The following is a 133,842-nucleotide window of genomic DNA, read 5'->3' as shown; positions in this document are numbered from 1 at the left end:
ATAATTCTGCACAAGGGTGGGGTGTCTTTCATCGATGTTTGCACAGTTAAATTGGTACATATTTTGCAAATGATAAACTGCATTGGTTAAAGGAAGAGGATGAAAACACATACACAAAATGAAACCATACACAAGTCAGTTGTTTTCCATAACTTGATCAGATTGTGAAAAAAAATGTACTGGCCACAGTAACATGATCCCGTGTTGTGGTTTAAATTACTTTTAATCATTTATCTCCATTGTTTTTGTCATGACATGACCTGCACATCTTCTGACAAGTTCAATCCATCACTGAAGGCTGACAGTAAAAAGACATAGCAGGTTATATCAAGGTTATTTTGTGTGAAGGGCATCAGAACATGAGGCGTATTGTTGAAACTGTATACAATTTCTTTCATATGCATTTCCATTTTGGGAAAATGATCATAGGCTGGTTGGATTCAAATTGTAAATGCACCTGCCTACATCACAACAGCCTGATGTCTAACATCCAATTAAATCCATCTGGTGTAATCTGCTACACCCTCTTATCATTGCGTACACCTAAGCATTAACAGAGAAGGTGTCATGAATTTATATTAGTAGTACAAGTTCATGCGTCTGACACGTGCTAGACTAGACAAGGTCCAAAGTCCAAAAGGTCATTAGAGAGCATGTTGGTGTTACAGGAAATGGAAACTTATGATCATTTATTTTACCACTATCAGCTGGAACGTTTTTTATATTCAAATCATCTCACAAACAAAGGCAATATTGAGCCACATATCTGCAAGGGGTATAAACAATATCAGAAAATTGGACAGTAATAAAATAGATAGACTACATGCTGTTGGAGCAAATTGAAGTGTGACAATATATTTTTTCACACACTGCTTAAAATGAATCTATCATAAGGTGATGACATTTATTTCAGCATTATTTTCTGTCAGCATGTGGGACTAACATCAAACCCTCCGAATAAAAAGCTCGTTCACTGTGAGAGAGTTGAGAGAAGTGTATTTCATTTACCTGAGTAATAAGAAACATAGCATGGTAAATAGAAAAGACAACATAAAGCACAACTGTATATCTGCAAGGTAACATCAGTAACATCAGGACCGTACCCAGATTTATTTATAAAATAGAAATCCAGACCTTTTCTTACATGTATATTCATTTATTTGGCAAAATGAGTCACTTTTTTTTCCCTTGCAAATATCATGCAAGTGCACAGTAGGTTTAAGGTTTAGTCATTCCAGTCTATTTAGGGTAATGATCTGACATTTGTTGTATTTATCTGCTCAGAGCATAAAAATACATACAGAATGATTCTTTTAAAGTTGCCCATCAACAGAATTCTCATGAAGATATGAAGAGAAATGATTCAGATACAAGACAGTCGAGGATTGTATAAATAAACTGTACATGAATATAAATCAGCCCAGCCCTCCTTCAGATTGGTTGCACAGCAGCGACCGTAGAGCCTACTCAGGGTGGACAAAATAACAGAAACCACTTACAACGCTATTTATTTACACTCTTTCCTTCTTTCTACTGCAATTGCTGCACAACATTTTGTCTTGAGATAAATAACGTTCTATCTTATCTAACCCCAACAATAAATACCTTAATAGTGGTGAGCATCATAAATTCGAGTTATCTTTGAGCTTACTGTGTAGGTGTCACCAACACAGACTGAAAAAAACACTTAATGGCCTAATTCTATTAATATGTCCAAGAGTCATTAAAAACTATTTTAAAAAAGGTGTTTGTTACTTTGTACCTCCAATGATATTCAGTGTCTACCTCGGTCACTCGTGTGTCCATTCTCTAAATAATTTCTGATCATTTAATTTTTTGAAAAACAAGAAAAAATTCCCAAAGTCATGCACAAGGTCACTACAACAGGTGAATGCTGACCGACGTGGGCTGAACCCCAGCGATCAAAGTGAAGGGACCTCGGCTGCAAGCAGTTTTTTCACATCGCCATCACGAAATGTGACACTTTATTGAGAGTGAGGAGAGGAGAGGGAAAAAAACAAAAGGGAAGCCACGTGGATGAATCCGAATAAATACACCTTTTATTTGACTGATTAACAGATCTGATTATACAAACGCCAACACAGAGCTCTGAAATAACAGGACCAATCAGCGAGACAATGACTGTACATTCGTGGTGTGACCCTCCCTTGTTCTGACCCCCCTTGCCCACCCACCACACTGCCCATAGTAACTACTGAACTGAATCACTAGTGCTTCTTTCTGTACAAGTAAAGCTCAGCTACTCACCCCCCTACTACCCTCTACCACCTTTTCCAGTGCACTGTTTGTTATCTACAGGTTCAAGCAGTACGTCTGTGCTCTGCTGCAAGCCGAACTGAACGTGGGTAAGTTTGGCCAATTGTAGAACAGGGTGCTTTGATGGACCTTAGGTTCCTCTCTGCACAGTACTAGTGCTTGAGTGTGAAACTCTGAAGATGTTATTTTTTTGTTGGTGTTGTCACGTTTGGTTTGTGTAGTGTGGCAGACAGAGCTGCCGTAACAATAGTGTATGCACTGTTTTAAGAGCTTGTAGTGTAAGAGCATAGTAATGTTTTTTTTTGTTTTTTTTTGTTGCCTTTTGGTTGAAATGCAAACAGCCAAAAATCTCTCGACATAACAGGTAGGTTGAAGTAACGTCCTTAATATTCTCCATCTTCTCATGCATACACACACACACACACACACACACACACATACATACAAATACTGGTATGTTTGTCCCTTCATCTTAAAAAAACAAAAAACAACTGTTTGCAATTTTGTTTCAGGCATTTTTTTTGTTCACAATCTCTTCCTGTGACCAAGCATGACTTTCCCCACATACATTAAACACACAATCACACAGTCACCCCTACAGTACCTAAGTGCAGATTCTTCAACATGCGCCCTTCAGCAGTTCCTACAGTAAAAACACTAACTGTACCATCACAAGAAATGGATGGATAAAACGCCCTCACTTTCATTCTTCCAATCAATCTTTTTCAACCTGCCTCTCACTTCATCCCAACCTCCACACCCCCGTTGGTCCCCCATACTCATTAACTCTCATGTAACAGACAGTCTTGTATGTAACAGTGACAAATACTCGCCCTCAGCGAAATAGCCAGGAACAGAAGAGAGGCGGGGGGAGAATGAGGTGTGGGGGAAAAAAGGGGGGAAGGGGAAGAGAGGGTGAGTTCTTCTCCTTGAGGAGAAATTGAAAGACGATAGGGAGGCAGAACAGTGTGTCCACCCCTCCTTTTCCTCCCTACATCCCTCTTTCTCCCCACGTCTTTGTGATGGAGTGGAGGGTGAGAGTGGAGGGAGGAAGGACAGGGGGATGATGACTGAGGTGGAGGGGAAGGTGGGGTGGGTGGAGAAGGAGTGCAGGGTGAAGTGTGTGTTTGTCTTCATGTGTCCTGGCCGTCGGTTGCAGGCGTCTCGTTGGCGTTGGGCATGTCCGAGTCGGTTTCTCGGCTGGATATGCGGTCCAGCTCCGCCTGCACGTCGCCCAGGCCCAGCTTTGAACCTGCATGCAAAGGTACAAATTAGTACAGACATCACAGCGAAAACAAGAAAATACAAAAAGCATTTCAGCCAGTGCGATACGTAAGTGCATTTTCACAGCACTGAGTGGTTGAGGCACAATGCAATAAGCACAAACGCAATTACACATGGTTAAAATAAGAGCTGGGTGAAATACTGAATATTAGCAAAACATTCTGAATCATATTATTGGAACAGTATAAACATTGTTGTACTTTTGTTAATTAGGTTATTTATTCAATCTAATACTAACATTTCAGAAGCCTGGTTTCAGTAGTCTGACCTTGTCTTGTCTCTTATTCCAAAGGAAGCTTGCATATGAGCTTTCTGTCTTTCCAAGTCAGCCAACAGAGGAAACAGAGGAGGGCATACTGTGATGCAGAGGTGGTCAAACAGCTGGACTTTGCTTTGCCGATTGGATTTGTTTTTGTAAATGTTAACATGTATATTTGTCTATGTCTAGGTTTATTGCAATAATTCATTGTTTATATTTTAATAACTCAAAAGCGATCATATTCTAACTTTCTTCTTCATGCTCATCATTTACAAACAGACCTTATTGCAAGAAATTAATGTTTAATCATTTAATCAGTATGCAACAAAGCTTTCAGTCAGACCTCTATTTTGTAGTAATGTCCAGCCTTAGTTAGAATCATGTGTAATTGTTTGTTGCAGGTGTTAGTTATGAGAAATGAAATGCAACATGCCAAATAAATGTCAAGGAGCAGAATGGAAACAGGGTGTTAGGAGGAGAAACATAATGGGTGTGTTTGTTATTTTAAATAATCAATCAATCAGTAAAATGTTCCTGTCGTGGCCTGCACTTTCTTCGCTCCACACAAATGAAAATTGAAAAAAAAAAAAAAAGTGCAGCTCTTTCTTCTGGTCAATGCTGTATCTTGTCACTAATATGAAATAATACACCTATTTGTATTTCCTTCTTACATGATTAAGATGCATATGTGGCAACTTCCTTACTTAAAGACTTTCATATAATCTAAAAGAACAATACTGTACAATAAAATGGTGATACAGGAAGCTTGATCACTGCTTTGCTTCTCCTCGGATGCTGGAGAAAGCTGGAGGCTCAGGGGAGGGGGTGGGGGTTCAAAGGAAATATAAAAGGATGCTTCTGGGAACGTATAATGACATACACAAGCAATAATAAATGAGGATTATCTCTCTCACACACACCTTAACGTGGCCAGCATCCTCTGACTAGTGCATACATACACACACACATTATGAATGATGTTAACAGTGAGACTGCACAACATACTAGAAGCACAGTTAATGAAAAGGTGTTACAGGTAATCATGGTGATGGTTATAATAGTGATGGGTGATTGTTTGTGTGGTCGGTAGATGCACTCAGACCCTCTCATCATTGTCTTTACCATTTGTTAAGTTCATGTCTGGAGTAGAGGACAGGAGAGTGAAGAGGTGAGGAAACGAAAGATGGAAGATGGGAGGTGAAAACCAAAAAAGAAGCTGAGTGAGGACGAGTGACTGAAAATGGCATTAAATCCTGAAACACGATGGAATAAATTATCATTAATAAACTATCTGGCAAAAACCAGAGCATTGTACCAACCTCTAATCAACACCTAGTGTGCATTCTCACCTGACTTGCGTACTGTTCCCGGAGTGTTGTTCCCACCACCTGGCGTCCCGGGCCCCCCTGTCCCCGCTTTCTTTGTCAGTAGACTGTTGAAGAAATTGGCCAACACACCCTCACTGGTCTGACCTGCAGCATACAGGGACGAGAGTTAAAAACACACACACACACTCTGCTGACTGAGATCACGTGTGGCTATGTTTAGCGGTAAAATGCTATGACGTACCCGACTGAGGCATGGCGTTCGCTACGTTGGCCGCTGCTGAGCGATTACTCGTCCTGGGGGAACCGGTGGGTGCTCTGCTGGTGGTGTCCTATGAACAACACCAGTTTGTTTCACACATACAGACAATGGAGGGTGATTTCCTTTATTTTAGGAATCATAACCAGAAAAAAAATAAAATAAATAATAATAAAATAAAAAAAAGAGCACTTACCACTGGCCGCCCTGCTGTCACAGCTGGCTGTTTTGCGAGCAGCGACTGCAAATTGGAGCACAATATGCACACACAGTTAAATTAGTATTTAATTAACATATTAAGACCCTTAAGTCAGATTTAATTGGAGTACCCATCAAGCAGCAAACCAACTGCAATTAACACAACAGGAATGTTTTCTGACCTGCAGTTTTACCAGAAACACTTGGTCATCTTCTGCCTGAATCTCCTTTTCATGTACAATCTGGTGACAAGCAAGAGAAAATCCAGTTAAAGTTTAAAAGTCTTCCCCCTACCCACATCTGGCTCTTTACACCTCCACTACAGCAAATAAATTTGCTTGGATAAAACTCATAATCCCTGCAGGGTAATTTGGTAAAGCTTAGAGCACTGGCTGTGAAAAATGATGTAGACGGTAATGATACTTAATATTATGGCAGTAATCAATCCGTTGCGCTGTAAGCTTATCTTGCCTAAGAGGATCTTTCCAAGTGAGCCGTTTATTTAATGGGAGGCTTGTACCTTTCGGACAGGCGGCTTCACTACTACGTCCTCAAAGCTGTCGTCTGCTTTTACTGTTTGGAAGTTCTCGTGAAGTATGGCGATCTTCTTCTCATTGTCCCAACCTGATGGACTGATGCAGCAGAGGAAAGGTTACAAACCAGATAGAGGCAGCCCCACATTCCTGATACACACACACCCACACACAGGCACACAGGCTTACATGAAGACGGCGTCTTTTTCCACCACTTGCGCCGGGCAGTGGAAGGGAAAGCCGTAGAGTCTGTGAACCAGATATTTGTACAGGATGTCCAGGTTTTTCATCTCCTTCACTGATGTGTAAACCAGAGATGCTCCATCTGACATCACTGTCAAGGATATTTTCCAACACCACCATTTGTAAACACAGGAGCAAAATAACACCAAAAACACTGTGACAAAAAAAGAAGCTTTATCTCTTAATAACAGTAGAGCACTATAGAAAAACAAATTCCAGCTTTGACTAATTGCTAGCAGCGCACAGACAAGAAGCAGAAGCAGCGTGCATTCTAAGCTTCTTGGAAACACAATAACCTTTGAATCTTTAATACTGTTTCCACTTGGCAATGACTGGAGATTCTGAAAAAACAAACGGTTATGACTTTTAACTCTCATGAAACAAAGCAGCATCGACACGACAACAACAGCAGTTCAGATACAGCTTACACTGGCCAAAATACTTCATTGCTGGGAACTTGGCTTATAGCCTGAGAACAAAACACCTTGTAATAGCGATCGCTCAGCTGCATCACCATCCTTCATCGCCAAACAGCTGGGCGTTAGGAGAGCACAAGCCAAACTGTAAAAGTATGCTCTAAATCTCAGCATCTGACAGGAAATTTTGCAGAGTCAGTGGGATTGATCAATAGCCCCTGCGTTTACTGCACTGATCTATTGTTTTCTGGTGCTATACATTTTTAGCTCACGGCAGTCAAGGGCAGAAACAATGTTTAGTGAAGGATACACTGCAGACAGAAACGTCTGATGTGAGACTGGATGAAGTCCAGGTGTTCGTCTCTGTAGTCATGCTCCTTCTCCAACGTGCTGATGGCGTCACACTGAGGTCAGAAAAGTAGGTGTCAGACAGATGTTAACGTGCGTAAGTAGATACAATGAAGGAAAAAAAATACGCAGAGTATATTGTAAAATATGTTTCGACACATAATGTAAAGTCAGCAGTAAGTGTGTGTGTGCTTACCTTGGTGCAGACAACCACTACTGGTATTCCCAGATTATGTGTGAGTGTGTTATCTCCTAGAGGCAGCAGCACACTCTCCTCATCTTCACTCCTTCTCTGCGGGGTGCCATCCTCCCCACTGCCTGGCTCTGTGTACTCCTGGAACTGTTTTACAACTACTCACACACAAACAAACAAAGAATGGTGGACAAAGAAGTGTAAGACCTGGCAGGGGTTACAATTTTAAACATGTGGCATTATTATTCAGGGAAGCCACTCTTTTCTAGAGATTATCTTCCGGGACATTTTCATTGACAATCAAACTGGTATGGCAAACAGAGACGGCAGAGATTGTGCCATACATTAACATGTTCCTCTGTGTGGAGGTTTGATTTAAACCTGTTCTTATAATGCTACTCATTCCTGGAATTAAATAACTGATTATAATTAAAGTTTTACGGAAACATTTCAGTATACAGGCAGGACCTTTACACGTGGTAATGTCACTACAACCATCTCCTCTGATTTTTAAGCCTTATTTTAATATTCTTATTATAGATTTTTTATTTTTGTAACATTCATCATTGAATTTTATTTTGCTTAGTTTGGAAAGCTCTTTGTAGTCTATGCTTGGCAAATGCTGTGCAAATAAAATTATTCATTATCATCACTTTTATTTATGAACAGAATCTTTTTTTAGATTTAACCATTGCTGCCTGAGAACCAATAAAAAACTGTTATGCCTCCTGACAAATCTAGCCTAAACGTTGCTAGTAATATTAAGTAATTAAGTGAAGCCTTTAATGAGGCTAATCATACTCACTGTGAGCAACCGCTACAAATGTTTTGTGGCACTCGGATGGATAGCCTAGTAGTTTATTCTCAGATAAAGGAAAAAAGGAGAATGCTGAAATAATAAACACAAGATTTTCCAGGACACTTAACCTTTTCTCCTATTTTCCATCTATTTTCCCTGATGGACAGAATTCCCACGTGTCCTGAAAAACAGTGGACTAATTTTTTATTTTTCATAACTGGGTGTTTTAGGGAGAAAATCCCAGGGGGATTTTTTACATTTTTTTTTTTTTAAAACAAAGGCTTTGATAAGGAGGCTCCTTATCTGAGAACTATTTTGATCCCACTAAGAGCATTTCCATGAAGACACACTGACGTGTATTTTGTTTTTTAACCTGACTGCTGTCAGTATGACTCACGTCTGTGTTCCAGCTCCCGCAGCGTTTCCGGGGCGACCCGGAGTTTGTCGATGTGTTCCCTAGCGACGGCTGCCCACTTCTGGAGAGAATCCAGGGCGTTCCATGGCCGCGACATGTCGACCGTTATCAGCAGCAACGTGTTGCCGATAGAGTCCACTGGCACTGCGACTCCCTGCAGACCTTTGTGGTAAAGGTCTCCGTCTAACACCCAGGCATTACACCTAGTGTGGTCTAAACACACACATGCACACAACAGATTAATACACACTCTTACACAACCATAGCAGTGGATTACTTTACAGGTACTCTGTGTTGAAAAAAGAAACAACTGCAATCAGTCACTCATTACCATCAATGTCGTCGTCATGGACACTGAAGTAGAGGTATTCCAGGCCACGCCCTTTCATGTACTCTTCAACCCCCTGTAGCTTAGCAACCAAGGTGGTCTTCCCCGAACCCACCTCACCTAAAACACACACAAAGTCAGTAAAGAACAGAATTACAGGTAGTAAACTCGTCCATACGAGCATCCACTGTTTAGTACCCAAAGAACAAATGATTTGATTTCAGATATTAAAAGCATGTTATGTTAGGCACACCACTGCTAAGTGTACTATTTGTATTTCATAAAACTGCTGCAAATAATGATTACTGTCTTCACTGATTAATCTGCATATTGACCTCTTGATTAATTAATCATCTCTGTGCCCTGTAATGAGCTGGTGACCTGTCTGGGGTTGTACCCTGCCTCTCACCCAAAGTCAGCTAGGATAGGCTACAGCCCCAGTGTGACCCTGATGAGGATAAGCGGTTACAGATATTGGATAGATGGATGGATTAATTAATTAATTAATCACTTGGTCAGAAAATGACAACTACACATCACAATTTCCTAAATCCCAAGGTGACAATGCTGTCACATGGCACAAAGAAAATCATCAAATCCAAACAATTAAGAAGCTAAAACTAAAAAAAAATATATGAATAATTGATTTGCAAATTAGTTGCAGATATATTTTCTGTCAAATGATTTTAGCTCTACACATATATATATATATATGTTTAGTACACATGTAATGTAAACAATCCAATCCTCTAGACTAGCGCCACATAGTTTTATTATATCTAAATTTGCAGTTTTCATGACAGATCATCAGCCTTAATATTTTTTACATCTACCAACAATGGCCTGCATTAGTTCTGGCATTATTGCACACCTCGGTGCTGTCAGCATGACATTGTTATTGTTATCGTGTGTCTGCTATAAGGTCAAGGCTGCGTCCATTCTGTGCACTATGCCATATTAACCTAACCGACAGGGGGACTCGATGCATCACAAAAAGCTGCAAGAGCTTGCTGATGTTGTCGAAGACAAGCGTGAGAGACAAATGGCCTCAGAGCCGCACTCTAACATCGGTAACCATTTCGCTGATTAGCCGGAATGGGTACAGCAGGCTGCGGATTATCTCAGGCGGATGTGTGGACACGAGGAGCGAGCGAGACAGGGAGGCGCCCTGTCTGCTGCGGTCACAAAAAGATCCGTAACACCGCTCAACAACAATAACAACAATAACAACAAAAACATGTTTCTCTTCAGCATCATCTCCACCTAGCTGCTAGTAGCATCTCTATATGCTAGAATGACTTGCAGTGTTTCCTTTATAAACACGATGAGGTGTGTGTGTGTGTGTGTGTGTGTGTGTGTGTGTGTGTGTGTGTGTGTGTGTGTGGCTGAAAATACACCTGCCTCAACACAAAAGCACCATCACTGCTTAGCTTAGCAATCGAGCTGTATTAAAGTCTATCAGGATGATATGATCACCAGCTCCTGGGCTATTGAAGCTAACGATGGCTAGCCCGGAGACTGCAGACACACACACACACACACACACACACACACACACACACACACACACACACACACACACACACACAGAGATACAGATACAGATACCCACCCATGACCAGGACATTTTTCCCAGACGGTAGCTTAGATCTTGAATGGGTTGACACTTCACTCAGGATGGTTGACCTGCAGACAGAGCAGACCCGTCACAACGCGGCCAAACAAGGCTCGTTCATTCATTCATTCATTCGTTCATTCATTCATTAACAAAACAACTGACTGACAGGCGAGAAGCTAAAGCGAGCTAAGTGCTGCTGCTGCTGTGTCACCAGTCAGTCTGGTGCTGATGCTAGCTAGCCACGTTAGCAAGCCTAGCTGTCAAACCATCCTCCTCCTCCCAGCACAATGGACCCTCCGCGAAACCACAAACCGTGCCCGTGTTAACCCAGCTCCAAATAACACATCGCCCACCATAAATCCTGTCCGTCATCCTCCTCTGGGTTGGAGTTATCCAGTGTGCTCTTGGGTCCACTTGAGGTGGAGGATAATAATGCACTCCTCCCTGAAGTCGCCATCTTCGCTGGGTTTGTAAACCGAGCAGGCGGAGCGCCCGGATGTAGCAGCTGTGTGCTAACCCTAGCCTGGTGCACCGCACGCCGGGGCCGGGGCGTGGTCCGGCCGCACAAAGCTGGGGTCCCTGCTCCAAAAAATAAATAAATAAATAAATAAAACGAAATGAGCTCATCCACAAACTGACACAGACAATTGACCATTCACACCAAGCTGAGCACGGGGAGTCGTGTATATTATTATTCATGGAAGAGGTTGTTTGGATTTTATGAAGATAAATGTTTGTGTTAATTGAGGCTGATACATACTGTAAGCTAGATAATAAACTAATAGACCCTTTTTCCACAGCAGCCATTTGACATGGAATAGTAGGAAAACAGTGTTACCAATGATACTAATTAAGGCTCAGTCCCATTCAGGTCAAACAGAGTCAGGGTGCTGCTGCAATAAATGGAACTGAACCTCATTAGGTATCACTGGTTTTTACATGTGTTTACCTATTATTTCATGTCAAATGGCTGCTGTGAAAAAGGTTTATAGACATTTAAAGGATATTACAAAATATGTTCCGTGCTTATCATCAATAAATTGTCAGGATAAACAGGCTTTCAAAAGAGAAATTCGTTTCAGACCAAAACATCCTCCTAAAAAATGCTGCCTCCTAAATCAGTGCCTTGATTTGTGAATATTATGGCACAGGTCCTAAACCTACATGATAGAGATAAAGCTGTAATGCCATGTAGGGAACTGGATGCATTTCAAATTGATAAGCTGTTGATGCATATAGACGCTGAGATGAAGAGCACCGATGATTTTAAAACAGGTTTAGACAAGATAATATGATATATATTTATATGTGACGATAACTCAACCAGTTAATCCAGTCCTATTAAAACGTGTTTAGGTTTGAGTATATTAAAGTGAACAGTGAATATTCAGCACAGTTACAAAAACAAAATTTAAAATATATATGTATATATAATAGTCATTTATTTTTTTTGTATAGAACCCGTCATACTGGTTCATGTTATTTCAAGTGAAAGCTAAAAACAAGACAGTACAACCTTAAACTGTAAAAGGGAACACAAAAACATTAAGCGAAATATTAAAACCAACCAAATATTTTATAAACATGGAAAAATAAATTAGAGACCCAAGAGCGCCTAGAGATAGATAGGACCTATTATTTTCTTTTATTCCAGCAGGTGACATCGCTGCATATATTTAAATGAACCTGAACCGATGAATCTGTCGAACAGCGTGAACTTTAAATTAACTCCCAAGTGGTCTCAGGTGTGCGGTCATCTCTTATTATGAAACCGCTGAAGCGCATCGCAGCCAATCAAAACTGAGAACCAGAAAATCAATTTAAAAAAAAAAAAAAAAAAAAAAAGTCATCTGACTGTAAAAACCACGAGATGGCGCTGATGCACCGTGCTCAGAGGTCGCTGGTCCCAGGGTATGGTGCGCTCTCTGCGGCCCCCGATGGAGCCACCGGATTATAAACTCTAGTTAAGTGGCGCACCGTCCTCCCTCTCCTCCTCCTCCTCCTCCTCCCCATCTTTCACCCAGAGTAAACCCAAGCGCACGGAGCGCATCCTCACCGTGCTCGCCCTGTGGGTATCAGAAAAAGCCAGCTCTGTTAGGTTGTCAGCGCCAAACCGTTTTTGCTCTGCAGTGTTGGGGTTTGAGGGAAACATATAGACAAAGAGAGTGAGGAGTGGGAGATGGGTCCGGAGACGGTGAGGTATCCATGATTGTCAAGTAAACGGCGGTGAAGTTGCTCGGCTCCGCTCGGATCTTTTCTCCAGGTCGTTGAGGTGAGTTTTCTCTCTGCAGGAGATGGCAGCAGTCCGGATGGTGCATGTTTTAACCAGGTGCATGAAAGCTTTATTCCAAAACATGTGCACTGGGGCATTTTTCTGTATTGTGCTGTAAGTGAAAGACATACTGTAAATGATGACAGCAGATGTTTTATAGCCTTATACAGCTGTAAGAAAATATGCTTCATATTTGTTGTTTAGCAGCTTGTGTGACTGTGTGGGTTCATTATTATTCTGTAGAATAAAATATACCATAAACTGTAAATTTTTTACTGTCAGGCAATACCATATTATCCCAAAGAGAGTGACTTGAGAGATTTCTTCTTTTGGGAAAATACTGTAAATACTCTTAGAAAGCCTCTGCTTTCATTTTATTCTGCTGGAGTCCTATAAGACAAGATAAGCCCTGTCAGAGGGGAAGATCCGCTTCATTTCTCTTTTCCTCTCTCCCCTCTGCTTAATTCACTCACTTGCCTGCCTTTCTCCAGTTTTTTCTGTCACTCCATCGCTCTAATCCCCCCTCTCACAACCTCTGCCTCTCTCACTCTCGCCGGTTCTCTCTCTCTCTCTCTGTCAGCTCTAATAACACGCAGACTTCGTAACACCAGACTGCTTCACTTCTGATACTCCTCTCTGTCTTCTCTCAGACCCAGCCGCCTTTTATGTCGTCCACTCTCTGAGCTGAGCATACTGATGTCACCTGCCGTGATTTATATTCTATATATGGTTGCATGTCACATGTAACTTGTCAACATAGTTCTTTAGTTAAGGCGTTTACTCTGGCTTGATGCTGATGTTACGAGCAATTACAACGTACTTGAGCGTCGTGGACCTTGTGGCTGAAGCATTAGTGTCACATCTGTCACAGTCACTTTGCACACATCTACATGTGAAGGTGAATGGTCACACACACATATACACGTTTACACACACACGCACAGTCAAGGGTCATGGCAATCATGCTCTGCAATGATTGATTGTCACAGTGTTGAGAGTAAGAGCTGACAGCGAGGAGCCTTGGAATGATTTTAAGAGATCTTGGCTTAGCAATCAATCAATCACTATCCTGTATTTCATTCGGATGTTATTTTGATTTACGCACAAATTTCAGAGCACAGAAACCACCTTGATGCAAAGTGTTCAGCACCTCGTTCAGAAATGTTCACATCTTTCCTACAGTAAAACAGTGAAATTGAATGTTCAAACCCTTAAACGATCCTCACTGATGCATCTGACTTCTATTACAGTACATGAATATCAAAATAAAACAGTTGTTAGCCTTGGCAAAACCACTATTTGGAACTGTTTTCCCCCAAGAAGCTTTTGCAAGATCCTGTGTCAAAGTGAAAATGAAAATTCATTGTCACCTCTGGCAGTGCGCAACACATGTGACAGCTGATGAGCTCTTGTACAGTAGCTGTGGAAATCTTCCACATCCTCCGTCACTATCAGTGTCACATTCTGTCAACCAGAACAGACAGGCATCTGCTGCTTCCCACACACACACACACACACACACACACACACACACACACACACACACACACACACACACACAAACGTAGAAATGTACCACCATGCATGTGGGCACATATGGAAATACAACTAACTGCAAGCCACCTACACACAGGTCTGCTGTATGTTACACACACCTGCCCCGTGGCTCTGTCTATGTCCGTTTTTCTGTGTACGGGCAATTCAGCGTGCTTAGCTAAAAATAATCACCACCAGCCAACACACACACAGAACATGAATTATGGAAGATAGGGGGAAAGAGAGGGAGAGAGAGAGACATTCAGGTCAGAGTCAGACCCACTTCCAAGAGCTTCGCTCCCTAAGGATGATACTACTAGACCACAGCATTAATATTCAGTTTGTACCATCTAGCACATCAGACCTGCGGCTATTCTTTAGTTTGGACTAATTGGACTTGAGGCTACCCAAGGTTTCAGCCAGTTCGTCGTGTGCATAATGGACTCGGACAATGGATCCATGCATCTGAAGATGAATTATACATGCAATGCAGGGTTTACATTGTAATAGTAATACATTTATAGATTGGTTTAACTAAGTGTCAGATAGATTCTGCTTTAGAAATTGTGGCCTTGTTGAGAGGGTATTAAAGTATTATTGATTTGATGTCTGCTGCTATAATGGTTATTTTTCGATGAGAGGATCGATAGCCCACCACTGTCATATCTTTTCATTAAATATGCAGCTACAGACAGGAGGTAGCCAGTAAGCTTAGCATAAAGACTGGAAACAGGGGGAACGGCTGGACTCACTCAAACATTTTGCTCAACTTTAAAGGTGCTGAAGCAGATTTATGTGCTAAGCTAACTACTCACACTACGTCTGGACATCTGGATAATTACACGTCTGATCTGGTTGGAGGTGGGTGATCTATACTGTGAATTAGTCCCAAAAGTACATGTACCATTAAGAACTATAAAGGTATATGTTATTTCACACAAACAGGTGCAGCAATACTAAAGGAGGATGTCTATCAAGCTGAGTTCACACTCGCCCACAGAACAGAGCTCTAATTAAGCAGAATAATTGAAAAACACCTGTGTGGGTGGCTGAAGGATGTGTAGGGCCTTTAAGATCAAGGCAGTTATCCTTTGGAACACGTTAAATACTATTGCCATGCGTACGTAATGCTGACCATCATTGCTCCTGTGAGATGTTTTTCCGACAGACACTAAATTGAAATGAACGTGCTATATAGTTTAATGCGTGAAAGAAAATACAAGATGTCAGTCTGTGTCGGAAAAACAAGAGGTCTCACCTTGAACAAATGAGTAGCAGCTGATATTTCTAGCCTTTATTGCGATGATGTGTCACTGCAGAAACGATTTCTTTTTTTTTTGTAATGATAAACAGTTCATTTGACATTATCACAGGAAAATTGTCTGTGTCACACTGATTCTTGATGCTTGACAGTATTCTATTTGGAGACTGTGAACACTATACACTCTGTGGAAACCTGAGGAGAAACCTGCCGATTTGTTCTGGTTACTCAGCAGTGCGCACTGCATGTGTGTGTATGTGTGTGTATGTATTCATGTGTGTGTACTTGTATTTGTTTGTGTTTATCTGTATGCATTATATGTATATATATATATATATATATATGAATATGTGTCTGTGTGGTCATTTGTAAAAGTGTGTGTTTATACAGTATGTGTGTATTTGTGTGTATTTGTGTGTATTTGGGGGCCTTGTGTGATATTTAGTGACTTCAGAGTCCTGACCTTGAACAGTTTGAGTGCTGTCTGCTTAGTCAGGGCCACTGCATCTGCTCAAGTTAAAGCAAACAACAGTTCAAATGTACTGCAGTGCATGAGATTTATTACTATCTATCTATCTATCTATCTATCTATCTATCTATCTATCTATCTGTAGATAGATCTGTAACTAACCCTATCTTGTATTCTCTCTCTCCTTCTCCTTTCAGTGTGTGATTGTGTGTTCAGCATGAGTAACATCTATGAGTCTGCAGAGGCCACGCTGGGCTTCATCAGCTCTCCATGCCTGACCAAAGTGGAGCTGAGAGTGGCCTGCCGGGGGATCTCGGACCGTGACGCTCTCTCTAAACCCGACCCTTGCGTGGTGCTGAAGATGCAGTCGCACGGGCAGTGGTTTGAGGTACAGTAATGGTCTGGGATGAAGGGTTTAAATGGGGAATGGGAGCAGGGGATGCAATTTAAACTACTTTTTGTCTTTGCAGTGGGAGTCCATTTACTCCCCCTAATATAATTGCCGTTTATCTGGTCTGTAGGGTTTTTTGCTGCTACTATACTGCAAAGTTGATCCAATCTTCACTGTCACTTTTAGTGACAAGAACAGTCTCCAAGGTGGCTTAATTGTTGCTATTTATATTTACTATATTACTATAACTATATTATTTTACTATAAAATCACTATTTGTCGATAACCCTATTAGTCACACTTGTAATAAGCATCCTCATCTACTCTTCAACGTCTGTTGCAGATGATTCTTTATGATTTTTTTTGTGTAGATGATGCTTGAAATTATCCAGGCACGTCACCGGATTCATGTTTGACTAAATGACTGTATGCAATCAAGGAGCTACACTATCATACAGAGCTGTGATTGCTAAATTGCAGGTTGTGTTTGCTTCTTATAAATTATGGATGATAATTATCGCAGAAGGAAACAGAAATCATAAGTTTAGTGTTTTGGTGTAGAGTTTGTATTTTATTTATTGAAATGTTTTTTCACCTTGACATGGAAACTGTGCTTGTTTTTTGTTTCTCCACTCATCTCAGCCCTCCAAAACAAGTTGTCAGCCCCAATCACTTTTAGATATTAGAAATAATAAAAGAACAGAATTTCTTTTTTACCTGGAATCAGTGGCATGGACTCTTTGTACATAATAAATTGTCCTATAATAGAAAGGTGGAGAAAATGGAAGAGATATGCTAGTACGTAAGTACCCATCCTGCTCTTTCAAGGACTTCAGATGGAATCTTCTGCTTTAAGAGACCTCTTATTCACATTGAAGTCTCATCGGTTGCAGAGGCGCATGCATCAGCTGAGCTGTGTAAGAACACAGCGTGGGGGAAAAGATCAATCTAGAGGAATTTCATCCATCTTTCTCTCTCTCTCTCCCTTAAATCTGGCAAAGACAGACATATGCTGAGTGCCTAGTCTTCCTTTTAAATATGTAGATACACACACCTACGCATGCATGCACATCTTCACACAAACAGGGCCACAGTGACTCGCTCTAACAGACGTTTGCATGGATTCACACACCCGTGCTCATTTACACAATCTGACGCAGGCACAAGGTCTACACTCACACACACTCACACTCACACACACACATACACACAGACTCTCAGGATCAAGTGTTCAGTGAGAAATGCTGCATTACTCTGTCGTTTGGCAGCTTGTGTGTGTGTGTGTGTGTGTGTGTGTGTGTGTGTGTGTGTGTGTGTGTGTGTGTGTGTGTGTGTTCTTTTCCATGTCAGAAAAAGGCCAAATCTGTTTGTGTGTGTTTGCTGAGGCTGGTTAGCTGGTGTACTGTTCACTTTTACTTTTGTGTTGTGTGTGTGTGTGTGTCAAAGGGTTATCAACAATAAAAGGCACCAGTCGCTGCTGCTAGTGTTGGATAGGTTTTGTCGCAGCTCTGAGACAGACTTTTGTTCGCCGTTCTGTTCCTTTCTGTCTCAGGCAGTTATGCGAGATCAATATTGCAACTATAGGACTTCTCTGTGTTGTCAAACAGCTCGTGTGATTTTAGCCATCAAGAAAAATCCATATTCCCAATTTTCAAGTGGCTAAGTATAAACAACGTGATAATGGCAATCTGTGGTAATTGCTGCAGTGTTGAAAAGTCTGCTGTGGTTTACAATCAATGCTTTGTATTGCACTGTGTTGGATATAAATAAATCCATAAATGATTCTTCTTCATCAAATCCTCATTTCAAAGTGAAACTGTTGACACGGTTTTATAAAAAAACTACTTTGACATAGCCAGACCCTTATATACAAAATTATGTAAAATATAGATTTTTATTTAGTCCATATAACACAAGAATTATATAAGGTTTAGTTGTTTGTTATTATTAGATTTAACCATTGGTCCATAAGATAGCCAATAAATTGATGTGTCAAGGAACAAATGACATTATAAATTAAAAAACATACAAATTCATCAGCTATGTTTAATTGGACATAAAAAAATGAGAAAACAATTAAACACACTGACTCATGCGTAAATGAATAATGGAATCATTTACGTGATCCTATGGCGTTATGCAGAGGCCAAACTCAGCGGGTTTGTGGGTGCGCATATGTGTGTTTTGCAGGTGGATCGCACAGAGGTGATTCGTAGCAGTAGCAGCCCGGTCTTCTCCAAGATCTTCCTGGTGGACTACTACTTTGAGGAGGTCCAGAGGCTCCGCTTTGAACTTCATGACATCAGCTCTGGCAACAACGGCCTCCGTGACGCTGACTTCCTGGGAGCAATGGAGTGCACCTTAGGACAGGTCAGTGCTTGGCCAAATGGGAAGCATATATAAAACATCCAGATTGGTACCATTTGTAAACACTGTTTTATGTTACAGTCTATGCTATTACTGCCTGCCTCCACTATATACTGTTCAATAAAACAGACATCTCCTAAAAGTCAAGGCGTCTAACTAAATATGAAATAATGTATTCGGTTGGTCACAGTACAAGCTAAGTGGTCCTGAAGTTTGCTGCACATCTGTACACATGTTAGAGTGAATTCACCATAAAAGCCAGAAAGTGTGCATGATGGGAGCACGCTTATACAGGTGAATGCACAACAGGAGTGCAGTCACGTGCATCAGTGCACTTGTAGAAAATTGCATTTAACCAGTATATCTTATACAGTGGGTGTTGTGTTTACCAGTGTAGAACATGCATGCATGAGTACAGCTTGCATACTTTGAGTGTAAGAACTACAGAAAGGGTATATCACTCTCTGTTAAGTGCATCGAGGTTGTTGGGATATTAAACATACGTATCAGGTAATGTGCACTTTAATTAGGGTGAAAGAGGTCAACTTTAACCGTGCATGGAATGCTAATGTGATCTTTTAACCTGAGGTCAGCAACTGTCACTATCTGCATTTACATTGAGCTTTAATTGTCCTTGAGTCTTTAGTCACGTAAAGCCCAGAGGGCGCATTGAACTATGTTAAACTATGCATTTACATGTACATATGCGAACACGTGTGGCCTTGTTTCTTTCTTAATGGTGTTGTTGCCTCTTTTAATGATGTAGCTGTAATCAATATTTAAAGATTTGCTTTATTTATGTGCTCCATAAGCCAATCTAAGAGCATTTAAAGGAAAATTGTAACTGCAGTAGTACTGACTAGCAAATCAAGTAAGTTGATTTGAGGAAATTACCATATAAGTCACACTGAATAGGAGTAGAATAGAAAGAAAGCGGAGAAGACAAAGGTCGTGCTTATTTTCACTTCTCATTGTCGGAGACGCTATCAGCGATGTAAAGCTGGGGGATTTACTATAGTTAGAGAACTGAGATAAGTGACATTGAAGAAGAGGATTTGGAAGGCGAGAGCCAGGGAGGTTCATTGGAATGGGATAACAAGCTGCCAACATTTTGTCTGAGTGTAAACAACAACATTCTGAATGCTGCAGCCTATCCAGAGCATTGTTAAGAAAAAGACACCATTATATAAGCAGCATGAAACCCCCAGAGGCCTATAAGAACTTCAGAACTTCAAAGAAAAGTCGTCTTGAAAGTGTGAATGTTGCCATTTGTTGTATTCCTGTGTTCATTTTAAATCTTTTTTTTTGTGCATGTACAGCATAGGCTGCATAAAACATGGCCATTGTTTAGCTCTGAGTGCGATGGCTCTGGTCCCCACCATCTTGGCAGTCCTTCTGGTAGAGCTGAGGCAGGTTGAATGAAGTCTGGTTGCTTAAACACCTTAGCCACCCTGTGAATCAAAGCGGCCAATGATTTTAATTATGCATAACCTTAAGCCAAAATATAATTTAAGGCTTAGGGTTTCCTCTGTACAGTTTTAATGAAAAGAAAGAAAATTAGTTACTTAGACTAAAAGTGTTTTTGTACCAGGCTGTTTATTTCTGCTCTGAAGTTGGGCATTTTAACATGGTGGCTTATGGAAATTGACTCGTTCCGTAGCAAACCTCAAGTGGCCGTTCGAGGCACTGCAGTTTTTTCCACTTCCCCACTGGCTTCACTCCACAGCCACGGAGGTTGCTGCTTGGTGTACAGTGGTAGACCCCTCATAGATACTGGTGTCATCACTGAGAAATGTAGCCAGAGGGGAGGCATGTCACAGATGCATTGTGTCAGCAATATCGTCACAGACAGCATGAAAGCAATTATATAAGACAAGCTGTCCTTGAAGTGGCTCTAATCAATATATATATATTTGGCCAAATAGATCACTGAATGTGATAGAGCCGCAGGGAATCATCCCGTTCTCTATAGAGCTTTATTGGGTCATTAAGTTTATTGTTTTGATTAGTTGGTGGTGAACATACAGTATTTTAGCATTTAGCAGCTAAAGAGCCATATATTGTGCTTAGGAGTTGGTGGAGACCAAAAACAGAGCTAAAAAAGAGAATATTGGTTTAACATTTGTGTTGTATCTGCTGGATGTGTATAGGCACGTTTTTGCTAACAAGTTAGCCAAAGTAATATGTCAGCGTCATGTTTACAAGCTTTCTTCTGCTGCCCCCAAGTGGCCATAAATGAATAACTGCATATTTAAATAATGTTGTAATATTCATATAAAATGTAATATATTCATTATAATATTCATTATTATATAATATATATAATATTATTATATAATATATAAAAAAAAGGCTTTTTAAAATATATTTTTACATAAAAACTGAACAGCTTCAAGAATCACTAATATACAAGCTTTCAGCCACCGATCTGCTTCTTCCCCCCTCAGAATAAGTCTGTCTGTAGACACTCCAGTAATTAGCCGTCAAATGTAAAACATCTGCGAATCACTTTTGCTTGTTAAATAATAACACTGAATCAAATGACTCCTCGTCATTTGAAAGTATTTCTAGGGTGGATTCTACTGGAACCACCAACGCTTCTGCAGCTGTTTGCAGCTGCCGTCTAGTTTTAGCTCATTGTTTTGATGCATATGTCCTAAGACTGACGCCAAACGGATCTCACAGCACCTGGCCAACCTCAAAAAAGTAGTAGGTGAAAAGAGACAAGGAGCTGGCAGATCAAACCAGTGTTACAACAACAGGGACAATTACATTTGACAGGTAGTGAGAAAGGTGACCTCACCGTGCTGTTTTATGTCTACTGAATGTGTAAATAGGCAGTGTTTGACAGTACCAGGGGCGAGATGTCTCTCTGAGGGGGAAACACTGAAAGATGTGAGCTGACTTTGTGGAGTCTCTGTTTCTGTTTGTTCCAGATCGTCTCTCAGAGGAAACTGACCAAAGCTCTACTCAAACAGGGAAATACTGCTGGAAAGTCTTCTATAACGGTATGACACTGTTTAAGCCCATCACAGTCTCTCTCTCTCTCTCACACACACACACACACACACACACTCCTTGAACTCAGACACTCTGAACATAATTAATTTGATGATGTTTCCTATTCAATCTGTTGTGTTCCTCATTTCCATCTCATTTTCTCTCACCTCCTTCTTCTACCTCCCTGTCTGTCTCCTCACCTTCCCTTTTTTTCCTCACCCCTTGATAGGTGACAGCAGAGGAGTTGTCTGGTAATGACGATTACGTTGAACTCTCCTTCAGCGCTCGAAAGCTAGACGACAAGGTTTGTGTGTATGTGTGTGCGCTTAAAAAAAAAAAAAAGACTTGGTTTTGTCTTAGATATAAAAGGAATTAATATTCAGAGATATAAGTTTGTTGCTGGAGGCAACTCACACACAATACACAGAAGTAGACTGTGGCATTAGAGGAGGCCTGCCAAGATAGGTGGGCAGTGTCCCCTCCCCGCCATAAACCTCTCCTATCTTACCCACCTCACCACACACATAGATAACTATATTAATTTTCAGCCTCCGCACGTACACACAGCCATGGATGACTAATCCAAACAAGTTGTGCCTTAGGGGAAAGGTGGAAGAAAGCAGGGGAGGGACGGATAAATTGGAGAAGACAGGAAAGGGATGGGGTGCAAGAAACAAGGAAGAAAGGGAGAAAAATGGGGTGAAGTAATGATTCTGTTGATTTATGAATGATTTATGGTGATCAAAGGCACTTCTGAGGCAATGCCTTACATGCGTGTTTTCCCTCCAAAGGATTTCTTCAGCAAGTCAGACCCCTTCCTGGAGATATTTAGAATAAATGATGATGGGACCGAGTCGCTTGTGCACAGAACTGAGGTAATTACATGCACAAACGCACATAAAGATGTGTTATTTAACATTTAAGACCTGTGTTTAACGGAAATTGTGATGTTTTGTGGACTGTACATTGTAGACGGTCATGAACAACCTGAGCCCAGTTTGGAAATCCTTCAAAGTCTCCTTGAACACACTCTGCAGTGGTGACCATGACCGGGAGCTAAAGGTTAGTCTGCAACTGTAACTTTTTTTTTTTGCAGATCGTAATAATCACACCATCATTTTATCTGATGTGAACATGTCAAATCCTTGGCCACGGCTCCCGTCGATATCCACAGGGACACAAAATGTACATTTGGAGTGAAAAGACAAACAGCACCTTTAGAGTCTGTAGGTGTTTTCTTTGCAAGGTGTATTTTTGTGCAGCATACAAATGAAGAGATTTGTAAAACTTGTAGAAACCACAGTGCCACATGCCCACACACACGTATATGCTTCCATTTTCTTCTCCAGGCATGTGCTGCTTTTTGCTTTGCCACTGTGTTATCGAAAGAGCCGGACGGGTGTGAAAGAGCTCAGTGGTCGCCCTAAACTCTCACCTTTACTTGACAGAATAGATCTGAGTGTGCGCGTATGTGTGAAAGTGGTTGCTCCAAACAGTTATTCTTTTTCCCATGAATAAACATGAGCGTGTTCATTAAATATTCAAAGGCGTCTTAACTCTGCATGGCTCCTGACAGCAGGAGAAAGGGCTTGCACACTCACACAAACACACACGCACGCCATCGGCTATGGTTTCCAGGGCTACCTGTTTGAAGCATCAGCGCTATAGTGAGAAATGGCAGGGCAGAGATTTCTATTCAGACCAGTGCTTCCTTTTCACAAGGCTCTTAACTGACCAATGCATAAATGCATAACCCTCTTCTGCAGAGTCCGTCTGTCTCCCCCCTTTGTATTTTTCCCTTATCTCGTTCCCAACCTCTCTACTTTTCTTTCCATCCCACCGTTGGCCTTTCTCTCTCTCTCTCTCGCTCTCTGTCCCACAGTTAGTATTCAGTGAATGGAACAGAGGTTCCTCGTGTTTTCATTACTCTCTCGCACAGCTCTCAGCGACTTGAAGTGGAAGCGAGGCTGCAAAAGCGAACGCTCGCACCCCTCACATGTGAAAATAACTGTAAAAAACCCCCCCACAAACGATCCGCGAATGATCACACACGCACATACGTAAAAAGACTTCAGGTGCAGGCACTTGGCAGCTTAAGTGGGAGACAGGAAATAAGGGGATTACTGCCGGTCGTTGTTTTTAATCAAGCGTTGCTGGATTGGTTTTGATGGCTAGTTGTTGGAGTGACCTCGGACAAGAAGGTCACAAATCTCAATGGCAAAATTACTCATTCATAGCCATTAAACCTTTTGTGCGAGGTTGAAGCATTTTCTGTGTATGTATGGATATTATTGATTGTATAGATTCTGCAGGACAGTCAAGAAATTGGTGCCTTTTGTCACCATTTGAAATGGGATTGTTTCTTTATGATGTGCAAAGCCCTGGCCCCACTGACCCACACTTTTCACTGGTGATTGAAGCCATTTTTCTTGTCTACTAGCTCCTTTGAGAGAAACAAACTATTACGCCTAAACACACACGCGTACACACACACACACATAAAACTGTCTCTTAAGCTACATCCCTCCCAGCACCCTCAGATTAATATTTCACCGCTCCATTGCCCCCCCACTAACACCGCCTTATCAATCATTCAGCATGGCATTTCCCTGCGTGCACTTGTGTGTGCGTTTAGGTGACAGTGTTGCAGCTGCGCTTCTAACTGAACGAATGTGTGTCTCTTTGTGTCTGTTCCAGTGCACAGTTTGGGACTGGGACTCTAATGGAAAACACGACTTTATTGGGGAGTTTCAGACCACCTATAAGGAGGTGAGAGCGGAGCAGGAGGGCAAACAGGTAAGCGCCCACAAATGGATGAAAAGAGCAAGGACTGCGCACGCACACTCACTGTAAATGTATTTAGATACACAACACCTTGATAATTTCATCTTTGCCAGTTTAAAATGATTACCATCTGTCGATAATCTGTTAGGCTCTGTGATGACAGGAGCGGTTACCAACCAACTCGCACATGGAATGATTACAATTGAACAAGTCTACAGTTAACTAAAACTAAATACAAATATGTAAAATATATCTTCAATATCCCATTAAAGTAGAATGATTAAAATATTGTGTATGACAAAAAAGGTAAAGGGACCTTTTGCTGGAAGAATCTCCACAATTATGCATCTGGTAACATGAAATATAAATCTTATCTTTGGAGATGAAACATATCCATGTCCTCTCCTCTTCGTGGGGTTCTAATGGGCTTGTTGGTAATTTATGTGAGGGAGGCACCGGGCTGTGTTTCTCCTGGTGTGACAATAACAGCTTCTCTGTTCTGCTCTTTGGGTTCTTAAACCTCTCTGTGCTTTTCTAAGTAAATGTGTGGTTGTTCTGTTTTGACCCCAAATGTTATCTACATGTAATTACCCTTCTTCTGTACACACACCACAAACACCAACACCAACATTAAAATAAATCTGTGTGTGTGTGTTTGCCCAGATTCAATGGGAGTGCATCAACCCTAAATACCAGATGAAGAAGAAGAATTACAGAAACTCTGGTACTGTCATTCTCAACCACTGTAAGGTGAAGTAATATAATATCCTTCTACTTCCTGCAGTCCCTCTGTGTTTGAGTCTTACAAGTTGTCATTATTATTATATATATATATATTATTTTCTTATAAACAGTCAAAAGTTATGCTTCTATTCTGTGTTTCTGACCAAGATTGTGTATTTCTTTTCAGTCAAATGATATGCATACTGCCCTTTTATATAACATTTATAAGATAATTTGAATCCTGCACTGGTAACATGCACATTTGCCTGCTAACAGTTCTCTTCTTCCCTGCCTTTATTGGCATATTAGACTGGTTTTAGGCCAAATCCTGCACTGTGGCGAAAATGAAGATATTTCCTAGTTTGAGAGGGGGTAGTGCACTGCTTTGGAAAAATGCAACTTGGCGTTACACTGTGGCGGCCAATCGGATGATCAGACTGAGAGAGAGCACTGGTTGAGAGACATAGACAGTGAATGAGAGTGATGGAGGCCTGGTATCACAAAAGCCGGTTAATCAATAAAATAAGTTTCCTTAGTGGTTATGTTCAGCACAAATAAACACAACCCCACTGCCGCACAACCCTTTGGCGATTCGCTGCAATGTCCGATTTGGTCTGAATACGGCCTTACTGTCCCCATCTGTCAATTTAGGGAATAGTGCAAAACCAGGGCAGGACCTAATAAATTCATTGTTCGTTCCACTGCACTATGTCATTTTTTAATCAATGTCAATTAATTGTGTAGTTGATTAGTTGTTTCATTGAATGAACAAATGCCCATCTCATATTTTCCAGAGCTCAAGCTGCCATCTTCAAATTGCCTGCCTTTTTTCGAACTGCAGTCAATAACAAAGACATTAAATTTACAGAGCTAATTTTGTATTAACTACTGTTGAGCATCACTACTGCACCACTGCACTGCAGAGCTACATCCACCTCATTCAGCTTTTATCATATCTGATCTTCAACTTCAACATTTCCCCTGACAGATCATCAAAATGTATTCCTTCCTGGATTACATCATGGGAGGCTGCCAAATTCAGTTCACGGTGAGTTTTTGTCACATATAATCTCCTCAATATTTCCTGCAGCATGTTATTGCCCACTCATGCTGTGTGAGCGTATTTGTTTCTGTCCCAGGTGGCAATAGACTTCACAGCGTCCAATGGGGACCCCAGAAACAGCTGCTCTCTCCATTACATCCACCCATACCAGCCCAATGAGTACCTCAAAGCGTTGGTGGCTGTAGGGGAGATCTGCCAAGACTATGACAGGTAAAACTCACTCCATCAATCATTGTTTAGATAAGGATGACAGATACACACACACACACAAACACACACACACACACACACACACACACTAGAGGACCAAATACTGTGCTGAAAGTCTGCATGAAGAGAGTGTTTATCGTGAAGAAAGTCACATAAATTTCAAAGCTTTTGTCGATAATTTGTCCTTCTCTTTGTATCTTTTTTCAACGAATCACGTGTCTCTCCAGCGATAAAATGTTCCCTGCGTTTGGTTTTGGAGCACTGATTCCACCTGACTTCAAGGTAAGACATTTGGGATGTGTGCGTGTGTGTTTGCAGTTTTGGCTACTTTATATTTCAGGTCTCTTTGGGAGGCACGGCTTGCTTTCGAGCCACATGAAAGTAGCATACAATCTGTCAATCTATAAATTGGAATGACCATGTTGTTTGGTTTGGTTAGTTTTTTTTGGTGCGGTAAAAGGCTTTGTGTTCTCTGCCCCACACAAAGGTCTCCCATGATTTCGCTGTGAATTTCGACGAGGATAATCCCGAATGTGCCGGTGAGCAAACACACTTGACTTCTTGCTTCCCAGAAACTCTCACATTCATACATCACAGGACCAAAACAGTCCTCCAGTATCACCACTGCACACCTCTCATCTCTCTCTTGCTGTCAGTCCCATAGTTCTCCCTCTATATCAGTCCCCACCCTCTGTTTCTTCTCTTCACACATACAAATACACACAGGCATGCACACACACTTAAACACACACGCACACATGCAGCTGGGAGATTTGTCACTGTGCTGCACAAAGTATTTTAGGCTCTAAGATACAGAGAAAAACAACACTAATCTGTATGTGTGAAATGGGCTTCTGCGCTCTTCTCCCCACATAGCTGCATTCCTGCCGTGCATGTGTGCGTCACATTGTGTTTGTGTGGACTATATGGGAATGAAAAATGTCTAGTCACCTTGGAGTAATCACTTGTGCAGAGTCTTTTATTTTAGCAGGTATGTTTGCAAGTACAAGAACTTTGACTTAGCGAGGTCAGTGCAGTGCAACATCCAGACAGGAAGATAAATAAACAAGCAGCAAACGATGCTGTGTGAATGTGTTGCAGGGATCCAAGGCGTGGTGGAGGCTTACCAGAACTGCCTCCCCAAGATCCAGCTGTACGGGCCCACCAACATCGCCCCAATCATCCAGAAAGTGGCTTCGTCCGCCTCCGAGGAGATGCACACCAAAGAGGCCATGGTGAGAGAGAGAATGAGAATGTCTGTCTGGGCCACTTTGTTCCTGTTGTTGTGACTGTTGGTGTTTGCAATGACACACAAGGAGACAAGAGGAAGACAAATAACAATGAAAAGACAAAAAGTGAGATGTCAGGAGGTAAAAGATGGGATAAAGAAGAGCAGAAAGAGATGAATTGAAAAGCAAGAGGGAAAGTGATTGATATTAATTTAATTCCAGTCATAAATTTTCTAGCACAAATTCCTCTCTGCCTTAATGCCTCTTGCTTCTCTCCAGCGGATTAGAATGAGTTTTATTCAAATTAGCCCTTGACAAGAAGCCACTTTTAAAACCTAAAATTCATCGAACAATATATTCCTATTTCCCCACATCCTTCACTCAAAAATTTCTCCCCATCCCACCAGGAATACTTCATCCTGCTGATCCTGACAGACGGTGTCATCACAGACATGGCGGACACACGGGAAGCCATCGTACATGCCTCCCACCTGCCCATGTCTGTCATTATCGTCGGCGTGGGCAACGCAGACTTCACGGACATGCAGATATTGGACGGGGACGACGGGATCCTGCGTTCACCGAAGGGTGAACCCGTCCTCCGCGACATCGTCCAGTTTGTCCCCTTCAAGGACTTCAAACACGTGGGTTGTGGTTAGAGGGAAGGGTAAAGGGCGAGGGATAAAGGTCTTCAGTTTGTGGAAAGATCATAGAGTGTTCATAAATGCATTCCAAGCAGAAAATGTGACTAATTCTCCAGGGAAGTGAGTCAGCATGAAGACACATACAAATGAGGCACTGTATAAGAATGCAGCAGGTCAGATTTTTGCACTAGGTGCAGTTTTCAGCTTGCTTTGTACCTTGTGTTGCTGCTTCTTCACAGCCAGAATAAGTATACTGTATACCAAACTCCAACTGGGTAACAACGTTGAAGGGAATATGAAATTTCACAACTGGGCCACAACATCTCAGGTGTAACACCTGAGATTCTATGCTGATATAAATCAATGCTATTTTCACTTTTCTACAAATTCTCATATAGAGCAGTAGTATACTGCTCTGTAGATCTCACTTTCATAATTAACAAAAAGGTTTGCACAAATCTACTGCACATAACACAAGGTTAATGTAAATCTCAGTAAATATGTCATAACCTTTTAGAAAAATCAATGCCATGAAATGAAGACAAGCATACAAACAGCAGCTCCTTGGGCTCATTTGGTACAGCGTGTGGTGAAATGAAGTCTCACAGACAACAAATCAGCCTTTCTCTGTCTGGTATGACCAGTAGCTTATGCTGGTTTATGTTACTGATATGTAATTACTGGGTTAGTCTGCAGACTTTATGACTCTTCTCTCCTTATGCTTTTGTAACAATACATGTCAACACTTTCTGTTATCCTAATTGCCCCTTGCTGTTGTTACATGGGATAATAATAACGATGATAATATAACTTTATTAAGGCACCTCATAGAGAAGGTCCATTGCACACTAAATAAAAACAATATATATGAAACTACAATATACAAAACAGTATTACATAGCAACACATATGCAACTTTATATTAAAAAGGCAGAAATCCGCCAAGAAAACTGCACCCACATACAAACTCGAGTGCCAGTGCCTCCACAGTCTGGATGAAAACCTGACTGAGCTCAACTCAGGACTGGTGAATGCCACACTGATGCCAATTTGTGAGTTAGACAGTCTGCACATGTATCTCTACTTATGATTTCATATTAGAGCAGCGCAGGTTGGCACCCTGACATTTACAAACATTTGGCTGGCACTATACCAGTGTGGAAGTTTACGAAGCAGTCTCATGCCATCATTAAGCCACATTGGATCGCTTTAAATGCAAAAAAAAAAAATAACCCTGTGAATTCAAGCACTGCTCTAGCCTTGGCACTTTTTGACCATGACAGATTTTTGTTACATAAACACAAATAAGTGTCACCTCTCACTACAACTATAATAAACAAAATGTTAAATGTTGGCTCCCTAAATGAACCCTGATTTAGACGAAGTGTGTGATTAAAGGAAACACTAAAAATCAGACCAAGCATTAGATTCTAGTTTCAAAACTTAGATTTCAGTACTCACTGCTTCATAGTTATATTTGTGTTTTTTTTTTTTAGTTCTTAACTCTCTAGGGTTTGAGCAATCACCCACAATTGCAAATTGCATTTGATAATGCAACTGATAGGACCCCAGAGGGTTAAAAAGTTATTAGAAATATCCACCTGGGGCTGGCGGAGGAACAGCATTTAAAACTTTCTACTTCAACAGTGATTGTGTGTGTGTTGGGTGGGTGGCAAGCAGTGCTGTATTCAGGGGGTATTGAGTGTGATTGTGTGGGCGTAATATGCCTGGTGTGCTCGTCAGAACACATCAGCTATCTGCTCGCGGTGTGTGTGTGTGTGTGTGTACGTGTGTGTGCGTGTGCGTGTGTGTGTGTGTGTGCGTGTGTCTCTGGTGGCATTAATTTCTCTTGGCTTTGACAGGGACTGTTTGGCTGGGTCTTTTATGGTGAGTTGGGTCTGTGACAGGTTGAGAAATCAACCAATTACATCCAGCTAAACAGAAAGAGAGGAGGATGGTGTGAAAACATATAGTTTACCCAAAGGTACATAAAGAGAGTCAGAGAGGAGAGGTGAAGAATACATCTGGAGGAAACAGAAGAGGAAGGTGGAGGGAAAGAGACATCGCCCGGTGGTGGTGTTGGTGGTGTCGGAGGAGGGGGTCAACAGGAGACCGGAGCTAAAGACAAAAGGGAGCGAGGGAGTGTGTGACAGAGGTGGAGAGGTGATTTTCTGCTCTGTCGTTTCTTTTCAGAGGGGATTAGCAGGACGGAGCTGCTGTGTGACAGGCGGAGTGGGGGATAACAGGTAGATAGGAGTGGAGAGGGAAGGAGGGAGGGTGGAAATGAGAGGATTGGGGTGGGTGCACTTTGATGATGCATTGTCTCGGGGAATTATGTGAGACGGGGTACGACAGACTCTCTGACTTTGAGGATTCGGAAGTGTGTGTGGCATAATCGTGTGTATGTATGTGTGCGGACAGATGTTTTCTTTCTAGAATTTTAGCATATTTTTGTGTATGTGTGTTTTTGAATATTATTTTTACTCTGCATTCAAAACAAACATCATCCTCACTCCCCAAGTTGTTTATTAGAATAAAGCATTTCACTTTTTATGAATTAAAAAAAATCCACCTTATTTTAAACCTGATAAAGCATTCTTGACATGACTTTGAAACATTTTTTAATGATCAACGGTTTTTATTTCAACAAAAACAAACAGGAAGCATGTCAATGACACAGAAGGACAAAAATAATTGTTGAATCACCCACTGACTCCCGTCTCATATCCCCATTTTAGCTTGCGCTAAAATCTAGAGGATAAACAGTAAATAATAACGTTCAGCTGAGATGAGAGTTTTATAACATTCATCCTGGATACAATAGCTCCAATTACTATGTCAAGAAAATTGAGTAATTTGTTAGTAACATAAACTGACATTTTTTTGGTTGCAGTAGTTCCTGCTTGGAAAACAAAATCTATAAAGAAAATCTACTGCTTGCATCAATACCTTGCATAGTGTAACGAATGTTCTTTTGTGCATTGATGCATTTTCTTTCTCCTTGAGCTCATGATTAGAAACCAAGCTATGGTACTAGAGGACAAAAAGGTGCGACCTTTTGAGTTTCTCAAATGAGCTTGTCTGATCACATCACCGGTCTAGACCATCAGACCCAAATGTAAATTCTAGCATCCTATAATCATGCATGGCTGGTAATATGTATCTCCTCCTCCTCCTCCTTCTCCTCTTCCTCTGTGTCTCCAGGCCTCTCCAGCTGCACTGGCTAAGAGTGTTTTGGCAGAAGTTCCTAACCAGGTGGTGGATTATTACAACGCTAAAGGCATCAAACCCAAGTGTATGTCGGACTACGAGACCACAAGAACCTTCAGTCCCTGACAATGGAATACATGCAAAAATACACTCGAACACACGCACACACATATACATATATATAATATATATATTCTTTATGTACTGTATAATACATATACACATGCAAAAGCACAAGTACACATACGTACACAAACAAACATGTACACATAATCATACTACATACTACATTGAGTAGTCTAGCTCAGAGAATTAGCTCGTTCTGGTGAAATAATTTGAACTACTCTATTGATGACTATTGCATGCTTGGCCACAATGGCATCACATGGGAAATTATTACTATCTACTGTATATCTGAAAGATATTTATAGAAATAAGAGCAGTCTTCTGAACCAGCATGCATTCTCAGACCTATAGCCCACCCAAAGAAATGACACTTCTACCTTATTTAGATAACTAGCAAGTGCATAGGCCTGATGTGTCTGTAGAAAAGCCAGAGCGTGTGATTCCATCGCTGGAAATGCTTAGAATTAGCATTGCAAATGTTATTTATGGCAATAGTAGTGTACCGCATAAATGCATGCATAATTTAGCTCCCACTAATAGCCTAATCTCCAGTAGCCGCTTGCTAGTTATAAAATAAAGTATCTCTGTCATTTAAGTGACATTCAGGGTTGTCTTGGGTGTTTTGGGTTCTTTTCTACAGATTTTGTTGGAAATTTTGCTAAATGGAAATGAACAACAGAATAATTGTAATAATTTCTTAATAACCTTCTTACATTGTAAAGAGTTTTGGGAGGACAGAAGAGCGTGTGTTGTAGACACTCATCTGTGAGTGAAACTGTTTTTTCCCCCCTGTATTCTGCATGTTGATTATTAATAAAGACACTTTGGTTTTCTCATTTTAGAGTGATCTGATGTTTGTGTGTATGCGTACTTAATAATGTGGGGACATACCTGTAATATGTTCATATTGATACATAAAGGGGAAACTGGTTTGTGTGGAGTTTTGGTATTAGGTAAATGATAATTGGGGTTAGGTATGTAGTGATTATGGCCAATGTAAGGGGGATTACACTGGGAATCACAGCTCTGTGTGCGTAAATGCAATATGGAAGTATGATCTAGAATAACAAAGACAGAGCAGAGGCAGCCTGTATTTAATCTATTTTTCTCTGCCTTGTGAGCTTCCATCTCTGTTTACCGGTGAATATGCAGACTATTTGCAGATGCAGGTTACATCCCGCATCAGTGTGTGTCTCTGTGACAGCCCTCCCTTGTTGATGAATAAACGAGCACTCGACAATCAAACTGCCACACACACACTTCCTTTGCACACATCGACACGTTCATTCACCGCATCTGGCTTTCACCCTTTCTGCATTTCTAGCAGACAAACATTAAAATGCTAGAAGAAATTATTTCACTAATCTCCATACAGTTAATTAGAGTTAATTAGAGTGGGGCCTCCCAGAGAGTACACTCCAAATGTGCCGCAGTCTCAAACGGTTGGATCAGTATTCAACACATAAGATCTCTTTCAGACAGCACCCACGTCAGAAGAGTTAGACTGAGAAAATAATGAAAGGATCAGTTGTATAAAGTCAGAGAGACTTAAAATTAGGAAATTAGGATTAGGGCCACTTAAAATCAGGAAAATCAAACCATACATTCTATTGTATTCGGTTCTGTTTCACACAGTAATAATGGCATGGTGGCGCAGTGGTTAGCACAGCAAGAAGGTTCTTGGTTTGAGTCCAGTCTGGGCCCTTCTATGTGTCTGCTTGGGTTCTCTCAGTCCAAAGTCATGCAGGCTTATAGGTTAATTGGTGACTCTAAATTGTGAATGTGAGCATGAATGGTTGTTAGTCTGTACTGTATGTGTCAGCCTTGTGATGAACTGGCAACTCGTCCAGGGTGTATCCTGCCTCTCTCCCACTGGTAGCTGGGACAGACTCCAGCCCCCCTGATATGGATAAGCGGTTACAGAAAATGGATGGATGGTATAATAAATGGTATAATAAAAAGATCAATCAATTAACAAATGAGCAAACTCCATCTGTTGATAATATCATTAGAAACTCCAAAACTACTAATTACTATTATTATTGTTATTTGTAGTTATTAGATTTAATAGTTAAGTTTAGTTGTTTGCTTGAATACTGTTTACATTACACTGTTCCATATTGCCACACGGATGTCTTTAGCTTGTATATATTTTTTGATTTTTTGATTTGTATATTTTATTTTATATTTTTTTACATCTTTTACTTATATTTTATATGTCATGTTTATGCTGTTTGCACGGGATACGTGTCTGTATGTCCTGTACATAAAGCAGCATTGACAATAAAGTTGACTAACTGTAAATGGTGCGGAACCTTTGACTGTGAGCCTTTGGCGTTTGCGGAACTGTTTTGGTCGCGTACCGGAGGTAGCCAGGGTGACATTTCTCGCAGGCATGGTCGCGCTCATGTCGTGAGACTAAACGCGCTTCTTCTGGTCCGTGTGTCGTGTTTTTATATTTATGTGTAAATAGTTTAAAGAGTTTAAAGAGCGTCATGGCGGCGTGGAGCTGCCGGGTTCTTCTTCAGCGACTCGTTTCTCTGCGAGCGGCGTCGGAAAGGTGCGGAGTGCTAACAGGCTAATGTGCTAATATAAGTTAATGTCAGTGTGAAGATCAGCTGAGTCTGAGTTAGACCAGATCACGACTGTGTTTGTGTCTGATTATACATTTAGCAAATGTTAGCGAGTCTTCAGTTTCCTAAGGCTTCTCTGGATTTGTGTTTTTATTCTTGGACATGGCTCAACATTGAGATTTCCATTGACAAACACTAAATATTAAAGGTCAAATCAAATCAGATTTTATTTGTATATCACAAAGTCACAAAGTGCATTTGCCTCTGAGGGCTTTAAATCTGTACAGGGAGTGACACCCTCTGTCCTCAAAGTTGCCACCTTGAACTCTGGAAATATTTTCTGGCATTATATTGACTAAAATAGTTTTTCACTGCAGCCCTAAAATAATTAAGTATGCTACAAAGGTCCAGTGTTTAACATGTAAGGGTGTCTGTTGACAGAGGTGGAGTCTCATGTTCATAACTATGTTTTCATTTGTGTAAAATCAAAAATTAGTCTTTTATATGTAAAGAGGGAGCTGGTCCTCTTCCATGTAGTTTCTCCTTCATGCTTGAACCGAGAGGGTGAGGTGAGGGGGTTTCAGTTGGTTACAGACTGAAACTTCACCATTAGACGCCACTAAATTCTGCACACTGGACCTTTAAATGGTCAATGAAGAGACCGATGTCCAGTCAGTACAGTAACAAATAAGTAATGTGTTGATGCTCGGCAGCATTTGGCAAAAAAAAATTTTTTTTTTAAAAAGCCACGTCATCTTCTGAAATATAAACATTTCGTGCTTATCTCTGTTGGGTAACATGAGTTTGCAGTTTGGGCCTGCTGTACAAAGTTGCCACCTTGAACTCTGGAAATATTTTCTGGCATTATATTGACTAAAAAAAACTATTTGACAAGGCGAAATAGTTGCTCTAAAATAAATAAGTATGCGACATGGTACTCTTGTAATGATTGGACACAGTTGTGAGTGTGTGTCTGACCATTATTGATCTTAATAAGTGATGGTTTTCCTGGTAAATAAATGCTAAATGAAATCTACCTTTGGTTTTTTCAGCCCTGCCCACTTGGTAGGTTATGGAGTTAGGACAGTAAAGACCACGACGTGGTTTGAGGAACACCTCACAGAAGATAACCAGGAGTACATGAGGAAGAGCATGGCAGAGGAATACAGAAGACAAACAGCTGAGAAGCTCAATCCCCTCAAAGATGAGCCCTGGCAGCGCCATGAGTGGACAGAGGGTCGGTGTCATGACTAAGTGATAGCTGTGTACATCTTGAGACCACGTCATGCCTCACGCGTTAACGGTTTTCATCTGTTCCTCTTCCCAGGTAGTCGAAGAGTTGGGTTAGTAGCCTTGAAGTTGGGGATGGCTCCTATCTGGACGAAAACAGGAGAAAGACACGTGGTCACCATGTTACAGGTAGAGCCCACCTGCATTTTCTGTCGTGCGTTAGAATTGCATCAAACAGCTGTAGGCATTCTTCATGAATGATAATGTGTGTTTATAATTTCATCCATAATGGCATGGCCGGAAGGTCAGAAAAGAAGTCAGATAAATTGGATTGTTCTGTGCAGCGTAGGGGAAGGCTGCAGGCTTTGATCGCGCATTTGAAGTGCCTCTGTGTTCAGCAGCAAGCTCCTCCTCCCATACTGCAAGGCGTAAACAAGAGATATTTGATGTCAGGTTTATTCAGATCACGTTTCTGTCTCATCTCATTGACTAGTCTGCCAGTAGTTAAGTAAATAGAAAGCAAACGGTGGCTGTGTGTTCACTCGACTCCTCAATGCATAACAAACTCCTGTTTCACTTTCAATAAAATGTAGCAGAATGAATGTAGCAGAATGTAACAGACCGTTATTATGTGATTCAAGGCCACACAGAAGCTTCTATCCCCATCTGCTGATTCACGTTTATCACATTTCTTTTCCCTTTTCATTGCGTACATGGACAGTCTGTGATGGATAAAAAGTAGAACACTGAAATGAAGTTTTCAGACTAAATGTCCTCCCACCTCTTTTGTATTTTTTAAAAAGTATGTTATCGGGAGTGAAACTAAAGCTACAGCACCTCTTAATGCAGTGAATGAATACAGTACAGCTTTCATTGTTGCTTTTTATAAAGAAATGTATAAATTCTTTTGTGCAGCATATATTCCATACTCCTCATCCGTACTCCGTGCTGTGTGTGTGACTGTCAAATTTTGTGAGTTACCATGTGGCCCCATATTAAAATGTTTTAGAGGGATTTTCATCTAATGTCAGGAGAACAGAGTGTGTCAGTGAAAGCTGCAGACTATTGTTAATCCAGCCCGTGGTTCCTTGTTTTTCTTTTCAGGTGCAGGACTGTCATGTAATAAAACACCTGACCAAAGAAGAACATGATGGACACACTGCTGTTCTCTTGGTTGGAGGCAAAAACGTATCACCATTCTATGTAAGAAATAGCTGATAATATCATAAAAAGACACCAGTGTAAGGTTTCTGTCTTTGCTGTGAAATTGGATGTGTTGGCATGTTATAATGTTACCTGGCAAACACATTCTTGCAGCTGTGATTTGGTCCAGTATTTCAGCCTCAAGTGTCTATAATAGATATGTCAAATGTGAAAACAATGAAATGTGTCGCTCATAGTTGTGAACCTACAGAGAATTATCACCTTAATCATCTTCACAGAGCTAAATAACAAGTTTCAGCTCATTGTTACGCTGTCGTAACTGTCATACACTGTTTTGGTTCACTCGGACATTATAGTGTCGTTTTTCAGATGCAGAAGGCAACTATTTTTAGTGAAACAATAAAAAGCCACTGTACACTACCTTCACGTACCAAAACAGCTGACAGACAAAGTTTGCAAATAGCGGATGAACATAGTGGAACATTTAGCAGCTAAAGAGCCGGATATAATTCCCACAGGAGATGTTAGAGAGCAAGTACGGGCAGAAAATATCTTATTGCAGGCTCAAAAAATAGAATGTAGGAAAAGAAAAATCTTACTTGAGTTATGGTCTGTGAATGTTCTTAGTCGTCCAGGTCATCTTTCTTCAAAAAGGTTTGTCCAGCTGCCCCAGACATACCCTTTTTGAAGACTTACTTGATTCTGTTTTTGATAAATAACATCTATGGGGCTAATCATGGAAATTGAAACGCCCCTGCTTTGTTCAAGAAACAAATGTGCTGAAGTAGAAACATTTCTTTGAAAATATGACACGTTTGGGGAAGAATATAGTGATGAAAACATTTTTCTGTTCAGTAATGAGGTAGCAGTATTTATAATCAGCAGCTGCCCTGGTACGAAAATGTCTTTTAATTATTGTGTGCTTCTTTATTGTTCTTGTAATGAATTGCCAACATTACTTGACTTTGAAAAAAACAGTTTATTTAGTTGTTTGAACTTTAGTAAATCAAAGCAAATGTGAGATAAAAACCTCAACAGTGATTATATGAATCATAAAGGTGGTAAACATTTGAGAATATCATACCTTATCATACCCGTCACATTGCTTTTAATACCGGCAGGGCAGCCACAGCTCGCCAGTCAGGAACATATTTCTTCTCATTCTAGTGCTGGCAAAAAAGAAAAATCTAATCATTGTGGCAGCTTTATGGAAACATAACTGAATTTTGTCATTTTCCCGCCGCATTAAGCTCATATCACACCCCGCAGTTCTAAGACCTTTTATGAATACAGACTCATAGTCAGGAAATTATACTCGCCCACTAACCATCACTGACGATATTCCGTCTTAGGTGTCTAAATAAATGGGATCCGATAGATTTCATTGCTGCTATGTCTCGCTAACAATGACAGGCTGGCACACATTTGAAAAAAATGTCTCTCGTGGTCGTAATAAACTCTCATCACTGCATCAGACTACATATCAGAAGTCTATAAGACAAACAGTGAAATCTGAGGTGACAGGCGGCGACACTGGAACATTTACCACCTTCTCAAAAAAGGTGAGCGAGTTTTAAAAAGAAAATCACCTGTTAGTATGTATGCAGGAGGATTTGTCCTTCTTAAATGTTACATCAATCTTTTCAAGATAAAAGGAAAAAAAACCCCCAAAAGAACAAGGATGAATAAATCATGGTGTAATTTATTCATTGAGTGTTGATAGATGCTTCTTGGGCCGGTGTCTGGGTTTCACTCGTTGAACGTGAAGTTGTTTTTAATCCCCCTCACGCAGCCACGTTACTTTCCAGTCAAAGCCAGGGTTTGTTGGCAGGCTGATTTTCAGTCAACAGAAGGGGGTGAGGGAGAGAGTTTCGAGTGACTGGATGAGAGTGAGCCGAGTGAACGCAAATGTCAGAGACTCTCGCTGCCAATTGTGCGTGCGTATGCTTTTGTGTCTGTGTGTGTGATTGGCTCCTGTACAGTCATAACAGACCAACTGTTAATTTTAAAATGCCAAAGACCAAATGGTGCTCACTGCTCGTACCACTTTATTTCCCTCCTTACATCATTATACATGTTTCTGTCTTTCCATCACTCACTGGCAGAGGTCTGAAGAGGAGGTGGATATGTTCAGGAATGCAGGAGTGCCTCCAAAACAGAAAGTCACCAAATTTAAAATCTCCGACAACGCCATCATCAAGCCAGGTATCAACACATATGTTAGCTTACACTTATTCACAGCACTGTCCATGTCTCATACTGGATTCTAGTATCTTATTGTGGACGTCAGAGCATGTCTGTACTTATTTATTAATGTAATCTTGTTTGTGGTGTGTTCAGGCACTCCTCTGTATGCAGCACATTTCCGTCCGGGCCAATATGTCGACGTCACAGGCAAATCGTGAGTTCTGCTCTGCCAGCTTTCCCTCCTTCCCTGAGTTATAATTCAGATTTATATTTTTACACCCCTTTTAAAATCCATGCTCTGAGGCTAAAGTTAACATAAATGTAATCTGAAAATATGAATGCAAACAATGAATTTTCTTGTGTTTGTGTGTAGCATCGGTAAGGGTTTTCAAGGCGTCATGAAGCGATGGGGGTTCAAAGGTCAGCCAGCCACCCACGGTCAAACAAAAACTCATCGCAGACCAGGAGCTTCTGGACCTGGAGGGGTAAGAGACACGCATACAAAGACACACACACACACACACACACACACACACACACACACACATTCTCATCCATGCCAGACATGAACAGTTGGCTTCGCATTATCTAGTAATGTCATTATTTTTGTGTGTCGTTTATCATCTGTGTCCAGGATCCAGCCAAAGTTTTCAAAGGGAAAAAGATGCCCGGCAAGATGGGCAACACCTTCAAAACAGCTTTTGGACTGAAGGTACACACACTCCCAAGAACTCAAACAAACACACACGCATAGAAGTAGTTTCGAACTTGTTTGTCCTTGAGTGCAGTTTCAGTTCAATATCCTCTCATCTGCCTCCTCTCTGTCTCTCTCATCCAGATATGGAGGGTCAATACCAAGTGTAATGTGCTGTATGTTCACGGGTCTGTCCCCGGCCACAGGAACTGCTTGCTGAAGGTAAAATTAATCATACGCACTTACACACGCACACGCTGGAGTGAAGTGTGAAGTCAAAGTCGAAGGTCATCCCCAGCATGCTTAGTGTTCTGACAAAGACGAGTGACCTTGCACCTGTAAAACACTGTCACACCTGCGAGACAGTGCGATCTATCTTCATTGACACTTTGCTGGTTCAGCAGTGTGTTGATGTGTGATAGTGCACAAGTGTGTGCGTGTGTGTGCGTGTGTGTGCATCGGTTTGTGTGTTTATCTGTGAGGGAATGGGAGCATGCGCCTCAGTGATGTTAGTAATATCCAAAGCATCCATTTCCATACTCAGCATGTTGTGTTTACCTTATGTGCAAGTGCACACACACACACACACTATTATTTGTTTTGCAGACAAGTGATAATGAATACAAATGTGCATTACATTTCACCCCCACACACACACACGCATACCTCCACTTCAGATTACATTACCCTGAAGGCTGCAGGTTAATAACTTTTGTTCAGTATTGTTTTTATTTTTCTCTGCAGCCTTAATGTCCCTATGTAAATGAGAAACAACCATGTTTTATTGATTAAGATTAAGACGAGGGCTGCAGCTAATAACAATTTAAATTATTGGTTCATTTAATTTACTGTTAACTGATTAATCATTAAGCCCAGTGGTTCTCAGGCTGGATGTCTGGGTCCCCGGGCGTACATAGTGTTGAGTGAATAATTATTATTTATGTGGAAACGCTAAACAAAAAACGATATATTTTTTGTATGTTTCAATAACACATAATTTGGCTTTTTCTATAAGTTCCCAAAATTACCCAATATTACTGGAAGATTTTAAAGATTTCAGTCCTGGATAATTTGGTAAACACTCCTGGAGCAGCTAAATGTAACAGAAAAGCAGCTGAGGTGTCTGTTTACAGTGAAGCCAAACAAAGTCAGATTCTTTTAACAAAGAGTCGGTCAATAACAATTGCAAATGCGATACGATTTCAAGGTGGCAAAAGGGCGCAGTAAAGTTGGACAAAGTTGCAGTCAGCTCTAACTTCTATGACAAATAATATGAATTTCCTGCGACTGCTTCACAGTTGAAGCCACCCCTTGCCTGTTAAACACAATGTGAAACGACAGTAGTAGGATGTCCCATTTATGATGCGAAGGAAGTGAACAGTCAGTTGATCAGTGTGCTGGACCCTGCCACTACCTAAAAACAACTGATAAGTAGTTGTGCGATATGACAAAAAAAAAAAATCGCATATCCCGATATCCAGATATATCGAATATAGCACATTTGAATTTAATGAATGAATATTGTTCTTATGATTTCATTCCTTGTTGTTCTGGAGGGTCTCGCACCTAAAGATATTGAATGTAGAGTGACATTAAAACACTGACAAACAATAAATCCTCACATTTGACGAACTGGAAATGAATGATAATCACAATTGTCAAAGTTGTTAGAAACTAGCATCATTTTTAGGCCACATTCAGACAGGATCAGGCGCTGCAATTAATCTCTGCAGGGCACCAGCAGCCCCCACACAATACCAGACATTGCACCCAAACGCAACTAAAACAGACTACCCACACTCAAATTAATGTTTTTGTTGCAGCACTGGATTGTGTCTGATTGTTTGAGCACTAATTAAGACTTAGAGTATCTCATGGCTATTCCAGTAAGTGTGCGTGTTTGTATGTTCCAGGTAAGAGATACCATACTACCAACCAAGAGCTCCAACCTGGTCAACCCACCTTTCCCCACCTACTTCACCGAAGAAGAAGGCGACTTGGCTGAAGACCTGTACGATGATGACTTGTTCATTCACACAGATCCATCGTTAACACTGACCTAACCACTCACTCACACACACACACATACACACACATGTCACGTTTTCATTTAAACCCGCAAACTCTGTCTGGATCCTGTAATAAAGAGTAAATCCTTTGAAGGTCTTGAGCCTCTTTGTATTTTTTGTTTTTGTGTGTGAGATACAACAGCACTGAACCCGACTGTTTGATCCAAACAGTTATTACAGTCCCTTTCCCCTGAAACCATGGTAACTGCAGGAGTGATGATGTCACTAGAGGATCCCCAAGCAGAGAGAGGGGAGAAGAAAAGACAATGAAACTAAACAAGAGCGAGGCAGATATTGTGGAGAAATGTGCAATATCTGTGCAAGACGCAGGATAGGATGAGGGGTGGGGGGTATGAGAGTGAGCTGGATACAGTGAGCTGCAGAAAGAGTGAAAGTGAGAGGAATACAGACAGGAGGGAATGGAAATGCAGGTTGCAATGAAGCAAATGTAAAGGAGTAGAAACAAGCAGGGTGGGAGAGATGAGTTGATAAAAGTGTGGGGGGTGACCAAAGGGGGAGGAAAAGGAGGGGCAGGGATGGAGGCTGACAAAGGATGACATTTGTGCATAAGAGGATAAATGAGGACATTAATGTTGCAGCAGGAACCGCTGGGTGCTTAAGTCTGTGTGTGTGTTTGTGTTCAGCAGTATTTAAATGAGAAAACCTCAAGCTGGGGGGCTGCCAAATCCCCTCCTGCACCATGTGGACCTCGCTTTCCTGTGCGATACATAATCAAATGAGAATCATGTCCTCCAAAGTGTTCGACTTGTTTAGTGTAAAATGTATCCCCAGAGGGCCCCGATGTGATTCGGCTCCTCTCTGTCATCCTCCACTTTGTATCTGCCATATAATTGACAAGCAGCAAAGACGGCTTTTGTTTAAAACACTGACAAGTGGCATTGATACGTAGAGCATACACACACAACATTGATGCTTTTTCCTTAATTGAAGCTATGCACAACCGGCAGACTCTGAAATGCGTGACATACAGTAGTATGATAGAATAGATGTACTGTGTACAGCGTCCTGCTCTATATAACATGCCACAGCTAGTAGGTCCATAAGGCAGCAGCAGACTCTTTGAAATGGTAATGATATCGTTTGAAAGTCCTGCTCTGTGGAGCCTGCACATCATCAGGCTCTTGTGGGGGTGGACTAGAGGAGAGCAGAGCAGAGATGGGAGAGGAGAGGGAGGGTTAGGAGGTGGTGTTGGGGTGTGCCTGTTAAAGCAGAAGAGCAGAAACAGAAGACGATAAACTCCAGCCTGGTGTGTGTTCAAAGACCAGCAGGTTAGTCAGTTTACCCAGTGAACCATTGACCTGTATATATTAAATAAATATGTGTGTGTTTTGATATCTATTGCTGAAGTGGAACCACTTCTTTTACCCTCATAATCAGGACCCTTCCTCCGTCAACCACCTCCCTGATCCCTTCTCCTCTGTCATTATGCCCATAGATGCTGCTAAGCCCAGTTGCATTGCCTGCTTGCCCAGCTCTGGTTCTGGCACAACACCAGCTCTGCTCCCCTGTCAGCATTTCCCCCACGCCCTGGACCTGAAGACTTTTAGTACTTTTAGTTAGCACAAACACTAACACTCCCCCAGGTGCTCTGATCTCACAGCCCGACTAACAGACTGAGCTAACATTAGCTAACAGCAGCTATAGTTGGCAGTAGTTTACTTTACTGTCCATGCGGAAACTCTGTAAATCAGGAAGACATCAGAGGAAACCAGGAAACATTTTCTCCATAAAATATGATCCAGTTTCATCAAAATAAGTGAAATATTTGGTGGTGTGTGACTTGCCATAAAGTGTTACATAATTCTTGCAAGTAGTCATACCTGGAGTACAAAGTTACATAGTGCAGGAACAGATGTACGGGGTGCAGAGAGGGAATGACATTCACCTGATTGCACGTCAATGTACCATCAAAATGATGGATGAACTGTTATTTTATGGTAGAATTTACACAAGGTTGCTGTTGTAATACATTTTTAATATTACTAAGAAACAAACTGGTTGTGTGTTTTTATGGCTTTTAAGTCATAAAAATCAGGGTTTTAGAAGTGATTCCCCAAGACCTGAGGTTAGAAAGTTTTTTTTTATTTTACCAGGTCACAACCTCGGAGACATAGAGTAGCCTTATGACTGTTATAAACCTTTAGAACAATAAAAAATAAATATGACAGTGTCGAGGAGGCCTTGTATAGCCACACATGACGAATATTTTAAATACAAGGCTAATACACTGGAAGGAATGACAGCTGGTCTCAGCTAGGGCTAAAACTGACAATTATTTCTATGATTGATGAATCTGCTGATTATTTTTATTAGTTATTTTATAATATTATATATTTGGAATTTAATTTACAAAAGGATAGGATTCTTGAAGACTTGATAATGTCTTGACCCAGAATACCTAAAACAGGAGATGGGTTGTTGAGCAGTGGAAGCAAGGGGCAATTTAAAGAAAACATACCCAAACCACTGAAGTCACTACTCAGCAGAAAACACAAAGTTTGCTGATCTTGGGTTCTCCCATCAGCACCACCCACCAGTTTTCTTGTTTATCAAACTGTCTAAATGCATCTGCATTTGCTAATTAAAGAGCTGGCCGAGTTTTGGCTGAATCTAAATGTTTTTGTGGAAATTACTTGGAGTGTCTCAGTGAAGGTCGGCCTGTGAGTTTGACCCCAGTCTGACATGATGGATCTACTACTCTTCTTCTGCTGGCTCAACACATGAGAGATCTGATTTCCATTAGTAAAAGGACACACATACACACACAACCTCTTTCTTATTGCCTTCGCCACACACACACACACACACAAACTGAGATCGTCTCTCTTTCTCATTTTATTGCCTCCTTAGCAAGCAAAGATTGTGCACCCAAGTCTGGTCAGCAATAATGTTGCTACTTCCTTGCCGAGTTCATGCAAAAAGCATCTCGACGCACACACACACACACACACACACACACACACACACATACACACACAGATCGGTATGTGTGTGTTTGTGTGTTCCTTGCAATATGAATTATTGAGTGTGTTATTTGAAGGACAGCTGGCTCTTGAACACATTAACTCCCTCAGTCAGAGAGTCCACAGTGACAGGAGAGAGTCACTAAACAGCAGAGAGGACAGAAACAACTGAATGGTAATGCAATTTCACACTGACTTTAGTATCAGCAGGCAATGATATTATAACCTGTTTACATAAGCTCTCAAGTCAATTAACACAAAGGAAATGAATAAATCTTTTCAATAGAAAGAGAACATTAAGTTATTTTTATTAGGCTGAACTCAATCACTGTCTGCAAATAGAGGGTGCCATTTGAAGCTTATAAGTAAATTGAAGCTCTTGCACTCTATCATAGCAAAAACATTTCTGAGGGAAAAAAGCTGCGCGAATGACTCAGATCCTTAAATTATGCACATACATTTTGTCATGCTTTCACAGCTTGATGGTGAGTAAGCGATCCCCCAAGTACAGACATTTGTACTTATGTTGTTTATGATAATTTATGAGGCATTTGAACGGGGGGAAAAAAAAGACAAGAAATCCCGCTAGCAATTTCACACGCACGATTATCACCACACATCCCTCTAAGCCTCACTGCCGGTGATCCTGTGGTGAGCCCCTCCCAATTGTGCACACCTGCGTCTCATGAGGGTGTGTGTGTGTGTGTGTGTGTGTGTGTGTGTGTGGTGTGTGTGTGATGCCCCCCCACCCATGTTGGTAAATTTGGGTTCCTTCCTTTCAGCACCATGGGGTGAGAGCAGAGTGCAGCCTTTAGGTCCACACCTTCCTCTCCACAGGTGTTTTTACCCTGACCTCAGATATATTTTGTATGAGTGTGTATGTGTGTGCAAAAGCAGTCTTTCTTATTACCTTTCTCTATCACTCCACCTCAATTAGTACCTTGGATCCTGGATAGGTCAAAGGTAACAGAGTGGACAAGACTAGTCCTGGAGCAAACATGCTCATAGCTGTGTTTACTCAGAGCACACCTCTCAGACACAGCAAAATGGGTCATTACACCATTAGATGTTCAAAATGCCTGCAATCATCCTTTAGCGTTCACAGCATCGGCATGTACTGCAAAAGCGTGCACTATTTTGTCGGGTTTAAATGAGCCCTGTTGTGACTGGGAGGTAAATGTCAGCGGTTTTCAGCCGGAAACCTTCGCCACGAGAATGTGACTGCGGGATATCGAGTAAATCAATATGGAAGCCAAGGGAGGAGGCTGAAGGTGGGGGGTAAAGAGAGAGGGGTTGTAACCGCAGGTGAAATGACAAAATGACAGCAGCAAAAGGAGGAGAAGCAGGAGAGATGGAGGAGGAGAGGAGACAGAGGGAAGAGTTTGATTTGGAGAGAAGTTAAAATCTCTTTTTGTCTGACCTTTGACACTCAGGTTGCAGGTTAATCTGTGACATTATCTGTGTGTGTTTCTTTAGGACTGGGATAATAACAGTTGTCCCAGTGTGGAGTGCAGTGGAGGGGGTTGCAATCCATAACTACACCTCTAGATACAACTAAATCAGTTCAAGTTCAATCAAAACACACAAATACATGAATATACAAAACATAGTAGTGCATATTGTTTTATTTGTTGAGATTCAGAGATACGTGCTGCCCAGAATTTTGTCACAACTCCAGCACAAAGAAGATGAACAGAATTCTGATAATGTTGCTTGAAGCATATACAGTTGACATTAGCATGGCTAGATAAGAGTCTGTGCAAATAGGAAAATGTCATTTCTCAAAAAGCAAACACTCTTCTCTTGCACACACCCATGCACACACCCAAAGTGATGACATTTCTCCCTCCTGAATAGCGAGCCATTCAGTCTCACAGAGAGGAGCGGACACAAAAGCCACAACACAAAGAGACAGGAAGACAAGCAGTAAGTAAGGGGTCTTTCAATATTGTGGAGTCAAATACATTAAAAGAGTCCTTTCAAAACTCGAAAACTGTACAAGCAAATAGAAATTATTGAATCTATTGAGGGTGAACAATAGAAACATCTACTGTGAAAATATATAATTTCGATTGTATTTTTGATTGAAAACCTTCTTTTGCTGCTGAAAGCAAACAAACAGATGACTCAAAGCTCTGTCAAAAATCATTAAAAATCAAATTGTGTGCAGTCAACTCACTGCAAAGTGAGGTTATTCCACTAACTATGAAAACTTTCATCTGCTATGAAGGCATCTCAGGAGACGTGTGTGTGTGTTGTGTGTACGTGTGAATGTGTGTGCTGGCATATTACAGACAGATGGGAGGACAGAGTGGGTGCAAGTGAGAGAAGATTACATCTGTTTTGGGTCAGCAAAAATACTTTATAGCCTTACTTAAAGAGGCAGTGAGGCTGCCAATGGGTACACACACACACACACAAACACACACACATATACACACACACACACACACACACGTACAGTATGCAGACAAATCATCTCATCAACCCTGCGCAGCATTAACTAATGAACTGCAGATCACATCCATCTTGCACACACACACACACACACACACACACACACACACACACACACACACACACACACACACACCTGTGCCCGTGCACTATCCAAGTTCTCATCTCCAACCCCTGTAAAAGAGCTTTAAATATAAATGACTGAAATCGTCAGGGATCATCCAGATATCTACATGATAACAATATCAATTATCACAGTATCATGTTAAATCAGCACACATTCCCTCGGTCGACACAGAGTGAATGCTAATGAAGCTGCAGCTCAGTGGTTTCAAAGTGCCAGAAGGTCTTATCTGTATCTACAGTAACAGTGCACGGTGGACTGTGGGACAACGCTGCCACTTAGTGGTTTATACAGGAGCAACACACACACACACACACACACACACACACACACACACACACACACACACACACGCACACACACACACACACAAGTGATATTTTTTTCTTGCAAACATGTGTAAGGTCATGTTTCTGCATACAGAATCATTATTTCAGTATTTCTATTTTCTTTTATGGCTCTCAGTCATCTCAGTCAGTCATAAAAGGACGTGTGGACATTCATAAAACTGCACATTTACTGACAAACTGTCAGTATTTACACGGGCTGTAAATGTGTTTTTTTTTTGTGGACATTTTGATGGATGATCTCATGCTTTAAATATTTTATCACTCTTGTCTGCAACCCACACCGCCCGAGCCTGAGAGGTTATTTAAAAAGTGCTGTTTGTTCAAGCAGACTGCAATGCCCCTCCATCAGACTGAGATCTGTGATATCTTTATAGGACAAAACCTTCGGAGTGGCAAAGGGTAAATCATCACTAGAATGATAACCAAAATGTACAACATGCTAAGATAATAGGAGCAGAGTTTGTGGACATGAATATGAAGTTGCTGGATTTGTAGTAAAAAAAAAGTTATTTAAAAGTTATTTAGTGGCAGCAATCTTCTGTACTTTTGCTTCATTTCAAACCATTAATCCTCTGGTAATCTACTGTGATGATCTTTTTTTCTATCTTTTGATCATCTGTATAGTTCTTCCTCTCTTTCTGAGCTGTAGTGGTTGATTAAAGAGCAACGTAATGGAACGACTGATCTCTCTTTTCTTGGTCCATTGCGCATGGTTGGTTTCGGGACCGAAGAGTCCTTTATGGCATATATAACCATGCTCAACAGTGAGGTCACTGTGTACTGACACAGATAGGAGTACACTTCTATATCAATGCAGCAAGTTGAAGAAGTTAAAGTGGGGGTAAACAAAAATCAAGATGTTAAGTTAGTATTTATGTTCTTTGAATAGTTATTCGCCTTTAACCACTCACTTTATTTGGGTTTTGTTCAACAAGAATCAACTGCTTTGTAATGTTCCTAAATGTTTTATGTTATTTCTTCAATCAAATGTGACTATACATGGAGTCAACTATAGACCCATGGATGTGTTACTTTAATTGCAGCTAAATTAATAAGTAAAGTGTTAAAATAAATGTTTATATGTTCTTAAAGGCACCATTATATAAATAAAATGTAATTATATTTGCAAGCAAAGTGTATTTTATTTTCAGGGTCACTTCATTAAGACCTCTTCCGTGCCCTTGTAGAAAAAGTGCTAGGGCATTTCTTGATGCTTCGACAGCTTAAAAAAAGTGACAACTGAGGACATATTGAGGACACACTGTGAGCACATTGCAGGAGGAGAAGGACAGGAGAGCTCTTCAGAGGCGCTGAGTGTCGCTCAGAGATCCAGCCACTCCACTTTAAAACCTGTCAATTACTCTTTTCATGTCAACACGGCTTATTTCTGATGAATGGCAACAGCAGGAAGGATAACTTCACCTTCACCTGATCTATCTGGAACAAGAAGCAGCTTTTCATCCAGGAGAAAGTTGGAAAACAAAAGATCTGAGCCGCTGCAGCCGACAGCTATTAAACAGAGCTGAGGAGGTCACATTGTGGGAAATGTGTTAGTTGTTTAATTTAAATTAAATAATGAAACGAAAGCACAAGATGTCAGACATGAGCAGATTCACATCCGCAGCACCACAGAGGATAGAAGCACTACCCATCATGTCATAAATAATACAACATGAGAAGTAACAACATGAGAAGAGTGCAGGAGAAACCTGCAGCATATAAAAGGTTTAAAAGGAAATAACATGTTCTCTCCATTTTATGTCTCAGCTGGATGAATGCTCACTGAGTTCGGTCTTGATTTTAAAGTCCAACAGAATTTAATTGCATGTTTTTCTCTTTTTTGAGTCCCCTTTGAGAAAAAGACAGATAAAAGGTAGACATTTATTTTTATATATATTTTGTTCCATGATAGTGCCCCAGAGGATCATTAAACATCACTTACCGCTGTTCTAAAGGTATTTTCAAAATCTTCAAAGACTGATGCACCATAATAAAGGTTTCTAATGTGGGTTTCCAGGATGACATAATTTATCCGCTGTACACCAAAAGTTCAAAATGTTAGTTCTATTCTATAATGATTCAGTATTTTGAGATTTTCAGACAAATAATGCATTACTATGTTATACAAAAAGGCAGAAACCTCCTTCTTATGCAATCTACAAACATGAACACTTGTCCTGTACCTTAGATTGTTGAATGAGACCAGCCAAACACTGACTCACCTGAGAACTAAGACAACTAATTACTATCTAGTCCAACTAACTACACCAAACACTGTTTGTCCTTAAAGTTTCCAGCAAATTAGTTTGCTTTGTGTATTTGTTTCTCCGCCGAGGCTCAGCCTGCAACTCGGCTGTCAATCAAAACCACATCTCCTCAGAGGTTGAAAGAAAAAATTGGATTTCCAAACTATGATCTTTTCTTCCTTTATTAAAGTGAAAGTAAGAATGAATTTCAAAATTAATCTGACATTATTTTAGACTGCAAAAAAGGGATAGCTAACTGTGTTTTTAGTTGTGCTTCAAAATAAAGTGCATTTCTAAAACACAGTTACTCACTTAGTCACATTTAGGGCTTTTCCCTCTTGGCCTGGTATGACTAATAACTGATAATACTATAGTATAGATAATACTAAACTAATAACTGGCAGCGTTCAGATACATATTGCTGTGTAATTGATATGACTGAGTGAGTTTGCTGACTTTATGACTCGTCTTTACTTGTGTCTATACTATGTAGCCACAGTGGTCACAATGCAGCATCACATAGTCCTGCTTTGAGTCAGTGTTTCTCAAGTACATGGAGGAATATGGAGACACGTGCACTTTGTTCATACTGTAGACAGACAATTCAGGCACGGACAGAAAGGTCATTTCAAAAGGTCAGAGAAAAAGCAATAAAATGTGATTCCACCTCTGTGTTTATTTTTTAAAATTACATCAATGTACTACTGCTGTGTCCACAAAGGGGCAGCAGAGTCTCTCCTATATTTATTTAACGTGCAGCTTTGCACTAGTGAAAAATCTCCTGTATGTGAAAGCCTTGCCATTTCTGTTAGTCTTTGTTTGCTCTGCTCCTCTCAGCTCTCTCCATCTTTAGAACACAATACTGCACACTTTGTAGGATTAACTATTTATTGAGGATTAGAAACATGAAAAACATACAAAAAAGCCTGTGAAAACATGAAATAATCATACACACTGAATAGCAAAAGATTTATAGAAACCATTGATAGCACTAAGGCTAATGTAGTAAAGAAACCTTTATGAACTGCATCCTCAGCAGACGCTGATGTTGACACCGTGCTAGGAAAGTGTGTTCACATAGTGGTTTATTTTGTGCTTGAGTGAGCAGTAACCTGAGCTTTGAGAGGCTGTTATTTACACCACGGTGTGAATGTTTGGCTGCAGTGTCTATGCAGTGTTTTCTGGGTGCATTTTGGTGCATCCATGTCTGAGTTTGAAGCAGTGTGGTGAATGCAGAGTTGTCCCAGTTCTAGTTTTTCTGGCTCCATGAACCAAGACCAGGTGGTGTGCTCGTCCTCTGGGTATAAATATGGAAAGGTAGGGTTGTGATGGGTGAAAGATGGGATGGGTCAATGATCTATAAATCACTAATAAAAGAAGTTAGAGCCACGGTGGACAGATCGCAAGACAGATTAGATTATGACAAATGTTTGTGCATTTGAATGTACGGATGCCAGGCTGGGTGGAGATGTGGTCAGGAGAGGGGTGGCAGGGACCGGGTGCTGACCGGGCTATACTTCATCCTGGATGGTGATGGAGGTGGCTGGGTGAGATGAGGAGAGGAGGGGGATGGACGAATGTGTCCACTCTGGTACTCTCTGCCAGTCCCTGAACACTGTGAGCCGGGAGCTTGTGACCGGCCTCTCGGCCTACGTAACGGAGGCGGGGTGGAGGAGGAGGTGGGCATGCATTTGTACTGGGAGGGAGAGTGGTGAGAGGATGGATGGCAGGTGGGGGAAGAATAGCACCCAGGTGCAGAGTGGCGACTGGGTGATGGGTGGCGGCAAGGTGATGGGTGGCGACCAGGTGAGTGGTGACGGCCAGGTGAGGAGTGCCTCCCGGACAAGGGTTCACGGTTACTGGGTGGGTGTTCCTTTGCATGTTTGGGTGACTTTGGCACCTTGGGAGACTTGGGTGTTTTTGGTGATTTGGGCATGGGATGAGATGAGGAGTAAGAGTTGATGTTGTGAGTGGGAGGGGGTTTGATGGGAGAGTGTCCATTGTTTGCAACCTTGTAGAGGAAGACATCATACTGAAGGGGTGGGTTGGTCTCTGCATGGAGCTTGGCATCTTTAGGGAGGAGTACTTCCAGGCCAATAGTGACTCCATCCTGATGTGGAAATATGGTAGAGAAGGATGCAACAATGTAGGGACACAGAGTCACAGAGGCAGAAATAATGAAACTAAAATATACAAAGAAAAAAAAGCATGGATGAATTATGAGACAATGGGCACGGACACGCTATCTTAAATCTGTAACAACTGATTTCTTACCCACTTGGGGGCAGTGGAAACAACTGTGACATGTTGCCTTTTTATACATCCAGCAGATAAGGAGCAACATTAGCATCCATTTGTAGTCGTGTTAGTGACCCCCTGATGAATATTCACTCTAACAGTAGCTCTGTTTTTGGTCTCCACCAACTCCTGAGGGAAATATCTGTTCTCTTCCGCTGTTAAATGCTCCACTATGTTCGCTAGCATGCAGATGCCTGCTGCTGCCAAAGACAAAGCTATGAGAGTGAATCAAAATAGTGAAACTGGGGCTGGAAAACCAAAATTAACTGAACAATGCAATGAAATAGACACATGATTCATTGTTCATGTGACAAAATTGACTATCGCCACTTTAACTATAATTCTTGGGGTTGATTGAAAACAAAATAGTTTGTTCATGCTGAAAATCCTCACTGACACGCCTCTCAACAGACATCATACAAAATACTATAGCTTACAAAATGTTACAGGATAACAATTGAAAAGAGACTTGTAACACAAGTTATATTTTTTCCAAAGCAGAGCTATAAATTATAATGTCAAGAAAGGATGAAAAAATTTGACTTTCCAGCTAAATATGATAATACCAGTAACTGATGGGGCCTGTGCCCAGTATACCATCCATGGATACAGGACAGATGACAAGTACAAATGATCAACATTAGACACGGAGAAATCAAACAGGAGAATAAATATATATATATATATATATATATATGATATGATGAGATGTTGTGAGACTGAATAGAAACGATTATGGGCCACAAGTGTGAGCAGAAAATTAAAGGTGTTTGTGCAACAACAACAACAACAACAACAAAAGAACAGATATTTCAACATTCATGTTTGTTTCTCATGAATAAAGACTATAATTTAAATTAGATTAAATTAAATACTAGTGTGATTGTTTCTGTTCATGCTGGAGAGCTGTCCGTGGTGCTGAATGGACACGCAGTCGCCCTTGTTCGTGCGGTGTTTTCTGTGAGCAGCCTACTGTAGCACAAAAGCAGGGTCAGCCGTGCATTCGGTTATTATTAGCATGGGAGCAGTTGGGCAGTAGTTAGCTTCATCGTGAGCAGGCATGCAGAGAAAGAGAAAGAGGCTGGAGGGAAAGTAGAGCTCATAGCAACACGCTGGGACAAGCTGGATAAAATTAAAAAGATTTATTCCAACAACTGTGAACTATAATCCTCCATGTATACCCAAAAAAGTACAAAAGAACCGCAAGTACATTAAAGTATTATAAATCACATTGAAAACCAAGACACAGCGTGTGTAATATATATATATATATGTATATATATATAGATTCAAATATCAACTCCAAGCAATTACTTTGACCTCTTGTAATCTAGACATATCCACTTATTAGCAATGTCAAACATGAATATTTCGCAAATACAGGTTCACTTGATTTCCACTTACTTCTTTTGCAAATATTACGTTTTCAGACACTTTCGTTGATAACACCAATGCATGCGGGCAGAGAGAAAGAGACAGTAAGGCGGGGCAGGCAGAGGGGAGGGGAGGGTTTGGGGAAACAGGAGAACAGACAATAAAGGAGAGAGAGAGTTCATTGGCCAAAGACCAAGGCAGGGCATCAGTAGAGAAGAAAGTCAGTCATTAGTTGGTCCAAGCCAGAGATTTTAGTCCAGCAAGATGCAGATAGAGGAAAGAAAGGAGGCAGCGACGCCTCTATGTGATCAGCATTGGCATGGCAGCCTTGTAAACAGGACTGTTGTGCTTCTCAAGTTGTATCCTTAAATTCATGTTGTGCTTATTTTTGACATTAGGCCTGATTGGACTGTTTAAAATACACAGTCTGCACTTTGCCAGCTGTAAACAATGTTATCCTATAACAATTTATTGTTGTTTTGTGTGCGCATTAAATATTTTGGTGTGATTCTCCAGCGGCACACTTTGCCAGATGGTGATATTATACCAGGTTGTTCTGGAGCATGTTTACCTCAGCGTTTTCCTCTGTGTTGTTAGGGGTGTGGGCTTCGTCGTAGACGACAGAGGTTGGACGGTTGTTCTCGTGTTTAGGGGAATGAGAGTTGAGGATGTTCATTGACCCCTCTTCCTTGGGTTGCGGGGACTTTGCTGGGTCCTCCTGCTTCTGAGGGTCATCCTGCGAGGAGAGTTTGTGACTTTTTACACTTTATATACACACACTAAGGACACATAAAACAGATAGGACACACGTAGGCAGATGCTCTGCAACCTTAAAGTACATCACCTCCTCGTGATTGTATGTTTGGATGTGTGCAGATGTGTGCGAACCTGCAGGAAAATCTGTGTGGACCTTTCAATGCTTTTCTGCTTGTGTCCAAGCAGCCTTGAAGACTTAAAGTCTAATTAGCGTTCTCATCCTGATTTGCTATTGACTTAATCTCTTGTGTATCAAATCTATATTTCCTATATTCTAATCTATATTTTACATGATTGGAAGGGATGGAGTAGCATTTCTTGAGTCATTTAATAAAAAACCTACTAGTTGTCAAACACAGCAAAACATGTATTAAGTAGGAGGTCTGCAAAAAACCTTTGTGGTGCATTACACCCTCATGGGTAAGCTCCTAGAGGAGGCTCGTTAGATAGTTGTGATACTACAAATGACAAGGATATTGCCTTGGATATAATGAAGCACTTCTGCCTGGTTAAAGGTGAAACATGCAGTTCAGTTATGTCAAAAGAAAATAGCTACCAGAAAGCTCTTCCCCATGTTAGAGAGGATTTTTCTTGAGCTGATACAGGTCACTGTATGGACTGATACTGCACATGTATGCTTATAATCTACTTCAACATTAAGGTAAATACCAATCGGACCTCTGACATTTAAAAACCTGCAATGCACACGACGTGTCTGCAGGGGCTTTTTAGCCTCCAGATCTGACATTTAGAGCATCCGGAAGTCACAGACACTCATCTATAACCACTTCACTGAAAGGCCAGGAGAGCTCTGAGAACGGTGGCTTAGATGAAAAAGTCACAATCTGTTCACTTGATCTAGACCGGCCATGTTTGCGTAATGGACTGAAAATTAATATGTGATTTTGAAATCCCATCCCATGTGTGTTTGTATTTTCAGAGTGCATCTGTGTTAAGTGCAGTAAATGCATGCAATTATCAGTCAGAGTCAGTTTGTAAATGCTAAAGCCATCGATTGATTGGCTTGTCACAGACATGTGAAGGTCATGGGCACAGCCGGCAGGAAGTAGGGCACCATCGATCAGTCACGCTGGCTACTGCTAGACAAAACTCGCTAAACGCCCTTTCACACCAGAGACAACAAGTTCAAAAAGCTTAAAGTCAAGGGAGCATGATGATGGTTACTCTCTGTGTACCTCTGCCTTTATTAATAAGATTCTCCACTCTTTATTGAGATTGAAAATTGAACCATGCATCAGTAACCTTATGTTGTGTTGGTTTAGTAACCCAGTAGACAAGTATGATTGATGAATATCAAACAGGGGAACACATAAATCTGCCTCGACGCACACAATCATGGATAGAAACTGATGCATTCATGTATACACATTCAAATTCACAGATACACATACATGCTACAGAGTGAAATTCACTTTATAAAAGCACTACATGCACAACCTTTGGAAGAGAACGCTGGAGGAAAAGGGGAAACCTGCTGCACAGGGACCCTGAAATGGCCGTCTGAGCTTTGTGGGCACGAGAGCGAAGCAAGCAGTTAAAACAAAATGGAGGCTCTGTCTCCTCATTGAAACCTAGAAAAGGGGAACCCTGCAGCAGAGGGACACTGAAATGACCATCTGAGATTTATAAGCACAAGAGCGAAGGGAGCAGTTAAAACAAAATGGAGGCTCCGTTTTCCTCCTGGAGCTTTTCTCTGGAAGCTGCAGAGGTAAGAGAGGCAGCAAATGTGGGAGCTATTTATTTACACAGCAGCGACTGCACAGCACCTCTGAACAGGAAGCCTTTGCAGGAGGCAATTAATCATTTCACCTAGAGTGTGTGTAGTATACAGCCGATACGGGATCAGATGCAGGAAGTGTTTGTGGAAGTGAGGTTTGCAGCAAAAAGGGGTGCCAAAATCTGGCATCTAGCACTTGCACGGTGGGTAAGTTCAAAGCAAAGCCAGGGAGGGAAACTGCTGCAGGCAATGTGGACCCTTCCAATCTGCTTACCTGGAGGTGGTTATAAGGGTTTCTGGGTTTATATTCCCAGGTATAGCTGGCTGTTGATGGCCTCTGAGGGATCGGTGAGTATGAAAAGCATTAAACACGCACATACTGTACATTCACAATCCCAATACTGATTTAACACAGCACCAAGGTGAGTTAGATGTGTGCATTAACACAAGAAACTGATGTTAGTAGTTAGGACTGTGAATCAAAAAGACAGACAAACCCAGATGGACGCGCAGAAAAAACATAGGAGCTGACATCATGAACAAAGAGGATGATCGATGAAGGTTATAACAGACAAAGAGAAAAGAAATCTTAGAAGCAGATGATGAGACAGAAAGAGTTAGACGAAGAAGACGACCAGAAGGAGAAGAAAAGGGAGAATAAACATGAGGAGGGTTGGGGCGTACCTGACAGATAATGTTGTCATAGTACGCCAGGTTTTGAGTGTGAGCTTGAGGAGCGGGCGGAGGGGTGTCACACAGTTTCCTTACATTTGGCTGCGAGCCGTCAGCTGTTGTGGAAACTGAGAGGCCGTCCGTCTGTGGCTCGGTGCTCTGTGGGCGGTACTTACTGGAGGAGGGCAAAGAGAGAGAGATTTGTGTGATAAATATTTGCTGTGTGCATTTGAATCTCTCGAGGTCCACATTTTCCTACATTCTCTGCACAGTGTCAACATCTGGCAGACACTCACACACACGTATCATCGCAGTATCTAAATAATTCAGCGTGGATACTAAAGGGAATTAGATCAACTCTAGAGACATTGTGCCTGGCGACTATAAAATCAAACTGGATTTAATTATAGGGATTTTTTATCACTGATGACAGTTTGTTCTACAATTCCCTTCATCTGATTTTAGCTCCAGTCTGCTCTCTCTCCCTCACTTTGTCTCTTGTTATTCCCATGCTCTCTTTATCATTTGATTTACTAGTTGTTAAGCTGTAAAGTCTTACAGGATGTAGTCACAGCCACCTCCCCTCAGCATCCAGCACATGCCGCGTAACTCACGGCACATATTTTTACATTCTCACCTCGCAGTCACACATATTCACGCGCGCACACACACCTGCGTTTGCGAAGGCGCTTGTTCTCGTTCTTGAGGCGGTGCAGCCTCTTGGCAAAGAACACGATGATCATGAAGAGGAGGATGAGCACCAGGGACGCCACGCCCACCACCACACACATCACCTGGAACTCTGTGACCGCCCAATCACAGCGCGTTCCTTTGTTCCAGATGTAGTCCTGCACATTGCACCTGGATGCAAAATGACACAAAGCAGCAATATTTTTGGCCTCTTTTTTTTTTTTTTTTTTTTTTTTTTTTTTACTCATGTAACATTTTTGTGCTCAAACAGCACTAGACATCAAAGTTCCTCTCTCCTGACCTGCTGTATAAAAAAAAAGCAAAGAGGTTTAATATGAGTGTGGACCCACTGCACTCGCTTTTAACCACATTTATAGCTACAGCATGTGAGCCAAAGTAAAGAGTGTAAAGTGGTACTCAGAGCTGATGATATGCGTCCAGAGGTCTGTCCAGCAAAGCAGGGATTCGGCACACAGCCTAGCCTTTAATGAGATCAAAGGATCAAGACACGTGCGTGCATGCAAGTGTGTGTGTCTGTCTTTTTTGTTCAGCTGCATGCGAGTGTTTGAAGTGAGCCTGGCATGAGTGGGTGTGTGCATGTGTGTGTGCGTGTGTGTGTGTGTGTGTGCTGTTACTCAGCAGGTATGGTGAGATGAGCAACAGCCAACCTCCAGGCTTACAGTGACTCTGTTGGATAGGGCAGATGGTGCTATCAAGGCGTGGTGTATGTGTGTGTGTCTGCAAGGAGCGTATGTGTTTATTTACATGTGTGTCCTTCCCTGACCTGACTTACTGTATTGCCATTGTCCTTTCTATGTGTGCATACTGTGTGTGTGTGTGTGTGTGTGTACAGCTATCAGCTATCATCGGCCTATGAGCACACACACACTCATTACCCCCTGCCCCCAAAACTGAGCTAATCCTTTGGTGACCCCTGCTGTGATCCTGACGAACACTCATGACACATTAAGCCAACCTTCTCATTGTCTGTACGCTTGTCTGAAGTGTCCTAAATCTCTTCTTTTGTGCTGAAGAGGGAACATATTGGAAATCATCACAACAAGACAAATTAAAAAGGTTGGTTTGGGGTGTTTAATAACCCCCAAAATCCCCCTGCTGCCACTCATACTGTATATGCATGTGTACCAGTTTTACTCTAAAAAGATGCTGCATGCTTGTAAACTGCTACCAAACATCACTAAACATCATACACACAAGAATAACAAACCAGCCAGTAGAGTTTATGTGCAAATTAGCAAGTCTTTGTGTTTTTCTCACCTACAGAAGGCTCCCATTCCTGCTATCACGGTGCACACTCCTCCATTGAAGCAGAAATTGGGTTCAATGTCGCACTGAGACACACAAACACCGGGTCCAGAGCGCACATAGCCCAGCCTGCAGCCATCAGTCCCCATGGCGCCACCTAAGCCTAACCCATCACCCTTCTCCAGTCCTGGCATGGGAGGAGCTGCTAAGGAGGGCCCGCTATCCACGTTAGGCTTCACGTTCTCAGGAACGGCAGGAGAACCAGCCAGGAGTGGATTCTCGTCCTCCATGTCGGCTGGAGGTGAAGGGGTGGGCTCAGGTTCTGGGGTTGCGTCTACCGCTGAGAGGTCGTCATCAGGGGACAGGTAGTCATAAAAGTCAGAAAGCGTCCATGCAGTAGGGTCACCTCCTTTTTGCTTCTGGGGTTTGGGGGCTTTGGCCCAATCCAGAGCAACGTCAGAGGGTACAATATCTGGTGCAGGGCTGTGAAACTCCACGGTAATGACGTCATCGGATAAAGGGTTTCCGGGCTGGTCTGGACCTGCCCCTCCGGCAGTGAGCTCCTCCCCCACAGGTGGGTCCTCCTCAGCGAAGTCTAGGTGGGCATGTTTATGAGGATGGTGATGTTTGGTGGAGCTCAGCGGGAGCTTAGCCCCGAGCCCGAGCCCTGCTCCAATAAGATGGTCCCTCTCTGCTGAGTCGTCACTGAGGACCATCCTGGTGTTCAAGGCCTCCTTGTTGATAGATGACTGGTTGTGATGATGATGGCGCCTGGCCAGTGAATGCCTCCCTGTCAGTCAGACACAAAAAAGCATTAAAGACACAAAGTTGGGGGACTCGCAGAAGTGATATCCTGACTTTTAGTCTCAATCATAGGTCAGGTTTTAAACACTCTTGATACTACGCTTCCCATGATTCAACTTGATTGTGTGCTTTTATAAGACTTGAGACTATCTGCTCTATCTTTAAAGAAATTATTCCACATATTGGGTAATGCACTTTTTTAAAATATTATTAAGATCAATGCCACATATCAGTGTCACATATCTGTTATCTCAGCTAGTCTGACGAAATCTCTCTACCAGCACCTTTAAAGCTCACCTACTCCTTACAAAAATAGATAAAAATGACGGGTGTTGCAGTGTAATGGGGGGAGGGTTATGTGTCAGACTCTCTCTTGCCCACCAGTACCCTACTGAAGTCTTCTTGTCATTGTGAGGTTGCCAGGCAACCAGTTGGGACCAAGTAATAGTCTGACAAATAACATCCCATAAAAGCAAGACTTCTGGAGCTTTAGAGGTGTTGCTTGGTGGATTTTATTACCTTTGGACAGATAAAGGCTAGCTGACTGACTGTGACTTCATATGCAATTGACAGATATGGCAGTGGCCTCAGTCTTCTCATCTTACTCTTGGCAGGACGTTAATGTGTAAAACAGGCTTCCCATTAAACATCTGTAGTCTCTAAGCTCAAGGTGAGAGACAAGGTAATGACATGACCAGGGTTTTGACGTTACCACGCTTAGTGAAGCGATAAGAATGCGTTAGTGCAACATATGACAGGTAAACGGATTTTGCAATTTCATTAATTTATTTGTCTTTTAACATAACTTATTGTCAGCACTGCATCATTGCCAGAGCACTGACAGATATTTTTTTGGTGATCTTGTCTAAATGTAGATGACAAAATGGGCTTATACACATAGAGAACATTTTTCTTTTGAATTGAGGCTAATCCCAAGATACTACCTGCTGTTTTGTTTGATAAATATTTTGGCTTCAGGATGAGGCATGAATAACTTCAATGGGTCCCTACAGTATTCTGCACCATATGCTTTGCCAGAAATTTGACAAACCCAATCCAATAAAAATATGCAATGTGCACAAAATGTGTTCATGGGAGAGCTGATGCGCGGAAACGTTCGGCTCAGCAAAAAGAAACCTGCTGAGGTTCACGTTTAGGGGCTAAATGATTAATTGTCAAAGAAATGAGAACAAGAGCTGCCATGTAATCAGACCGTGGCTATGTAGGATTAAGCACATTGAGTGACTGACTAATGTGCTCTGTTGACCGAGACTGGTTGAGGATTAGATTAGGATTTAGAGCTATAGGTTAGAGCTTGACTGGTCAGAAACTTCCCCTGTGCTTTGCCACACACACATAGTTAGAGAGGTAAAGAGACACAATAGAGGACAGGAACTCTTAGAACATATTAACATGCAGCAGGCCAGTCATTACAAACCTATGCTATGCAGACATTGTTCAAATCCACAGAACTCCTTTAAACGCAACTGGAGATCCTAAAGTTTCCTAAAATACCAAACCTGTCAGGGGAAGATTTCCATTTGACCAAATTTTGCAGCCATGAGACTATCTAACCCCTGGCAAGAAAGCAAATTTGTGCATTTCCCGAAATGTCAAACTATGTTTTTAAAGAAAGAAAGAAAGAAAATAAAGAGACTCTACTATCACACAGTTTTAGAAATACTCTTCTTGCACTGGAGGTAATATTCCCACAGTTGACTGAATTTAGGACCCACTTCTTCACACTTTTCCACTGGCCTGGTTCGTCTACACAAACGGCCAAACTCAGCCAAATACTTGGCCGGACAGCTTCTGTCCCACTGCCACCCTGAAATCACCGTGTCCAATGAGATCACTGCTTCCAGTGTCTGGCACTTCATTCAGAGCTAATACTAAAACCATCTGAACGTGCCTCGAGTCACGAAGACTAGTGGTGGCTGAGAAAGCATGAGATTCACCTCACACACACACACACACACAGACACACCACACACACTGCAGTTGCCATGGTGAGATGTAAAGAGGTGCCATGTTGAAAGGAGGAGTGGAGCAAGGGAGTTGCAGTGGAAACAGAGAATCCAGTGTTCGCTCCCTCTCTCTCTTGTTTTTCAATCAATCAGCCAGCCAGTCAGTAAGTGTTGATATGCCAACTCCATCTCTGGGAAAACTGAGGTGGAATGAACAGGAATGTTTCACAGTTTGTGAAAAAGAGATAGACATGCTCCACCAAACTGATTACAGCTGATTCAAATTTCATTTAAAGGTTCAATCTGCCAATTAGTTCCCTGTCAAGACTCAGACGCAGCATCCTGTTAGCAGCTGGCGGTCTTATGGCGATTACAAGAGCAAAAAAAGGAACATGAAGAGATTACAAGAGCAAAACGGGCTAATTGAAAGCACGAGCCCCTGCTTAGCAATTTGATTCACGTCTTAGAGACGGTGTGATTTATGCTTTGTACCACTGCTCCGCTGTTCACCTCTGGCATCACGCTGAGAATGTCACCATGGTAACAAGTTTTACCTGAGGTCACTGTGATTGGCTACGGTGCAGATTCCCAGAAGCATTACTTGCAAGACACAGTGAGAATTATGGGTAGGTGTCCGACATGCTGTTTTTTGTTGGATGGAGTCACAACTAGTCCTACTTTGTAACACATAAACCTGTTTGTGGACAAAGACGTTTATTACACACACCTGCAACGTCCAAACATCAACCTGTGTATGTTTGACTTTTTCTGACCTATGAATAGTATTCTTCCTCCCCTTGTGTGTGAGCCAGGGAGATGAAGATGATCTGATCTATTATGACAAATCATGAGCTTTCTGGGGCTACAGGGCAGATGGACGTCACAGTATGCCTTCACTCAGACAGTGGACACACAAAGACACTCTCACATGGCAGAGCACCCTTAGAGTCTGGATTTGAGCCATATTGCTTTATGTGGACGGGCTGCGTTTCTGTATGTTTGTGTGCACGGGCTAAAGAAGGAATCGATTCATCTAGAAAATGAACTGGCAAATAATCAATAATGAAAATATGTTGCAGCTGCAGCAATGAAAGCTGCAAACTCACACAGTTCGATGCATGAGTTGCAGCATGTGTTAAAGTTGGCTTGCATGCAGTCCTAAAGATTCCTTCATTAACATAAAAGTAAAGCTATATCTTGCACTGTCTGTGTTATTTGCTTGGTCTTTTATTGTTTGAGGGTCATGGAGAGATCTCATCCTCCCCAGATGGCCACATTCACCTATACATTTCTCCAATGGAGAGCCATGTGCTCCCTGTGGTTTAAAGTGTGAGAGACAGGGACGCCAGGCATGTATTTACCGGTCAATATGTCACAGTGTTAACGCCTGGTTACACATTGAGGGCGCGAGGTGCGGCGAGAAAAATGGAGGAGGGGTGGGGGTCTGTACAGTGGCAGCGCGTGCCCAACGTGAACCCCGGCGACCCTCTTCGTGCACGAGCCACCCTGTTGCTGGGCAGCGCTCATCTCCACATCTCCAAGATTTTACACATCTCCACTACTCCCCAGAGCGCGCACGCACTTCTCCTCTGTGTGTGTGCCAGACTGGATTTTGCACACTGCCTGTCTCCGTGTCTCAAGGGGATGGACATTAAAATGAGAAGGCGAAGAAGGGGAGTGGTGTAGCGGGCACAGTTGTCTCGGGATTCCTTCTGAATGTCTGGAGGAATTCAGTCCTTTAAGCAGCGTAAATAGGCCCTCCTGTAGCCTGGCCACGGTGCACCTAATCCCGCCTTTGTCTGGGCCACGCACCGCCGCGGCGAGTCGCAGCTGCAGTGCTGAACTGTCAAATGTCTCTCTCTCCTTTATACAGATGTACAATAGCGGAGCTTATAACATTTAGAACAAGTCAGATATCTTTGTATTAGATAGTTAAAAAAAAGGGAAAGGGTGTTCTTTCCTCTCTTACACTCTGAATGGACCAAGACCTCAGTTAAGTGTCATTAATGATCAATAAAGCAGCTCTCAGCATGACAGAAAATATCAGATCACAGCACTGGGATTGTCAGCACAGCCTGGTGATTGACAGTTTATTTTCCATGCATAAAAAAATTGCATTAATAATGCCAAACATAGGTCTTCAATGCATTTAAATGATCAGTATCAATATAAACGGAATTAAAAATCAGCCAATCAGTGTCCAGCATGTTACAATCACAAGATTGATATGATTAATTATTAGTCTAACATCAATGCCCACATTTTAAATGTCACTCCTCATGCCGCATACATGAACAATTGTATTTGTCATTTTCCATATCCTATGTCAATGCAGGTGTGATTTGATTCACTGATTCACACACACACACACACACACACACACACACACACACAAATGCACACACATGCACGCACGCACGCACGCACAGGGTGGGACTCCGGTGGACTCACCGTGAGCAGACAGGGGGATGATGACCATAGTGATGGTCAGCAGCACCTGCCAGGTCCCCAAACGACCGTCAGCGCGCGCCATTCTGGTGACTACTACCCCTTTGACACACCGATGCAAACTGTGATCCCGTCCCTCGTCGCACCGCTCCGTTCACAGATTCTGGGGCTCTACGTTAATCCTCACAGCGGATCCTCCAAAGTTCAGATCTTTCCCGTTTTTGCCATTTCGCCGTTATCCTCCCCAAAGTGTGTGTATGTGCGCGTGTCTGAACCGTTCAAAGGTTTGGGTTCGGTTCCATTGCACCGAGCGGCTGCCCTCTCCTCCACACCTTTGGCGCGTGTCACTCTGCGCTCTGGGGGTCTGCCGTCGGCGGCACCGGTAACAGCGCGAGGAGCTGTGGTAGTAATGCGCGCGACCGGCTGAAGGGTCTGCAGACGAGATTTTAATGAGCTGGGTTCGTCGCCGCCTTGCATGCATGCGATCCGTTAAGCCTTTCCCTTTGGATACATGAGCGGCAAAGCGCGGCGCGGCGCGGAACGGTACGGCAAGACGGGGAGCGCGCGCGCGCGCGCACAGTGCGTTTGGGTGTCAAAGTGCCAGCACACACACACACACACACACACACACACACACACACGCTCCATTTTACACCACAGCTAATGTGTGTGAACATCATGTCCAAGAGTCTCTCCCTCTCTCTGGGTGGTATGTATATGTCAGGGGGTTATTTGGGAGGTGTGTGTGCATGGTGGGTGGATGATCTTGCTGTTTTAATTGTGATACAGGCTTCAGACCAGTTCACCCACACATACACACACACACACACACACACACCACACACACACTGTTCACACCATATGCATTTGACTTTCCCCTGTCACCCATCATTTTCATTTGATGCTTCTGAATACATGTATGTAATCACTGCTCTGTGACACTAATCCATTTTTCTGTTTCAGCTAACAAAATGGCCCGCAGAAGGCTGACTACCCACTCTCCTCCTAAATGGGATTATATCAAATACATTACAAAATAATTAAGACCAAATGCTTTGCGAAACAAAACAAAAAAAATGCTGTTTCACTCAATACCCATCAAACCGAGAGTGAATTGATTCCAGTTCCTGCTGTGTGCAGCGTCCCACTGTTCCCCCATCAATTATCTCATCAAATTTAAACTGAATCCATACCTCGAATCCCCATTCTCAACGGCGAGAGAGAAAGAGAGAAAAAGACAGCCACGAGAAAGGAAGAGAAAGAAAGAGCGAGAGGGAGAAGGGGTGTGTGTGATGGGATTCAGAGGATGGACAGACATGGATAAACGTTGAGGAAGAGGGAGCTGGAGAGTGGTGGAGATGGAGAAACAGAAAAATGTTCACTGATGCACTGCCAAACAGAGCAGAACGAAATTGCATCCGTACCCGCCTAACCCCCCCTCCTATCTCACACACATGCACATATCTACCACTGAAAGTGCACACAAACATTTACATCCTATCTACAAACTCTCACTCTTCTTATAGTAATAGTATTAATTCCAATATTTGGCTTTTTATAGGCAGGATGGCTTTTTTTATTTTCAGACTATATGGGGGTGAAGGAGAAGTGTTTTTTTTATGTGCAGGATGAACAGATGGATCTTACTGAGAACCAGAATGGGAGAATAGCACACCTTAGTCGACGCCAAGCTCTGTGCATGCATGTGTTTGTGCACGTTGTGCTCAGGCCACGTTGGTTTTTCCATCCTGTTCCTGTGTGGAGCAGTGAGGGGTGGACAGGATGTCCAAATCACCTCCAGTGTGTCAGTGAGTGTGTGTCCAATGTTGCAACCAGCCACTCTAGGGCAAAGAAGACGCTTATTATTAAACTATATCTACAATAAATCCACAATATGTATGGCTGACAGTGAGCAGGTCTGGCCATCTGGCAGCTTCATTTCTTCAATGTGCAGTACACCCATCACTCAAGTCTCTTTAATGACACTTCCCTTCCTTGTCGCTGTCTCCATTCAGCTATTGTATGTTTGTTTTGATCATATCTGTGTTCATTTCAAATTTTTTAGCATGCTACAAATATGCAAAAAGATCTGAGCATGTTTACCTCAGGTCCATTTATAAAAGGTACTGCTTTTGTCAGCACCATGTCAAACATGATACCACATTATTACTTCTTGTTGTTTAAAAAATGTTCACCAGGGACATTGATGCTTAGCTCTGTGATTCCAATGTAAGCACATTATACAGGAAGAAGAAATAGGGGCTGTGTGGAGGATGATGAGGCACTGAAGAGCCTCTGGAGGCTGGTGATATCCAGATCATAGGTGTGCTCCAGCATCAGTTCATAAAGTATTCCATCACAAGTGGTGTCACTCCTGAACGGGATCCCCCTCACTGAATGTAATTGATCTGAACAGTAGTTTTCAAAACATGTCGTGTGGTTCCCTGCTGTTTGGCGTCAGACACTAGTGCATTGATCGGCACATTACACAAAGCACAGTGTCTTTGAATTGAATCGGTCTGAAATTTTGATCTATCATGTTCCTTGAATTTTTTTGCACTTCATGCCAGTTTCCAGAGCTATCGGCCATGAAGGGATAGTCTGCCCTAAAATAAGTTGCATTGACTACTTTCAACTAAACATAATGCAGACACAAGCTGGTGTAAATGCACAGTTAAAGGTTTGTGTCCCAAAATGTCCTCCAGGAAAATCAAAGTATGAAGGCTGGAAGGGCTCCTCGGTTACCCACCATTGGCAGCAGCTTTGAATGTAGGGGCAGTGGGCTCCTGCAGACTGTTACCGCAGTTTTTGTTGGTGATCTCTGGAGCAAAACTAGTATTAGGTGGCAGCAACGTAGTCGAAGAAGTGCTGGTTCCACTGGTCTTCAGTTGTTTAGCAAAGAAATGCAAAATTCTTTTCTGTGCGATCATTAGAGCTAGCTACCTTGAATGATGCTTGAGCTAAGTAACAATAACAAAAGGGTATTACCAAATGATATTATTTCGAATGTTTTAATACACTGGTTCTCAAACTGTGGTGCGAGTACCACTGGTGGTACACTAGCTCACTTGAGTGGTCCAGAGGAATCTCTCAAATCTAATTTTTTCTAGTTAAATAAATTCATTTAGAAACATTTAATAGTATCAATACTACAAGAATTCAGAATAAAAATACTTAAACTATGATATCCTGTAATAATTCTTTAATATCATCCTGCTCCATAGTTTCGTGCCGTCCATGCGGGTAGGGGGTAGCATGCATCCATCCATGATTAGCTACAAGATAAAATGTGACAGGGAGAAAAAATCTGCAGTTTCTCTGGTTCTTGAACTGGTTCTGTTCAGGTTTCAACAGTCAACAATAAAAAATCCTTCCTATTAGAAATAAACCCTGCTCCTGTGTGAACAGTCTGTACCTGGATAGGGTCAGCCTACTGTATTTTAATGTCTCTTACACTTGGAGAGCCGAATATATTCTGTAGTGGTAACGGGTGAGAAAGGTTTAAGAAACACTGCTCTAAACCTTTGCTATATATTTTTAAATTGTGATAAAAGCTGCCATATATGTTGCTGGCTTTTAAGTCCTGAAGTGTTTATTGTTAGATTCATTTTTTTTTTTGCATATGGCAGAGTTTTGTGATGTCTGCCTTCCACCAGAGGGTGCTGGAGCCAAGTCTGAAAGCCTTTTCAAAGTCCATGTTGTTTACCTCACTGTTGGCTTGTTGTTGTTCTAATTTATCTAGGTCAGCTGATGTCATATGAAGTATGCAGACTTCTTTCTTTACCTTTCTTCTGTTCTGACAACCATTCATAGCATTTACAAGTCAAACGTTACTATGATTTCTTGTTTTAAAATGAGTCAACCTGATTTTTTTCCCCTCAGAGACGCTCAGAGATCCTTTTAATGCTGGCTTTAACTAACCTACTCTCAGTTTCAGGACAGGTTTTTATCCAACTTTCTATTTTTCTCTACTCAACAATTAAGTCTTGATTCATGCACCTGTGCTTATATTTCTTCCCACAAATGTAATGTTGATGCATGGTGCAGAGTTCAGAGAGCTCAGTTTAAGATTCACAGTGGAACTGGGAGAATCAATGGAACAATAAAGTATTTTAAGAGGGAAACTTTTGTGCCCTGTTCATGAAAGTTTGACAAGGATCATCTCACTGGATCCACCTAATAATAAAGACCTAACAAATAAGATATTGTTGGCCTGTGAATTCTGTGCTTTTTTAATACACATACTTGGTTTTGTGTCTGACAAATTCAGAAGATGTAAATAAAAAGACCACTGGGAAGAGGAGGTTTTAAGGCCCAGGGTGTGAAGGAATGCTGACATGGAGTGGAGCTGTGAGACAAAAGTAAATCTGGGGCTGACTTTTAGTCATTGGTAAGATGGTGAGCTGGGCTTCTTGCTGTTGGACTAGTAAGTAATATGAGCTGGCTGCTATGTCTTGTGTTGTTGCTTGAGGTTTGGCTGTTAGCAAAGTTGCTGACTGGCTAGTTTTTGATCATGAAATATATAATCTTAAGAAACACACAAGTACAAGTGGTAGTGGTAGTGCACTCTGAAACTGGGGGGTGTTAAATCACAAAATTACCAATGTCTATGCAGTGTAGTTTAATAAACAAGCAAGTATTCCAACTTTAGCGGCACAGTGAAATGAAGTTTTTGTAGCTGCTTGGCACTTGTTCCATGAAAATACACACACACACACACACACACTCACACTCACACACACCACTTGGACTACAACAAAAAATTAATTTAGTTTCATGTAAAACAACTTTAATGAGCCGAGTTCAATCTTCAGATTTCTCAACTCTGACGTCAGAGCACAAATATTTCACAGATATAAGACGGACTGAGCCGTTGACCAAATAAACATCAACTGTGTCTATGTGCTTGGTGTCTTTAAGTCTATAAACATGTGACTACTGAAGAGTTACAGACTTTCATTTTTAAACAGCCGATTCCTGAACATTTATGTCAGGGTTACATAACGTGTGTTCTGGTTGAAAGAGGACTGGTGTGTGTGTTGTTTTTTTGATTGGTTCAGCTATGACTAGGCGCTGGAGGAACCGACTGAGCTGGTGCTATGCCATCAGGCTGTGAGGACGGGTCTGAAACAATAACAGAAAAAGTTAAGTGTCACCACAGTGTCACCAGCACCTGACTCAAAATAGCACGTAAACAAAATCTTGAACCTGTGGGAACAGTAAAAAAATACTCACACATGCCATTGGGAGCCCCGGGGTGTCGAGGGGCCATTGTCTGGGCATTTGCTGCTACAGGCATCATCCGGTTGGGGATGGCCTGGCCTGAGGGAGGAGGCAGGGCTAAAATGTAGTAGGAGAATTACAGATGTTAAACATCAGCGCAAAAAATGGTTTAACACACTGAACACAAAACTGGGGGTCACGTTCACCACTCTGCAGCAAAAATAAAGCACTCAATTTGTATGTATGACTGTTTAAAATGGAAAAACAAAACATAATGCTGACAAAGAATCGCACAAAAAATGTTATGCACTGAATATAATTGGAAATATCGATAAATTATGTCACTTTGTCAGGATTTGTCAGTCTCCTCAACGATAGAAAATAATAATGAAAAGTTTGTTAACCAACTGATTCAACAAATCAGATCAGAGGTTCCGGGTTGGCCTAAAATGGTTAATCTGATTTGTTGGTGTGTCATCTCTTATGAGGGTGTGTGTGTGTGTGTGTGTGTGTGTGTGTGTGTGTGTATGTAGTCAGACCTGAATGCTGCGCTGTGTATCCCGGCTGCTCCCTCTGCTGGCGAACCTTCATCTCTGCCTGTTTCAGCTGCTCCGTGTGAAACGTCTGTCGCTCTGACAGGAGCTGCTGCCGCTGCTGCTCCAGCTACATGATACAAACACACCCGCATAGACACCAAGTATTAAAGACACCTGCTTGGTTTTCAAGACATGTTACTATTGATTCTGGATAGAAATTAAATAGCAAATGTCAAAAACCAGCCATTAGAGCTTTTCTTTTAATTTATGTTTCAGGAATTTAAGCCCATACTACAGAAGGAAGCGGAATGAAGATGGGCGATATCAGGTATTATGTTCACTCACAGCCTCTTTCTCGCGGTCCATGATGGTCTCCAGCTCCTCAAAGTGCCTCAGCTTGATCTCCAACTTCTTCATCTGGGTCTCCACAAGCAGAGCCACCAGGGACTTGATCTTCCTCTCTTCTACTGCCGCCAAGTGCTGCAAAGTACACGAGACAAAGACGGGGGGAAAGTTAGAAGAGAAGAGATGACTATAAATGAGTGAGTGCACATAACAGGTACACAAAAGGGTAGTGGAGGTAAAGATAAAAGAAGCAAAACACTGAGGATGAAGAGAAAAAAGATAAGAGGCGAGGTGAGGGTAGAATAAATTGGGTGTGACAGAGCGTGGCACGGAGGGAGAGAGAAAATAAATTAAGAGACTGACTGGAAGAAAAGAAAACGACCCAATCAATCATCAGCAAATAAGGGTGGGACAAACTGATCCAATGATACGTGTTGGCAGAAATGCACTTAAAGTTCTCATAACGGCAAATGTTTATATTATTGCTAATTTTTTGGATGGATAACAGCACATGCCTGTCACGAGTGAAGGCTTGGTGGGAGTGCAACACAACCTCTGATGGTCATATTTAAAGTACTCCCTCCATCATAAAACTGTGATTGAATATCTGAACTTAAAATATATAAAGATTTTTACATTTCTATCCTGCATTAAATTCATATAATCTCTAGATAGACTGCACATGCTCAATAATATGTGAAAAGTCAGGTCTTAAATTGATGGTGCCTGTCTTGACATAAATGAAAAAAATAAAGCACATATTTAAAATGACAACCATTTCTTCACTTTATAATATTTACCTTGGCTTTTGTGGCAGCTGAGGCCAGAGCAGCCGCTGCCGCCGTGGCGACGCTGCCCTCCACCAGATCCTGCTCCATCACTCTCCCCTCATCCCCGTCTCCCTCCCGCCGCCCCTCTCTCTCGTCGTCGTCTCCCCTTCCTGGATCAGGGAGAGAATTTCCTTTAATACAGGCAGACATGCACGATTGCAAACACACGTATGAATACATATTCTGCACACAATCGCATACCGTCTCTCTCCTCTCCGAGTATATTTTCAGCATTTTCTCTTTTGACATGTTCTCCCTCCACCTTGGCCCCACTGGGTTCAACCTTGAGCCCATCCGCTATTAACGTGGCCTGAAACAGATCCACACACACACACTGAAGGTAAGCCACAAAAATCACCAGCAGATACAATAAAACTCTCTCGAAGCTCTTATTGCTGTTTCACCTGATGGGAGATGGAGTTGGTTTCCATTTTTTCTGGATCCATCGATACTGAAGGAAAGAGAACGCCAGAGTGAGAGATTATTTCAGACAACATCGAGAAATAGATCCGCTTATGTGTGATTATACGTTTTTGTAAAGTCTTACCTGTTTTGTCGGGCTGGTTGGACAATTCAGAGATCTTATCCACCGACTCCTCCTGCACTCGTGAAAACTCCTCTGAAGACAAAGATCACTACATCACTACACATACTTTATACTATCTCAAAAACACACCATAACTGAGGCTACACACAAATTAACACTCCTCCCTCCTCCTCTGTCTCTCACCCAGTGCGGCCTTAGCTGCTGATGATGCCACCCGTGGGTCCACCACAGATGCCAGGAAAGCCACAGTGCTCATGACGGGATTTTCTGACTGGCTGAAAGGCACAGGCTGGTACGCCAGCGGGCCGAGGGAGGCAGAGGAGTCTTCTAGATAAGGGTCTTCTATCGGCAGACGAAGGAAGTGGAGGATACACTCGTCCTGCGTTCTGGAGCCCACGTGCTCGGATACTTTGTTCCAGTCGTCTCTGTAGACCTCTAAGGCCTGAGAGAGGCAAAGAGGAAAGACAGAGGTTGAGAACATCGGCCTATGTAAAAGATTCTTATAAATCAAAAAACGTCCCTTTTCATGTCCAAGATGTGATAGAAAGCTAAAAACATAAATGATTATCTTACCTCTAATAGCAAGAGTGTCTCTTGCTCTGTCCATTCCCTTCCGGCACTCGCTCCTTTAGTCTGAGACAGGTGTCAAGAGAATCGTTTTAGAACAATTTGTTCTACTCTTTAAACATTTAATTGCAGAAAATGAAAGACGAGTGAAAGAAATCTGTCAACAAATAAATCTAAAATTAGTACGAAAATAAAAGGTTTTAAGACCTTTGGGTGCTTCTTGGTGTAGATGTCGGAGCGCAGACCAAAGTTCTGGCAGTCTGAAGGCTTCTCTCTGCTCTTTTCTGGGAAATACAACATGTGTTGCGAGGCCGACACCTGCAGGAGTGAGAGCGAGCGGCAGAGTTGATCAGAAGGCACACACACACACACACACACACACACACACACACACACACACACACACACACACACACACACACACACACACACAAACGTATGTTTTAAGTACATCTGTGTCGAGCTGTTATTATGTGTTTTACCTGCAGGGGTTTGTGTTGTAGGGGGGCCAGCCCGGACGGTGTGTCAGCTAAGACATTGAAATGAGGGGTGGGTGGGGGTCCCATGGGGAGGGGTCTGCTCTCTGCATCCACCTGGTAGTTAATCAAACCCCATTGCTCCAAAAATGCATGAACCCTGGATGCAAAGAATTGTTATTTTTTTACTGTGTTGCATCCTCAAAACTGCTTCCCACAGATAGAAATATGTCAACACACTGACGCATCATTATGTGCCACGTTGTGATTAAAACATAAAAGCTACTTTTGAACTGGTGACACATTGTTCTTTTCCTACCAATACCTTAATCTAATTAATTACCACAAGTTTCAGAATGCCCATGCATTACGCCTGATTCAGCAGATGGAGCCATTGAATGGCAGCCCACGCAACGCCCACACACTGAATTATACCTCATGACAGCACAGACGTCTCCGGTGAGGTTACGCCTGCAGGACGTCGAACTGAGATACTCCTGTGGGTTGAGCCGGTATGTGTCGATCATGAAGTTACGGTACGCCAGGTAGCTGCACAGTACAAGAAAGATGAAGTTTTTAAGTGATGCCGCCTTAGTCATTTGATAATACTTCAATAGTAAAGTCTAAAGTAAAAATCTGCAGTACTCACATTTCTGCAGATTTGGACTTGTTCTTTCCATTGAAGAATTCAGGCAATGCCCGTTTCTCTATCGAGTGAATGCTGGAATACATGGACACCAAAGGTTTTTAGACTATGAAGTAGGGTGTTTACTTAAGAAAGCATCTGTGTGTGTGTGTGTGTGTGTGTGCGTTACCTGTTGTAATTGAACCAAGATGTGTAGCTCGGTATTATGATATGATGAGTTTGTTCTGTGATGTTGTCCTCGCCCTCTGACAGGCGAGGTATCTCCCCTCGCCCCTCGTCATCTTCCTAGAAACAAAAGTAGTCAAAGTCAATTTATTAACGCGAAACAACGACTTGATGCCCTCCTGCAATTAAAAACATTTGGATTCAGAAAGAGAACGTTATATTTACCCTTCCTGGGAAATCGTCCTCCTGTTCGTCTGGAAAAGGGAAAAGTCAAAGGGTAAAAACTGGAGGTGCATACACCCAAACAACCATATGAAACATTTACACATTCTATATTTCTCCCTTAACATTAGCTACAACGTGTAAAAACCTACCTAGGTCAGCCATGGTCCCTCCTTTGACAGGAGTATTCTCACTGTCCTTCTTCAGGTTGACTGCAAAAGATGGAAGATAAATTAAGAAATGCTTCTGTACCAAATACTTTCATGTGATGATTTCCTGGTTACTGTTTTTTAGTGCTTTACCAATCTTGGGTAGTATAACCTCCTCCATGTTAGGAACAGGGGTAGGGTCCTCCATGTCTTTGGTCAAGTCTTCCTCTGGCTCTTCCTCCTGTTGTCCACGCCTTCTCCTGTCCACACACGCAAAACTCTATCCTGAGACTGCACACTGAAATGCCAAACCAAACATAGCCACTGCTGTTTGGTCAACAGTTGTTTCTTACCCCTTCTTTCCTTTCTTCCTGCCTTCAGAGGATGGAGGAGAGGGAGAGCGTCTTCTCTTTTTGGGGGTGGATTTGGAGTCCTGCAACAGAGGGAAGTGGGTGGTGAAAGACAAAAGAAAGAAAGAGGGTCATTAACTGAAACATTACAGACCACAACTCTTCACATTTTGATAATGAAAGTCAAAAGTCAGTTTCCTCCATTTCCCACCGAAAAACTTTCAAATGACAGCTTCACACAAACCTGGTCGTCTCGGAGATGAATATGCTGGCGGAGACAGAGTGGTACATTCCTTTCGTCCACACAATAGTCTTCCTCGTTCATCCATTCGTTGAAAACATCTGTGTCCAGAACCCAGCCAGTGTGAACCTGCAGCACACACACCCACACAAAATAAAGTATGAGTTTGTTGCATGCTGGTGTATCCCATCAAAAACACACACATACTTCATTTTAACCAAATGCTAGTATAATAATTGACCAAATCTAAATCTATAATAATTGACTAAAACATTTTTACCTGTAAGGTTACCTGCTAAATATCTGAGACCATATCATATAAAAGCCCCCCATTATTTATATATAAAGTCTTTTGTCTACTCCTATTCTAAAACGTGTGTTTAACTCAATGTAACCTCATGTTGTGAAGTGAAACATGTTGATGTATGACTTAATATAGTAAATCTAGTCAGAAACAATGTTATGTAATTAAGTATAGAGAGTGGTATACCACTGGGGGGGCTGCTTTTTCTATGTATTCATGCTTATGTACTAACCCGCCACGGCTTTTCTGAATGCGGCGGCTCTTCAACCTCTCCTTCAACATCATTTGAAGGCAGCCAACTGTCGTAACTGTTGAAAAGTGACGAGAGACATAGTAAGTAAGCATTCTGCTTATGTGTGAAGATCTGTGTGTCTAAGTGTGTGTGTGTATGCCTGTGCATTACCTGTCAGGATGCATGCCCCAATGTACCAAGACATGTTTGTCTTTCCGCATGACGGGACGCATCCATTCATCTGAGAATACACGTGCGTGAAACAAATTAGCAAGTTCAATAAGGAATTTCAACAGATAAACACAGATAAATGTACAAAGTGGAACAGACCTTCCTCTATGGAAGCAGGTGACGGGTAAATGTGGTGGCTGGCGAGCGTTCGGTCCTCAACGAGTGTACCCTGTGGAAGGACAAACTGTGATTTAGTGGCACTGATACTGAACTGCATCATCAGAGCTAAACTGGGTTTCACATCTCTTTCATAGTATACTTCCTCATGTAAACATCTTCACCTCAATCAGACTGTCTACAGCTCATTTTTAAAGCTCTCTGCAGCACTTTACCTGGTGTTTGGTGACAATATCAGTAAGCCTGCTAGCCAGCTCCTGATCCAGTATGGGATCCATATATACCACAGGCAGTGACATACAGTTGTTCTGCAGACAAACAAAACACAGAAACAAGTTAATCAGTGGTATGTCCTCGGCAGGCTTATGTATGTGTGCATATATTTATATGTATCTCTAGGTCACCTGGATCAGCGCTCGTTCAATAGCACCGAACATCTCGATGTTCCTCTCAGTTCTGGATGGATTCTGTAAGTCAAACCGCCGCCTGTGAAAAGGAAGGCAAAGGAAGACAGGTGATGTGAAGGACACTGATGTGAAAAGGCAAAAGCATTACAAGGCCTCTGCAACTCACCAGCCTTGCTCAGCTTTGAACTTGTAGGCAGTGCCAAGAATGTGGCAGAGTCCACCTCCTGGCCGGAGGTCCAGGAAGCATTGTGCCTGCGGAGAAATCAACAGTTTTCTGTCTCCTTATTGTTTCCCCTTTTCTAATGAAGACCACAGTTAAAAGAAGCTTGATGATTGCAATGCGAATATGAATATTCATTAGTTTGTCAGCTTATCTACCAATTGTAGAAGAATTAAAAAGTACTTTTGTATCTCTCCGTCCACCACTGTTACTTCTTTGGTCCCTCAAGATGTTGTTATGTAGTAGTTACTGTACTCATCAAACAAATGTATCCGGTTACCCGTCTATTCCTTTACAATTACATAGTGATCACACATTTTGGAGACTGCTTACAAAAGGATAATAAAAATACAAAAGACAGGGAGAGAGAGAGAGAAAGAGAGAGACACTCACAGGCAGTTTGGTGAGGGCAGGACTGGCAGCTTGCCTGCCAAAGGCATCCTCTTGAAACTGGAGCAGCTGCAGGGTGACTGCAGCCAGAGCCTGACACGATGGAGCATCCACCAGCACATACTGACACACACACACACACACACACACACACACACACACACACACACATTTCAATCAATTCTGGAAGAATCTTTCATCATTAGAACAACTCAACTATTGTATTTGATCTGATCAACATCTACGTCCTGGCTAAATTTCCGCTTCATCTTTCTGTTTGTTTCATTTTTAAATCAAACAGATGCAACCCTCTTTGACTCCATCACACCATATCTCGCACTTGGCCAGTGTAAACGTAGCGTTATCCAGCGTGAGAGGTTTGTTTACAGTCTGAGCCACTCGGACTGGTTAGCAGGGGGCGGCTAGCTCGTAGCTACCTTTTTGTAGTGCTTCCCGATCCACTGTCGCACCACCTCCAGCTGAGCTAAAGTCTCCGCGCTCTCCCAGAACCTGGCGGACGGACTGCTGTCTTTTTTCCGGTGTGCGGATGTTCCGCTGCCAGCTTGGCTTATCCCGGGAATCCCAAGGTTTGTTCCTCCGGACATTGTGGCCATAATAAAACAAGATTAATTTCAAAACGGGAGAACAAAACTGGCTAGCGCGCCCGCTAGCTTTGTGAGTTCTCGCCTTTTCTCGCGAGACGCGGCGCGATTGTCGCAGTCCGAGTTTTTTTTTTTTTTTTTTTTAAATATTTAACTCTCCTTTATTTTCACGTGTTTTAATTTACTTGTGTCTTTTTTTTGATTCGGTGCTATATCTTTACAAAGTATTATATGCGCAGCAGAAACAAAAAACACCTTTGTTACGAATCAGTGCTTTTACTTTGAAGTCGAACATTACAAGGAAATAAGTGCGCATGGCATGTAAACAAGTGAACTGAAGTGACATTGGTTAGTATCGACTTATACATGTTTTAATGCTCTGGTTCTGTATCCACCTTATGAATAATTGTTGGAGACTTTACTTAACATACGGTCAAATTGCATGCCTTCAGTTTATATGGAATTTTATTGCAGTAATTTCCGGTGTGTTGTAATTTTCCGACAAACAGTCACAATGTCTGTCAGGAAAAACAAACTCCCGTCCAGCAGACAAGTCTGCTCGGCATTGGCAGCGAGTTTGTTATGATACTTTTCCGTCTCTGTTCTATAATTGGACATCTGCAAACCCACAGACTCCACACACCCACTGACCAACCAGCCACTACAAACCACTCTGCGTGGCAGTGAAGCACCAGCACACTCATTCATCTTCTTACTCCCATGTTTTTTCCTCTAGGTCCTGAGATCCTATGGGTGTCCAGGGTCTGACTACCTTTGTGGAGGGGAACAGACATTTCTTCCAAGATGTGAAGTTCAGGGACAGTCGCCTGGTTATTGATGGCTGCAGTCTCTATTTCCGCCTCTACTTTAACCACGGTTTGGACCAGCAGCATGGAGGGGACTATGATGCTTTCGCTTCCCTGCTCACCCAGTTCCTCTCTGCACTGGCAACCTGTAACATCCAGCCATATGTGGTACTGGATGGTGGTAAGGATGCTTTACAACGCCCAATCATCTCCTTTATTTTAAGGAAAATCAACTCTTTGTAATTCATGATCTTAATATTTTCCAAGTATCTGATCACAGAGTCAGATGTTTTGGTCAGACGTAGGCAGATCTTTGATGAATGCGTGAGATTAAATTAAAGCAGTTTGCTCACATTTGAAAAATGGGTAAACAAGAAGTTGAACCTGCACCGGTCTAAGTTTGTCTGCACTTGTAACACCTCTTCTTGTGGTTTTAAGGGATTGACCCCAGTGACAAGAAGTTCCCTACTCTGCGTCAGCGTCTGCAGTCCAAGATAAAGGAGGCAGACAGTCTTTCCCATGGGCGCAATGGCTCTGTCCTTCCCATCCTCACAAGAGACGTCTTCATTCAGGTCCTCATCCAAAGAGGTGTCCCGCTGTTCCAGTGTCCAGCTGAGGCTGACCGGGAAATCGCATGTTTGGCTCACCAGTGGAACTGTCCAGTTCTGACCAATGACAGTGATTTTTATATTTTTGACCTGCCGGGTGTGTGTAGTGAAATTATTTTTTCTAATAGACCTTTGTAAAGAGCTTGATTTTGCTGTTATTTTACATGCCGTGTATGTGCTTTGTTTTCTTATTTTAGGAGGTTACCTTCCATTCCGCTTTTTCCAGTGGGCCAACCTTAACGGCAAAGCCTCTCAGCGCTACATCTCAGTACGACGCTACACCACTAATGGGCTTTGTCGCTTGTTTGGGGGCATGAACCGGGAGTTGCTACCCTTATGTGCTGTTCTGACTGGTAATGATTATGGCACTCCAAAAGATGCGGAAACACTTCTAGGTCTGTTAGACACGAGTGCATTAGCGAGAGGTGGTGGCAGGGGTAAAGGTATGCCTTCCCGCATCGAGGGCATCCTCCTCTGGCTGTCCTCTTTTTCAAATCCTGCGGAGGCCCTAGAGGAAGTGAGCCAGCTAATGCAGGAGGAGGGCAGAGGTGGAGGTAGTAGGGGCAAGAGAGGACAGAGGGGAGGGCTCAGTTCACAGCTGTGGGCAGCTATGCAGGAGTACCACATCACCCCTCAAAGCTCCCTGGCTCACTGGTTCTCTGGAGGTAAGGTCCTACCTGGAGTGCAGATCTCTGGGCTTCCTGAGTGTCTGTCGCCTGCTGCAGCACAGGGACTGTTGGCTCCCTTAGTGGTAGATGTTGTGGTGATGCACCGGGTCCTGCTCATCCCACAGGTGGAGAACAGCAAGTTAGCCAGCAGCCACTTTAGTGCCAGAGCTATACGGCAGGCTATGTATGGTATATTACTGCAGAGAGGTGAAGATGTCCAAGCACAGGATATAAGGGTACAAGAAAACTTCAGAGGCCGTGGTGGAAGAGGTAGGGGAGGTGATCAGGTTCGTGGAGGTAGGGGTCAGAGCGTCACTTTACCCACACAACAGGGTATCGGTGTAGCAGCCGGTGCATCTACAGTGCAGGCTCAAGGCTCTAGTGCCCCCATCTATGTAGAAGAGTATGACCGCCTGGATCTGAACTTGAAGAAAAACCAAGTTGAAGCACATCTGCTCAGAAACCCCTTACGTCTGGACACACTTGGCCAGGTAAACATGACAACAAACAATTATGTTTTACTTGAACTGCAACATTTTTGGTTTATATGGGCTGAGAATCAGTTTGTTCATATGATTTGGGTCATTTCCCAGTTTTCTCCCTTAATTTCCAGGCACCTGTGGCAGTTCGTCTTGGAGTCCTGCATGAGGTCTTGGGGGTGAAGGAATCAGCCCTGTCTTCTGTTCCTCTTCACCTGAAGCTGGTTGTAGCAGTGACAGGCTTCTGGCTGCGAGAGGCCATACCAACACCCTCACAGCCCCTGCTCCAGGCTTTGGTGCTGGGCATGGTTTACGGAGAGCTGTCCTGGAACAACCAACCTGGAGTTACCAGTTAGTTGTGTTGTATCTTTTGTGTTCCTTCCATAAATTAAAAAAAACACTCATGCATCTTAAAAACAAGGCTGTGTATCATCCTAGACCCACAGTTGAACTGGGCTGCAGAGCGTAACGTGTGGGCAGGGCTGGATCGACTGCGTGTGAGGCCGGGGGAAAGACGGGGCTTGGATGTCGGTGCGGCTCACAGTTTGAGCCAATGGCAGGCCTGCCTCTGGAGTGCACTGTGTCTTGATCAGCTATTGCTGCTGCCAATGCCGGAACCCCACCTATCATGGTAAAGCACAGCAACATTAAAGAGGAAAGATAAAAGAACTAGAGCTATTTTCATTATCGCTTAACTGTTAGTTATTTCTTTGATCATTTGATTAATTAAAAAAAAACAGGGTGACATCATTTAATGTTTGAATGATCTAGATTTTTGCCTCCCTCTCCCTCTGTGTGTGTTTGTCTCAGGTTGTACAGTGGTACCTTGGTGCATGGCCTCCTCCGGTATCTGAAAGGGGGCCGGCCTGCTGAATCCCTCCTAGTCGGGGGCTACCTGTCCGGACAACTCTACTCCTGTCTGCTGGATGCTGTAAAGAACTGCAGCTCCAAAAGCCATCATTCCTCTTCAGCAGCAGGAGGGAGGAGGAGGAGAGGCGGAGGACGGGGAAGGAGAGGAAGAGGAGGGCGTGGGAGAGGAGCGAGGGGAGGGGGGAGAGTGACTGAAGACATAAACAACAGGTTTGCCTTCCTGATGAGTGAGGAAGAGTCTGATGATGATTATTGATGAGGAGGTGGAGAATATAAATGAGCAAATCAATATAAAGCACTAGCTAGGGGCCAAATGAAGGAGGACATTCCAGTGTTTTATTAAACACAATCAGGGAATGCTGATGACTGTCAAGAGAAGAAGTAAATCTCGTTATGTTTACCACTGAGCCTCTACATGTATAACTCGATTAAGTGATGTCAAGACATGAGATCAGTTTTCCCAAAGCACAATCTTGCCATATTTAAGCAGATTTGAGATTTTATTAAAGTAATTTCATTGTAATTAAAGGCAGGTTGAGTGATTCTAGGTAATGCATTTAGAATCACTTAAACACTTTTTAAAATTCAGTAAATATCTCCTCACAGTTAGCTCTCTGTTCTGTGGCTGGACCAAACCACCCAACATCCGTGTCTGTCAGGTAATGCCAGATTATTTGCCTACGGACAATTTTACTTCCTAACTTGCCACGATATGCTGTTGTTGTGATGTTAGCTTTAAGAGCAGGAGAGTTGTGAATGTTGCTGTCGGGAGCTGATGTACTCGATCTGGGGAACCAATTGTCTTCTTTGCATGTTAGCTGCACAGCAAACATTATTTAATTACTTGCTACGGCGTACTATATCATTACTTACCCCACCTTTAATGCAACGGTTTTTACCATGACAGTTTTATTTTTTTTTAATTATTTTTAGTTACACCAACACAGGATATAAACAGTGAGATGTCTTAATTTATTGTTTCTGTCTACCAGAAGAACTACTTTATTCATTCAAATTCAATTTCCAGAAAGTTGTATGGCAGCTAGTGTCATTTTTAATGAACAATACATGGAATCTTTTGTCATTTTAATATTTGCCTTAATATCCATGAATTTGGTGCTCAAGTTTACTTTGTATATTAAAAAATATGAATCAAAACGCTTTGCTTGTGTTTTCTTTTAAATGATCACCATCAGCTAGTTTGTACTTGTAGCCATAGCTGAGAATAATTATTATAGTGTCAGTTTTAAGTTTCAGTGTGCTCCCGAAGTACTCTTGTTAAATATACACAACATAACAAAGATTCAGATATCCATAAAGGCAATATAACAACACTCCTTAACAGAACGTAATCCACAAGCTAAAAAACAACATTACAATGTAAAAAAAAAAGTCAGGACAAAGAAATCAAATAAAAAAAATCTGACTCTTAATCAGTCTCTTTTTTGGTTTTTGGAGTTTTTCCTAAACCAGTCAAGTATCCAATCCACCTCCTCCATCCACAGTCAAGAAACCCCCCCTTTCAATAAAAGTCTCCTTGTCCCTGTAAACATATACTTGTGGACAGTGTTCCACTGGCACTTAAATATAAGGACCTACAGCTAAACAGCTAAAAGTTAAAGAGAAATTTGACTGCTGGCCTTAAAGATAAAGAAGTTAAAGAACATAAACAGTTTGTTGCCTAAACACACATGTGAATATTCACATTAGTACAAGCTGTCAGGCCTTGGTACAAATCAAGACCGTAACAAAAAGTCACCTGGAGAACCTGATGCAGTAGCTGTCACAACTTAACATACTCCAAATCTCTCTCTTGCCCTATGAGGATGATGAGGTTGAGGCAGATGAAGAGGCAGCAGATGCAACGTGGGACTGAGAGTCTATCAGATCCATGTCTTCGTCTTCATTGACTCCACACGTGTCCACCACGCAGATCAGGCAGCTGGTGACGGGAAACGCTCGTACCTTGCTGCAAGTCACCCACCTGAACACACAGGTGAAAAAAATGATTTATGGGAAGCATGAAACAGGAAGATCCAAACTTTCAGTAATGGTGGCGTAAACGTCATTATTTTGAGACAAATTGCAACTCAAATGGAGTATATTAGGCACTATATAAATCTAATGATCACCTAAGTCAAAGCATTAGTTATGCCTGTTTAATAAACACAGTTATATCTATTTTTTTTATTTATTACTTTTTTAGTGATATTTAGCTAGTTAATACACCAACCTTTCAGTATCTGTGTGGTACTCCAGGACGTGACCGAGCCGACCCACCCCTTGGAACCCTGCCAGCACATAGATGACATCACCAACGGCTGCACACTTCACTGTTACACCTCGCCATGGCATTGCTGCAGCAGCACGCCACTCGTTACTGGCAATATCGTAGTACTCCACTGAGTCGAGTCCACCTAGGGAATAAACACAACCAGAAACTGCATTATTCTCATGCTACTGCGTTCAGTTATGTTATTACAGTAATATTCAGTCTCCGTCAGTGGATAGTAGGAATGCGTTTTTGTACCCAGTGCCCCCTGCCCTCCAACAGCATAGATTCTGTTGTTGACCACCACCAGCCCATGATTCTTCCTGGCCTCTCTCATCCCACACAACTCCCTCCATCTGAGAGAAAAGAAAAGGTGAAGAGCGTAACAGAGAACACAGATGATTAGCAGCAGTGCAACATGACGTATGTGATTTACAACTTGCTGAACGTTTGTGTCACTCACTGTTGTGTGCTGGGGTCGTAAACCTCACAGTTGTTGAGGACCCTGCCAGACAAATTGTTGCCCACCGTTCCACCGCAGACGTAGATGAGCCCGTTGGCCTCCACTGTGCCGTGGCTGCAGCGGGCCATCAGCATGCTGGTCTTCACCTGCCACGACTCTGTTCTTGTGTCGTAGCATTCAAAGAGGTCGAGGGCAGAGCTGCCTACAGACACATATGTACAGGACATAACAGCATCATTAAATGCTTCCAGGTGTGGGATGTTTTTCCTCCCTGAAGGATCATCAACAAGATTTTCCCCAATACTTATAAATCCTAATGGAAGTGTAAACTACACCAAGCTTAATTTAACCATCCCAGACAACACAAGCCTCATCAGTCTCATGTTCACCCCTTCCCCCTCCCTGTGCTCACCCACTTCCGACCCTCCAGATGTGTAGATCTTGCCCTGGGCGGCGCAGGCTGCCAGGCTGTCACGAGGTGTTGGTGGACCCAGCTTGGAATACCAGCTGTCTTTCAGGACGTTGTAGCAGTCCATGCGCTTGATGGGGAAGAGCTGTGACCCACCCAGGATGTAGACCACATTGTCCCAGAAGACGGCAGTGGCGTCCCGGCGCTTCTCGAATGGGCAGCGGATGTCTGTCCAGCTGGAGTCCTGCATGGAAAGCCAGACTGTGACTAAGCCTAACGATACAAAACTATAGCTATGTTTGTTTCTGCAATATCTGATCTAATTAATATGAACTATAAAAAAGTTTTTTTCCAAGGTTGGAGTTCTGAAGTTTCATAATTGAATACTATATATCAATACAATAAATTTGTTTGCATGTGGAGACTAGTACCTTGGGGTTAAAGTAGCGGCAGGACTGAGGCTGGGAGCCTCCAAATAGAGCAATGCGGTAGTCGTGCTTTTTGCGTCGTGGTCGGCTGCTCTCTCCAAGATCCTCCCGATCCTCCAGGGACAGCAGGTGGTATCGCATCCCACCTGGGACAAAGCACAGCACATTTTTGCTTGTGTGTGTGTGTGCCCAGGGTCATAAAAATACATACAAAATACAATATATATATATATATACACATCTGAACATGAAGAGCCAAAACCTTGAATCTTAACTTCAATAATAATTAAATTGTTGACCTCTTACTACTATGAGTAAGATGCAGATAGTAATTTCCCTACACATAGCAGACAATGTCAACCATTTCCTCATTACATTTAGTGTGTTATGTTTAAATGAGTCTGTGTGTATAATTCTTTCCCTCATTCCACTCACTGATGACCATCTTGAGGCACTGTGGGTTGTCCTGTATGAGGGGCTCAGCCTGCACCGTCTTGGAGAGGAAGGTTTTGGAGACCAGAGGAAAGCGAACGCACCCCAACACCTCCACCATGTACTGTTGTCGGTTACACACATCGTACTTCAGCCAGCGCACTGCTGCATCATAAATCTAAACCCAAATGCAACGACAAAACATGTGGGAACAAACTGGTTTTTAAAAGCACTTTGCATGTTTTACTTGACAAATATTTTAGGAACTAATTGTTTTGCTACATCCCCAAAAATATTGTATACTACATCTGTACCTGGGCCTCAGCACGGACAGTAAGTTTGTCCTGGTGCAGTAGATGTGTGAGCTGTGTCACATCCAGTTGTAGAAACTCATCCAGTTTGTAGACTTCAGTGAAGTGGAGCTGGAAGAAGTCGTCTGCTGCTGCCTTCAGCTCTGGACAGTCCATACAGTCTGACAGGGCGGAAATACCTAGAGGGGGGCAGGACAGCTATCAGTAAATCTGATGATATGTATGGAAAATACCTTTAATATTTAAAGAAACAATAATACTCTTGATTTTACATATCAAGCTTCTACCTGGCCACAAGTTCAAGGTACACTCGCCCAGCTGAAATCATTGCTGGCTATGGTTGTTAATAATTGTTAGTGACTCAATCAATGAAGGATCAAAGGGCTCAGCAAATTATGAGGTAAAACTATGATGAGACTTAATCTTGATTGTGTTTCTGTTCTTACCAAGGCAGTTTGTTGCATCAATTTGTCCTTTGAGGAACTCCACACACATCTTCTTCACAGGCTCAATCTGGTACTGGTTGGCTGCATCAAGCAATGACTGGACGTTACTGCTGTTCACCGAGATCCTGCCACACACACACACACACATGCATGCATAAACACACACATTTTACCATCAAAGAGGTGTTTCTTATGGAATTAGGTAAAAGGATAGACTAATCTTCTGTAAGGTTTAGCTGCTTTTCTAGGCAACTATGACGGACATGGTGTCATGATTGTCACCATTTATGCTCTACTTTAAGCCAAGATTCTTACCGAGCTGTGTAGATAAATTCAATCAACAACTCAATGATCTCGGGCTCAGCACTCCTGAGCTCCACTTCATGGGACATCGACTCCATCATTCTGGCTGGAGGTGAGGAAAAATAGTAGTTAGGAAACACTAAACATTATTATTGGGTTTTTTTTAAAGATAATTTTTTTGGGCCTTTTCAAGCTTTATTTTGATAGAGACAGCTGAAGTGTGACAGGAATGTGGGGGGAGATGGGGAATGACCTGTGGGAAGGAGCCACAGGTCGGATTCTAACTCTGGGCTTTTTCAGCAAGGACTGAGCCTTCACACATGGGGCGGCTGCTCTACCAACTGAGCTAAACACCACTAATTATTAAAAAAAAAAAAAAAAAGGTGCAATGCTATGTATTATCATTTTGTGATATTGGTTTTTGTGTCCGGAGCTAAAATAGTCAACACGTTGAGAAAAGTGTAGTGTCTCTTCCATTTAATCATTGCGACTGATAATCAAACATTTAATTACACAAAATATTAATGACAATATAGAACTTTATTTAACTTTCAATATTAAAACTGTACCGACTTTGACACTTTACAATAAAAGATCATTATTTATTGACATCTCTGCATCTTTGACCTGCGCAAAATATAATGTCCTACTAGAAAATCACAGGTCATTTCTTGGGGCTTAATGTCCAATACATCTGTCATGTCTATATGATTATGTGCTTCTGCGTCGTCAGCACTTACTGGTGAACATGAGGCTGAAGAAGTGGCTGGCAGCAGCCAACACTACTCTGTGGGCAGGAAAGTGTTTCCCTTGAACCAACAGGGTCACATCACAGAGAGTACCCTGAAGGAAACACACACAGTTAGAAAGTATCAGGACACAGGGACACACACACACACACACACACACACACACACACAGTTAGAAAGTATCAGGACAAGGGACACACACACACACACACAGTTAGAAAGTATCAGGACAAGGGACACAGGGACACACACACACACACACACACACACACACACACACACACACACACACACAGTTAGAAAGTATCAGGACAAGGGACACACACACACACACACACACACACCTGCTTCCTCAGGTTGTTCATGACTCCCATGATGCTGGACAGCTGTCTGTACTCCTCTTTGCTGGCGCACTTCCTCTCGCTCTTCTTCTTGGAGCATGATGTCGGCTTCTCTGGAGGAGAGGCCACCCCCGTCATGTCTTTGCTTGATTAATGTAACAAAGACAAAAACGTTAAACCAACGTGACACTAAAACACTTTGAGCACCACTGCCAGCAAGCAGTGTGCAGCTTGCAGCCTCTTTGTTGTCGTCTCAGACACACTGTGCTAGTGTCGCCTGCTTGAAAAGTGTTGGAGAGAGTGCTAAAATAGTGTTAAAACAGTGACAGCTTAGCAGCAGAGTGTGTTTCGTTTTGTCAGCTGCGGCTCCAGTGTGTTGTTGTGCTTTTCTTCTTCTTCTACGGTTCATACATACACGTGTATAAACATTTGACATACTCGCCTTCGCCCCCTACCGACAAACACGACACATTGCACATTCACCTGAAGGATTGCGGAACTATTTTATCCTTTAACATAGCATATCTATCTAAATAATTATTTTTGATATTCATGACAAATACATATTAGCAGTAAGTATCCACTGGAAGGGTATAATTCAGTTTTATTTAACTCAGCTGATAGCAGCAGCAGTAACTTGTCTTCCACTCTGCCGCGGCTCACCTGTCTGTCGGTGCACCTGTCAGTCATGTTCATATCAGTGCAGTACTCCTGAAAACATAACCAGGAAGCATAGTTTTTCAGGAGTCCCATGATCTTGACGTAATGTGGAATGCGGACTACAGATTGTCATTGTCAGAATTAACTGACCCGAAAATAAACTGAGAGAGAGAGACACCCGAGCTGCAGAAAATGCTCCGTTTTCTCTGCTGTTGCTGCTCCTCAAGTGAAGACTCCGAGGTATGTGTTGAGTTTTATATGAACGTTGGTGATTTGACGATGATCAGACGAGAAAACTTGATCAGTGCTTTGCTTCAGTGGATTACTGCTGCTCACTGAAAGTAAGAACGGTGAGGATCACACCCATAAAGCCTTCATGTATTTGAATCATGCTACTACACTTGTCACAGTCAAAAGTCCATGTAACAGTATTTTAATGGCGTCTTAGAAAACAAGAACAATCAGCTAGATCACAATAAATGTATTGTCATCTGTCACAAATACAGTGCAATAAACACAACCTTGAAGTATAATAAGGTCTCTCCAAAGGCTCCATGAACCATGGCAGTGAATCTTTGTCAGTGTTTAGTTTGTCCTTTCTAAATTACTGTCCAAACATGGCAGATTCTATGGAATAGGACCCGCTCCCTCTGTAGATAAGGCAACAAAACACAACTTTTTATTTTAGGTTATTAAACACTAATGAAAACATAGTTATGCATGTTATATTGAATTTCTGCCATATTATATGTATATAGAGTCCCCCTAAGTCGTACACACTGGACTTTTAGATATGGTTTGTTTGTGATGTGAAAGATAAAGACACAACATGGAGATTATGACAAGTAACTACATCCACACAGCTTTATTAGTGCTTTATAGCTCCTCCTGAAAAATGGCTATATAAAGAAAACTGCTATTTCAGAGTCAGCCTCTCCTGGATCCCAGATCATCTCATCTGAATGGAGCAGGATCAGCCAGGCAGACCCGTCAAACACACAGTGGTACATCTGTCTCTCAAACCTGTACACTTTTGGTGCATACACTTATGCATGGATTTGAACTGTTGTGTATGTTCTTTTTGTGTGCTTGTTGTGTGACACTGTTTTCCCCTCCCAGATGCACAGAGTGTAAAGAAGATTGGCAAGCTGGTGATGAGGCGAGTTTGTGTGCCGGAGCTGGACCAGAGGTTTTCTGACATGGCTGAGACCTTCAACCAACAGCAGGAGCGATATGAGGTCATGGTCAGACACATCAGGAACCTGCGACAGATCTACGGCTGTAACCACAATGATGGTCTGGCTTTAACTGAATGTTTGGGCAAGATCATACAGGAGCATGGTAAGCGACACACACAGAGCTCCCTGCCTGTTCATGCAACATGATGGCAAGTTTATTTGTCTCCATTTCCTTTGATTCTCTGTTTCAACATCAATCCCTGTCAACTTCCAGAGGCCAAGTACAGGGTCTCTCTTAAGATCCAGGGCTATGACTTCTCCCTCAATGTGGTTCCTGTGAGATCAGAGGGGGAAAGAGAGGAACAACCACCTCCACACCTGCGATTGGCTCAGGATGAACTGAAGGCCACTTCTGAAAGCGCCAAGGCCACCATCTCAAAGGGTACCACACTTCAAGAGCTGATCGGCTGGCTGCTCCGTAGCAAGGATCAAATGGCTGATCAAGTGAAAGGGGCTGCAGCAACTTACCAGGAGCAGGGAAGACTAAATGAGAACCTGAAAGAGAACATGATGGAAGTGAGGAGGGCGAAGGAGTTGTCCTTGGGATACAAACAACAGGCCGGGGAAGTCTTCACTGAGGCTGCACACATAGCAGGGGCTTATCTGTAGTTCATGCACATTTTAAATACTTTATTTGAATCCATCCAATTACAATACAAATATTCAGGATTTAAACATTTACAGAGGTCATACATACTTAATTTACTCACAATTATGGGTTTAGAAAACATGCCAACCTAGGTCAGTGCGTGAAATATCAGTATACACTCTGGTATACAGTCTGCTTTGCCATTGCAACCTCTTATATCACGTTTTGTTTTGTTCAAAGACATGCAATCATATCTGCATTTTAAGTGCTTTATAAATATAGCATGTACTCACTAAATATTTTGCTTGTGTTTACCACTTATAGTATTTGATGGGTGTGATTTTACCAGCTAACATTAGGGGGCAATACAGCCTCACTTTACTTTTCTAACAGCTACTCTTTGATTCAAATTCAGATTTAGTCTGATTATCAGGAATTGCACTACATAGATATAATCTGGTATCATAATGATGAATATATTACTGTTTCTACTCTTTTAATTGTGTACTTTATTAGACACTTACATTTTTGCAAAACTTTGCCACAAGAAAAGGTTATAGAAAGTAAATAAGTAAGAAAGTATTTTTGTTGTAAACCTAACATATTTCTTCTATAATGTAATAAAGGACAGGACACAATCTCACACAGCAGCAATGGAAATTGGAGCTGAGTTTAGTTGTGAATGTGGGTGTAGTGTTTTGTTATTGTAACACTCAGAGGGAGCAGATTTCCTGCTTATTATCATCCGCAGAGCCCTGTGCATTTATTAACTGATTAAAATCTGCAGCTTTCCATCTGCTATTAACGTGAAAGCAAACAAACACATGGTCATATGCCATCTTGCTGATTAATTTTGGAAAATCCATTGTTCCAGAGGTCATTGTCAAATGGTGATGCATTATTTATCTGCAGGAGACAGTTTTAGAGTACCGCTTTTGCCTTAAGCATTACAGATTAATTTGCCAATAGGTGTGCAGGATGTGCTGGGTAAAACATAAGAATGAGGTGTTCATAAGTCTGGACATAAAATTAAAAAGTATTTGATCGAATTTAATTTAAAATGCTTGTATATGTTACACAGATGATACAGACAACTTATATTAATTATTTTTGTCCTTCGTGACTTTAATAATAGTCCGTGCTGGTGCAAAATTGTTAAAAGATTGCAACTTATATTTATAATTAAAATGTAAATATATATATTCAATCAAACAAATTATTTAGGCAATTATTAATTAAATTATTAATTAAACCTCATTCAGTTGCAGTTTATATGCTGCAGTATAATCCTTTCTTCTTATAACACAATCATGTGCCAATTGTTTTTTATTTATTTATTTATTTGTTTATGAATGTGAATCATTTGAAGCACCTCTGGTAGATCACTGCTGTCAAAGAGTGACAGCGACAACCTACCGTGATCGTGGAAATTATTAACATGCATCCCAGTTGTCTAATCTGATTGGATGTCGCATGTAGGGGGCACGGCAGTTAGATTGATATACCGCTCACTCATTGGCTGAGACGCCTGTCACTCTGCGGAGACCGAGTCTCTTGGGCTAAAGGTAGTCTGAGTGGAGAAAGTAATGAAGATGGAAGGAGCTGATGTTGATGAATTATTGAGGAGATTTATGGAGTAGCCAAGTGATAGCCCCTTTACTCATCTTGTCGGAACGATAGAGGACAGCGATACCGGGAAATCGACAGATAGCATGCCAGTAAGTAAACTCCAACTTCCCCCTTAGTTTACTTGGTGTCCGCCTTTAGCCGGGCGAGCTAACTAGCGAGCTAATCTGGAAGCAACCGCGGTGACAGCTCGGAGTCATTCAGCGAGCCGAGCAAAGAGAGTGTGTGCCGGGCGGAGGATTGACTTACAGCCTCCAGACTGACACTGCTGAACGAATACAGTGAATTATTATTATTATGGCCAGGGGGAAGCTAGTGTTTGTTATTGACGACACAAGTGAGGGAGGAGGGTTTCATGTTGTTTAAACGCAGGCTGTGCCACCAGTTGTCATTGTGGCAAACTAGCTGGTTAGCAGAGCTGCCGATGAAACCGGCCAGACAACATGAAGACAGGAAGGTTTCTAACTGTTCCCCCTTACAGTCATTTTACTAGTCTTATTTGTGATTAGAGATAGACTTTGTACCTGACTTGAACCTGTTTAGCTGAAGCTGTGTGTGTGTGTTTTGATAAGATACTTGTTATGATTCCTCAGGTGTGTGTGTGTGTGTGTGTGTGTGTGTGTGTGTGTGTGTACAGACTGGGTTGTTAGGATTTTTTAAATAGCTATCATGTGATGCAGCTTTCCTCCAGTTTAAGGGGTTTCCTGTCTGAGTGGGGGGGACCAGTGTGAAGCCTCATGTTAGTATTTTACTGTATGAAATAACTGTGTTACACTCTGTGTCCTTCACAAAGGCTGTGCTGCTGCTGCTTATTGTTTGAATAAGATATTGTCCGCCACATATTTAACAGGTTGCTTTCCATACTGTGTATTTGTGTGTGTGTGTGTGTGTGTGTGTGTAGCCTTTTTTTCCATTAAGGAGAGCCCAGCACTCCTGGCTAATATAGATGTATGCGTCATCTGTGGCTGTGTCTCAAGCCTCGTAATATTTTTTTGACAGTAAAGCCCGGCAGGTCATGGAGCAGGAAGATCGTGCGGGCTCTGCTGTCATCCAGCATCACGGTTAAAGTCACCCGTGCCTGTGGTTTCGTGGAACTACCCTGACAATACGAGCGATGAAACTGTCCCTTTCGTTTAATTCTGCATCTGCAAGATACAGATGTTAATTTTTGTGGCAAAAAAAAAAAGACATTTTTGTAGATTAATCCATTTCATTTCAAACCTTCATTCAGACTTGAAGAACCATTGAGGCGTTGCCCTCATTTACAATGATGTCGAGTTACAGACAAGTTAAGGAAATTAGGACAGAATACAGATGGGAATAAAAAAATGAGTTAAAGCAGGTGCACAGTGGTAGTAGAGTACTGTTTTGTTTTAAGATTGTTGGGGCACTAAAACAGAAGGTTGACTCTCCATATTCAGACCATGATCAGGGGACATTAAGCAGAACGATAAGGTCTACATTTCCAATCCAGCATAACCTGTAAAGTGATAGAGTTCTGCATAATGAATACCAATGTTTATTACGTCTGCCCAAGACCTACCTTATCATACAGGATAGTACAATGGCCGGTAATAAATCTGAGGGCACTCACTTGACTTTTAAGAGTTGAATGGGCGTTATTTCAATCATTTACATCCCCCAAAAACAAAACTGAAAACTGCCTCCACAATCCTTTTTCTCTTAGGGAAGATGGTTTCTTTTCTGTAAATAAGGCCATATAGTATAATAGATTATAGACATACTTTCTGCTCCATGTAAAATCCTAAAGGGGTCCACACATTAAAAGATAACGAGAGAGCTATCTGTGACTGTGACAAGACAAGCTGAGACAAATCCTAGTGGAAAGGGGGAGATTAAAGAGAGCGCTGAAACAGAAAAAAAATCAGTGATGTTAATCACTGGTCTCTTCAGGCTCACTTGCTGAAGGAAAACAGGAAATTGGAGTGGCAAGAGGAGGGACAAAGATGCATCGGCCGGCTTAAAGGCATCGGAGAGGAGGCGTGTGGGCTGCTATAAGAGGATTCCTCCCCGTCAGATCGCTCTATCTGTCTCCTTCAGCAGCAAAAACCACACACACACACACACACACACAAACCACGCACTGTGTTGTCATGTTTGCTTAGCTACAGGCAGCCCTCTGCTATATATATATGTGTGTGTCTGTGTGTGTGTGTGTGTGTACGAATGAGACAGAAAACAGAAGCAGAAAAGCAGAACCCACCATCCCTCCTTCCTCCGAGCTATAAAGCAACCGGCTATTGAAAAAGACCAGGGGGGGAGGCAGGTGATGCAACAGGGTTAACTGCAGGCCAAATAAAGAACATAAAAAACAGACGGCGTGAAAAAAAATAACTCTGATATAAACTGAACTGGTGAAAGTCCTAGCAGTGGACAAACGGTGTAAACAGCTCCCAGCAGGCCCCGGTGAACATGAGATCAGGTCGAGGCCTGAGGCTCTGCCCTCTATGACCACAGTTATATAACCCTGCCTACACCTTTACTTGGACTCCCCACTGCACCTTAAAATAGTCCCCTAACAGCTCTTGCTTCCAGTCAAGTTATAACAAGCTTTGAATCACTAGTCCAACTTGTTGACAGTTGCTGACAGACCTGCTTTGGAGCTTGTGGCAGGAGGCGTACTGCTGTAGTTCCTTGTTCTGACATCGGTTAGTAGTTAAACAGTTTATTAGTGGTTTGGGCGTGTCCGTAAAGAGAGAGAGAGAGAGAGAGAGCTCAGTCAACTGAGGATGCTTCAGCTACTTTAGGTTCATTTCAGCTTATTTGATCTATTTAACAGCTCCTCGTCATAAGTCCCTGTAGCTTTAATTCGTTGAGGGCTTAGTAATGCGGGTGTCATTATCAGCCTAACCAGCAGTGTCTGTGTGGCTTGCACCCTGTACCACAGGAAAAAGCAGCTTCGGGCAGCTTTGTCGCTCTCAAAACCACCCACTTTGTCTTCTTTCTCTCTCTGCTTCCTTTCTTCCCTCCATTCAAGCCTTCAATCTTATTGGCCCACTCACTTCCTGAGAAGAAGGGGGGGGGAAACAAAAAATGTTCCAAAGCATATGTGTAATAGGAAATGACTTAATCAGGGGGGAGGGGATCTGTATGCGTGTGGGTGTCCCCTAATTCATTCTCACATGGACTTTAATACCACTACCGCCAGCTCTCTCATACAGGTATGTTCTAGCTCCACCAATGAGCGCTGTGTTTTGATAGCGCTGTTTTCGTGTGCTTTTTCTGTTTATCTACACGATGTAACTCATGTCAGGACGTGCAAGCGCTCCAACGACGAGGAATAAGGAACGTAAACTCAAAGAAGACCAGTTTGTGTCGGAAGGAGGAGTCATACTGCCAGCCCAGTGCGCGTGTGTGTGTGTGTGTTTTGTCAGAGAGTTTAAGACAGAGGCGTGGGTGTAAATTCAGAGGGAACGAGCTGTCAACTTTAGCTCGCTCACAGGAACAGGTTTTGTCAAACCAGACATCGAATAAACACACACTTATGCAATTGCGTGACACATTTCTCTGTCACTCCTTTTGCAAGTAGTCGGCTCCAGCGGAGCTTTGGATTTGTGGAAAAACTCAGTAAGGCACAGATAGGCCACTGAAGCCTGCTTAGATCACGGCGAGGTGTGTGTTTCAGTGTCTGTCCTCATCTCATGTGAGAGTCTGGGAGGTTGCCACAGGCAGCGCAGAGCTCTCCTCTTTTATTGACCCTACTGTCTCATCTTCTGGAGATATCCATCCCCTGGGTTATCATACATCCTTTTTAGCCCTCATCTCTCTCCATACATCCATTTATCTCTCCTTCTATTCATTTAGCCATTGATCTCCGCTCCCCCCCCATCCACTGCTTATCTGTCCCTCTACGGCATTCATCATTTGTCTACTCTCCTCCTTCATCACTTCATTGGTTTGTTATTTGTGCTTGTCAAGCCTGCTCAGCCATTTATCCTTAACGCTGGTTTATTTATTTGTGTGTGTGTGTGTGTGTGTGTGTGTGTGTGTGTGTGCGTGTGCGCGCTGCACGGAAGATCACCAGCTGCTGCATTTGTATGTGTGTGCTCTCTGGCTTAATATTGACTTGTGTCATGATCGGTGAGTCCGTAACGACTTGGCTAACAGTTAACCAGACTGAGATGGAAGACAAACATCTGGCTAATAACATAATTACACTCTCTAGTGTGCTCACGGGCCAATTAGTTCTCTGATTTCCCTCCACCAGTTTCTCGTGTCCGTCTGCAGTATGTCAATAAAGCATAGTCATCATTATCTGTGTTGTTTGTACTACCTTCTCTTTTTTTACTACAGTTTCAGATTGAATCATCACCATTTTCATGCATGAGTAGTCCTAAAGAAGGATTTTCGGTGTGTTCATCTCAACTAAAATGATAGAGCTGTAACATGTAGGTGGTTAAAAAACAGAAAATGAAACGTTGACTATTTGGGTCAATTTAGCCTTCAACTTCCCCCCCCTCTGTGATATTTTGCTGCTTTTCTTCGTTGTTCTATCATTTTAAAATTAATATCTTTAGGTGTGGCTGAAGAGGTGAACTTTGGCTCTGGGAAATTTTGAAAAGTTTCACTATTTTCTGACATTCATAGAAAAATGAATAATTGAATCGTGACCTACAAAACTGTTGGATTATCAATTTTAAAAATGAAGTTTTTGTTTGTTGTTGCTGCTGCTCAGACTGAAAAAATCTGAGTTGCTTAATCGGTTAGTTGTTTAAAGGCAAATTATCAGCAACGATTTTGACAATTGAATGTCTAGATTATCTTAAAAACGAAATATATTCGACATCTGGACTGATCGACAAAAATTGTCACGTATGATGGGCATTTTTCACTACAAATAAAAAAAAAAATCATCAGAGTGATAATAATTGTTAGTTGCAGTCCTAGTAGTTCCCTTTTGGCATATTTTCTGAAACATTGTAAATATTCAGCATATTTGATTTCAGCTTAATGGTTGACCTGCTCAGGTTTACGTCGTCAAAAGGATCAGTTCCTCTCCATCCTCACATTCTGCCATCTTTCCATCAAGTAAACTCAAGCTTGCATCTCTGTTCCCCCGACAGCAGAGACCTCGTAGGCATCAACCCAAAGACTGGCATGTGATGCCACTGTTGTCTACACATCCACATCCGTGTATGGCAATGGCATCACTTATTGATCCCTAGCAAATTTATTTCAGACCACAACAGAACGCTCCGGAGTGCATGAGCTTCGGAAAAAGGGCTTGTAGCTTGTGTGAACGATGACAAAAGAACGCCATACTACTGAGAAATGTTGTTAAACCAGTTACGCCGCTACGCTGCACATAGGGAGGTTACATCGTTTTACCTGTTTCTAGATTCTGATGATACAGATGACACGTCCAAGACAACAGCGTGGATGGAGTTGACCGGTTAGAAGTGACTCTGTAGGAGGAGAAACCAGTCCTCTTACAAGACTGACTCATCCACACTAATCACAGCTTTTTATTTTGCCATTCAGCGAGGCTGCCATTAAAATGTACATGCAGGCTTTGTGTCTCGCTGCCCTCCTTGTTGTGTTCACAAGCTTGAAAGGACACAACAACAGACCTCCACAAAGAACTAATTTCTCTAAATGGAGGCTATTCTGTTTTATAATCCTTCCCTATTTCATGAGTCACTAGCCCCCACCCCCCCGCCATGTCGTTCTTGTCATTGGTACAGTCCATAAATAGACACCTGGCTGCCATGAAGGGACCAAGCACCGGAATAATACAGAATATAGCATTTGGATGTGTGAAAGACAGATTAGAGAGCAAGGAAGACAGGGAGAGAGGAGTGATGTTGTGTGGGTGGATGAGAGGGAAGGAAGCGAGGACGGGGAAAAGAAGAGATGAAAATAACCTTAAATATATATTATTTAATTTTATCACACACATACATGCATTACGCATGTGTAAACAGATATATTGTGACTATATATTGACAGGTTTATTTTGAAAGGCCTACAACCTGGTATGAGTTATGCCATCTAAAATTTAAACACGTTTCTTGCATGACGCGTGTGCACATAGAAGGACTCCTTCTGCCCTCTTTCTTTTTCTCAGCCTCTGTTACCAGACATACCAAACAAGGACTTTGTTTCTGCATTCAGTGGCCGATTTAGCCTTGTGCTCTCAGATCCCGATGCGGCAGAGCACAAACGCGACATACCCCACAGTGAAAACAGACTGCTAAGAGGAAAACAGACAATCCGTCAGAGATGCGTAGAGACTGTGTTCCTCTTCAGCTGAAAGTAGGCTATAGGTCTCTGGTCAGCATTGTCTGATCAGTGCAGAGTTGGTTGGTTAAGGTGACCCCTGTTCAGGAAAAGACGGATCAAACAGTCTTTGTTTCATTTCATTGAAAAGTTGTTTGGATCTTTGAACTGTCAGACTCTGAGAAATTACTGTGAGTATTTTTTACTCTAAGGTATTCAGTTTACAATGATATGAAACATGAGACGAGCAGGAAATCATTAAATATGAAGTCAATATTTTGTATTTTGAGCCGAAAGTCTCTTGGGAATGAGATGGCAATGTTGGCTGATGACTTTGATCCCAACTCATTGCTGTGAAATGCTGTGAAATACAGGCATTCATGGTCCCCAGAGGATGAATCCTAATGACTTTGGTAGTCCCTGACTTTTCCTCTTCACATTTTTTTCACTATAGGATGAATTGCCTTGACATTTGGTACTGATATCCATGTCCCCCTCAGGAAATTGAGTTGTAATAACTTTGGTGACCTCCCCCTGACATTTCCTTTAGTGCTGTCAGTAGGTCAGAAATCTAATTTGGCCAATACATTTGGGGCTGAATTGAACATCTCTGTTCTATCATCATCCCCAGTCTATTTTAAAATATGGTTCAAACACCCATCATATTTATTTATTTATATATATATATATATATATATATATATATTTCTTTCTGTTTTTCTGTTGCCCTTTCATTCCATGTTTTTATCTTCCACTTCCTCCCTTCTTTTGTTGTGACTGCAGGACAGAAGTGTCAGGTAGGAACCAGCAGATGCATTGTTAAAAAACACACGCATGGCGTTGAGAGCAGAAGAAACACTGTACGGGGAATAAGCAAGAGAAGATAGGTCATCATTGGAGGTTTAATAGAAAAGAAGCCACCTTTTAACAAGTCGAGTGCCTGGAGCAGGAAAGAGAAGTTAAGATGCACACTGTGCAGACTGTGAATTGCTGTGATGGATAGAAAGAAGGGGTGGGGGGCAGAGCATTCATTTCACTGTGAGTACATGTAGGCTAAAGCAGGTAAGAGTCACTTCGTCTGGCTGTCTCTGTTCGAAGACATCTGAACTGTACATCCTGTTCAACAAGCATGTAAACTCCGCTGTCCTGCTTTTTTTTTTTTTGTCATCAGTGCTTCAGCGGTGGTGAATCCGGCCAGGCTTCTCTGTGTGGGTGATTTTTTCGAGTTGCGAGCCCGAGTTGAGAATAGGTTAGGTACTTGCTGCAGAGGCGTGTGTCTGGAGAGAAATGCAAGGGGAACCGGCGAGCGAGAGGGACGGGAGAGACTTATGCTTCTTGGGAGTATTGAATTGATGCCTGGAGCGTCTACAGTCACTATTCACCACTGCCCTGGCGTTGTTTGCTGTTTGTAATAGGATATTATTATCAGGACAGCAAATAATAGAAGGCGGCTAACAAGCATGGAAGGAGCTTTGTCCAAACTGTGATTGCTTGCGTGTGTGTCTGGGCGCTGGTAATGCACTATATATTTGCTGTGTCAATAATTTTGCAGACAGTGTGTGTTTATCCAATATATTTCTCTCTTTCCTCAGGTAGAGGTGACTCCACTGCAGATGAGGGAACATGTTGGCTATGGACCAAGGAGTGGTGGAGGAATGGCTGTCAGAATTTAAGGTACAGCTTCACTGTGTGGGTTTTGTGCAAAGAGCAATATTAGAAAGCACATATTCATGATTAGTATGCAGTACATTCTCTGCTGCTTGTTACTGGTTAAACGTCTACTGCACACACATAAACAAACACTCTCTCTGAAGTGCTTGTTCCCAGAGACTTGCACGCTCCTACTCGAACATGAGCGCTCACCGATACGTGACTGCTACAGAAGCAGAGGCTCGGCGAGGTGTAATTTTTAAAGGAGCAGATGAGATTTTCCTGTGTGAATGTAATAGGAGCCACCTGTCGTCCCCTCTCAGTGAAGTCGACCTCTAAATGCAATTAGATGGATGTGATGGAGGGCTTCTTCAGACGCTGTCACTGCCTGCCTCTGCAAGCTTTATCTGAAGATATAATCACTCTTATTGATATAAATTCCACATCAACAACAACATCATGCTGTGTGTTTTATTTTTAGATTATTGCTAAATCAGTTAGCGTGTTAAACATCAGCTGTGTGTGTCTGTGTGTGTGTGTGTGTGTGTGTGTGTCTGTGTGTGTGTGTTTCAGACCCTCCCTGACAGTGCTGTGTCCAACTATGCCGCCTCACTAAAAGACAAAGGTTCCCTGGTCCCTGCACTCTACAAGGTCATCCGAGAGAACTACAGCGACGTATGAACACACACTTTTATATTTTTATTCATGTAAACATTATCTGTCATAACCACACAACATATATAGTATATTGTGCTGTTTCCAGTGCCACCATTTACCTGTGATTATTATCTGTACAGAGCTATGATCACTGTACCTCCTAAATACTGCTGTGCTTCATCTTGACATCATTGATGCAACATGAATACGTGTTGTTGTTTTTAATGTTTTTTTTGTTTTTTGTTTTTTTTCTGTCCTCCCCAGTTGCTGGAGCCAGTGTGTCACCAGTTGTTTGAGTTTTACCGGAGTGGTGAGCCGCAGCTGCAGCGTTTCACGCTTCAGTTCCTGCCAGAGCTCCTGTGGAGCCTCCTGTCCGTCAGCGCAGCCAGAGACCCTCACACCTCCGGTTGCATCGAGGCCCTGCTGCTGGGCATTTACAACCTGGTAGGGGAGATGATAAAGGTTGCTGTGTGTGTGAACATTTAAATTTTAAATACCACATCCTTATGTCACAGTAGAGGAGAGCTGCTCTCGTTAATTATAATACATTTTTCGAGTGCCACGAATGCAAGGTAAATAGAAACATGATCCTTCACAAGTAGACATAATCGTGCAGTTCCAGAAGCAGGGGACTAAACCGCTCAACTATTCCAAGGATCTGCGTCATGTGTTTTTGAAAGATTACTTCATGCCCTTTCTGGCCTGTTGGGCACCTATGCATGGAGGGTGACAGGAAGTGTGGGTTAGAAATGGGGGAACTGAAACACATTGATTTTGCACAATATAGATTAGGTTGAACCTTACACATACCCTCAAGCTTTCCCACAAAGAGATTACAGCACTAGCAATTATTCAAGTGTGTTCAGTCCTATTTTCATCCATTTTGGATCTCGATGTTTGTATTATCCCAAAGTGCAGTGTCTCCGAACTTCCTTTCTGAATATCAGAATAGGTCAGCTGTCATTAGCTGTCCCATTAATCCATTTGACATTAACATGCACACAGGGGACACCGAAACCCTGGGGTTTATGTGTGTGCGTGTGCGTTCATGCAGTATATACACACAAATAAACACACGTACACACCAGCAGACTGAGTGGGGAAACGGAGACACTAAGGTCCACACTCATAAACACCCACACGTAACACATGAGTGTGCTTGAAGTGATGAGCACACGCTCTTTAGAAGTTCAGGGCACACGTACAAAAAAAAGCTTCTGTTTTTCTCGCCCACAGAAACATTTTCTCATTGTCTTCCTGCCTTCCTCTTTCACAGGAAATAGTTGATAAAGATGGACAAAGCAAAGTGTTATCTTTCACCGTCCCTTCCCTCTCCAAACCCTCAGTGTACCATGAGGTGAGAAACACACATGAAAATCCTTTTAATATGCTGTTGCAGAAATGTTCAGCTTATAAAAAAAACAACAACTTCATCTTCATGTCCCCACCTCCAGCCTTCAGCCATCGGCTCCATCGCCCTTACCGAAGGCGCACTAGCAAATCACGGGCTGACCAGGGTGGTGTACAGCGGGCCGCACCTCCAGAGAGAGACCTTTACAGCGCAGAACAGGTAAGAGGCTTGATGAGGAGGGCTGTGATGTGTCAGCAGGGGTGGAGATCATGCAGGTTTTTTTTAAATTGGGCTTTTCCCAGCAGCAGACTGCCAGTCTGTCTGCTTAGAATTGAACACCAGCCAACAACCAAAGTAGAAACGCACATTAGGATGAACAATCTGGCAAAGAAGCACTGAAGAGTGCAGTCATCATGCACGTACGGGGGTTATTTGCTTCGCCAAGAAATGTATGTCTTCTGTTATTGCAGTATCAGGCTGTTTAAATTGTATTCACTCACATGACGAGTGAAATTTAACAGAAACGTGCATGTTGATCGCACATTTCCAAACTGATAAGAAATTCCATTTTCTGAAGGAGTTGATGTTTTGCAAGAAATTACCGACTGAATATACTTGGGTGCCAAGTCTTACCTTACATCTCTTTAAATGGAAAAATATTCATGTTGTCAGGCTGCTGTTTTCTGTGAGAATGTGTGTGAATATAATACAACAATCAGTAGACATAAACTCAGTTCAGGTGTTGTCAATGGGAACATAAACTGGCAGATAAATGTATCCAAAAACTGCGACTTTAAGCTGTTTTTAAATACAATTTAAATAGACTCTGACAGCCTCATCAAACATGGCTGATGTCATGTTGTCTTTGTTGTATCTGAATATTGCTGTTAGGGTTTCCTTAATGAATATAACGAGGTCGCACTGCAACCAATCTTTGTAGATCCCATTTGTATGTACAGTATGGGTCGAAGTGTAGCCGTGCTTGTTAAATTTCTGATCTGATGTTGTTTTTAAAATGTTGCTTTTATGTGTCACGTTGGATCGAGAACGTGCTATTTTAAGACCATGTTTGTGTTCTTTTAGATTTGAGGTACTGACCTTCCTGCTGCTTTGCTACAACGCTGTTCTCAGCTACATGACCTCCACCTCCCTCCAGTCCCTCTGCCAGCTCAGCTCCAGGTAACACACACAAACACCTTACACACCACACACTATTATCAGACTGACTTCTGTATCATTTTCTTGATTTCTTTATGATTTTGAGGGGGCTATCTACACACACGCGCACACACACGCACACAAATGCTTTTCTGCAGGCGCTTGCTTATCTGATCCTCTTATAGACTTTGGTACCAGCGAGAGCCAAGGTACCGCAAGCAAGTTCGCCGCGATGTAGACACGTCCGAGCTCAGTGATTTTTGGTAATCTGCCAACTGCAGTTGAGCGTTGCTCTGATAAGGACAGAGCTAAAGAGAAGTCATCAGCTTTGATTTCCCCTGGACTGTTTTCTGTGTGTGAGCTGTGTACAGTATGTAGCAGCTTCACATGCGCAGGTGTTCTCTCCGTTTCAGATGAATCCTCTTTGGTTGCAACTTGTGTGATATCTCTTTGGAAATAATTACCCATCTGCAGTTTGTGCTCTGAAATTATTCAGCACTATTAAATCCTGTGGGTAATGTAGCAAACATTAAATCATTATGTAGCGTGCATTTTGTGTGTGTGCGTGCATGCGGTAATTATTTTCTCATTTTAGAGTTTGATCTCTACAGGGAAGTAAATTAGATCATTATATCAGTAGAGAAATTTTCCTGATTGAAGCTTTCCTCTTGTGTTTTTCTATTTGTTATCCTCCAGGGTGTGTATATGCGGTTACCCACGGCAACAGATGCGGCGCTACAAAGGCATTAGCACACGGCTGACGGTTACGTCGGAGTTCCTGGTTCAGCTCATCACAGGGATACACTACGCCTTGTGAGTGGACACACATGCCTGCACAAACAGCTTGAACTTTTCATGTCTTACTTCTTAAGTATGTGCACTGCTAATTGTTCTGCTCCACGTGTCCTCTTTCTTTGACGTTACTCGAGTTGTTTTAATGTTTAAAAGAGGTTGGACTTCGACAATCATTAAGCCTCCGCACTTTTCACACAATATTTCGCGAATGGCTTGACATCTTTTTCACAATTTATAACACAAGCGGTTGGCATCAAAACTGTTAAAGGGGACTGACGTTAGCAAGTGCACAAGATAAACAAAACCCACTGATAGAAAAAAAAAGATTCATAGCCCCGCAAGAGGTCTAAAACTCCACTGGGAAACTTACATTTATATCTTAGACTTGTGATGTGTTCCACTTGAATGTGTTTGTGCCTGTGTGTAGGTGTAATGGAGAAGTTGAACTTGGATCCAAAGCACTGGATGACGTTCTGTATCGGGCCCAGCTGGAATTATTCCCTGAAGCTCTGTTGGTGGGTGCAATCTTTTATTTTTTTTGCTACTATCACATCTCCTTCCTCTGTGTGTTTTCGGACCTGTAATGTCTGTGTGTGTGTGTGTGTGTGTGTGTGTGTGTGTGTGTGTGTGTGTGTGTGTGTGTGTGTGTGTGTGTGTGTGTGTCACAGACCATGTGATTTAGATGCACATGCTCGCCTGTGGTTTTGATTCATACCCAGCACACTACGCTGTATTGTATTGGTCTGTCTGTGTGTGTGTGTCAGAGACTGCAAGCAGAGTGTAATCCCACTAGATTATTTACATGCTTTTCACTCTGCTCAGTTAAGCCATAATCCTCGAGGCCCAGGGAGCAGAGGATTGAACCTAAGCTCACAGTATTACTACACAAGTCAAGGTGTATTCCTCCACAACAATCAAAACACGTGACCTATGGATTCACATTCATAAGAATGATTCAAAAAACACATTTTAAAGTAAAGAAACGGCTTTGTGGACACATGCCATGAACACACACACACACATGCACACACGCATATCTTTGTGTGGAAGGGTTAAAATATCAGTGTTTGTTTATTTGTGTTTACTTGTTGCTGTGGAACACACCAGGTGGTTTCTAGCTTAGCATAGCTCGGTGACGCGTACATCATGAGACCAACGTGTTACAGCCTCATAGACAAAAGACATGTTGTGTTGTGATTATGATGCCATCTACTTCATGTTACGTACTCAACGGTTACATGATTATTAGTACAAGTGTTCCTGGACAGTTTCCAGTGACACTTGTACTGGAGCACTTGTGAAATAGTGTTTAATAATAATGTTTTTCTTAATTGTCCTGGTCTTTGTAAGTCAGTTAGATTTGGTTTGAGGTTTTGGGTTTATTCCTGTGCATAAATCTGGTAGAAATTATCTTATTGGTCAGTCTTAAGAACAAAACACATCTTTAGTCATATTAGAATCACTTCCTGTACAGACATTGCCTGTGCCTTTTACACTTGGACCTGTTGTCGTTTCTCTCCTTAACAGATGATTGGTGATATTGATACAACAGGGAAAACATAAAATAGAGACATTTTGTAATTGTTAGACTCTAAATAAATGAAATCTAGACATACTTTGTGACATGCAGCAAAAGAAATTAGGAGGTTCAAAACATGTTCTCTCTCACTTTTGATATCGCAGCATCCTGTAAATAGTCCTGTTGCCGTAATTCATGCGTCCTCTTTAAAATCTTACCAATACGATCCGATTTTGAAAAATGTAATCAGTAATCACAAGAAATATTTAGAAAGTTGCTAAATTAACTTTTTGCAACCTGATGAGCGGTTGTCAGTAGATGCATTGCTGCCATAAAACAACCATCTTTGTCTGCTTTCAGCTCATTTTGTGCCCGGTATTTAATGTGGACTCTTCTTCAATTTGAACAATTAGAAAATGTAAATTTAAACGTCACAACTTGGAGTAGAGTGCCTAACGATCAGCACTTTATATATTTGATACGTGTGTCTATATCAAAAATGTAATGTAGTGATTTCAGTGTAAATGTAATTTGGTTCAGTTGCATTCAGATGCAGACTGGACCTGATACACATCAGTGCTAGTTCTGGTTGGTTATGTTTGCAGTGTTTTTGTTGTTTTTTTTAAATGAATGTGATTCATTTAAACTGTTTTGATTTTCAGCTTTATGACTTTTAAACTCTTCAGCTGGACACAGCTTTGAGTTAGCAGTAATTGTTGTGGTGCCCACACTGTCAGAAGTAGCACAACAGACACGAAGTGTGCCTTTTTAGTGGAATGGAGAGACAAAAGTAAGAGGGAACATTGAATAAAACATGTTGGGCCAGTTGCTCACCTATCAGAGAGATCATCCAGTTCCTCACTGGCTGAAAGCCACTGGTCAATCCAGTGTGAAGCTCTGGTATCCTCTGATGCAGTAATGTTTGTGGATGTGTGCTTCTCCTCGCTCCCCCAGGTGGGTAACGCTATCAAGTCGTCGCTGCACGGCGCAGCGCTGAAGAGCAACAACAAGGAGGGTGCACGGAGTATCCAGGTGGAGATCACACCCACCTCCTCCAGGATCTCCCGAAATGCTGTCACCTCCCTCTCTATCAGGGGACACCGCTGGAAGAGACACGGTAAGACACCAAGGGGTGGGGGTGGAGAGCAAATTGTAGGAACACAAATGTGGGACATCACGTGCACTATTTCACATTTTTTCTTAAAAGATTTAACAGTCACATTTTCATGCGGTTATGAAAAATACAATTCTTTTGATAGAAAATTTAAAATCCGTGCCAAAGGAGAGAGAGAGAAAGCGATTTAGAGCTCTTCATTGTCCACTCATCGTACCATTTCATGTCCTACAGTCACTATGTTAAGTGTTGCTGTCAACCTTCAGTCCCAAAGCTTGTAGAGGACCCTTCCTCAGCTTGCTAGCTAGTGCTGCTTACCTCCTTTTTTTTAGAATATCCTCCTTCAAAACCACGACTTTCTGTCTGACCTGTTAGGCCCAGGTTGGTGGAAAAGCAGAGGCAGGTGAGATTTAACACAGCACATGAGAGCCAGTAGTGGATTTATAGTATATTCGCAGTGTGTATACGCTTTTGTACTGAATGTGTTGTGTTTCGCGTAGCTTCAGCTCATTTTTTTATGACCAAAAAGAACGTGAGACTTTAATTAGAGCCAATGATGTCAGTCAGTATGTGGTTTAGAATTAAGAGAGAGCAGCTCTCTTTTCCCAGAGCACAGATAAAGCAGGTAAATTATAGCCTTCAGCTAGTTTAATGAGTAGGTTTCATCTCAAGCCGAACCCCGTTTTCATCTCATGGATTCCAGCTCGTCGGCGCCAGCTACTTGTTTTTGCATAAAGCTTTTTGTTGTGAGCAGATGATGATGGAAAATACTGTTAAATATTAATTAATGTGTAAGGTGGAGCAGTGGCGGAGTATAAAATGCGATTCCATTAGAAAACTGTTCATATTCATCTCCATATAGCATGTACTTTGTGTTATGTTCTGATCACTATGATTTTTTGTCTTTTTATTTTTCTGCCATCACATTGATTACCTCTGTGTCTTGTGTAACTGTGGTCGTGCGTGCCTGTGCACATGGCCGTCTTTTTGTTTTTTTATGTGTGTATGTGTGCATGATACATGTCCGTCTGTCCATCTGTGTGTGTGATTGTGTGTGTATATGTATTGTCGCACTACCTACATGCCCCCACCACCACCACCACCAGAGTCCCAGGAGGTGAGTGTAGACAGTGAGACTGGACTGGGGGGCGTGGCCATCCCCGAGATCAGTGTGACAGGTGTGAGCGGCGAGCGAATGCCCAATGGAGACTCCCTGCGGCCGCGCCCTGACGGCCGTGCCCAGCCCGACGGCGACATGTTGGGCGCCGCCTCCGAGGTCAGCCTGGACCCCCGAGGTCATGACTCTGGCACACGGGGTCAGGAGGTCAGGAGGCAGAAGTCTGTGAGGCGAATGGTGGAGAATGAGGGTTCTGGGTCCGCCTCCACAGGGAGGAGCCAATACTAAGGTCCTGCCCCTTCTTCCCCCTGCCCCACTCCCGGCGTAACCTAGGTAACCATGTGTTTGGGGCGTGGTCTGAAAAGCTGCATGATGACTTCCTTCCTTTTACCTTTTGCGCTGGGCTCCAACTAAACTCTCTTTGCCTAATCGCACTGTTCCTCTCATCTGTCTATCCAACGTCATTCATTCATTCATTCATTCATTCATTCATTCATTCATCTACTCTCTCCTTTGTGGCTAAAGCTTCCTGATGAAGATCTCCTGCTGAGATTCCTTCAAATGGACTTAATTATTTCAAATCTAACTGAATAACAGATCAATAACCTAACAATAAAAAATACATAATAATGAAATATGCTTGGCTGAAGGGCACGATCAAAATAACGTTAAGTGAATCCTAATGAAAGCATAAACGACAGCAGCTTTTATGAACAGTAAATACGACACACGTACTGTGGATATTAAAGCACACACTCTTTCACTAGCTGTATCTCCTTGTAATTAAAGTAACTTCAAAGCCTGTGGTCATGCCACTGATAACAAAAGAGCCGTAATGACCTTGAATCATAAAGCTCAGGTATGATATCTGTGTTGGCAGTGCCAGTACCAGGAGATTGTACTGCTCTGTTGTTCTAACTCCTGTGTTAGACCTCAGAAGGATCAGTAAGCCTTCGGCCTCAGTATGCCTCGACACATTAGCCCTGGGTTGCACCTGGAGACAGATTACTTCCTTCTGATTGGTAGCTAGGAGCTGAGGAAAGATATGCAGGTCTTGAATAGTTTGAAGCTAAAGTTTCTCTTGAACTTGAATCTGATGACTCCTAACCATGAGAGATGTTTACCAGGACCTGCCTATCTGTCTGTTTAGCAGCGGTGTCCTATTGCAGTGATAGCGTCAGATCGCCGTCACAGACGTCAGATGTGTGTTGCGTATTGTGCATTTGTAGGTGGTTGGCCACTCACACAGGTGTGGATGCATGCCTTGAAGACAGCAGGAAAGATTTGTGTGTCTGTCTTTTTAGAAATAGTGAAGAGAAACACATGGCGTTAGGGTTTACTCATCTGTGGCTTTTGTTTGACTTCCTCTACTCTCCCTGCGTGGTCTTTCCTTGCCTTATCCTGTTAGACTCTGTCCTCTCCTGCCTTTGGTACAAAACATGCACTCCTCTGCCAATAAACCACTGACCGTTGACCTAACCTGTGTGCTGGGCTGCAATACACAACTTGTGTCTGAAGCTGTCTCATGTCAGGTGGCGAGATGAGGTTACAGTGTGAAGGCGCCACCTGCTGGACAGTGATGGAGCTCCTCTGTCACGCAGTCCAAACACAAAGCTCATCTCTTTGCAAACATTTAATGAATATTGACTGTTTTTTAATGCATGTTAAATTGAATAATAATTTGTTTGGATCAGATGGGCTGGATGACAGACGAGATGGTAGTGTTTCTCTCTGCATGCTTCTGTTTTTTTCATTTTAGTGTTTGTTGTGTCTCCCTCTGTCTGTCTCACAGATGCAGTGGATCTGGGTTCCCCGGATGAGCTGATGGATATCTCGGAGGTGGATGAAGGGGTGTGGCCAGGCGGTGTGGGGCCTGACATGACCCCACCCACCATCACGATCAGCAACAGCGTCACCACGTTGAACCTGGGGGCCAAGGCCATGAAGAAGTGTCGGCTCGGCGGGCGCACCAGCAAGGACAAGGAAGCGGGCCCTCTGACAACAGGCCGGGCCGCCAGCGAGAACACAGAGCTGTCTATCAAGCGACTGACGCTCACTTCCAGCCAATCAGTGCCCAAGGCAGGAGCTCTCACCAGCCTGACACGCACTGCCAGCGCTGTCTTCTCTCGCTCCTTCGAGCAGGTGGCCAGCGGCAACGCCCCGCCCTCCAGCAACCACACCACGTCTGAAGCTGGCCGCTATTCGTGCAGCCTGCAGGAGGAAGGGCTGGGGTACTTGAGTCCGGCGCCAAACCACACGCAGCGCTCTCCCAGCATCAGCGTGCACCTTGGCTCTGACCTTTGAACCCTTTGTGACTCCTGACTACCTGAACCCTCGCCTCTGATCTTTGTGACCCTGTACCTGTGATCTGGAACTCCAAGCCATGCCAACTGCAACGGACCACAAATACACAAATGAACACTCCTACCAGTTCCCTCGTCACTCCTTTTTAACGTCTTTGATTGTCTGTGCTGTAAAATCAGCCTGCTGCCCTGCTCCATTCAGACATCTGCAGTTCTGTCAGCTCCCTCTGCTCCTTTCACTCAGCAGAGTCTCTTCTGGGCCTGATGGAGGCAGGATGTCAGGGGGATACCACCTCCAGCTTCAACGTTTTTTTTACAAGTGCACTGTTGCCGTGAAGTTGTGCCAGGATAAAACTGTACTCCGCTGCAGAGAAGCCTGTCAAAAAATGGGTGCACTTAAAACTCCTTACTAAAAAAAAAAAAACTGTGGGAAAAGTATTTAAATTGGCATTTGTTGCCCTGCATGGCTTTTCCATACATCCATCCTGACCTTGCCCAGGTTCGTCAGAGGGCAGATGTTGAGTATGTTTGAGCATGCTTGAGTGTGTGTAATGTATGTGTGTATGTGCAATTATTTTTAGAATAAAGGCTGCTGATTGATACGATGAACAAGGTATGATTCTCCGAGTTGAAACGAGTGTTTTCACTACTTTTGTAAAAATAATAGATCCCTACCCATAGCAATACAAATCTCTTCTATTCAGTGTTTTCCATCTTTTGGGATGATTAACTTCCTTCGTTCACACTAGTTACACCCGTGCTTCTTTAAAGAAAATCTTCATTCTTCCCTTAAAATGTAAAAAGACCACTAAATAATAAAGCAGTATGATACGAATTGGTTCTTTATGTTTACAGTTGCACAGTATTGTCATCACGATGGAAAAGCAATATTTGTGTCGCTCCCACTCGCTCCTCTAGCACTTTCCTAAACTGCTGTGTATTTGATGGCATAAATAAAACTCCCAACTTCTGACAAATGACGGATGATTTTTCACGATGGGGGACAATGGACGTGTATGATTTTTAAGTATTGAATTTTGCACTTGAAAGAGCAAAGAGTTGTGTTCTCAACTTTGGTATTTTCTTATCATGAACAAGAGAGGTTTGACTCTCAAACTGTGGTATTTTCCTGTGGAGAAAGATGCGCTTTGTTGCTCCGTACAGATTTCTACGACGACCATTGATCCAAAAAAAAAAGTTTTAAAACCACACAGACTTCCAGTCCACTTACTTGTACAGGGGTAATTTGACAACAAAACTGTAACTGAACCTATTCCTGTGTATTCTGCAGTAAGAAGTCGTGCTGGGCAACAAAGCATCTTTTCCTCTCTTATGATCCACCTGCCATTCCAGCTGTTTGTAGTACTTTGGTGATGTGTTTCCTGTGTCCCTCCTTGTTGTTCACATCATGATCATCATGATCATCACGTCACATGACATGGTGATATTCTCTCGTACCAAAAAAAAAAAAAGGAATTAAACTCAACCCATCTGCTACATTTGATGTCCTAAATCAAGCTTTCATGCTGCCCCTCCCTCAAGCAAAAGAGTGTTCTGTTGTCTGGTGTACTAGAGCTGTCGAGTGTCCATACAGTAGCTTGGTGGGACAATAACAATCATCGTGTTTCTGTATGTGGGTTTACAGAATGTGAATGGGTATGCTCTTGTTGTACATCATACCGTTGTACTAAAGTTGGTTTATATTGGCCTTTCTATGTCTGAAGATAACTCACTGCTACAACTTCTGGGAATAAAGTGTTTCTATATTTCACCTGTGCTCAGTTAAGTTTTTCTTTCTCTGCATCAGCAAACATCACAGTCGCACTTCAGAACCATAAAATTCAGGGAACATTTTTAGGTAAACTGTACATCTATATTTCCTTTTTAACCTGACCAGAAACCCTTCTGTTAAATGTTAGGGTAATCTACAGTAAAATTTTATCCATTAAATTGGCTACACAATCAAACGTTTTCATAGTTAATAACATTCACATTCAGTATTATAACTTCTGCAACTGGACTGCTGTTTTAAGACTGAGAAAGGTGTTGCTTAATTGTGTAATTAAAATGGAGGCTGAGGATGGGGATGTCAAAATCAGGGCTTAACTTGGTTCCTTTTGTAATTTAACATATTGGAAGGCAAGAATCTTTCAATGTATTATTTATTTAATGAATGTATTATATATATTATACTTAATTGTTATACATCTCTAGGTTAAGAAATATGCTGAGCATAGATTGTATGCACTTAAGTCCTCTTAAAAAAATATTAGTCATCAAATATTAGACCACTGTCAGCACCTATAAAAACATAATTTCACAACACTACTCTCTTTTTTTAAGGTCTAGCGTGTAAGATTTAGAAGGATCTATTAATCGACTAGATTTATTTTTTTTGCTGGATGCTTGGAAGGCGAGTGTGAGGCATGGGGGAATATTTTTTTAATCCCTTACTGCTAGGTAGTGACCTTTTTAAATTTAGTTTATTTCTTCTATTAAAACTCCCAGTTTTATGTCAGATTTTTAAATAAGTGAGAGTCTCTTTTGGATATGATTCCAAAAACATTTCTCATGTCATTAAATCAGTTTTTCCGGAACAATTCATTATAAAAATTTTATAGATTTGATAAAATGTTTATAAAATTTTAAATGGCCCCTCCATCTGTGTATACTCGCTCAGTAAACTCTATTAGATCCTCCAGAGTATCCTCTGTACCAGATTGTACTATACCATTTCGTCACTCTGCATTTGGGCAATCAGCCTTCTCTGTGAAAGCCACAACTCAGTGGAAAGCCCTACCTGACGATATAAAGAGCTGCAGCTCCATCAGTTTTAAACCAGATTTAAAAGTCTCAGCTCTGTAGCCACTGACACTGTGGGTGTATGTTATGTGCTATTATTGTGTGTAACTTTGTATTTTGTATTATGTGTCCTGTGTTTTTTTTTTTTTTTTTTTGCTTTTGTACTGTTTGTTATTGTGCTGTAATATGTTTTAATTGTGTCTGCAAGAAGGGACTGCAGATGAAAAGTCTGGTGCAGTACATCAAATGTAATCATTTATGTTTAATACTGCACAGGGTCCCATTAAATACATGAATTAAAAAAAAATACAAATAGACCTTTTTTCACAGCAGCCATTTTGGCACAGGTGTTTCCAATATTGATTAGGGCTCTGTTCCATTTAGTGCAGGTGAGCCAACATACGTCACAGCAGCACGCTGAATGGAACGAAACCTTAATCAGTATCACCGGTATCACCTGTGTTGACCTTGACCAGCGGTGACACGTCTGTCCACGAGGTGGCGCTACACGATAGATGGACAACAAACATGGGCTCACAGCCGGGCACGTCACTTCCTCTTACCCGTGTCCTTGGCAGCAGCAGCGGCGGTGGCAGCAGCATCCTCCTCCTCCTCGCTGTTCGGGATAAAAACACATGGCTAAAATGAGCAAAGAGACCAAACAGCGGCTGCAGCAGCTGTTCCAGTGCGGACAGTTTGTCATCCGATGGGGTTTCATCCCAACCGTGCTGTACCTCGGTCAGTATCCGAACAGGAGCAGCGGGGAGCGGGGTGGGCTGAGGAAGCATGGCTCGCTGACGTTAGCCACTTAGCTTAGCACTTAGCTATGAGGCACTATATAATCTTCCTCCGGTGGGAGTGATGTAAAAAATAAGTTTGAACTAATATAGCCATTAATGGACACCCTTTATATGTGACAATGAATTACAATGAATGATAAACATTGGTTACAGTAGCAGTGGAACCTGTGATAGAGATAGAGAGACACAGCGGCAGCAAATCATCAACTCACTATAAACTGTGATGGAGATATGGCAACAATAATGACAGTGGCAGGGTTCCCACGGGTGCTTGAATTCCTTGAAAATGCTTGAATTTCAATTCAGTGTTTTCAAGGTTGTGAAAATGCTTGAATTTCTTGTGAAGTGCTTGAAAATGCTTGAATTTCAATTCAGTGTTTTCCAGGTTGTGAAAATGCTTGAATTTTTTGTGAAGTGCTTGAAAATGCTTGAAATTTGTGTGATGTCTATTTGTCACTGTTATTGCGCTATGGTAGTTACACAATACACCGCTCACAAGCTGAGAATACAAGCCAATTCACAATTAGTTAAAAATCAAAACAGTCAATCTACCACCATATGAAATAATGCTAATTAGACCCATATTATTATGCCATACAGTGGCACCGCTGCGCTTCCCATGACCATCATGGCAAACACAACTAGTAGGCTACCTATTTAAAGGTGCTGGAAAAATGGAAAAACTGGTGCTTGAAGGTGCTTGAAAAGTGCTTGAATTTGTTCATGAAAAAGGTGTGGGAACCCTGATCAACTCACTATAAACTGTGATGGAGATATGGCAACAATAATGACAGTGGTGATATGTGTAGTGGACGTCGTGCAGGATCACAGCAGCAGCCACGATCCACGAGAACCTGCTGGACGACAGAGCACAGAAACTCCAGGGAAGAAGTTTAGTTAGTAATTAGTAATTAATGAGACATGTATGTTTACAGACTGTATGTATGTGACTGCATCTTCAACCAATACCCTGCCTGACCAGGTCTGAGAGAGAGACATTAAGATACCATACAGTTTCATCACCTTACTAATTAAAATGTGACATGACAGAATGTTTAAACACTTTGTTACAGTAACTGAACACAGTTGTTTGTACCTCAAAGTGTTTTATCTGATACTTGTATCCTGTATGTGTTGTGTTGTGTGTCCGTGTATACAAAGTAGCAGTATTGCAGCTGCTGTCATGTTCTTCACAGATCCCTTCGCAAAAAATATATATCCAGCGAGAAGTGACTGGTCGCTTTTCATCTGTTCTCCTTTTACAAAGGCGATTGTGTTATCTAATTTAGGGCCCAAGCAGCAGCTGACGGCCTGGCAGCTTTTATTGTTGAGCAGTGTAGTTCAGTTCATGACGTTCCTGTGCACTTGTGTATTTTAATGCAAAATATCTGTGGCATGTTTGGGGCACTAAAATGCCTGCTTGTGGTTCAGAGTAGAAATGGGGAAGTTAAGACTCACGGCTGGTGGAGTTGCCCTCAGTGAGTGAATCTTCTCTGACTTCAGCATTTCGGAAAGACCAGTGCTGATGTCATACTTTCTTCCCTCTCGTTTTACTCATTTAGTCCTTTTTTTTTTTTTTTTTTCCACCCCATGCATTTCTCTCTCTTGCGTCACATTTGTTGCTCTCGTGTTACGACCACCTGAATGCGTATATTAGGCAGCCGTGATCTGAATGTTTAAACAACTAGTCAATTATGACTGTTAATCAATATCAAAAGTCTGTTATTTTAAGTAAAAATGTCAAACCTTTGTAGGCTTTAACACTTCTGATGTGAAGAGTTAAAGATTTGTACTATCTCTTTTGTTAAAATGAACTCTTTGTGAGTGTCATAACTGTTGATCAGACACCTCCGGCTCTGAAAACATTGGCGATAGGCATATATATATATATATGCCTATCGCCAATGTTTTCATATTACACACACACACACTCTCTAAACACTCAATTGATAAATCCAAAAACTTAAAAATAATCAGTTGCAGAGAGGCGTAATCTGAGGCCTTTAGTCTTCGAGGAATCTCTTGTCTTTCTCTTAAGAATCAGTTGCATAATCTGTGGCCTAGTCCATAACCCGTGAAGGAAATAAGAAAAAGTATTGGGGAAATGAATGGAAAATGTTACTTTCTCTACGTGTCTGTGTGTGTGTGTGTGAGTGTGAGAGGAGGAGGCGGCAATGAATCAGATGTCCCTCTCACTACGTTTCACATGTATTTACACAAGCCCTTTTTACTGTATTCCACAAAACTTAGATCTGCAAGACCTCTGCGGATGCCAGTACTCTGATGCAATCTACAGTTTGACGAAATTAGGGTGTTTTACACTGTAATCTGCTGATAAACTGTGATCTCGCACAGGCATTTCACAGGAAAAATGTATTTTACTGCTGGTTGTTGTAAACATTTTTTGGATGAACTACATTCTGTTTTCGCCGCCACTTCTCAAATGCATACCAGCATATTTTGAATTCTTCTTTATGTTTTTTTTATTTGCAGGTTTCAAACGAGGAGCAGATCCAGGAATGCCTGAACCCACAGTCCTGAGGTAAGTGCATGTTTGTTTGAGATTTGTGCTTCCTGTCGAATCATATGCGTGACTTCAGAAGCGGCAAAGAGGATGGTGTGAAAAGTTATTCTCACACCTATTCACCATGGGGATAGATTTCCTTTAGTCATCACACTGTTTGGCTGAATGTCAACTAGTCATACAAGTCATTTTGATAACTGTAAGCAACAATGGAAAAAAAAATATTATTTGACATCTTGACGTCAAATTTTAGTAATTATTTTCTAGAATTTGGGATTGAAAATTAATCTGCTCCTTAGCCTCTTATCAAGATGTTTGCTATTTTTTTATTATGAGAAATTAAATCAATTACAAAAGATCGCTGGCTATCCTACAATCCAGTCATCATCCCACTCTCCCTCGCAATCCAGAGCCATCGGTTACTCTAGCTGAGACACAACTACAGTGAGCCTTGTAATCACGTCAATGGGGGCATAAACCTGCTTTTTAAAACAGTGTTTATACAGTCACACAGTGCGTCATAAGATATCCTCCAGGAAGTTCATCTCTTTGAATATCCCTTCGTATTGAAGGAATTACATTCTGCTAAACTAAGGGTTCACACGTCCTCTTTTTGTTGAAACATCTAACAAAAAGGCAAAGTTATTTTTCTCGATAACCGTTCATCCGATCAACACTTAGCCGGCTTATTGCTGAGGTCCAGAGGAAGTGCAGTATTGTGTGCAAGCTCTTGAGACCTATTTATTAGTAGAGCGTTTCAACAGCCAGAAGTACACACTGTGTAGTGTATTGACATGCGCTTCCTATGAACTTTTATGCTTCCAAATGGCATGCTGGGTACAGCTCGCTCTCTCTGTCGCTTGCTACAGTACATTCAAGAACAGATAAAGAAATTGAGACAGAAAAGGTAAGAGATTTTACAATTGTACCGAAGGTTAAACTCAAACATGTCAACTATTGTCGAGTGTGAGGTTGTTTGGATGAGCGGTTCTCCTTTGAGCTTCAGACATAAATCCTGAACATCCATTCATGTCGATGTTAACTATTTTTTTATCTGTGGTTGCTAGATAAAGTGAATTTAATACTTTTTAGAATTACTAACTGGAAATGTACTTGATCTCTGTAAGCCTAACGTGTATTTTAGGAGTCTAGTTAAACCTTTATTTTTCTTTCCTCTAGCTTGCTATGGGGCTAAGAAACATCCTCACACAGCCAGTCCCCTCCCCTCTTCTCATGAAGACCATATGACCCACCCGTCATTGGAAATCCAGGAAAAGGATATTATTTTCACTTTCCTTGTCATAAGTCATACTGTCCAGTGCCCAAGAAGTAATGAATGAATGTTATCTATGGCAATACTGTTTACTGTCACATGTCGAGTACATGTGGGGAGAGTGTCAGCCACATGGATAGAAGATATTTGGATTAACAAGCAAGACAACATGCAGTCTTGACTGGACTATCTGTGTGACACCAATGTTTGGATATACCATCCATTCCATGTTTTTCCTCTTTTTTTTTGTAATTTAATATTTCTGAAAATAAATTCACAAAATGAATGTTACTCTTGTTTTTATTACCAGAAGCAGTGCTGTAATGTAACTAAGTACATTTACTAAGTGGGTACTGTGCTAATGTGGCGTCTAGGGATGTAGTTGGATTAGATTGAGTTTTTTGCACAAAAACAAAGAGAGCGTACTAAATATGTTTTGTTATAAATTAATCTTCATAACATCCATTTTAATAACCTTTTTTTCCCCATGTAAATATTTCATGTTCTAGCTTCTCAAAAGCATTTGATGCTTTTCTTAAGTATTTAATAATTTTTGAGGTGTGGACTTAAGTTGGACACAGCGAGCATTGTGATGGTGTAACCTTGGAAAGATTTTTTCACTTTTTACAAACCAGATTATCAATTAATGGAGAAAATTAATCCATAATGGAAATTATTATTAGTTACGGCTCCATTCAAAATGAGCTCCACTTCAGCCACCCACAGCAGGAAAATCCTGCTTTTATTAATTTAAGAGTAATAATCATCTATTATGATATATTAGATGATTATTACTTATTACAGTCAATAGGCCGCAGCATCCCAGGGTTCGACCCCTACCTTTGGCCCTTGTTAGCTGCATGTTAGCTGCATGTTAGCCCCGCTCTTCCCCGTCATTCTTCAGTCGTATCAAATAAAGTAATGCTGATTGTAACCCCTTCACCTCAGCTGATCTTTTCTAGCCTGAAGGAGAAACCGCAGCAGATGCAAATGGGGTAAAAAAAATAAATAAATAAATATATATATATATATATTATATATATATCTATATATCTATATATATCATATATATATATATATATATATATATCTATATATATATATATATTATTAATGTATTATATATATTATCTATATGTATTTGTCTCTGTAATATATATATATGAAAGGCCCACTTTTACTAGTATTTTTACAATGTGGTATACGTACTTAAGTAAAAGATCTAAATTCTTCACCACTGACCGTGAGTCAAGCTGATACACTTCTAATGTTAAAACCAAAACTGTGTCTTCATTATAGAATTTGGTTAAAGACAACAAAATTCAGAATATGATTGATTGATGTATGTTTAAGTGAAGCCAAGTCCATGTTTTAAAGTTTGGAAACAAGATTCAGTAAAATAACGGAAATAATGATTCATAGATTACTGCTCATAAGACATTTTATCTGTTTTTTCTTCATCACATTTTCCTTCCTCCATCGGGCATGCATACATGAGGAAACTGATTAAAATCTGAAAGTGTTTTGTAGATATACAACAACCCTGCGCCGTTATGAAATGAGTGGGAATGAAGAAAGACGTTTCTTATCTATGCAAATGTTTATTTCTGCATGTGCACAGTATCTTCCAAACACAAACTGACAATTAAGTTAAATTAACATCAAATTCAGTTCATTAATATTAATACCAGTCTATAAATAACAGTTCTTTAAATATATAAACTTTGTTTAAAAAAATAGATGATATAGTTCTTGTTTGTAACCGATAATTTTTTTTTTTTTTTAAAGTAACAATGCTGCTCAAGTAATATCATCACATTCTAGAAATGAATCAGCAATAAAATCAAAGTGGTATAAAATATGAATTGCAATTTTTTAGTGCAAGAAAACTACAGCTATGGATTTCCCCATACCTGATAAATAACCACGTATAAATAGATTAAATAAGTTATCCAATAGTTGCCTTATGCAGCCCTGAGGTTTTTAACATTTCTACAATCATAGATTGCAGTATGTGCACTCTGTGCACACATGATTGGTCCCTCAACAACACTGAGGTATCCCTTCAAACTTTTTTTTTTTTTAGCTTTTTAACATTTGGTAAGTCACCGGTGTTATACCCTTGTTGGTCAGACTCCTTCTGGGCTGCTCCCATTTTCTGAACTGCCTCTGGCCGCCGATGAGGAAGTGGCGGAACATGTACAGGATGCTGTGCGCAGTCATCTTTCTGTTGTAAATAGTGGGTGTGTCGATGTTCCTCAGCAGCTGCTCCTCCTGACCTCTGGTCAGTGCTGTGACGTGTTCAGGGTGCCTCATCTGTGGTGGCAGAAGTGAGTGGTGATTTATGACTAAATAGCAAACCTAGGATGCCATGCAAGCTATTTATATTAGGACATAAATGACATATGCAAAATAAATTTAAAGTAGCATATGTAATGAGCTATAACAGTGGTAGAAGGGAAATGTAGGGAATTTACTTGAGTAAATATACTCAAGTATTGTGTTTAACTAAAACTTTGAGGTATTCTACATTGGTATTTGTAATGTAGTGAGGCACAAGCCCTACTGGGTTCTGTTTGTTTGAGTTGTAACCCGGAAGATTATTGCAGTTACACCTGTTGTTGTGATACAGAAGTAAGCAGAGGAAAGTTCCTAGCAGTGTCTCCTGGTGTTCATTTCACCTGAACACTAAATCTACACAACAAACACCATGGTATTTTGTGCCACTTTCACTGCACTACTGAAGGAAACATCTATGATTACAAATTACTTATTACTAAAGATCATAAAATATTGTTTAACTACCTGACAGCACACAAAGTAGGTCAAATGAAATAAAATGTAACTTACACATTGATGCATTAGCATCAATGGAATCATGTAACAGTAACAGGAGGCAACCCTTTTACACAACAGAGTATTTTTACAGTGTGGCTTTGTTATTTTTTATTAAAGTGAAGGATCTTAATACTTCTTCCACCACTGGATTTAATAAAAAAAATCAGCCCGATGAGAAGAATTACATGAAGGCATTAGGAGGGCTGACACAAAGACCAGCAACTATTAGCCAGAAAGACAAGTATGCAGCATCTCAGACCCACCTTGTCTTTGATATGTTGGATCAGATTGTCCCGCTCCGCCACTGTGAGGATCCTTTGGTTGGGGTACTCCTTCGCCACATACTTGAGAACAGCTGTGTAAGTGAACAGGCCCTTGGCCAACCATTGAAGACAAGCCTCCTGGAGAGAGGAAATAAAACTCAATGTCAAATAATCAGTTTCTACTTTTAAACTGTGGGACAGGATGACAAAAGAGGAGGCACACTACCTTGTTGTAGCTGGAAGGGCAGTCTTTTGGAAGCCAGGTAATGGTGTACTGATCCAGAATGTTATATTTATGGAAATGGTGAAATTCAGCTTCAAACTGATAAGAAAAGGAAAGGTCAGTTTACTTTACACATGCTCAGAGAATGAGACACCAGTCAGCAAGCTCCAACTTTAAATCTCATTTAACTCAACTTTTGTGAGAAAAAAAAAAAAGTGAAATCCTTACCTCTTGCTCATGGCGACTGAGGGTGCTAACAGCATATATCCATGCCTTTACCGCGTCTGAAGGATTCCCCTCCACCTCCTCCTGAGCCTCATCACCTGAGGGGTCACCTGCCGGGCTTTCGGTGAGCGCGGTGGGCGCACCAAGAGCGCGCCGCGTCAGAGCGACCAGCATCACTGCAGAGAGCAAGTACGCGTCTGTAGGTGTGGGGGAAAAAAAGCATGAATGAAGAGAAGTAAGAAAACGCAGGAAACTTGCGCAACCACAGGCTATAAATTACTTACTGAGTTTAGATGGCATGTTTCGCTGCTGGGAAGCACTTGACTTGAGTTTCCACTGATGCTGAGGTTCTGTCAGGAGTCAGAAGGAGTTGTTGTTCTTTGCGATGAGCTTTCATTTTATATTCTTCAGACTGGAGGGATTTCCCAATACCTCTCTACGACAGGCCCGGAATCAAACGTCAAGCATCCGGTCCAGCATCCGTGATTCATTTTGATGAAGATGGCGAGGAGTGTCCATCTTCAAAATGACCAGAGGAAGCAGCGGGAACTTTATCCTCATTTATATTTAAAATGAAGATAAAGTTAAAATGATTATTTTAAGAATAAATAAGCCCCAACTCCTAACACACACACACACACACACACACACACACACACACACACACGCACAAACGTTTCAAATAGACATAGGCTGATTGTGTAAAAAAAAAAATCCCTCTGATATTTTAAGCCCAATAATTTAAAGGGAAAATCCACGCAAAACCATTCATTTGCATGGTTGTGATGATAAAATGAGTATAGATACAATGATGACAAGAAGTCAAATTTATGGTGGGCTCTTGATTTTAATTACACACAGGGGTTAGTTTGTCTCTCGGCTTTCTGCAGTATTTACATAACTCGTTTCTATATTAGCCACCCGTGTAATGTAAGATAAGATAAGAAATTCTTTCCCACATGACCAGCTGAAATGATCAATAGCTATCATCATCAAAGAGGTTTTTTTTTATTATTATTCTGCTAATGTATCTACAGTAAGGAATGTGTTTCTATAATTAAGTCTAATTAACGCCTGTTTTCTGATGTGTCATCTTCCGCTTCCAATATTAGTCATGAAACTAAATGATGAAGTTTATCTTTGGTCTGTTCAGAGCATTTGAAGTGATAAAACAATGAGGTGGATCATTTATGTCCATATCGTCATCCCACATTCTGTAAGATCATATCTCAGTATTGATAACAATGTTTAGCTGTGAGTCAGAAATATGTTAATCTTTCATAGGGCCTGTCAGGGTTCCTGGCAGCTACTTGGTTTTCAGCCCGTTAGTGGTCCGATTATGGTTCCAATTTAATACCGATGTCTTATACTTAACTTTGTCATATAAAATGATTAAAATAATCCAATAATATTACCCATTTGTAATTTTCTACTGTGAGTTCAGGCAGTCCTTTCAACTTATTAGCACACTGGCTTTCCCCAGGGTGACACAGATGTCAGTGCATTTCATAATAACCCCTGTTTATTGAAGGCTTTTTACTTTTAACCATCCACTCAAGTAGATTGACTGGAATAGGATTTTACATGCCATGTCCTAAGATTGGATGAGGGCTGGTGAATGCCTCCAGGGACACCACCTACTGGGGCACTCCTGTTACTATTCATTTTCTTAAGGTTTTTACTTGTTTTAAAGGGGCTATACACATTTTACATACTGAGGTTTGTCAATCTGAAAAATATGACTAAAGTGGCCTGAGTAATCTTGGATTTAAAGACTACACTTTTTACCAGAAAGAGTTTCACTTTGAATTATATATTTATCAAGCGGGGGATCGAACAAGTGACACGATCAAGTTAAATTATGGAAAGCGTCCAGGATATGGGGTTTGTCAGAATATGTCAGCCTCACAAAGACTAACTATAAAAAAAAAATCTGTCTCTGAAAAATCCACAGAGAGAGTGATGAGCAAACATGGAAACATTTACTGTTCTGCTGAATCACATCGGGTTCAGAAGAAATGCGAGTTATCAAGTTGTCTGTTATCATTAGAATACGCCTTGTCTACTGAACTGATTCATGTAACGTCCAAAAGAATAAAAACTTTGATATTAGATATTTTCTCATAATGTTGGAGTTTGTCAGGGAATTAGTTTTGTCTTGCTGCCTTGATAGTGAAGCTACCTCCAAAGATATGTTAGGTTCTTGCTCATGAGTCCATAAAACACCACAGAGATCTATTGAAAAAATACAAAATAGCACTTTATGTTATTGTATTAGACTGACATTCTCAGTTACGTGCAATACAATTGCAATTTCAGCTATTCCAGATAGTTGGCCATATTGTGAAATGTGATCTATCCAATCCAACTTAACAGAACTTTCTCAACTTATGATTAAGCACAACCAAATATTGCAAGTTACCTGACTTTTATATTTTATATAGTCATCTTGTAATCCTCATTCATATAAAATCATATCATTTTGCATTTCTACATAGTTCCTGGTGTTTTCAAACAGCTATGATATAGCCTCTCCTTAAACCTTAGTCTCGAAAACTAATAACATATTTTATTCAAAACACAGATTTATGGTCACCTGCTTTCTAACTATTCAACTGAGCTGTTAGCAACCTCTGAGTTTATTGTAATATGAGATTGTTTTCAAAATTGGCATTTTGGATTTGGTTCTTTTGTTATGTTTTCTTCAGACAGACCAAAGTAAATGCTGGGACACCACAAGGCACAATTCTAATCCCACTAAGATTCCTCCCATATAAATGCTTCCTCTCACTAAAAAGTCCTGTGTCTCAGTTACTGGACATTTTGTCAGACACGTTTCTAAATGTTGATAACTTTGTAATATTCCACAGTCCCTGTATCAACCAAAATATTTCCGAGATTGTGTTTTTTTTTCAAGCCATGCTAACAGTATCAATGTTGGCCTGTCACTTGGTCAGTCTGTCCACCACTTTGGTCTAGACTTAAATATCTCAACAACTATGTAATGGATTGGATCCATGAATTTTTGTACAGAAATGCAAGGTTCACAGTGGACCAATTGGTGATCTCTGAATGTTTTTATCCAATGCCATCATCAGGTCAAATTTGTCCAATAAGTATGTGACCCTACCTCCCTTTCCTGGAATTCTCTTCTTTCTGTGTAATAGACGTCGTCAATGTGTTCATTCCCGTTTAAACCCTGTTTCTTTCCAGTAGGATGGGACCAATTGTTGTTGTGTATTCCAGAAGTGACACATATACATAGGAATTACCAGAACAATGTATGTGCATTTACTCACTTCTTCCTTTTTAGTTGTAAAATTTGGCATTTGTGAACCAACTGATTTTCTCTTGTCGTAGCAGCTTCCTTAATTGGGGCAAAGGAGGAGGATTCCTCTGTGTTTCTTCCATTTTAGTACAAGTACAGTAGGAGTATTTCTTGTTTTCATTACAGATGTAAGATTTTCATTTCCGGTGTTAATATGTAATGTGATTAAGACTCTGTCATGCAACTTTTGCTGTACGGCCTCTATGAGTTCAGCTTTCATTATAAAAAGTATGTCTATGTGTCATCATTCTGCAAAACTTGGCTGGGATATGACAGTCATTACTTTTACTTGGCCAAAATATGACAAGCTATGACCTACAAGCTTAGTGCTTCACATAAGTACACATGAGTAACTTGTTTTTAATATAATAACTTGAAAGAGGATCAAAAGAAAGTGAGTACAAAAGACTTCAGCTTAATAAGCAGCTCTAAAACTTTCAGTTATGTTATAACTGAAAGTTTGCCTTGTTTCCATTCAGTTCAGCATTGCATCATTGGTGCCTTACACCACAGGCTCTGTGAGATGCTTTGTAATGAAAATGTTAATTATTTTATAATCCCCCTGTTACTATTTTGATATGTAACTTTCCCTCTGTCTGTTGGGATTACTCATGGGGGAATCAAACTGGAGAACTCAGGAAAAGGAGCAGTCCGCATACTAACTGATACTGTACTATGGAAGATGTTGTGATCTTGGAGTGTTTCAGTACTTTTAGTGGTCAATTTGAGACATTAGAATAGCTCAGTGGTTACAAGGTTCATGGGAAATGCCGATCTGGAGATTCTTCTCTTCACCAGAGGTATCAACAAACCCTTTCAGTTTGCTTTTCGGATATTCACAGTTTTGTCTAATACATTTACTCCAATTCCAAACCTTTAATTTATTGAGATGTATTCATGAATTGAATTCATGTGTGAATATTGTTCTCAGTTCTCTGGTCTGGTAAGCTGAGCAGCAGCCACATTTTTTTTTTTTTTTTTTTTTTTTTTTTTTTCTGACCAAAGTCCATTTGCTGAAGACAAATCTGGTCTCTGGTCTATTCTTTCTAAAAAAGATTTGAAAGTGACTTTTGTCACTCATTTGTCTAGTGTGTGTGTGTGTGTGTGTGTGTGTGTGTGTGTGTGTGTGTGTGTGTGTGTGTGTGTGTGTGTGTGTGTATGGAAAGTTTGAACTTTACTTCTCTGTTTTGCTACTTTGAATTTTAAAAAAGGGGGCTTAAAAAAAGGCACTAAGCAGCTTGGAGTGAATGCACATTATGATTTACTGCATGTTTACATTACTGTGCTAAGAAAGTGCATAAAGAAATGAATCTTCTCTGCTATTTTGATGAAATTATGATTAAAACAAAAGAAATGTAACACATAATTTCACATAATCATGGATTTAAAAAGAAATACAGAAAACAAGTTTAAAGTCCATTTAGTAGCTGCTCAGCTTTGGGTAACATCAAACGCAGCTTCTTCGGCAGATAGCAATTTCCCAACTCTTGAATAAACTCCTGTTATTGATGATCATGTGAAATAATCAAAAGCTCCAGACCAACTACAAAATGACACATCTAAAGATGTCAGTGAAGCACTGAAACCAGTAAGACCTCAAATTATCACATCATCTGAAGGTCAGTAAGTTAACATCTTCAGAATATAGAGAACAGTTTTTGAATCTGACTCATTAGTCTGAAAACAAGGAAATATGTTTACCCTTAGTGGTGGTCCGACATTGTTATCTGATTACAAAGGTTTCCATGTCTAGGAGACAGTCATGCCCTCTAACCTCTGTTACCAGAGTAATCATATAGCCGAGCTGCAAACATATAGCTGCTCTGTGTCTCGAGGAGAGAAGTCAGTGTCTCTCAGTGTCAGTTTGAAATGCTCATTCATTTCTCCCTTTTCAAGTTTCTTCAGTAGACAAATGAATTCAGGATCAAAGGGCACAAGCCCAAATAGTCTCCCTGCAGAAACACTCACCCGATTGCTGGGACACTCCCATGACTATCATGAATCACTCATACTTAAAACATGTGAAATGTATAGCTCACATGACTTAAAACCTTAACATAATCCAGTGAACTGTTCTAACTTCCTTCATGTTCAGTGGAGCACAGATGCTCACCAGATTCTTAGACACATTAATCAGCATGTTTGTACCAGTCCATTGTCAGCTAGTTTCCTCCTGACCTACAGTTTGTGTTTTTGTTCCTCTCATGCTTCTGCTGAATTTCTTGGACTCGGAGGGGGGTCAAACTGCAATTTTTTTTTTAATAGTTGCCCAAAGTATCAAAGTATCAGTATCTAAATTGGTCAGATCCTCTTTTTGTTCTTTCATTATCAATGAAACTCAAATTCAAGGAAATTCAGTTCACTTTTCCAGTCGTGTTAATTATACCACAGAAATTGAGACATTGCCAAGGTGAGTGTGTATGTTACAGCGGTCGTTTTGTCCTCACAGGGTCATTTTTATTCCAGTGTTTGCATCCTTTTCATCTGTCAAGATATGGCTTGCACATAATGTATTGACTTGTATGTAAACGTACATCACATATGCCTGTATCTGTGTGTATTTTCTAGTATATCCAGTTTACTACCACCTATATGCTCTATATGTGTTCTTTTGTATGCAGTGCCACACAATAGTACAGTGTGTGATGGTGTGTACAAAACAAGTGACACTCAATATACGTATACATACAGTATATTCTGTCTGTTTTCTAGGAATTTGGTTGAGAAACCCTTTATAATAATAACCAGATGGGAATGTTTGTTTTTGGCTAATGCAGTGACCCTGGCAAAACCTGACAAATCAGCGTACTTCACCAAAATGATGTAAAAATCCTGAAATTCTAAGATTACCATAAAACAGTCCAGCTCATTGATATTGCCTGCAATAGCCAAATACAAACATGGCCCCATTAAATTAAAGTTCCTATCAAGTCCAGTGAAACCAGAACTCTTAGATTTGATTTTTGGAATGTTGGCTCCACTACAAGACAATTAATTCTGAAGTTAATTTTATTTATATAGACAGAGCCACACAATTGCCTAATAATGTAAGACCCACTTTTGGTACTGTTTTTCTGCAGTGCAAATTCCCCCAACAAATCTGCATATATTACCAAAACCAATTGATATGCAGTCAACCAGGGGACTTTTGTGTCCTGTCTGGTTCTGAGTCTTGGTAATTCAATTTTAGCCAAATACAGAAATTATATAAGAAGATAAGATAAGCTAGACTTTAATGATCCCAAATTCACTTGTCACAGCAGCTTATATACACTAGGTGGAAATCACTCATAAGTAAGACATATAGAGAAAAATGATCTATATCATGTTATATCAGTCGTGTATTCAGTAATGGAGTGGATGTCCAGCTGATGGACTAAATGATTATGTAGATGATCAAAACAACAAGCTGGCCCTTGTGTGAATACAAATAATACTTTAATTCCATTTTAAAATAATTAATTAATCTTTTGGGGGGTCCTTTTTATGTTACCTTTGCCTAATTAGTATGTTTGCATTATTCTGTGCAATCAACTGGAAATTTTGCTTGTGCACCCTTGCAATAAAGTATAAAAGACAGATGAATAGATGAGGAAAAGTGAAAGGTTTAGGTGTATCCTGTTGTTAAAAGTAATGGCTGCAGAGTAAAAAGTGCTAGTATTTTAGAATAATGCACAGCTGCATGTACTTCTCTCTGGTTGAAAGTGAAAATGGAGGATTGAATCCCAAAGTGTTTAACAAAAGTTTCCCACAGGACCAAAAACTGTACTTTTTTTGTTTCCTGTGCTCACTGTGCGCCCCTTCGACATACCTTTACAGATAAAAGACTCTAACTGCAGGATGTGTGCAGCTTCATCTCTCCAAGCTTTCTTCTCCCACCTGCTCTCAGATGTTCTCTTGTGCATTACAGTGTCTAATCTTAAAAAGCCTGCTCCCCTTGTCACATTTCTTTGAAATCACTAGAGTATCCAAGATTTACTAAACAATAAAGAGGTTGGAATAAAGTCTTCTGTTCGGACTGCAGTTCACCATGGTCACTGCTAGATGGCAATCACACAGCATCTATGATGAGAGGTACATCCAGTCCTCTCTGACATCCTGAAGCAACAGTATGGAGAGGTCTGTTCTGTGCTTTGCCCACGCACCACAGTAATAATATATGACCCTCACACTGAACAGAAATTGCTTCAGGGCCTGTGTGGACATGTGAGTGTGTCTTTGGACTTGAGTTTGAGTATATGACTCAAGTAGAGCAGTCATGCATGAGTACATGTATGAATTACTGTAGAGAATGTGAAGTATTTTTCATCTAATGTTTTTTTAATTGTCTCAGCAGGAATGGATCGGCATCACCCTGAAGTCCATTAAGAGTTACCATATGTGTCTGGAAGCAAAAGCTTTAGAGTCTCATCTCATATGTTGCCCACAGTATAATTTCCTATGTCAAATGCTGAAATGTTCATAATTAAGCTCAGCATGACTCTGATGACTGATGGATCAGGTGAGTGTACAAAAACCAAGATCCAAGAAGTCTTGCTTGATATTAAGTGATGCAGATAACCATGGAAAGAAATCAAAGCAGTCCATCTTCAGGAGAAATAATATGACACATTTATTTTTTGAGCTCATAGGCAATGAAACAGACCAACGCGTATCGACTCTAGTTGATGAAGACCTAGAGTGTAGAGTGATGACACCTAGTCTGCACTACTTAATATCAAGCAAGACTTCCCAAATCTTTAAGAATATTTGGTCCAGATTTGTACCTGTACCCAACGCTTTGTTTTTTTAACTCAAATGTTCATGTTGGTTTTGGATGTTGTATCCGGATGGAGTTAAAAAAAAAAAAAAGTCTACAGTCACGCTTGCAGCTCTGCGGGACATTATTAAGATTCCTCCTCTGGAGGCCATGACTATTTGTACCAGATTTCATTGCAGTCCATCCAATACTTTTTGAGATATTGCAGTCTACTGACCAGCTAGCTGGCATGTCTAAAGTAGTATCTTTATAATGTCTGTCATGCACTAAAGGTCAGTGCAGTTGCTTAAAAGTGCACATAACAGTGTCGGCTCTTTCATGGTGTGAGCCTTGTGTTCTTTTATATATGACCTTATCTGTCATATTGTGTTATAGTTTCTAGTTTATTTTAATATGACACTTTTCTTTCCCCTCTGGTTCGGTTCCATCTTCTTGTCTGCTCTCAGTTTCTCCTTTCCTGTCTTTTTATCTCTGCCCAGCTGGTTTCTCATCCCTTTCCTCGTCCCTCCTCGCATCCTTCACTCTCTCCACTCCTCTTCATCCTCCCTTTCTCTTTGTGCCTTTTTCTCAGGCCACTGTGTTCTTGCCTCTTCTTCTTCTTCCATAGATGGGGACCCCCATAAGAGAGGGGAGGAATTGTATCTCCGCTCAGCTCGCCACAGGCACTCCTCAATATTTAATCAAGAGTGCATTTGTTTGAAGAGAGCTCTGAATATGTATGTGAGTGAGTGATAAAGAGAGATGTCTGACCATGTGTGTGTGGATACCATATTTGTATGCAGGAGAGAGGCAGACAGAAGTATGTATATTTGCGTGTGTGGTGACAGTTTGGGGATGAAAGGCTTTCTCCAGTCCTATGGTAATTGGTTTACTATCTCACTCTCCCTCCTCCGGCCCCTTGGTTCCACTCGCTCTTTCTTTCCCCATCTCCTACTTTACTCCACTTCCCATCCCCCTATAATCCATTCTTCTCCCTGTGCATCATCATGTAGCCCTGATGTACTATATAGTACTGTATCTGCATTACTATGTAAGGGTCATTCATTCAAATGCTGTACAATCAGGTTTATTTGATTTTGCTGTGTGTGCATATGTGACGGTATGTGCATGTGTGTGTGTATATATATATCAGCGGCTGGTCTCAGTAGTCCCCGGAGACCGCAGAGCAGCATATTTCATCATCCTCCAGACTCGGCACAAGAAAGCCCAAAGCCCAAAGTCCCCTTCTCTTCTTTTGCTTCTTCAGCAATTCAGCAAACACTGAGTATTTTCCTTATTTCCTTCTTTTACTTTCAGGCAGCTGCATGGTGGTTTAAGCATAAATACAAATTTTGCTGCTTTTTTCAGATTTGCTTTAGAGCTATTGGAGTTACTAATCATGTGCTGAACACTAACTCCTCCCAAGTCTTTTGAAAATTAGCTTTTGGACATCTCATTTATTTCCTCAGTTTCAGTATGCGATACTTTAAAGGAATTATGTAAAAATGTCCAATTGTTTTGTTTATTTCTGTCTGTGCGAGATCTGTGGCAACAGTTAATATCTCCCCCACACAGCTGACTGGAGGTTCACGGCTTCTCCTTTGGAGCACCAAATCTCAGAAGGCGGCTATCTGAACAATGATCTGAAAAAAGACTGATTGGTTTCGGGTTTTCAGTAATTGTGTGTGTAGCTCTCCTTTTTAGCAGTTTGCTAGCAAATTATGGCACACAAGGCTAGGCTTTTTTTTTTTTTTTTTTCGTGCTGTGTAAATCACAAACAAAAAGTTCAAGTCAGAACAGTTTGTTATAATTTCCACAGAGAAACCGTTAATACGCTAATTGACGTCATGGCTGCTTTTTGACTGTATGCTTTCCTGCAAATGCAGCATGTCTAATTCTCCACGGAGCATTCTGCAACAGCAACTGTGTATGACTGCAAGTGAAACCAATATTTTAGAATATTTTACCTTGATTCTGAAATTCTGGGTCCCCAAAAACTATTTTTTCTCAAACATTTTCTTACTATGAGTGATGGGGCCCGACAAGAACACACTAATTTCTGCCCAAGTTACAACAGTTTTAAATGTATTGCATGAGAGGTTTCCTGTGTTTGGGTTTTTGCACATAGTTTTTCTCACCGATTTGAGGTGGGTGGAGGTGATGTCATGATTTTCCATCCATCTATTACGATATGTTAGCTCATGTTGCCCGCACACACATTCAAATCTGTTCAAACAACACCCACACAGTCACAATAAAAAATACTGAATTTGTGAGTGTTAAATGCCTAATAAACAATAAAATGAACAGGAAACAATAGATAAAACATCTATCGGCACCTTCTTTTGACCACAACATGACAGATTTCAAAATGTTCTCACTGTTTTAATTAGTGGTAAAAAGCCAGCTTTATGTTGTTCCTAACTTTGATCATGCTGTAGCCAATCACATAACACAAACACAGCTAATGCTGACATGCTGTTCTATATCTATTCTCTATCTATTGTGTGATGACTTAAAAAAAACTGATTTAATCAAAGAATCTACTGTTTAATCTTGGTGAAAAGTATTGATTCACCCTTAATTAAATCAGTTTTTATTGTAGTATTGCAGAGCATATCACTGTCCCCGTCTGGATTGAACACCAAACTTGATTTTAACACGTTAATGGATGACATGGTACAGCTAGTTTTTGATCTACAAAAACGGAAAAGAGGTTTTCCTCACATATATGTGTGTCTGTGTGTGTTTCAATAGCTTCAACAGTATGCATGCTGGCCCATTACCTCTTACAGCGATGGTGTTGGTATAATCTGAGTCCCTGAAAGGGGCCAATTATCCCAGATTACAAGTCCTATCAGAAAAGCAGACTTGACATTTGAGTTATACAACTGTACCCACTGCACTCAAGCTGAACTCTGCTCAGATATATGTCCTCTTGAGTATCAGGCACAGATCTTCTTGGATCTGCTGAATTGAAATCATCTTTCAGATCATAGCTACTTAAACTCTTTAATCATATTTAATGCATTTTTTTTCAAGTTAATTCCTTTTTATGTTAAGCTTCTTATAATGCAAAGGAAACGCACCCGTTTTACAGATTATTTCATATTAAAAATAAGAACAGTTTTAACATTTAACAGCTGCTAAAAAAATATTTTGTCTGCTGCACAAAAAGTATCCTATGCATTATTAAGACGGTTCATGTCGAGCAAGGAGCAAGGTGTAGTGGCACCTGAAGAAGTCTCTTAATTTATGCACCAGTTTTTTTAAAGGCAGTTTAGCAAAGGATAAACCCCTTAGGATATAAAATGCAAGACTACTTTTACATATTTATCTCACCCAAAAATGGGCGAGTGGTATTTGCACATTGTTACTCAGCTTCTGCTGTTTGACTTTCAGGGAGTAAGGAGCCTTATGAAGTTAATTTCAGCCACAGAAGAGGTGCAGAATTTGCAACAAACACTGGCTCACAAACAGGTGAGGCAACTATGTAATTAAACATTTGAATTAAGTATTCTTTACTCCAATCAGTCATGAATATTACGTCATGCCATCACCAGCCTAAAAAAAAGCTTGCCAAATATTGAATAATGAGGTGATTTAGAAGTGGGTATACCCAATGCTGACTGAAAAATAAGTAGGTGTGTATACCCTCAACTATACCACTGTGTTGATAAGGATTTGTTTTTACATAATCTTTGACTAAGACATGCTAAGTGGGGCGTTTTACATTTGAAATGAGAGCTTATTAGTGCTCTCTGCTGGACGAAATCAGGGATTCGTTGAGAAAAGCTCTCATGATCTTCATCTTGATACCTTTAAATACGTTTTAAAATGGAGCCTCTTAGACACCTGAGAATCACTTTCCAACTCACTGCTCCCTCTCGCACAGTTGCCAAATATGTGATAATATTGCCCTGCTAAATTTACCATCAGACTCCCAAGTAATACACAGGAGGCACACACTGGAGCAGGTTATGCAAACATACAGCACACTAACAGAGGAAGAGGAAAGAGCTTTTTTTTTTTTTTTTTTTTTTTTTTTAAAGTACTGCCTGATGGTGTCTTTTCGCATTAGGGTGGGGTAACCACATAAAAGACATGGTGTCTCATCTTGGAGGGTTGAGACCCTCTCATGTTACAGCTCACCTGCTTTCTGCCTTCAGGTTAAACTGGAGTGCAAAGCTCCAGACTCGGCAGCATTCTAACAGAGTCAGGACTAAACAAAGCACCAAACCTGGAAAAAAAAAAGGCTTTCTACCACACACACACACACACACACACCCCCTCCCAAACACAGGTATACATTCTGCTCTTTGTTTACCTATGGAAATTTGAGCCAGGTAATGTGATGACGTAGCCCTGCTGAGTGCTTCTTTTCTCCCCCTCCCCCCATTCGACTATTATCTGTAGTTTTGTAATACATTTCCAACGTATGACAAATAGATATTTGCATTGAATTTAAATGCCAGCTGCACCAGACAACAGGTTAAAAATATGTTTTTTTAAAATGTTTAAAGGGACCACTGGTCAGTGAATTAAAGGTGGAAGTGATGCAATGCTTCTATGCACCTGTGACCCCCCCTCTCTCTTTCTCTCTCTCTCTCTCCACACACACACACACACACTCACTCATCAACCTGGTAGTACCGAGGAGTAGGACGCGCGAGCCATTGGGTGGAGCAGCAGCAGCGTCGCGTGCTGCGGAACACATTGAGTGGGTCGTTAACTCGCGCGCGGTTTGGTTGCAGATGCAGGTCGCGGAGTGTGAGCGCGAGGCGGGGGGAAATGGCGAACTGGCGCGAGCGGCGGCGGTGGTGCTGCGCCTCGTGAGGATACAGTAGACAACCCGGAGCGGAGGTAGGCGGCAGCTCGAGGACAGGACAGGAGTATAGGAGGTGGAGGAGGAGGGAAAAAAGTGGGGGTGAAGCCATGGAGGACTCCGAGCCCGCAGAGGACGGCTTGCTCGCGGGTTTACGATGGAACCGGAGCGCACGGGACCAGGCTCAGCTCAAACATAAAATCCGGGACCTGCCGGGGCTACTCAAGCACGGGCTGCACCTGCGGAAGAAGAGCGTGAGTATTTCAAACCCACCGCTGGCAGGATTTGACCGTGCCCTCCGTCCTTCCGTGTTTTTATGTTATGTAGCAACGGCTTCATCTTTTCAACCGTCAAATTACCCCGACGCCGCTCGCTCTGTGCCGTGACGCCTGTTTCGTAACCCCGTCACGACTCAGGTGTTTTCATTTTGTTACAAGCATTACTGTCGCAGAGGCTGTGCGTGTGCGTGCGTGTGTGCGTGTGCGTGCGTGCTACATCCATAATAACCAATTGCTGTTGGACATCATACCTTCACACTCCGGTAGTCAAGGCAACACTACTACCCCCCCCCCCCCCCCCCCCCCCCTCAACAGATTCACTACACATACACATAGAAACACACTCACTTAAATATGCATTTGTATACAAACATCTGTGTGCAGCCACACAACTAACAGTTATTTTAATTAATCTATAAGTTGTTTTGTTGACCAGTCTGATTGATTATTCTATAAGATGTCAAATCACAAGTTGCGAAAGGAAATTATCTTATGATCATGTGTCTTATTTTTTTCTACCCATCCACAGCTGACGTAGAACAGAGAAAAACGGAAGATCCTCACATTTCAGAAGCTGTAACCAACAGATATTTGACATTTCCATTCGAATAAATGACTTCAACGATGAACCAGTCGGCGAAATTGTTGGATTAATTTCTGCTAATCATCGAATCAGTTATCTGACTAATCGTTTCAGCTCTGTTTTGTGGTGAATATCTGAGTATCTCTCTCTCTCTCTTTAATATTTATTACAACATTCCCAGTCCAAATGGGGCAAATTTGTAAAATGAGCCATCTAAAATTCATCCTCTGCTTCTTGTCTTGTGATGATTGGTCTACTAAGCAGTAAATGTGTGTGTGACTCGGTGCGCCCTGATGTGGAACGAACACACCTGACAAGCCAAATATCTGCTCAGTGTGTCAGCTCCGCTCATCTTCATCGTCGGTGGCAGCCAGGAGAAAAATGTGTCTCTGATTCTCTCTGTGGGTTATGTCAGAGACACGGCACCAGCACTTCCAGTCCCACCGGTGCCAGGCGTGATAAAGATATGCAACGTTTGTCATGTTTGACCGAAGGAGACAAACGGGTCGTGTCATGTTCCAATCTGATTTTAAGTGATGTTTAAATGACTCACATTTTCAGGCTGCTCAGTGTTTAATTCTCTTGCGGTAACAAATCAATGATGGTAAATCCTATAATGAATTTCACAACAGAATCCAGTGCAGACAAAAACGTTATAATGGAACCATAAAGAATTGATGAATGGATGGATTACTTCACTACCAGACAATTATTAACTGTAGCATGCACCCTATCATCTTTGTGTCATTGTTCATTGCCTTTGATTGAGCTGAAGGAAAGGAAAGAAGAAAAAACTGAGCAGATAAGAGGAAAAAAAGGCAAATTTTCCCTCTTCTGTCTTTCTGTCTTCATCAAAGTGTGTGTGTGTG

At 41.6% G+C, this 133,842-nt stretch overlaps 12 protein-coding genes across 17 annotated transcripts in view; 7 read left to right on the top strand and 5 right to left on the bottom strand.

Annotated features, from left to right (window-relative positions):
* Positions 1-2,038: 2,038 nt before the first annotated feature.
* dync1li1 (dynein, cytoplasmic 1, light intermediate chain 1) lies at positions 2,039-11,062 on the bottom strand. 2 transcript variants are annotated; one of them, XM_019264368.2, is made up of 14 exons: positions 10,849-11,062; positions 10,490-10,563; positions 8,881-8,997; positions 8,532-8,762; positions 7,339-7,493; positions 7,105-7,198; positions 6,325-6,460; positions 6,123-6,234; positions 5,785-5,844; positions 5,601-5,645; positions 5,390-5,477; positions 5,170-5,292; positions 4,943-4,960; positions 2,039-3,529 (listed from the first exon to the last, which is right to left on the bottom strand). In XM_019264368.2, exons 1-14 carry the CDS (start codon positions 10,950-10,952, stop codon positions 3,411-3,413), a joined length of 1,476 nt encoding a protein of 491 aa, XP_019119913.1. In that variant the 5' UTR covers positions 10,953-11,062; the 3' UTR covers positions 2,039-3,410. The 2 variants fall into 2 exon arrangements, with proteins under 2 accessions (XP_019119913.1, XP_010733068.1); XM_010734766.3 differs by lacking the exon at positions 4,943-4,960 and having other exon boundaries at positions 10,849-11,059.
* A 1,307-nt stretch (positions 11,063-12,369) lies between these two features.
* On the top strand, positions 12,370-32,597 carry cpne4b (copine IVb). The gene is made up of 16 exons (XM_027286103.1): positions 12,370-12,767; positions 16,231-16,421; positions 18,615-18,794; positions 21,728-21,799; positions 22,021-22,095; positions 22,583-22,666; positions 22,764-22,853; positions 24,489-24,587; positions 25,239-25,325; positions 26,287-26,346; positions 26,438-26,571; positions 26,799-26,853; positions 27,059-27,110; positions 27,673-27,806; positions 28,208-28,444; positions 31,649-32,597. The coding sequence occupies exons 2-16, from the start codon at positions 16,251-16,253 to the stop codon at positions 31,778-31,780; spliced, it is 1,662 nt and encodes a 553-aa protein (XP_027141904.1). The 5' UTR covers positions 12,370-12,767; positions 16,231-16,250; the 3' UTR covers positions 31,781-32,597.
* Positions 32,598-34,113: 1,516 nt separating this feature from the next.
* Positions 34,114-41,794, top strand: mrpl3 (mitochondrial ribosomal protein L3). The gene is made up of 10 exons (XM_010734763.3): positions 34,114-34,340; positions 35,406-35,590; positions 35,681-35,772; positions 36,688-36,786; positions 38,853-38,952; positions 39,088-39,148; positions 39,308-39,419; positions 39,569-39,646; positions 39,773-39,850; positions 41,542-41,794. Exons 1-10 carry the CDS (start codon positions 34,276-34,278, stop codon positions 41,689-41,691), a joined length of 1,020 nt encoding a protein of 339 aa, XP_010733065.2. The 5' UTR covers positions 34,114-34,275; the 3' UTR covers positions 41,692-41,794.
* Positions 41,795-50,732: 8,938 nt separating this feature from the next.
* Positions 50,733-64,504, bottom strand: LOC104922052 (chondroitin sulfate proteoglycan 5). 2 transcript variants are annotated; one of them, XM_010734761.3, is made up of 6 exons: positions 63,875-64,504; positions 58,665-59,442; positions 57,369-57,557; positions 56,709-56,871; positions 54,102-54,266; positions 50,733-51,968 (listed from the first exon to the last, which is right to left on the bottom strand). In XM_010734761.3, exons 1-6 carry the CDS (start codon positions 63,954-63,956, stop codon positions 51,333-51,335), a joined length of 2,013 nt encoding a protein of 670 aa, XP_010733063.2. In that variant the 5' UTR covers positions 63,957-64,504; the 3' UTR covers positions 50,733-51,332. The 2 variants fall into 2 exon arrangements, with proteins under 2 accessions (XP_010733063.2, XP_010733064.2); XM_010734762.3 differs by having other exon boundaries at positions 56,793-56,871.
* Positions 64,505-68,921: 4,417 nt separating this feature from the next.
* Positions 68,922-76,772, bottom strand: smarcc1b (SWI/SNF related BAF chromatin remodeling complex subunit C1b). Its single transcript, XM_019264298.2, has 28 exons — positions 76,507-76,772; positions 76,073-76,192; positions 75,626-75,711; positions 75,457-75,538; positions 75,268-75,360; positions 75,035-75,104; positions 74,876-74,945; positions 74,705-74,780; positions 74,172-74,297; positions 73,931-74,010; positions 73,731-73,837; positions 73,581-73,640; positions 73,432-73,460; positions 73,211-73,326; positions 73,045-73,116; positions 72,831-72,944; positions 72,402-72,555; positions 72,127-72,237; positions 71,926-71,985; positions 71,536-71,794; positions 71,353-71,424; positions 71,210-71,256; positions 71,007-71,115; positions 70,776-70,915; positions 69,976-70,110; positions 69,634-69,757; positions 69,107-69,211; positions 68,922-68,995 (listed from the first exon to the last, which is right to left on the bottom strand). Exons 1-28 carry the CDS (start codon positions 76,681-76,683, stop codon positions 68,928-68,930), a joined length of 2,862 nt encoding a protein of 953 aa, XP_019119843.1. The 5' UTR covers positions 76,684-76,772; the 3' UTR covers positions 68,922-68,927.
* aste1b (asteroid homolog 1b) lies at positions 76,521-81,260 on the top strand. 2 transcript variants are annotated; one of them, XM_019264300.2, is made up of 7 exons: positions 76,521-76,656; positions 77,408-77,658; positions 77,916-78,182; positions 78,283-79,244; positions 79,367-79,583; positions 79,671-79,863; positions 80,043-81,260. In XM_019264300.2, exons 2-7 carry the CDS (start codon positions 77,421-77,423, stop codon positions 80,356-80,358), a joined length of 2,193 nt encoding a protein of 730 aa, XP_019119845.1. In that variant the 5' UTR covers positions 76,521-76,656; positions 77,408-77,420; the 3' UTR covers positions 80,359-81,260. The 2 variants fall into 2 exon arrangements, with proteins under 2 accessions (XP_019119845.1, XP_010733140.2); XM_010734838.3 differs by lacking the exon at positions 76,521-76,656 and adding an exon at positions 76,913-77,019.
* Positions 80,992-86,650, bottom strand: klhl7 (kelch-like family member 7). The gene is made up of 12 exons (XM_027286368.1): positions 86,260-86,650; positions 85,907-86,009; positions 85,179-85,272; positions 84,864-84,988; positions 84,421-84,596; positions 84,110-84,284; positions 83,678-83,820; positions 83,250-83,490; positions 82,838-83,039; positions 82,633-82,730; positions 82,336-82,519; positions 80,992-82,086 (listed from the first exon to the last, which is right to left on the bottom strand). The coding sequence occupies exons 1-12, from the start codon at positions 86,392-86,394 to the stop codon at positions 81,921-81,923; spliced, it is 1,842 nt and encodes a 613-aa protein (XP_027142169.1). The 5' UTR covers positions 86,395-86,650; the 3' UTR covers positions 80,992-81,920.
* An 89-nt stretch (positions 86,651-86,739) lies between these two features.
* Positions 86,740-89,386, top strand: si:ch73-345f18.3 (uncharacterized). The gene is made up of 4 exons (XM_010734758.3): positions 86,740-87,156; positions 87,842-87,920; positions 88,036-88,257; positions 88,369-89,386. The coding sequence occupies exons 1-4, from the start codon at positions 87,109-87,111 to the stop codon at positions 88,761-88,763; spliced, it is 744 nt and encodes a 247-aa protein (XP_010733060.2). The 5' UTR covers positions 86,740-87,108; the 3' UTR covers positions 88,764-89,386.
* Positions 89,387-90,264: 878 nt separating this feature from the next.
* On the top strand, positions 90,265-110,044 carry hycc1 (hyccin PI4KA lipid kinase complex subunit 1). Of its 3 annotated transcripts, XM_010734757.3 has the most exons (12): positions 90,265-90,461; positions 98,202-98,283; positions 98,833-98,934; positions 99,181-99,360; positions 100,193-100,273; positions 100,371-100,486; positions 101,351-101,446; positions 102,122-102,238; positions 102,648-102,735; positions 104,694-104,856; positions 105,960-106,303; positions 107,763-107,901. In XM_010734757.3, the coding sequence occupies exons 2-11, from the start codon at positions 98,233-98,235 to the stop codon at positions 106,256-106,258; spliced, it is 1,293 nt and encodes a 430-aa protein (XP_010733059.1). In that variant the 5' UTR covers positions 90,265-90,461; positions 98,202-98,232; the 3' UTR covers positions 106,259-106,303; positions 107,763-107,901. The 3 variants fall into 3 exon arrangements, with proteins under 3 accessions (XP_010733059.1, XP_010733057.1, XP_019119854.1); XM_010734755.3 differs by lacking the exon at positions 105,960-106,303 and having other exon boundaries at positions 107,763-110,044; XM_019264309.2 differs by lacking the exons at positions 90,265-90,461; positions 105,960-106,303 and adding an exon at positions 93,493-93,551 and having other exon boundaries at positions 107,763-110,044.
* A 1,570-nt stretch (positions 110,045-111,614) lies between these two features.
* tomm7 (translocase of outer mitochondrial membrane 7 homolog (yeast)) lies at positions 111,615-115,958 on the top strand. Its single transcript, XM_010734754.3, has 3 exons — positions 111,615-111,813; positions 114,369-114,417; positions 115,579-115,958. Exons 1-3 carry the CDS (start codon positions 111,711-111,713, stop codon positions 115,592-115,594), a joined length of 168 nt encoding a protein of 55 aa, XP_010733056.1. The 5' UTR covers positions 111,615-111,710; the 3' UTR covers positions 115,595-115,958.
* A 1,144-nt stretch (positions 115,959-117,102) lies between these two features.
* LOC104922047 (interleukin-6) lies at positions 117,103-119,643 on the bottom strand. Its single transcript, XM_010734753.3, has 5 exons — positions 119,506-119,643; positions 119,225-119,418; positions 119,000-119,095; positions 118,774-118,911; positions 117,103-117,988 (listed from the first exon to the last, which is right to left on the bottom strand). The coding sequence occupies exons 1-5, from the start codon at positions 119,519-119,521 to the stop codon at positions 117,755-117,757; spliced, it is 678 nt and encodes a 225-aa protein (XP_010733055.2). The 5' UTR covers positions 119,522-119,643; the 3' UTR covers positions 117,103-117,754.
* Positions 119,644-131,885: 12,242 nt separating this feature from the next.
* rapgef5a (Rap guanine nucleotide exchange factor (GEF) 5a) overlaps positions 131,886-133,842 on the top strand; it is a 44,067-nt gene continuing 42,110 nt past the window's right edge. The window contains exon 1 of the mRNA XM_019264301.2: positions 131,886-132,366. Within this exon, the coding sequence (XP_019119846.1) occupies positions 132,223-132,366 (144 nt within the window). The 5' untranslated portion in view covers positions 131,886-132,222. The remainder of the gene's footprint in view (positions 132,367-133,842) is intronic.

This window comes from Larimichthys crocea, chromosome XIII, assembly GCF_000972845.2.
Source record: "Larimichthys crocea isolate SSNF chromosome XIII, L_crocea_2.0, whole genome shotgun sequence".
In the NCBI taxonomy this organism is placed as follows: domain Eukaryota; kingdom Metazoa; phylum Chordata; class Actinopteri; family Sciaenidae; genus Larimichthys; species Larimichthys crocea.
The sequence above is the reverse complement of the archived record's forward strand: the minus strand, read 5'-3'. Positions and strand labels throughout refer to the sequence as shown.

Excerpts from the sequence above, each read along its gene's own strand:
- dync1li1 (XM_019264368.2), bottom strand. The coding sequence starts at position 10,952 with ATGGCGACTTCAGGGAGGAGTGCATTATTATCCTCCACCTCAAGTGGA. Across the intron at positions 5,845-6,122 it reads TGAAGCCGCCTGTCCGAAAG|ATTGTACATGAAAAGGAGAT; the intron begins GTACAAGCCTCC and ends GCTTGTCACCAG. Across the intron at positions 5,293-5,389 it reads GAACGCCATGCCTCAGTCGG|GTCAGACCAGTGAGGGTGTG; the intron begins GTACGTCATAGC and ends TGTATGCTGCAG.
- cpne4b (XM_027286103.1), top strand. The coding sequence starts at position 16,251 with ATGAGTAACATCTATGAGTCTGCAGAGGCCACGCTGGGCTTCATCAGC. Across the intron at positions 16,422-18,614 it reads CGCACGGGCAGTGGTTTGAG|GTGGATCGCACAGAGGTGAT; the intron begins GTACAGTAATGG and ends TGTGTTTTGCAG. Across the intron at positions 27,111-27,672 it reads GGATAATCCCGAATGTGCCG|GGATCCAAGGCGTGGTGGAG; the intron begins GTGAGCAAACAC and ends AATGTGTTGCAG.
- mrpl3 (XM_010734763.3), top strand. The coding sequence starts at position 34,276 with ATGGCGGCGTGGAGCTGCCGGGTTCTTCTTCAGCGACTCGTTTCTCTG. Across the intron at positions 38,953-39,087 it reads CAACGCCATCATCAAGCCAG|GCACTCCTCTGTATGCAGCA; the intron begins GTATCAACACAT and ends TGGTGTGTTCAG. Across the intron at positions 39,420-39,568 it reads GAGCTTCTGGACCTGGAGGG|GATCCAGCCAAAGTTTTCAA; the intron begins GTAAGAGACACG and ends ATCTGTGTCCAG.
- LOC104922052 (XM_010734761.3), bottom strand. The coding sequence starts at position 63,956 with ATGGCGCGCGCTGACGGTCGTTTGGGGACCTGGCAGGTGCTGCTGACC. Across the intron at positions 54,267-56,708 it reads ATGACAACATTATCTGTCAG|GATGACCCTCAGAAGCAGGA; the intron begins GTACGCCCCAAC and ends CTCTCCTCGCAG. Across the intron at positions 51,969-54,101 it reads ACACAGAGGAAAACGCTGAG|GATGGAGTCACTATTGGCCT; the intron begins GTAAACATGCTC and ends TTTCCACATCAG.
- smarcc1b (XM_019264298.2), bottom strand. The coding sequence starts at position 76,683 with ATGGCCACAATGTCCGGAGGAACAAACCTTGGGATTCCCGGGATAAGC. Across the intron at positions 76,193-76,506 it reads TCGGGAAGCACTACAAAAAG|TATGTGCTGGTGGATGCTCC; the intron begins GTAGCTACGAGC and ends TGTGTGTGTCAG. Across the intron at positions 72,238-72,401 it reads TACAACACAAACCCCTGCAG|GTGTCGGCCTCGCAACACAT; the intron begins GTAAAACACATA and ends TCACTCCTGCAG.
- aste1b (XM_019264300.2), top strand. The coding sequence starts at position 77,421 with ATGGGTGTCCAGGGTCTGACTACCTTTGTGGAGGGGAACAGACATTTC. Across the intron at positions 78,183-78,282 it reads TTATATTTTTGACCTGCCGG|GAGGTTACCTTCCATTCCGC; the intron begins GTGTGTGTAGTG and ends TTCTTATTTTAG. Across the intron at positions 79,864-80,042 it reads CCGGAACCCCACCTATCATG|GTTGTACAGTGGTACCTTGG; the intron begins GTAAAGCACAGC and ends TGTTTGTCTCAG.
- klhl7 (XM_027286368.1), bottom strand. The coding sequence starts at position 86,394 with ATGACGGGGGTGGCCTCTCCTCCAGAGAAGCCGACATCATGCTCCAAG. Across the intron at positions 83,040-83,249 it reads ATCTGGAGGGTCGGAAGTGG|GCAGCTCTGCCCTCGACCTC; the intron begins GTGAGCACAGGG and ends ATGTGTCTGTAG. Across the intron at positions 82,087-82,335 it reads TACCACACAGATACTGAAAG|GTGGGTGACTTGCAGCAAGG; the intron begins GTTGGTGTATTA and ends CTGTGTGTTCAG.
- si:ch73-345f18.3 (XM_010734758.3), top strand. The coding sequence starts at position 87,109 with ATGCTCCGTTTTCTCTGCTGTTGCTGCTCCTCAAGTGAAGACTCCGAG. Across the intron at positions 87,157-87,841 it reads CCTCAAGTGAAGACTCCGAG|AGTCAGCCTCTCCTGGATCC; the intron begins GTATGTGTTGAG and ends CTGCTATTTCAG. Across the intron at positions 88,258-88,368 it reads CAAGATCATACAGGAGCATG|AGGCCAAGTACAGGGTCTCT; the intron begins GTAAGCGACACA and ends GTCAACTTCCAG.
- hycc1 (XM_010734755.3), top strand. The coding sequence starts at position 98,233 with ATGTTGGCTATGGACCAAGGAGTGGTGGAGGAATGGCTGTCAGAATTT. Across the intron at positions 98,284-98,832 it reads AATGGCTGTCAGAATTTAAG|ACCCTCCCTGACAGTGCTGT; the intron begins GTACAGCTTCAC and ends TGTGTGTTTCAG. Across the intron at positions 98,935-99,180 it reads TCCGAGAGAACTACAGCGAC|TTGCTGGAGCCAGTGTGTCA; the intron begins GTATGAACACAC and ends TGTCCTCCCCAG.
- tomm7 (XM_010734754.3), top strand. The coding sequence starts at position 111,711 with ATGGCTAAAATGAGCAAAGAGACCAAACAGCGGCTGCAGCAGCTGTTC. Across the intron at positions 111,814-114,368 it reads CCCAACCGTGCTGTACCTCG|GTTTCAAACGAGGAGCAGAT; the intron begins GTCAGTATCCGA and ends TTTTATTTGCAG.
- LOC104922047 (XM_010734753.3), bottom strand. Across the intron at positions 119,096-119,224 it reads TCAGTCGCCATGAGCAAGAG|TTTGAAGCTGAATTTCACCA; the intron begins GTAAGGATTTCA and ends TTTTCTTATCAG. Across the intron at positions 118,912-118,999 it reads GCCCTTCCAGCTACAACAAG|GAGGCTTGTCTTCAATGGTT; the intron begins GTAGTGTGCCTC and ends TCCTCTCTCCAG.